This window comes from Eumetopias jubatus, unplaced genomic scaffold, assembly GCF_037043125.1.
Source record: "Eumetopias jubatus isolate StellerSeaLion01/CBP00866 unplaced genomic scaffold, mEumJub1_p1.0 scaffold_1, whole genome shotgun sequence".
Lineage (NCBI taxonomy): Eukaryota > Metazoa > Chordata > Mammalia > Carnivora > Otariidae > Eumetopias > Eumetopias jubatus.
Window position 1 is genome coordinate 28,502,809 of NW_028274807.1, and position 144,179 is coordinate 28,646,987.

At 37.2% G+C, this 144,179-nt stretch overlaps 2 protein-coding genes and 2 non-coding genes across 4 annotated transcripts; 2 read left to right on the forward strand and 2 right to left on the reverse strand.

Annotated features, from left to right (window-relative positions):
- The first annotated feature begins 11,701 nt into the window (after positions 1-11,701).
- NRIP1 (nuclear receptor interacting protein 1) lies at positions 11,702-107,715 on the forward strand. The gene is made up of 4 exons (XM_028113755.2): positions 11,702-11,782; positions 29,636-29,717; positions 58,952-59,073; positions 100,434-107,715. Exon 4 carries the CDS (start codon positions 100,786-100,788, stop codon positions 104,257-104,259), a length of 3,474 nt encoding a protein of 1,157 aa, XP_027969556.1. The 5' UTR covers positions 11,702-11,782; positions 29,636-29,717; positions 58,952-59,073; positions 100,434-100,785; the 3' UTR covers positions 104,260-107,715.
- On the forward strand, positions 35,068-35,221 carry LOC114219587 (small nucleolar RNA SNORA62/SNORA6 family). Its single transcript, XR_003611422.1, has one exon. It is a non-coding gene; the product is annotated as a small nucleolar RNA SNORA62/SNORA6 family (small nucleolar RNA).
- LOC114219515 (U6 spliceosomal RNA) lies at positions 52,401-52,507 on the reverse strand. The gene has a single exon (XR_003611394.1). It is a non-coding gene; the product is annotated as a U6 spliceosomal RNA (small nuclear RNA).
- Positions 107,716-116,124: 8,409 nt separating the features above from the next.
- Positions 116,125-116,812, reverse strand: LOC114218912 (transcription factor BTF3-like). The gene is given in 1 exon segment (XM_088023970.1): positions 116,125-116,812. A coding segment is annotated over 1 exon segment (489 nt). The 3' UTR covers positions 116,125-116,323.
- Between the last annotated feature and the right edge of the window lie 27,367 nt (positions 116,813-144,179).

Genomic DNA, 144,179 nt, shown 5'->3' on the forward strand with positions numbered 1-144,179 from the left:
TTGTAAATAAGATTAATGATGCTGTCACAATATTACAAGTTTTAATTTATATGGTATAAAAGATAATGACTGTACCACAGATATTAGTTTATTGATCTACTGCACCCATTTTACCCTTCTAGTATTACTCACCCTATTACAGGCTTGGGAATGTCAATCCCTTGTATTTTTTTTTTTAAGATGTTATTTTATTTATTTATTTATTTATTTATTTATTTATTTATTTAAGAGAGAGAGAGAGAGAGAGAGAGAGAGAGAGAGAAAGAACAAGCAGGGGGAAGGGCAGAGGGAGAGGGAGAAGCAGGCTCCCTACTGAGCAGGGAGTCCAACGTGGGGTTCAATCTCAGGACCCTGGGATCATGACCTGAGCCAAAGGCAGACACTTAATCAACTGAGCCACCCAGGTGCCCCAATCCCTTGTATTAAGTTAACTTTCCCTCACCTCCACTCATGGCTACACCTGATTAGACCAGGGGTGGACACTCGCCCATAAAAGTAGTCCATTGTCTGGCCAATAGTCAATCAAATTTTCTCTTTGAAGAGCTGGACCAATAGACAGTCTGAACAAGTGGAGAATGAAGACACATTATTGGTTGAGCACCAGGATGAAGTTCTATGGTCTATGGAAGGGCTGGTGGGACAGCATTTTCTTAGATTCCTTGTTTTATTCCTTAGAAGTTCCTTTCTTTTCAAGTTAATTGGTGTGTTTCTCTTCCTTAAAACCAAAGACACCCTATCCAAGTGCAAGTATATTTTTTTGTATCCCATCAAGATCAAGATATAATATACTGGTTAACATTGGTTGACAAACCTTTCAAGAGCTAGAATACAATGAAATATAATTAATGCAAAATATACCCCAACTTAATGATCCTTGGATGAATTATTGTTTATTTTATAATCTGAAATATTTCATATACCTCGGAAAGTTTGGGTCTTGCTCCCTACCACAAATAACCCTTTGGCCATACTATGGAATGATATACTAAATACCACTCTAATTTCTTTCTAGCATGCTTTTGTGGTTATTAGAGACTAGAAAGCTGAATGTTACTTACATTTCTCAGACTCAGGTGAAGCTAGAGTTTCTCATGTGACCTGGTTTCTGCCATCCAGATGCACCTATATCAGACAAGGGAGGTAGATATAAACATGGTAAGCAGAATGTATAGGGCTGTTTTGTCAAGTAAGGTGGCTGAGTGTTTAGTTATTCTATAGAGCTGCAATGGAGGTTCTAATACTTAGTCTGAATCTTCATTAGTTCTAAGTGGCAGATGGTGCATGGAGTTTCTACTTGGCTGTTCCCATTATGCAGCTGGACACTTCTACATATCATCGAAGCCCGATTCCTGGATCCACGCCTGGTTCCCGAGTCCCAGCAGAATTTTGTAAAATTATCTATTATATTACATTATAATAAATCCTTTTGCTGCTTAAGCTAGCAAGAGTTAATTTTGTTTTCTGAAACCAAGAACCATGACCTATGTAGTAATTGGTACCAGCAATGAGATGCTACAAAGTACAAATAACACTGATTTAGTTGAAGCAGTTGGATAGTGAGTGGTGAGGGTCTAATTTCAATGTGGTAGCCAAACATTTGCTGAACCTGTCACTTGTTTACCTTAAAAATCAGGCTATTTGCTGACTCAGGCTATAATGTTAAAAGAAATAGCAAAACAAATTTATAGTGTTGGTAGGTGGTAGTTAATTTTTGCTATTTTTAGCAAAATCTAATGCCTTAGATGAACTCAAACTAGAACCAAATCTTCTTGAAGCATAAGTAGAAGGAAGCGAAGATTTACTAAGAGGGCTATTCCCTGCCTTTGCGTGCTAACGACACTGATGGAGAGTCCAATGATTTGGGCCTTGTAGTGTTGAAAAAGTCATCTGCTCTGTACCTGAACTTGAAGAAGTTTTAAGCTGTGGCCATGAAACTATAGTCTTAGCAAAGGTAAGACTCTTGCTTTGTTATAAAACAGCAGTGATATTGCTGGCAGTAGGTGATGAATTGTATTGCTTCCCCAACTAAGCCTATTATTTCAGATGCTTTCAAGGTAACCACCATTAATTTAAGGGCCATAGGAATGGGCAGAGTACAGAGCCTAGTAAATAAAAGAGGAGCATCTACAGGCTGAAAAACTATGTCTAAGCAAGACTTTTGTCTATGGCAGTTTATACATAGAACAGACTTGGAAATAAATCAAGTCTGTTCAATGTTTGAAGGAATTATCTTCCCAAAGAAACCCCAACTTGGTCTACAATAGTCTGTAGTTGTTAAAACTTTAAAACAATCTCTATGCCCCAGTGTTTTAAAGTTCATGTAGTCTCCAAGAAGGGCATCCTCCCCTGTGCCCACCTTGTATGTATTTGTTGAGGAAAACCGACAAGAAGGAACCTCCCAGGGGCAGATGCAGGAGCAGCAGAGGACAAAACATGAAGGAAAGCATTCAAGAGAAAGAACCAGGAGCTGTCATGTTGGCCAACCAAGGAACTCCCTTCAGTGTAGGGCAGGGAGTCCTGGTTATTCCTGCTTAGTAGGTTTTGATAATTATTATGGAATAATGACTAATGTTTCTCATTCTATCTTCTCCAAATGGACAGGTTTATTGCAATAATCCATTCCTTCTACAAAATTAAATGTGCTGATAGCTGAAAACATGTCTTTAAAACTAAAGGTTTTAAAGGTTGCCAGCCTACAGGGGGTTGTATCTGGGCTCCTTGGAAAGGGCTGCATATCACCCAGAAATCTTAGGCAGTAGATGTGAGGAAGTCACAGAAAAAGACTTGTGTCTGGATCCCTGGGAGAGATAGTGAGACTGCTGCACATATGAAAACAAAGGTGTACGTGCTGGTTTGGAGAAGCAAAGAGGCAGACCATGACAGAAAATGCTAATAGCCTGCTATATTGGTTTTAAGCTATGTCCACAAATTATTTGATACCCTTTCCTTCAAGATGATTTTCCTTTTAAGAGTAGATTAATTTAGTGACTTCCCTCTAATTAATAGAATAAAGTAGAAGTACTCTGTGTGAATTATGCAACAAGGTCACAAAGGACGTTGTGATTTCATCATTGCTTTCTCTTGGATAGCTCCATCTGGGGGAGTTAGCAGCCACATCCTCAGGATACTCAAGCTCATGTAGCAAGGACCCAAGGTCCCCTGCAACAGCCATGTGAGGAACTGAGGTCTCCTGCCAACAGCCTTGTGAGGGAGCCTTCTTGAAATGGGATACTCCAGCTCCAGGCGAGCCTTCAGATGATTGCAGACACCGCCAATATCCCAATTGCAGCCACATGAGAGACTTTGTATCAAAATAATCCAGCTAAGCTGTTCCTGAATTTTATATCTACCAGAAACTATGAGATAATAGTGTTTCTTGTTTTAAGCTAATTTTTGTGGCAGCTTGTTACGTAGCATGAGATAACTAATACACCCACTCAATATTAAGTCTCATCTTCTTAGAAACAAAACCTTGATTTTATCTGAGTGTTGTTCCTAGCTAAAATACTATATACCCTACATTCCCTCTGGATTCATCCAATGAAATGTTAGTAGGAGTTATTGGATGGTCCTTTCAGGAAAACTCATTAAAAAGGTAGTGGGTCACCCACATTCTTTCTGCTGGAAATGCAAACTTGATGACTGGAGCTGTAGCAGCCAATTAACATCATGAGGCAATCTTTAGGGTGAAAGCCAAGAAAGAGCTAAAGGTGACAGAATAGAAGCAATCTGGGCGCTTAAAGATGATGGCATCATCAAACCAGTCCCAGATATGCATTTGTGGATTTTTTTTACGTTGGAAAAAAATTAAACTTCTATCTTGGTTTAGTTGCTGTTACCTCTATTCTTACCTCTATTACTAATTCTTACCTCTATTACTAGCAACCAAATGTAGTTAACTAGATGATGAAACTTAGAATTAGATTTCTTGGATCTGACTGTTAGGGAAATACAATACAGTGAACTGCTTAACAGGAGTAATCATTTAGCTTTGTAGGAATAGTTATTGCTATAAATTACTGAGTTATGTATATCATATAAGCCAGTTTTGTGGGACATGAGCAGTATATACAGGTTATCCAGGATTCTCTTCCTAAGTAACCTCCCGAATTCCATACTGGCATTGCTGAAAGACCACACATACACACAGACACACATACACACACACACTTAGTACACACTAAATTATTGACACTTGGGCTGTCCTGATAAAACCATCCTTCTGTACTGTGTCATTTAAGTATTGTAAAGCAGCCAAAGTTAATTTCCAACATGTGGTTTTTTCATTTTATAGAGATATATATTATTTTGCTGATTTCTGGCAAATCATATCAAGCAAAAATAATTTTGAGTTGTAACATTTTTCAAACATTTACAGACTTTGTTTTCTGATAGATGTCAAAGTGTTGTTTCATTTTCAAAGTGAGAAGATAGAAAGGTTCTTTTGTGTTTATTTTTTAAAAATATATGATAGCTTTATTTAGATATAATTTACATACCATACAACTCACCCATTTAAAGTGTATAATTCAATGGTTTTTGGAATATCCAGAGTTGTGCAAACATTACCACAATCAATTTTAGAACACTTTTGTCACTACAAAAAGAAATCCTATGCCCATTAGCAGTCAATCCCCATTTCTTCCCAAACCCTGCCTCTGCCCTAGGTAATCACTATTCTACTCTCTAGAGTAGGATCTATAGATGCTCATATTATGGGCATTTCATATCAATGTAATTATACAATACATGGTCTTTTGTGACTTCTTTTACTCAGCATAATCTTTTCAAGTTCATTCATACTGTAGCATGTGTCAGTTTATTCCCTTTTTTATTGCTCAGTAGTATTTCATTGTAAGGATAGACCAAATTTCCAAGTCTATTCATCAGTTGATGGATATTTGGGTTTGTTTCTCTTTTTTGATGTTATGAAGGGTACTGGAGTGAACATTCATATGTACAAGTTTTTCTGTGGAGAAAGTTTTCATTTCTCTAGGGTATATACTTAGGGGTGGAATTGATGGGTTGTACAGTAACTATATTTAACCTTTCGAGGAATGGCCAGACTCTTTCACAGTAGCCACAACACTGTTGATTTTCACCAGCAATGTATGAGAGTTCCGATTACTCTACATCCTCCCTAACACTTGTTTCTGTTTTGTTTCGTTTGTTTATAGACATTCCTAGCAAGTGTGAAGTGGTAAAACATTGTAGTTTGGATTTGCATTTTCCTGGTGACTAGTGACAAAGGAGCGTCTTTCCATGTGCTTAACATATATCTTTGGAGAAATGTCTATTCAGAGTCTGTGCTCATTTTAAAACATTGAGTATTAGTCTTTTTATTATTGAGTGGTGAGAGTTATACATTCTAGACACAAGTCTCTCATCAGATATATGATTTGCAAATTTTTTCTCTCATTCTGAGTTGTCATTTTTGATAGTGTCCATTGAAGTACTAAAGATTTTAATTTTATTTAAGTCCAATATACTTACTTTCTCTTTGTCACTTGTGCTTTTGGTACCACATCTAAGGAGGCTTTGTTTAAATAAGATCATGAAGATTGATTACTATATTTCCTCCTACAAGTTTTATAGTTCAGTTTTTGCAGTTAGGTCTAAGATCCGTTTTGAGTTAATTTTTGTATATGTATAAAGAAGGGGTCAAATTTCATTCTCTTCCATAAAAATCTAGTTGACCCAGCATCATTTATTGAAAAGACTACTCTTACCTTATTGAATTTTGTGAAATCTTAGGGGCGTATATGTATGTGCGTGTATATGCATGTGTGTATGCATGTGTGTGTGCATGTTTGACGGTGGAAGTAATTTTAGTTTAGTTTTGTGAAAAGATGAACTATATAAGAACTTCATGTTTCTTAAACTAAACAAATCTAAAACAGATATGTCAGAGTCTGTGCCTATTTCTTTTGAGGGGCAAACAAATGGTAAACATACATTTCTAACTTTATAGCTTTCTTCTCTATAGAACTCTGAATAATTTGGGAAAACAGATATGTACTTTGTTTTAGTTGAAGGTTATCTGAAGAAGATCTCTAAAAATTAATAGGATCATGATTTACTCAATTGATTTATTATATGGATATATGTTTGTGAAATCCCGAAATTTTGTATTCATTTACAACAGGATTGCTTAATAAGATCTAAATAACCTATTTCCTTTTTTTTTTTTTTTTAAGTAGGCTCCACACCCAGCATGGAGCCCAACACGGAGCTTGAACTCATGACCCTGAGATCAAGACCTGAGCTGAGATCAAGAGTCAGATGCTTAACCAACTGAGCCATCCAGGTGTCTCTAAATAACCTATTTCTACATAAAAGGATAAGATTCCACGTAATAGTTTCAACCATTTAAACATACTAAACTGACACATCATCAAAACTGACGTGTTTTCTTTAGCTTCACTGAGACTTTTTGGCTTTTTAGGCTCCTTAACTCTACCAGAGATTTTCTTGTTTTGGGAATGAGAAGGCTTCATCCACGTTTTCACTTCACTGAAGTATCTGTCCTTTCCTTGCACATTTTCAGCTGCTTGTACACAATCATTTTCAGACTTTTTTTTAAGATGCAGTTTTTCAGCGTTCATTTTCGTGTAGAAATTGAGTGCCCTGGTTTTGCCAGTCCATGGCATTCAAGCACCACCAAAAGTAAAAAGGCTCCAATCTCATGGAAAACTTCACAGTAACCTGCAGACAGGGTGTCTCAACATCTTCATCTTAGCCCTTTAGATCTTTCTCGGTACCCAGGGCTCTGCAGCACTTCCTTACCACCCGCTTTGGGCAGGTGACTGTCTCAGACAGAGGCTGGGCTGGATTTTATAGTCCACAAGTAACTAACAGGACATGGAAGAACTGAAAAGCAAAACCTGGGCTTCTACAGAAAATGCTTGACAGTAACTAGCATAGAGGTAGTTCTGTGTTCTAGGAAAGGCTTCTTTAAAGCTTATTCAACCCCAAATTTATAGTGTTTTATTTCTGCCATAAAGCCAGTTTACATTTACAGTCCACCACCAGAGTTAATAGAAATAGCAGTAGTTGTAACTACTGTATGGTTAATGAAGACACAGTACATAAAATGTAAACTCTGCTGATTTTCTAATTGGCCTAAAAGCCTAGATACAAGAAAGTGGTTTCTATAACACAGTACAGTTAAACACGAGTAATCAACACAAATGAAATCTTAGATTTAGTAAGATTTAGATTTTCATCCTAAGAGATTTTTTTTTTTTTTAAGATTTTATTTATTCATCTGAGTGAGAGAGACAGAGACAGAGAGAACACAAGCAGGGGGAAAGGCAGAGGGAGAGGGAAAAGCAGACTCCCCGCTGAGCTGGGAGCCAGACACAGGGCTCCATCCCAGGACCTGGAGATCATGACCCGAGCCAAAGGCGAAGGCAGACGCTTAAACATCTGAGCCACCCAGGCACCCCTAAGAAAGAGATTTATTTTAACTGTATTGTTAAATATTTCATGTGTCCTCTAGAGCTGTTGCTGTCCAGTACCACAGCCGTTAGCTGCATGTGGCTACTGAACACTTGAATGTGACTAGTTCAAATTGAGATGTCTGTTGGATTTTGAAAATGTAGTGTGAATAAAAGAAAGAAAAATATCTAAAATACTTTTTATGTTGTGCATACATTGAAATAATATTTTAATATGTTGGGTTAAGTATATCGTTAGAACTACCTTCACCTGTTTCTTTGTATTTTTTAAATGTGGCTACTAGAAAACTTAAAAGTACATACGTAGCTCACATTTGTGTCTCACTTTATATTTTTATTGGATAGTGCTTTCTCTAGAGGCTAAGGGGACTATAACAGTGTAGCTACACTGCAATCCCATCAGTAAATATTTTTGTGGCTTGTCATAATTCGTTAGTCACTAATTCATAGTGTATAATGTAAATTCAATACTTCTCAATGTTTATTTTTGTTTTCTTTATACCTCTCTACTGTCAAACAGTCTTTTTCCTTTCCTGAGAATCCCTTTCTTACTTTGCCTACCTGGCAAATTCTTACCTTTTAATAGTTTGTTGAAGCACTATTTTCTCGGTAAAATATTCCCTAAACTCCCTCATCCCACACCAGTATTCCAGGTAGAGCTAAGCACTGTCCACAGGGCCAGGACAGATTCTTGCCCAATATCAACTGAATGCTGTTTGTTGGGCACAGGGATAGGTGGTGGAGATCAAAATGTGAACCAGAGGGATATGGATCCTGCCTCTGCCGGCAATGCTTGCATTTAGAGTGGGATACAGGCACACAATGGTGTGAAAAAAATGCTATTAACAGCAGAGATTCAGCGAGCACCTCATAAACATACCTTTCCCAAACTACTTTTTTGGGAATAGTGATGATAGATAATCATATTGAGCCTGAACTATGAATGTCTGATGCCATAGGAACCTTGGGTTTATAAAAATACTTTTGTGTTTAAGTATATAAACTGAAGGGTATCTTTTTCACATCACAATTGGTTAAAATGAGAGTTGTCTTTAAAATACAAATTACTGAATAGGCATTCTTATATTACATATATGCCCAGTATCACTGCAATGATTCTCTTAGCCAGGAAACTTAGGCATTGATTTTTCAAAACAAAGAACAACAACAAAAGAGCCCCACCAGAATTAGCACGATTAAAATGAATTCCACAAAAGGTACGTAATTTACTTTCACTAATGCACTATCAAAAAGAGCTCAGGATTTCAGTGATTGGACTTTTGTGGGGTTGAGAAGATAGATTAATAAATGGTGAGCAGCTCTGTTAAGTCATCTAACAAATGGCTGTAGACTTTTTAACACTAGCATTGTTGGGCAGGACCAATACTCTGCTGGCTGGGTCAGTTGTGTAACCTCACTTATTTGAAGGCTGTTTACCTACAAGTCTCAATGATCCAAAACCCAGTTAAGGAGCAAAAACAATGCTTTTCAAAGCAACATTTGAGTAGTCTGGATAGCTGTCCCAAAGTCTATGCATTGAGGTTCATGTGTCTTACTCCTTGGTGAGCACTCAGTTTCTTAAACAGGATCTATTTAGTTTTACTGTACTGAATTGTGACAAGTGAGGTCATCTAGATTCCCAGTCTGCACCAGACTAGAAGTTGCCAATCAGAAGAGAAGGAAAATACTAGAGGCAGGCATGCTGTGGCAACAGAGAATAAGGACAACAGATTGTCAGTTAGTGAAGGGGAAGAGAGAAACTACAAAAGGCAGAAAGAATCACTAAGTCATAGCATCCTAGAGTCCTTCAGTGCAGCCATTGATAGCTTATATACTTCCTGGGAGCATCTCTTAACACCTAGGAAGAAGCCGGATATAGAAGAGAAACTTGATGTATTTGTTAAATCCACTACAACCTACCACAATAAACACTTTAATAAAACTAACCCTGACTTTTCAATAGCCAAATGAAGTCCAATAAACCGCTTAAGGAAAAAAAAAATAACTCATTTTAGAAAATCTTTGTATAACACTTGAAAGTTTTTTTTTTTAAAGAAGTTTGACTTTTAAAGGATCAGATTCCAATTCTGCTGATCATCACTTAATTGGAACAGTTTGCTTTGCATCAATCCTGTATAAATGATATACTATAGAACGGCAGACTTGGTACTAAGTTGCCTTGAGCAGATTTCAAACTGTGGTATATAAACACAATAAACCATCATATGAAGTTTAAACAATATGAGATGGCAACAGATTGCACAGTTGAATCACTAAGGTGATGTAAAATAATTGTTCTAAAATGCACCATCACCATTAAGCAAACTATTCCTAAATGTGCCCAGCACTGGGCTAGGTGGTGGATTTATTAAGCATATTAAGCATTGCTTTCACTTTTAAGATTTGAAGGTATTACAGAACTTTCATATTTTTAAAGGTTAAGTGAGATTTTAAATGTACAATACAGTGATTATGTAACAGGCATAGAATAAATACTGTTTCATGACTAGGAGAGTGGTTTTTTTGTTTTTGTTTTAGTGCGCTAGCAACTCTGTTTTCAAATGTTATAGAATTCTTAAGGATATGAAAACCTATATATGAGAAAGGGGTGCCTCATCCATTCATTTGTTTTGTGCAATAAGTGTTTTAACACAGGCATGCCATTTCTGAGTTAAGGGTGAGGCTAAGCTGTACTTCAGCGTTTCTCTATCAAGCAAAAAACAATTTCAGCAACGGCACTCATTTCCCCTGGTAATTTTTTTTTCATGGCGAGTTACTAAATGCTAGATGCTAGAGTCAAAAAGAAACCTGACATCTGGGGAGGTGTTGAAGGGGTGTTAATAGTTCTAGTTAGACGTTTGGCGGAGCATTGAGGATAAGATTTTTAAAACACCAAATGCAAGGGGGGGGGGGGATTATGGTTTCGTAGGGACTCTCTCCCCTCTCCACTCTCTCTCTCGCCACCAGTCCATCCCCCCCCCCCCCCCCCCAGTTTAGAGGCGGGTTCAGCGAGATTAAGCTGCAGGAAACCGAGAGGCTCCACAGCGCTGCCGCCCCGGCCTCGTGATGTAATTGTTATTTCTTATTCGGAGACTGTACCGAGGAGAGCTGCCGAAGAAGTGGCAGCCCTGTTCTTTTTGCCTTGTCTGGTAGGGTCAAATTCTTCCCGGGATGATGTAGATTCGCTGACAGACTCTGCCGGAGACTTCGCAGTGACAAAGCAGCTGAAGATAAACCCTGCTCCTGGGTCCTACGTCCGTCCAAGCAGCTGAACGGGGCACTCCTCAGGTCTCCTCCCCAGTTTTCCTCTCCGAGTCACTCCACATTTATTCCTGGGTGCCTACTACGTGCTAAGGCGTGGGGTCAAAGTGACCTGGAGTTAGTGCCCGTGCCCCCCAAGATTAAAGCAGGACACACAGATTACAAGGTGGTGGAAGCTGGGGGTGGGTGAGAAGGAGCCGAGGGAACGCGTGTCGTGGGGTGAAATGGGAGGGGGACGCCAAGGCGCCAGCACCCAAGCGGGACCTGGGCGTCCCGGCCCCCAGGCTGTGTCCCAAACGCGAGCCCTCGGCCTGTGTAACGAGAACAAGCCCCCGGGCCCGGGAGGAGCTGTCCAGGCTCCTCCGGCGGTCAGGGGCGGCTGGACAGAGCCGGGAACCGAGGGGGCCGGCTCGGGCGCTTGGAGCACCCACCTCTCCCGGGCGACGCGGTCCTCCCGCCGCCTTTGGGCCCTGCAGCCCCCGCCCGGCCATCCGGAGGGCGGGCAAGGAGGAAAACAACAAAACGGGGCGGGGGGGCTCCTCAGCTCCCACGAGCTGCGGGGACCCGAGCTGCTTTCTCCTGCCCGGGTGACAATGGGAGGGAGGGGGAAAAAAGGGTTAAGAAACTTGGCTGAAGAGCTGAATGGCGTGGAGCGGCGAGGGGAGGGACTGGGCCGCGGCGGACTCGGCGGCGGAGGGAGGAGCGCGGCTGCGGGCGGGCGGCGAGCGAGGCGCTCAAAGTCAGCCTCGCAGACATTGCAGCAGAGCCCCGAACTCGGGAGGAGGCGGCGGCGGCGGCGGCGGCGGCGCGGCGGTGGCGGAGGAGGCGGAGGAGGCGGAGGAGGCGGAGGAGGCGGCGGCCGAGGCGGAGGGACGACCCGGCCCCAAGCCCTCCCTCCCGCCAGCGCACGCCCGCCGGTGGCCCCGCGGCCGCCACTGTGCTTGGCAGCACTGCTGCTCTGAGGGAAGAGCTCGCCGGGGCGCCGGGGAAGGACGGGGCGGCGGGGCGCCTTCGTGGAGTGAGCCTGACGGAACCCAGGCTCGGAGCCGCGGCGGCCTCGGGTGAGTGGCGGCCGCGGCCGGGGGCTCCGGGAGCGGCCGCGGGCGCCGCCGGAAACGGCCCGGGAGCGCGGCCGGCGGCGGCGGCGTTGGAGGCGTTGGCGGGCAGGGCCGCGGGGGCGTCGGGGCGGCGGGGACCGCGCGGCCGCAGGCGGGAGCGAACGCGGACGGCGGGGTGGGCTCGGCGGCGGGGAGGAATTGTTTCCGGGGATACTCCGCCCCTCCTGCGGGGTCCGAATCTTCCCGGGAACTCGGGGGGCCCAGGCAGCCGGGCCGGCAAGTTGTGGAGTTGGCTCCGGGCTCACCGCCCGGTCCGTGACAGTCCTGGGCCGAGGGGCAGCCGCCATGTGTCCCCTGAGGCGGACCGGGCACGGGTGGCCCGGCCCGGGTCGCGCGCCCCGCTCGTCTGCTCCCTCGGCTCGGAGTGCCGGGCGCTTCTCGCCGCGCAGCTCTCGGTTCTGCTGCCCGGGGCGACCTGGGCGGCGCCGGGGGCTGCCACCTGCCTCTCGCCCGGTGCCTCCCTGCTCAGTGCTCGCCGGATTCCGGGTCAAGAAAAGTGAACAGGAAAAAGGGGACGGCTCTCTGGGCCCCCACCAGACCCCCCAGGCGTGACCGGTCGGTCGGTCCTTGTCCTCCCCCCGCACCCCCCTGCCCCGAGGGCGAGGCTTTTTGGACCCGAGGCCTCAACCATCACTTTAGCCCTGAGCCAGAAGCGGGGCTCACATTTGGGGTGAACCCTGTGGAGGTCCTGGGAGGCTTCTTTTCTCTCCTCTTATATCCGTGTCCTCCTTACTACTAGTGAATATGGTTTTATGAACGGTTTCCCTGGAAGTAGTCTACAAACCCTCCCATCCTTCCAAAGTTGTTTCCAAATTTTTAACCAAGAGTTGGTGTTCGGGCTGAAGGAACAAAGGAATCAACTGTGTCTCGTAGGCAAACAAGCTGGGAGTCTGTGACACATGTTGATCTCTGAAGCATTACAGGCGGTTCTACCTTCTATCTCATTAGTGATTTAATTGGTTTCTGAAGATAGTAAAAGAAGAACAGAATGATAAGTACTTTTGCGTTAAATTTCTTAATAGGACATTTTATTTTGGACAAAAATTAAGACGTTCCTAGCTACAAGGGCTTTTCACTCAGTCGGTGGAACTAAGTTGGAGTTTGTCTCCGGTGATGTAGATGATTAAATTTTGAGATTGTGCCGGGGCTGAAAAACTGTCTTTAGAGGAAGAAAGACTGTCTAGGTGTCCAAAGTAAAACTAGCGTTGGGTTATATACGATGAGTACTCTTTACATTTGGGAGGCTGGGATCTGTGAAGCAGAGTGCTTTGGTTTAATTCATTCTTTAAAGTTATGAATTACATTGAACCTGCTTAGTAGTGAACCATAGGTTTAGCAAATGGGTGCATCCTCCCGATGGATTATTCAATGTTTAACCACCAGGTTGCCACCTTCGTGGGAGAGACACTGAAATAAGTGGAACTTCTAAACAAATATAGTGCTTCAATCGCCTGGCACCTAAGTAGGTTGCTGCCTGGAGTATGTTGAAATGTTTTTCACCTTAGAAATAAGTTGCTTTGGTTTTGCCCGGCAGTTTGGTAATGTCGAGTGGGTTTAGCTGGTTCAGAGTAAGGCTTCATCAGCAGTAGTAACTTTTCTCTGTCTGGAATTAGTTCCTAGAGACAAAGAAGAACAATCAGTCATTGGAACAGCTACTCCTCTGCAGACTGTGGGACTGACTGTTCTTCCAGCCCGCTTCATTCACTCTGGTGGGGAAACACCTCTTTCCATACTTACCCCTGAAAGTGCCCGAAGAATAAATACATATTAAAAAAAAAAAAAAAAGAGGACTGCTCATTGTTAGTTTTACTCATAAAGTGAGGTCTCCGCAGTGCTTTTGAAGCAGTTGAAACCCTGGTGTAATGTCTGCGGGAAAACTTGACTTAGATCCATTTCTTGAATTTGTCTCCAAAACTCTGTAGAACTTGGATTTTACTAATTTAAACACCCTAAAAGATTGTAAGTTTGTAATAAAGAAGTGTCTGTAAAGGAGGCTAAAGGCTCTTCTGACTCTTGCAGTTTTAAGAGCAAAACATCATGATAAAAAATAACCTATACCACCACCTAGAGTCTGTTTGTTAGTTTATTGCTCCTGAAGTTTGCTTAAATTGACATGTCTCTTGTGGCTCCAGTGTAGCCAGAAAATGATCAAGAAGTGCTAGCTTTCAAAAGGTCATCCAAGAGAACAATTATTTGTGTAATAAATAGAAAGTGCCAATTTAAATTATCCATGCTACCTTTAGAAATGAAAATTATGACATATCAAGTGGAGTGGCTGTTCTCCACAAGATACTAATTCAAAAGAATTTAAAACGGAGTTTTCAGTTTGTGCTCCAAGGTAGTGCTCTGATTGCTTCAAGACTTTTCTGCATTGTTAACCAGAGATTCAAGAAATCTTACAGATTAGACGTCATTAGGACTTTCTGAGGTGCATTTCAAACAGAAGCAATGATAAAATTATAAAGGAGTGTTAAAACTCCAGAAATTCTGGAGATTCAAAAGGCAGAGAGTGTAGGCAAAGTAGACTTAGGGTTCAGAGATGTGAAAAATAAATCAGTGTGAAATAAAGTGGTAGTCTGTCTTGCTGGTAGTTTATACACGGTAAAGCAATCTGTTAAATGGGAGACCTGGGGATGGCAGCTTTAGTGCCATGTGGCTTATCCCATTGTCTGGAGGAAGTAACGTTTCTTCCTTACGTGGTGTAACCTGAGAGAAAGATGGCCTCCAAGATCTTTAATTAAGTACCAGTTGAACAGAGAGAACTAGAGCACTGTATTAATTCTGTCAAACATCACTATTTTAGAACATTGAGGACAACTAAAAATGAATTAACTCATATCTGAAAGCAGAGTTTTTATGGAAGGTGACAGATGAGGCAAAATATGTCAATCTAAGGGAACAAGTAGGGAGATAAGAAGATATGTGATCCTTGGCTCTCTAGGAGCGAAGAAGGTTATTATTAATTGTACAGATTTCATTGCAAACCAATACTAGGCGTCAATGATACAGAAGGTAATTTTGAATCAGTGGCTTAGGATATATGATGTTAAAGGGATGAGGCTTTTAATTTTAAGACTTTCAGTTTGTAAGAAACTTGAAAGCTCATGTTTTAAGTGTTGTTTTGGAAAAGCGATACTAGTTTTGTGTATCAGGTTAGAAGATAATTCTGCCAAAATAAGTGCAAAACGTCTAATTTTCATCAAGGAAGTATTGTTCAGCTTAAATTGTGATGGGATCGGTTTTGTTTTTAAACTTTAGATTGCCGGATACAGTTAGGTTTTAGAGTGTAGGTTAATAGAGAAGAATTCTAGTTTATCTATCAGTGCTACACACCTCTGTCTGTATGGCTCTCTCCTCTCTCACCCCCTTTTCTAAAATAAATAGCTTGTACATTTTGGGATGTGTTTCTTCATGAAAATTGCCTTCATTCGTAGCTTCCCTTCTTGGCCGTGGTGGGGTGCAGTTCCTTTACTCCTGTGCTTTTTCCATATGCCCCTTCATAGGGCTAATACACCATCCAAGTGCATTTTGTTTTGTTTTAATACTGATTTACTGTTTTGTTGGGGAAGACTGGGGAAAGAAGCATTTGCTCTTTTAACAAAGCCCCTGTACCCATGTCTTCCAACTGAGGAAATATTTTTAATGAAAAGTGTATCAATTACCAAAAAGCACATTGATTACTATTGAAAAGTCAAACAGTCTCAACAGAATAGGGCAGGGGGAGGGACTTCAGGATAATACGCTTGAATTTGAGAATCGGATTGTTCAAGATGCATTTCCTTAAGTTGCTGTCTGGGGGGGTAATGAGCAAACTCATTCTGTAGAATATATAACCTCAGGATGATCACTAAGACTTGAGAAGGTAAAAATCAGGAGTGTCAGATGATGAAGCAGGCCAATGGAATGGAACTGAGAATTATGTCCAGAGGTTGGAATGAACAAAAAGTAAATGGAGGAGAGAGATCTTGTTTCCGTATCCTGTTTGCATCTGATGCTGAAGCAGGGACATGAATTGCTGATGGTAATGGATTCCCTTTTATGAGGGCAGCAATATTATATAGTGGTTGTTTGGAGGGGGAAAATGACAAATTCCCCTTTTTGTGCCTGTGCACACTTTGCTTTTGAATATCTCTTAAATCTATCTAAGATGGAAAATCAAAACTGGGTACCAGGATAGAACCAGGAGTTATAGTTTGGAAGAAAATGAATTCATATTAGAACACCTTTTATTAATTCTTTTAAGGTCTTGTGTTTTCTAAGGGTCTTACTGAACATGGAAAACAGAGTGCTGAGGTTTGGGTGGTGAACTAGAGACCTCTTTTATAGGATTGCTGATACAGATAACTTGATGTCAATAATTACAGAAAGAATGTTTCCTTTAAGTACATTATCAAGGGCAGGGGAAAATTGCAAATAAGAGACATCTGAAGTCTTATCAGGGTTTCTTCACAAACTGTGGTATAAATGCCCATCTGTTTTTTTGTTCCTTGAAATTTAATGTTCAATTTGATGGATATTGAATAGTTAGGATTCTAAAAATTAGAGGTCATTTAGAACAGACCTTTCCTTTCACTTTACTACAGTTATGAAGGGCCGTTTTAATTTTTCATAATAAATACAGCTGTTGAGATAATGTTATACTAACTGCTGTCATTGTAATAGTATGTACTCTGCATTATGAACCTTGAAATTCAAATGGATTCCTGCACTATCTTGCAAATATTACAAATAAAGCATAACAAACCTTGTGATATTTTAGGGTATCAATACACCTGAAACAAGGTAATTTATTTTTAAGTTCATAAAACATTGAGAAGAACAAGAAAGAGTGAAACATGATACATTTTACCACTGTATTAGCATTTTGTTAAAATTAATACCTTAAACCATGCTAGGGATAACATTTGGCCTAGAACTCTAGGAGCAATATAATAAGTAGAATTAAAGAATTTCTTAGGAGACTGGCGACTCAAAAATGTAGTTATGAAAAAAAGGACTACTACACTGTATTTACTAAGTAGTAGTAAGATTTTTTTCTTAATGTCTTTAGCAGATTTTAAGGTAGATTGTTCTTGAAGATAATGTTATGGATAATTACCTGATTGGGATAATTCATCTGGTTTGTTTTTTGGTTGAGATAAATTCAAGGATAACTCCAGGATATGTTGAAACTTTGGCTAGGAGGATGCTTGTGACATCCATGCATCCATCCATCCTCCCTCCCTTCCTCCCTCCCTCCCTTCCATCCTTCCTCCCTCCCTCCCTCCCTTCTTCTCTCCCTCTCTCCTCCCCCCTCCCCACCTTTCTCCCTCCAACTATCCTCTTTCCCTCCCTTCCTTCCATCTTTCCTTCTTTTTTTTTTTTTTAAGATTTTATTTATTTGAGAGAGAGAGAGAGCACATGAGAGGGGAGAGGGTCAGAGGGAGAAGCAGACTCCCCGCCGAGCAGGGAGCCCGCTGTGGGACTCGATCCCGCGACTCCAGGATCATGACCTGAGCCGAAAGCAGTCGCTTAATCAACTGAGCCACCCAGGCGCCCTCCTTCCTCCTTCAAGAAGGGGGGGCGGCGCATTTTGTTAAGAAATTTGGAAATAGAATTGCTTCTCTGGCAGGATTAATAGTTGTGTTTGAAATTCAAACCTAGCATGCTTCACTCTCCCCAGGAAATTTTTTGACTTAGTATACCTCAGGGAATAAAAATTCTAAATTAAAACCCATCTTGCCTCTTTAACTTTGTGTCATTTAGCAAAAATGTCTTTAAGGATGAAAGGAAGAGACCCTTGTTTGCCTTAAATTCCAGGTCACTCTGTGACTAAGGCTAGTGTTTCAAGAAATATTAAACTAGAAGTCTGCTGGGAACTTGAGTCATCAGCTTAAGATACCACTAGGACCAGGACAACTCTTACTGACCTGATGTTGGTGTTGATTCAGAGCTTTGGTCGAATGGAGTCTCTTGCCCTTGGACATCTAATAGTCTTTTTTCAGTCACGTGTTAAATGACAGTCAGGGCTACTTATTTTCAAATCTGTAATTTGCTAATGAATTGAGGACAAATCAGGAATTAAGGAGTTAGGAGCTTCTGTTGTTATCTGTACCAGTTATGTGAGGATACTAGGTGAAAAGTCAGGTGATTAGCTTCAGATAGATAAGAGGAAAGCTTAAGTCGCTTGCGTGGTGGCTACACTAGCTTCTCTTTGTAGTTGTGTGCTTTCAATTGTTGAATTTGCCCGTACTGTATATAACATGTGAACATCTTAAATTTTACTGCATTTTTAAAAGATGATAATTTAGCATTGCAGTAGTTAGGAAATTATGTTTATATGCAGTCTTAAAAGGAGAATACTATTACAATTGTGTTGATTTAATGACATAATCTGGATAAGAGAGGTGACATGGGACAGAACATAATCAAAATTTGAGAGTTAGAAGTTCAAGATAAAAAAGGGTTTTCTCTCTTGAGGGATCTCTCCAGAATTTGAGAGATAGGAAATCTGTAAGGGATTGTAAGTGGTTTTTGAAAGGCATACTTTCTTAGATATTTTTTTCTGATTCTTGAATTTATGAATTTATAGTAATCTACAACAGAGTGGTGGATGTATACACTAGAAAAGAAACAAATTAAGGGAAGGAGGGAGGATAGAAGAAGGGGAAGAACACCAAGAAAAAGTATTAGAAAACATACGAAACCCTCCCAAATAGGATATAGTAAGAGACATCCTCAAAATTAATTAATCACAGTTTCAGTTTTTTCCTGTAAAAGGAGTATTTGCACAATGGGTCATATAGGCTCAAGTTTGATTTTTGAGAAACAAATTTTTAAGTATTTGTTTTGTTATCCCTCATATACTTTTTCTAGCTTAGGATCTGCTACTAAAACAATGTATGGGCACCTGGGTGGCTCAGTTGGTTGAGCGACTGCCTTCGGCTCAGGTCATGATCCTGGAGTCCCAGGATCGAGTCCCACATTGGGCTCCCTGCTCGGCGGGGAGTCTGCTTCTCCCTCTGACCCTCCCTCCTCTCATGCTCTCTCTCTCTCTCCCTCATTCTCTCTCAAATAAATAAATGAAAAAATTTTTAAAACAATGTATGATGCAGATAATGGGAAAGTCCTTTTATCTCTCTGGGTAACATCGATAGACTGTAGAACAAGGGGGTTTGTTTGATTTCTGAGTTCTGGAATTTCAAGATTTCAAACCTATGGTTTTAAAATGAGTAGACATGATAGGGTAAAAACTTGAAATATAAAAAAAAGCTGCCTTTTTTTTGTGTTTTCCTTTTTTATTAGGAGAAAGATCAGGAAAAGGAAGAGGATTTGAGGGCACCTGCTTTGTGCCAGGCATTGAGCTGGCTACTTTACGGTTTCCATGTGGCATAAAGCTATCATTTTCTCTACTTCTAGTCTGAAAAATTCTTGAGGTCACACAGCTAATTTCATTGATAATAATTTGCTTTTTCATGAGAATATGCCATCTTCTTAAGAGAAAACCAGTCCCTATTTGATTTTTAGAACATCATCAAAAATCCTGCTCCCAAACTTGGCAGCCACAGAACTCAAGCAGCATATCCAGTCCACCCAGCCAGGATTCTCCGAGACCAGTCTTAGGAGGAGGGCACTGTTTCCAGTTGATAATTCTGCAGGAGTTAATGTTAATTCTCAAGAGAACTGATGCCCCATTCCCTGTGCTTGCCCGAAAAATGTAGACACCAAGGGCAACTATGCAAGTTCCTTTCCATCCTCAAATGCTAAGCCTTGTGAAGTATACCACAGAATTACGGTAGTGTTCTTTGAGGCAGAGAAAGCAACTGTGCTTCTTGATATAATTCATTAAAATACCTTGTCATGATCTTAATCCAGGTATTCCCAAGGCTAATGGTGTTTGTCTACCTCAAGGAGCAGTTGCTGCAAATTCAGACCCATAGCTCTTCCTAGTTGAAAAGTTAAAATTCTTGACTGTAATGGTTCTTGACATGAATTTTGTTTTATTGCCCTATTTTCACCCACAATAATTTTATTTTAAAGACTACGTTATGCTAATAAACTAGGCTCTTTGATATGAAGACGAAATTAATAATACATGAATTTATCAGAAGGAAGCAGAAATAGAAAGATGAGTATTTGACTTCATTTGGAAGTAGACTATGGTCAGAGAAGAGGTTTTTGATTTAGGGAGGTTTGTGGCATGTAGTATATTTTTAAGTATACATCAGACATGCTCTTTTCTTGTTGAGGTCATGAGAAATGTAGTTATAAACCTCTCTACCTCTTTTTACTTACCTCATTTAAACTTTATGGAATTTTGAACCCAAAAGAATCACGCCAACTGGTTCCCTCTACATTAAAAGGTACAGTCAAACTAAAACTACATTTTGAGACATAAGGATGAGTAATAAGGCTCATATACATAATATTTTCTAGTGTGCTTTGGATTTTGAATTGCCAAGTAAATGTTGGATAAACAAAAGGGTTTCTATAAAAGCTGCAAAGGAATGTTTTACTATCATGTTTTATTAAGAGAATATATTGTATCTGGCCAAGTAAGAAAGAAACTGTGTAAGTGAACTATCGGGGGGGGGGGGGAGAGGCAAACTTTCTAGAGTTCAGGTGTGTGTTTATATTATTTCTCTAACCCATCCATGCCTTTTTAAAAAATTTAATTGAAATAGACTGAATCTCCATGAGGCCAGGGATTGAAGATAGAAATTCTATTCACCATCTGGTTCTTTCCCCAAATCCAGATGTTTGGTGTTGTTGAGGCGAAACTCAAAGCAATGCATTGTTTACTTTGTTAGTAAAACATTGCTCTTACCCAGCATAGTAGTCCTTGACTGACCTGAATAAGCGTCATCTTTTCCCTTTTTTTTGCTTTTTTTGCTTCAACTTTCACAAGTTGAAGTAATTTCATAGAATCCTTAGATTTTCAGATTGGAAGAGAATTTGATAAAAGCTCAGGATGCTCCAGGTTTAAGTATATTTGTCCCAGAGGTATCTTGTCTTCCCCATTTTCAAACAGGTCGGTTTATAGAGGCATCTTGCTTAACGGAAGAGCACATAGGATAGGTAGTTGGTATGAACTATAAATCAAATAGTGATAAATGCTACCGTTTAGCACTTACACACTTTGTTCTTTTGATCCTCCTTTCTCTTTTTTTGTTTCATCTTTTCCCTGTTTTCCCAATTTCTCACTTGTCCTCCCCCCCCCCCCCCTTTATTGCCAGGGTATACATGTGATGCAACGGGGTAAAACTACTTGTTTATCTTCCAACATTATTGTCGTTGTTAATGCTGTGATGAGCACTGGGTGTTGTATGGAAGTGTGGAATCACTGTGTTGTACATCTGAAACTAATATTACACTGTATGTTGACTAACTGGAATTTAAATAAAAACTTGAAAAAACTAAAATAAAATTTCCAAAACATTTGTTTGCATTTTACAGAGGAAATTGAACCCCTGAAAATTTCAGTAAATTTTAAAACTCATACAGCTAGCAGTTGGGTAAACCCAGGATAAGAAATCAAGTCTTAATTTATTTCACACTTTGTTTTATTAAGGCAGTCTCAGCAAGAGGGCTGTGTACCAGGTATTAGGAAATAGTTATTAACCTTTGGTGATGGATCCAGCAGTAAAGTCCAAGCTGACCTTATGATAACCAGAAAGACAGTCGTGAGAAGTGGAGTGACAGAGCCAACTACATCCCCCTTGTTTATGTAGCCTATTTTCTTCTCCTGGGACTGCAATATGGTCTTCAGAACAGTCTTATGTGATTCATGTATTCTAGTATTTGGAATGTACTTTCCAGGCTGAGAATTTAAAAACAAGTTTTACAGTAGAGGTGCACATCTATTCATGTAGCAGCTTTTTTCCTACATGTTATATACATTTTGAGTTCTACTTAAAAATCAGTAGGGAAACTTCTCTTTGTAGATTAACAGGGCCAGGTACCTTGAGTTGACTAGTGGGATCAAAATACTCACAGGTCAGCTCTAGTCATTACTGAAGAGTCATGTTCTAAAATCATTAGTGCAGGTGGTTGGGTCTGTCAGGTAAGGTTATGGCCCCCGTTTCAGTGTTCTCCTGTGAAAAGGTAACAAGATGAGAGGCACTGTGTGGACTCTAGTGGTGATAATGTTCTGAACCAAGTGCATCTAGATTCACCCCTGTGGAATGAGAGCAAGAGAAGAAACCTAATGGTGGCACGGACTGACCACATTTTAACCTTGGTGAAGGAAATTGGGAAGGAATATTCTCACTCCTGGGACAGTGGGCAAGAGAGTGTAGATGCTCACTACAGCCCCCAGGCCTCCAACAAGATCAGATTTGTCCCTCACAGCTCTCGGTACTCCTGATTGCAATATCACACTTGTTTAATGTTTGTGTTTCTCAGTAGACCGTAAGCTCCATGAATAGGAGCTTATTCATCAGTGTGCTGTTGGTACTGTAGTTGCCTGGCACATAAAGGGCTAACGTTATAAACATTTGTTGAAATGAACCGTACCAATCCCAATTATTGGTAAAATCTGGCTTTTTGAGGTCAGGAATGGAGTCTTTATGTATTTGTATATAACAGCTGCTAATTATTATCTGTAGCTAATTCATAGTAGCTACTGTTCTACAGTTTTTTTCTTTAGACTATTTAAATTAGGACTTCTAAAAGGGACAATATTTCTTCCTTAAAATTTGTCATCATCTTTCTAGGCATATTAATTATGAAGGAAAAATGAAACTTGGTGACATTATAATTACTTGGCACTTAAAATTGTTTTGTAATGCTTGGTTTCTTCAAAAATACACAAGCTACAATATATTAGAAAACACATTTAGCAAAACCTTGGGGGCAACATTTAATTATTTTTTAAGGAAACAAAATTTTTATAGAGCCTTATAGATAGTCTCCTTAGCTTCAGAAATGAAGCTAAGTATTATAGTAGTGGTAAAAAAACACCAGCTTGACGCATTTAATCACATTGGATTTGACTGGTTGGGAAGATGGAGGCATTTTGAAATCTCATGTCTAGAGTTAATTTTGGTGTTCAGTAATCTAAAAGTTAGAGGCCATCAAGAATGACTTGATGATTCAAACCCTACTAAGTTATAGGACTTAAGTAGGATATGAAGTCCCTTTGTTATTGTTTTTTTAACTAGTAATTGCTCTTCTCTGGAGGTGAATTTTCTGTTAGAACACTATTATGTTCAACTAGATTAATAATGCTAAGGTAGAAAAAAATTATTTTAAAATGAAGCTCAGAAATTTCTTAACTAGCAGTTTTCAAATGCTAAAGGAAATGTATAGATTATCTGGGATATATATTTACAACACTGAGATTTCACAAATGCTCTTAAAATAACTTTAACCCAGTTTCTTGCTTTGTGAAGACAAAGTGTTTTACTAAACTTCAGGCATGCTTGGAAGTGGATATCTTTTATAAAAGAAAGAACATCTCTCATGGCTCGTGTATTTTTATGGCACATGCTTATAAATCATAGCAAAGAAGATACGCAGGCCAATGGACTATGGTCCAAAATAAAAGGGTAGAAAAATTAGCACATTTACTAGTTATGTAATATATTCTACTTTGTGCTTTCATCATTGTTTATCCTGATTAACTGAATTGTCTTTGCCTTTCATTGTTCCTTATTGTCAGTTAATATGTTAGAGAATGCATGAATTCTATACATTAGTATAAATTTTCCAAAGTAGGATTCCTCAACAGAGACCCAAACTTAATTTCTATATTCATGAACTGACTCTTGTAACCAAGACATGATGTCTCGTTTAAATTAACAGCATTTTACTTTGTGCTAAAAAAGGTGAATAAGATTCTGAATCATTATTTTGCTGGTAATTGTCCCTGCTACAAGTGTTTATTTTAGTTCCGACTACTCATCCATCCACGTATTTTACGTTTTATACATCCTCGTATACATTCCTTCTGATAATGCCAAGCGACACTTTCCTTTGAAGGTGTCATTCTAATAGCATGAACACATTTACTTTGAGTTTAGAACTCTGATGCCCTGTTTTCTTACCCCTTAAAACATAATAAATTCCGTCATTGGATTTATTCATCATGTTAGTACAACTCTGAATGATCTTTTTTTAAAAAATTATTGTACATTCCAATTGATGGCATATTACCTTCACCTGTAAGGTTCCAGTAAAATGACAGCATTGATTAATCCTGAAAAGAGGTAAAGTGGGCTTTGGGCAGTCAACAATAAGGATACAATTAAAATCTGACTTTTAATCTTTCAAAAATCTAAAATTAATATGCATTTTCTCACAAGAATCCCAGATGGAAATCCAAAATTTGTTATATGTTCTTGATCTTTAAGTTGTTTTCATGTGCTACAGTGAGAGTAGTAAAAAAATTTTCTAGCAGTATGAAGAAAATGGAAGAGGAGTAAAAACACTCATTGCTATCTGTTACGACTAAAATACCCCGGTGATGACAGCATGTTAGTTTGGACTACATCTGATTTTATTTTACAGTGAATTTCCAAGTTTTTTGTTTTTATATTTTGAAATTCTGGTAGATGTGAACAGCAATCCATATGCATATAAGTTTAAAAAAAAAAAAAAAGAGGTATTTTTGAAGATAGCCAGCTGTGAATTTGTCCACTGGGGAGAAGTTGTGAGTTGTAATTGCTTTCTGTAGCTTAAGTCATTTTCTTTGTTGAATACTTAAATGAAGCATCAGGAAAGAAAAAAAAATTGTATTCATACATATTGCCTTATATTTGACTGTTGCAGAAGCTAGCTGTTCTTGATGACCATTGTTACTTTTAAAAAGAAAAAAATAGCAAGGGGATAGAAAGTTTTGTGTGCACGGGGAAATTACTTCTGAGGTCTATTCACATGCCCATTTATTTTGCTTTAGGCCAATTTGTGTAGTGCATTCTAGAGGGTGGTGAAAGATACAAATTCGGTGAAAACGTTAGTATCCTTAACACATTGTTGGTTGGTTTAACTATTAATCAGAGATATCGTGGAGAATAAAGGATTAGAGCTAGAGATGAGATAGGTTTCAATGTGGCTCAGCTGAAGCTGTAAAATGGGCGAGTCATTTAATGTTCTTCTGGCCTCAGTTGGTAAAATAAGGGGTTGGGCTAGAATCATAATTTGGATCTTCTCAGCTCTGTAAGAATCAGTATCACTTCAAAAATGAGGTTTTACTGTTGCATGTATGGAGTAACAGGGTGCGTAGAACTAAGGGCTGGGAGGATGTCCCTTATGATTTTTTGAGCTTGGCATTTAATATTTTACAGCAAAGTTTTTAGTTTAACATAATTGAACTTGTACTAGATAGGGTTAATAGGCTAGAACAAAAGGTCAAAGCATAAGGCATTAGGCTTAATTAAGGGAGAGCAGGAGTGGCAGGAGTGTGTGACAGTTAAATGGGTTTCCCACAGACTAATGTCGGTTACAGTGCAACCATGCCTCAACTTAAGTGGGTTATTTTGTGCAAAGGGCAGCAGTGATTAGCAGTTTGACATGCCAGACACTTCTGGCCAATCCCATCTGTTTTAGAGGTTAAAAAAGCACACCTTTATGAGCTGATGGATTGATTTGTGTGCCCGTCTGGTAAAGATTAGAAGTCCAAGGCCAATGCAGTAAATGTCAGTTATGGAATATTGTACTTTCTCCATTGGCTCATTGTTTTAACCGTCAACTGTTTTATAATGGTGGATTACTGCTGTTTATGGAGTTGGATGCAAGATGGGTGGGGGAACAGGTGAGAGGGGAAGAAAAATATTTCCTAGATGGAATCGTGAATTCACGTATTCTTAGCAGGTGCTTCTTTCTTTTTTTTTTTTTTTTTAAGATTTTATTTATTCATTTGAGACAGAGATAGAGAGAGAGCATGAGCAGGGAGAGAGGCAGAGGGAGAGGGAGAAGCAGGCTCCCCACCGAGCCAGGAGCCCAATGCGGGGTAATATTTTGTTCATTAACCTCCTGGGGAAGAGGAAAGGGCAAAGAAAAGAGAAAATGGAAAGAGGCATACACACATGTGCACACGCATACCCACTTGCTTTGTGGGTGGAATTTACTAGGCTCACTGTTAAAATGAAGTGTGTCTGAACCTAGACTCGGACTTCTTTCTTTCTTTAAGAGCTGGAGGAAGGATGCCACTGATATAGTTCATTTTCAGTTCAAGGTTGTAGCCCATTTAAAGATACACAAAGGCTAGATTGTGGCTATAAAAATTGGTTTTAACATGTTCTGATATCCAAGGAAAGGAAAATCCTAAATTTATGTGGATGAAATAGAACTTTAGATATTGTGATTGTAATCGATGAGCTGTAGGAACAAAAGGCATTCAGTCATTTGGGTGGACGGAGGGAAGTGTTTTAGAAATAACAAAAAATTATCATCTTTATCAGGAAATTATTGTCAGCCTGAGATTTAAGTAAAAATGTGACCAAGAACACTGGAAACAGTATTGGAAGATTCTGGTTGGCCCCCATGCTTTTACCCTTGTCAAAAGATATGAACCAGGAATTGCCTGTTACATAGGTATACAAATTATGTTTATCATGTTAGACCCTCAATTGCTTCTTATGGAAAGAAAATTTATTTAAAGAAGACATGGTCACTGAAAGTTATATGTGAATCATAATAGTAACTAGTATTTTTAAAAATATATGTATGCATTTATTTTATTAGTAAGCTATTCCAAAGTGAATTGGCTTAACTTATAGAGAAAAAAGGAGATATTTTATTTCTCATTTAAAAAGGACAAAGTGACATTATGGTATTGGAGTTTATTTAGGAATGTAGTACTTAAATAAATATGTATTCATCCTTGTGTTCTTTGTGGAGTAGCATCAGTTGAAACTATTTGGATCTAACACAGATTTACAGGAAAAAAGTCTTGCCCTTCTATACAGATAGAGAGGGTGAAGAGACATACATTTTATAATAAGGTTGTTTCTCTTTCACTAACTCATTTTTAAGTTACAAAAGATTGGCTTGAGTATAAAAGTACTTGGTTAGTAAATTAAATGTGGGAGATTTATCTAATTTAGTGGACAGAAACTTTTTTTTTTTTTTTTTTGAGAGAGAGAGAGGAGGTGGGGAGGAACAGAGGGAAAGAGAGAATCCCAGGCAGGCTCCTAGCCCAGTGTGGAGTCCGACGTGGGGCTCCACCTTACAACCCCAAGATCATGACCTGAGCCAAAACCAGGAGTTGAACATTTAACTGGCTGAGCCACCCAGGCACCCCTGGATAGAAATTTAAATGAATATTCTGGTGATGTTATGTTAAACATAAAACAAATATTTGATGCTCTACATTTGTACTAATAATATAAACATTTTTAAAGTACCCCCTACATCCTATTTTAGTTTCCTTCTCTTTTCTCTAGTAAATTCAGGCGCCATTATTATCTAGTTTGTGTTAGAATTTTACAAAACTAAAGGGAGATACTTTGTTGGGTTAACTTGTTTTTGTGTGGTTTGATATATTCTGAAGTTTTCAAAGAATATGCATTGTCTCTTACAGTCTGTGGTAGTCAATTTCGTATTTCCTTCCTTTTACTAATATTGTATTACTGACTTTGAGACATGTAAAATTTTTGCATGAGACATGCAGAATAGTTGGACATATGCTTGTTTAGGTTATAAAAAGAGAAAACAGAAACTTTTAATATCCTGTGTTTGCAGTTCTTGTCCTAAAAAATGTTATAACTTTGTAACCTGAATTTTAGTTGTTAGAAACTTCATGAGATAATGGAAAAAAATAATAGCTCTGTTTCATCTTTTGATTTTAAATGCTAGTTAGTTGTCCTTTACCTCTATTCAGGCAGATTGATTTTAATAAGCCATAATATATGATGAACTTATTCTAATGTATATTCTTAGTATATCTATGTATTTATAGTTATAAAGCCAGTGTTCATATGTGTGATATGTTTCAAAAAGAGAACTCTGCACCTGTTGATTGCATTAAGCATTTGGTATCTTTTAATGAGGTGGGAGAAGGTGCTATCACTGTAAGTGGATCATTCCTCCTCAGTAAATTGTGTACATTTTACTTTTTGTATTCTGTGACCTTGCAGTCAGTGATTTCAGCCCAGAATAGTTCCAAAGTCATGTAAATGAATGCAATTAAGGTATTGCTTATCATCTTACATAGTTCAGATGGAACCTTATTGGATAGAGAGATTTGTTTGCTTTATGAGGAAGGTCAAAATAAGGTTAAATTTTATTACATAAAATGATTTGGTAATGTTTTTATTTAGCTGCTGAAAAAGTAATGCCCTAATAGGAAATGATAATGCTTTTTTTTTTTTTTTCTTTAAACCACTGGGAGCTCTTTTCAGGGTTTTTGTTTGTTTGTTTGTTATTTCTCTCTAATAGTTATTCTATTTTAAGATGATACCTTATGTCTACTTCTAAAATTTTGGGAACATTCTGCCCTTAGTTATGATTCTGGGTATCTTTGACTCATGCATGTAGGTGACATTTCCTGCTGCTGATGGAGGGTTGCTTAGGAGCAGCTGATGTATGTGTTTAGAGAATTTGTGTTAATGTCCAATTATCATGCCAGTTGGTGCAGGACCTCGGAAAGCAGGATTAGAGTCCTGGTTCAGAAAGGAGATCTGCCACCCTACCAGGCTGATTGTCTGTAAGGGTTGGGAGAGCATTGACATAGATGCTAGAAGAGTTTTGCTGATGAAGAAATGTGTGTGTGTGTGTGTATGTGAGAGAGAGAGAGAGAGAGAGAGAGAGAGAGAAGTAATTAAAAGAAAGGCAAGTATTCTTCATTGTAGTTGGCCCATATAATTACCCACTTTCCTGTCATGGTATTATTTTTACTTCAGCATGGTATATTAATTGAAGAAGTCTCTAAGATCCACTGATTAGTTGAGCAGATACTTACTGCACATCAGCTCTGGGCCTTGCACCATGTTAGGTATTGGAGGATTCAAAGATGAATGAAGGGTTCACAGTCACAGTGAAAATAATAATTAGCATGATGCAGAGAAAGGGATCTGGAAGCATAATGGTCAAAGAGCCTGCTTTGGTAGAGTGTTGAGAAAGCATTACTCAAAGAAATTTGGTACCTCTCTGGTTTTAGGGAAACTGACAGGCACTGGTAAGATGAAGTAATGATGAAAAGTAGCTACTTTATTTTAGGAAGTTGAAGTTGCTATAGTGGAATCAGGGTGTCTGCATCACGCCTTCCTTATCCCCAACTAGCTTCACTGTCCATTAGCCTATTGATCAATATAAAGTCCCCTCAGCCACCACAGTATTAAAGTATAGGCCGTGTCTCTTGCTGGTCAAAAATTTTTCACCTACTCTTTTATTCCTGAAGGTATAAACTTTCCCGTATGTTGATGTCATTCTGTATCAGAAGGCTTCTTATTCTCAGTTCAACATTTTTTGTTCCTAGTGGTCGAGAGAGAGAGAGAGAGAGAGAGAGAGAGAGAGAGAGAGAAAAGAGGTGTTTCAAACTCTGTATTGACTACCAAATCATCCTAATACCTTTTCTTTCAGAATTCTTCATCCGCATTAACTTCTCACTTTGAGAAAAGGTAATAGTGTTTATGTATTATAAGGACAGTGTATTTTGGTAAATAATTTTATAATGCAGATTGTTCATCAGATATGGTCAACTGCTATGCCCAAGGAAAGCATGTATAATGAATATTTTTTATCTTACATCTTTTTTTGTTATTTTTTGAGATAATTTATTTTAGTCAGTAGTTAAGATTCCATTGTAAAACATGCCATTGAAATTCTTTGAGATAAGATGCAATTGAAGTAATATTTATTTTTCTTAATTTTCAGGGAGCTTTTGGACTGTGAGCTATTTCAGAACTCTGTTCTCAGGACCTGTTATTTTAACAGTCAGGAGAAACACATCCAGAAGGTATTGTATTGTGTCTATTGCTCCATTCTTTTAAAATGTAGTTAAGCCTTTCCAATTATAGAAAGAATATTATGTTACATTTTGTTATTTATTTTTCTTTAAGTTTCAGATATTGATTAACTAGTTGTTTGATGTTTATAACAGAGGAAAGGGATACATTTCAGTGTTGGTAATTCTGAATTTTGGGTAAGTCAGTGAAAGCTGCTTTAGGGGGGTGGCTGGGTAGCTCAGTTGGTTAAGCGTCTGACTCTTGATTTCCACTCAGGTCATGATCTCAGGGTCATGAGATCAAGCCCCGAATGGGGCTCCTCACTCAGCTGGAAGTCTGCCTCTGAGATTCTCTCTCTCCCTCTACCCTCCCCCACTCTCTCTTTTTCTCTCTCATAAATAAATCTTGTTTAAAAATCTGGTTTAGATAAAAAGTTTTGCCTATTTTAAGCATCTGAAATATTTACATTTTACCTTTTCAGTATAGAACTATTTTAAGGAATGTTTTGATTTGAAAATGAGATACTTGAGGCACTTATTTATCTAAGACAGTATGGAATATACATTAGATAATCAGGCAGGCTTAAAGTCCTTCCTGCCTTTGACAACTCTACCTTCTAGTATAGGGATCAGCTGCCATCTACATTTCTGCCAGTCTTTTGTCAGGATCCATGGACACCTGACTCAGCCTCTATCCATCTACTAAGATCCCTATCTGCATTATCACCTGTGGTTAGATGGGTGTAGCATAACAATTCCTCTGCTTGCAGAGCCTGAGTCTCAGGACATGTGATGTATTACTAGGAAGAAAGGAAGAAACTTACCTGTTTTGTGTTTTTGTCTTTTGCAACCCCAAGACCCCATGTGGATGTACCAAATGATTTGACTAAAGTCAGTGGTGAACACAGTCCCCTTTAGCCTTATCCAGTTTCCTTCTTAATATCCACCTTTAAACCTCCCCTAAGTTTTGTGTTTTCCTTAGAAAACTTGCCTGCTGTTTTGTTTGGAATAGAAATATTTAATAAAATAATGTATTTGTTGAAGTTGTAGTGAATAAGTCAACTTCTTCAAATATATATTTTCTTATTAACTGGATATTTGTTATTTATAGTCACATGAGATAACACAGAAATCAGTATTATGGATTTTTTTAATCACTTGTCAAGCCATGTGAATTTCTAGTATTTATAAATTTACAGTTTGTAAATTTATAAACTTACAGTCTTCTATGTTTCCATAGCACAGTATATTGAACTTTTAATGTAGTAACTTTCTGTGTTTAAAATTCTTCACCATTGACAAAGTAGCATTTTCTCCTTTCTCTTGTCAGTTATGAGAGGGAGAGTGAAAGTGAATAAGAAATTTAAATAAGCACATTAGGACTATAAAAGAAATTGTAAATGAAATCCAAATATTAACTTTAATCTTGACTATGCATACTTTATCAGTGAAGGAAGTGATATGGTTGGAAACTCTGGATTTTGTGAAATTCAAAGTTATCTTTTTATTTTGGAAGGGGTTTACTGGTGTTTTATTTATTGTTTTTAAATTTAATTGAATTTTGTTATAATTCCAGTATAATGAACATACAGTGTTATATTAGTTTCAGGTATACAATGTAGTGATTCAGCAATTCCATACATCACCCCATTCTCATCACAAGTGCCCTCCTTAATCCCCATCACCTATTTCACCCATTCCCCATCCACCTCCCCTCTGGTAACCATCAGTTTGTTCTCTATAGTTAAGAGTTTGTTTCTTGGCTTGTCCCTCTTTCTCTCTCTTTTTTTTCTTGCTCTTTTGTTTTGTTTCTTAAATTCCACATATGAGTGAAATCGTGTGGTATTTGTCTTTCTCTGACTTACTTCACTTAACATTATACTCTTTAGCTCATCCATGACATTGCAAATGGCAAGATTTCATTCTTTTTGTGTAGAATATATAATATTCCACTCTGTATGTATATATATTCTGATTCTCTGATTCTCTCTATTCTGATATCTCTCTGTCTATCTCACATCGTCTTTATCCGTTCACCAGTCGATGGGCACTTGGGCTGCTTCCATAATGTGGCTATTGTAAATAAGGCTGCTATAAACATAGGGGTGCATGTATCTCTTTGAATTAGTGTTTTTGTATTTTGGGGGTAAATACCCAGTAGTGCGATTGCTGGATCATAGGGTAGTTCTATTTTTAAGTTTTTGAGTAACCTCCACACTGTTTTCCACAGTGGCTGCACCATTTGCATTCCCACCAACAGTGCAAGAGGGTTCCTTTTTCTCCACATCCTCTCCAACACTTGTGGTTTCTTGTGTTGTTGATTTGAGCCATTTTGACAGGTGTGAGGTGATATCTCATTGCAGTTTTGATTTGCATTTCCCTGATGATGAGTGATGTTGAGCACTTTTTCATGTGTGTGTTGGCTCTCAAGATGTCTTCTTTAGGGAAATGTCTATTCATTTCATCTGCCCATTTTTAATTGGATTATTTGGTTTTTGAGTGTTGAGTTGTATAGTTCATTATATGTTTTGGATACTAACCCTTTATTGGATATGTCATTTGCAAATATCTTCTCCCATTCACTAGGTTGCCTTTTAGTTTTGTTGATTGTTTCCTTCACTATGCAGAAGCTTTTTATTTTGATGTCCCAATAGTTTATTTTTGCTTTTATTTCTCTTGCCTCAGGAGACACATCTAGAAAAATATTGCTATGGCCTATGTCAGAGACCTTACTGCCTATGCTCTTCTCTAGGATTTTTGTGGTTTCAGGTCTCACATTTAGGTCTTTAATCCATTTTTAGTGTATTTTTGTATGTGGTGTAAGAAAGTAGTCCAGTTTCATTCTTTTGCATGTTGCTCTCCAGTTTTCCCAACACCATTTGTTGAAGAGACTTTTTCCCATTGCATATTCTTGCCTCCTTTGTCAAGTAATAATTGACCATATAATTGTGGGCTTATTTCTGGGCTCTCTATTCTGTTCCATTGATCTGTGTGTCTGTTTTTCTTTTAATACCATACTATTTTGATTACTACAGCTTTGTGATGTAACTTGAAGTGTGGAATTGTAATACCTCCAGCTGTATTTTTCTTTTGCAAAATTGCTCTGGCTATTCGGGGTCTTTTGTGTAAATTTTAGGATTTTTGGGGGGCGCCTGGGTGGCTCAGTCAGTTAAGCCTCTCCTTCGGGTCAGGTCATGATCTCAGGGTCCTGGGATTGAGCCCCCAAGTCAGGCTGTCTGCTTAGCAGGAAGCCTGCTTTTCCCACTGCCCCTCCTCCCCCAGCTCCTGCTCTATCTCCCTCTCTCAAATAAATAAATAAAATCTTTAAAAAAAAAGTTTTTTAGGATTTTGTTTTGTTTTGTTTTAGCTCTGTGAAAAACGTCATTGTTATTTTGATAGGGATTGCATTAAATTTATAGATTGCCTCCAGGTAATTTAGACATTTTAAGAATATTTGTTCTTCTAATCCGTGAGCATGAAAAGTTATCTTTTTAAATTGAAGATAGGAATTAAGTATTACAATTAAATATTTAAAGTACAAACATTCAAATATTTTATTAGTTATATAGAGGATTGTTACACTTTTAAAGTCATTATGAATTATCCATTTATGAAAATTGATCATGTCATCTCAAAATTAAGAGTATGTTTGAATAAAGTTGAACTGGTTGCTATTTTTTAAAAAACTGCACATAGCGGCATCTGGGTGGCTCAGTCATTAAGCGTCTGCCTTCGGCTCAGGTCATGATCTCCAGGTCCTGGGATCAAGCCCCACATCGGGTTCCCTGCTCAGCGGGAAGCCTGCTTCTCCCTCTCCCACTCCCCCTGCTTGTGTTCCCTCTCTTGCTGTGTCTCTCTCTGTCAAATAAATAAATAAATCTTGGAAAAAAAAAAAAACTGCAAATAAGTTTAGTTGTAGGATTAAGTAAATTCAAAATAGGAGTGTAAATTTAAAATAGGAATTGGTTTTAAGTAATTCTTTTGAAATTAACTCATGATACTTAAGGCCCTTTAAAAAAAAAACCAAAAAAACAAAAAACCTTTTACCAAAGTATAACTTCATGTAGTCAAACACTCTTACTTGCTAGTTCAGTGATTTTTTTTTTCTTTTCACATAAGCGTACCCCACGTAACTAACACCCTACCTCAGAAGGCTGTCTTTCCTAGTCAGTGCTACCTCTATGTAACAGAAACCAGTCTGTGGCATTTTTTACTGTGTGTCAGTTTTGCCTGTTTTTGAACTTCATATGGTTGGAATCATGTAATATGAACTCTTGTGTGGGAGGTTTTTGATCAACATTATGTATCTGAGAGTCATCCATGTGTGTATTATTTGTCCCCCCAATTGTCTATATTCCATTGTATGATTATACCACCATTTATTCATTCTACTGTAAATGGATATTGAATATCTTTCCAATTTGGGGCTACAGATAAGGCTGCCATGAATTTTTTTATATCTTTTGGTAGAAATAAGCATTCATTTCTGATGAGTGTTTGCACAGGAGCAGAATCGCTGAATCGTGGAGTATGTATATGTCTAACTTTAGTATAATACATACTTGCAGTGCTTTTAAGGATATTTGGGAAATGTCATTCAGTGTATCTTTTCATAATGAAAGATCATACTGTGATATAGATTTATTTTTCTCCAACTTTATGTAAACTCTAAAGTTGTTTTTTTAGGAGGAATGAAATTTTCCCATCTCTTAAAAATAAGTTGCCTGTTTTCTGATGCCATCATGGTATGTATGTGATTTGTGCAACTTAGATCTATCCTAACCCTACTGAAGGAGAATAGGACATAAAACCCTCCTATATATACTTAGTACTGTGGAAATACTGAAAATTAATCTTAAATTAAATCAGACATTTTATACATGAGGTTTTTATCTTATTCTTTAATTTTGGGATACCTCTTGAATATCTAAAATAATACACTCTTGAGTTACAAGAAACTTACCTTAGCCTTTCTGATAAATATTTCTTTCTTACCTTTATCTGTGTTGTATTAATCTTTTTGATGATCTAAAGTGAAATTATTCATTCTAGAACATAAGTACTTGGGAAATTTTTTGTCAGGTCTTTTTTTCAGTCTTTACTAGGGAACAGTGCTGTTCATTCAGTAGTAGTATAATGTAAGCTGCACATGTAATTTTAAATTGTCCAGTAGGCACCTTAAAAAAGGAAAAAGGAACTGATCAATTAATAAAATATTTAACCCAGTATCAGCAAAATATTATTCATTGCATAATTAATATAAAATTATGAGATATCTTACCTTTATTTTCTTATAGTAGGTTTTTGAAATTCAGTGTCTATTTTTACTTATAGCACATCTCGATTCAAACTAATCACCTTTCCTGTACATTGTTAGAGCTTGGAGTTGAGGCCACTGTCTGGCCAGTGAACTCACAAGTGTAGGTCATGCTACATGAGGAGGAGCAAGTCTTTTGCTAACAGCACAGGGGGCTCTGGCCCAATCAGTGACTGTGATAGTAATTCTTGCTACGTGTGTGTGTGTGTGTGTGTGTGTGTGTGTAAATACATATAAAAATAAAATTAAAAATTAAATAAAAATATTTTAAAAAGGCAGACTAGTCCCTTTTCATGGGCTCCATAGCCCACGTGTCTGGTGGCTACCATATTGGACAGCACAGCTGTAGAGTTACATCTTGAGTTTTTAAAAGACAAGGCTTTAGTCAAATTTATATCTAGTTAAAATTATCCTTTAGGGGCCCCTGGGTGGCACAGTCAGCTTAGCGGCTGACTCTAGGTTTGGGCACAGGTCGTGATTTCAGGCTCCTGAGATTGAGCTGCCTGTCGGGCTCCAATTCATCACGAAGTCTGCTTCAGATTCTCTCTCCCTCCGCCCTTCCTGCTAGTGCTCTCTCTCTCTCTCTCTCAAATAAATAAATAAATCTTAAAAAAAAAATATTATCCTTTAAAATCCAATAGAAAGATGCCATGTCGAAGCTAATTCACCATCTTTGAGTGGGTCTCAAACTACCTGTTTTTCCTTCATTGTTGGAATAAATAACATTTTCTTTGGTTAAACATCAGATAAAGCAATTAGCCAATGTTTAGGGGATGTTTTGTATGAAAAATACATATCTTTAATCTGTAAAATCAAAACCTGTAACAGCAGATGAGTAACATCTTCCATCTTTAGGGTATATGCAGGATATGCTGGATAGAATTTTAATCTTATTGTATGTTTCTTTTTTCCTTTCTTTTTAAAGCATGGCTGGTTTAATTTGAATGTGATAACCTGAATGATGTAACTCCACCATCTCCTGCATAAAATAGGGCAGTTAAAAAAAGGTTATATGTATACATATAGATGTACCTATGACTTTTCGTTAATTAGGATATTTAAAGGTTACCTCCATTTTGAGGGTTAATTAATGTTTCTTCATGTATATATTTGCCAAGTAGGATAAATCAAGAACCATATGCTACCTAATATGAACTTAGGTCAGATTTTACTACCAAATTGGCTTGCTTTAAGCTTTTTTAGTGTTTGGAATGTGGATAAGGTACCATTGATCTTTGAATGTGGTCACACATGGGGTTGTTGTGAGGGATAGGGCTCCTTGAGCAATACCTGCTGTAATTGTATATGTTAGCTGTTATTTTGGTTTCTAGATCTGAGGTAGCTGTTTTACAGTCCTACTCACTAACTTCTTCTTTTTTATTTTTTTTATAGTACTTACCTCTTCCTTTTTAAAAGAAATCAACTTTACTTTCTTGACATCCAGTGCTAACAGTACATGTTATTGGCTACTTTTTAAAGACGAAAATCTTCCCTCTGCTGAAAAGCCCTCATCTTGGTTGTAGTAAAATTTAAAGTTCCTGTCTTTGCTGACCAGGCCATCGCATCTTCTTAATGAGGCCTTGCCTGGCAACCATTCCACTCTGAGTGGAGGCTTCCCCTCTTTCCTGTCTCCTCTTTTCTTTTTCCACAGCACTTATCACCTTTAAAACTACCATGACATTAATTTTTTAAAATTATTGTTTAATGATTATTTTCCTCTTCTAAAGTGAAAGCTGTCTGAGGGCAGGAATTTTTTTATGTTGTGTTCATCACAATATATCTGAAAGAACCAAGAGTAATGCTGGGTTTCAGTTGGTACAGCTACTACAGAACACAGTGTGGAGGTTCCTCAAAAAACTAAGAACTACCATCTGATCCAGTAATCCGACTTCTGGGCATATATATCTAAAGAAATTGGAATCAGGATCTTGAAGAGCTATCGGCACTCCTATATTCTTCTCAGAAGTATTCATAGTAGCCAAGACATGAAAGCAACCCACGTGTCCATCGACATGTGAATGCATCAAGAAAATGCAGTATTTCCATACCTTAAAAAAGAAGGAAGTCCCATCATTTGTGACAACATGGATGAACCTAAAGGACATTATCCTAAGTAAAATAAGCTAGCCAGAAGCACAAATACTACATGATCTCGCTTCTGTGAGGAATCCAAAAAGTCAAACTCCTAGAAGCAGAGAATAGAATGGTGGTTACTAGGAATTGGGAGGAAGAGGAAACTGAGGTTTTGGTCAAAAGGTATAAACTTAAATTATGCAAGAGGAATAAATCCTAGGGATCTACTGTACCGCACAGTATCTAGAGTTAGCAATAATGTATTTTATACTTAAAAATTTGCTAAGAGGTATGTTCGGTGTTCTAATCACACAAAAAATAAGGAGGGCAGGAAAAAACTTCTGAAGGTGTTGGATATATTTATGGCATTGAGTACTTACTTCCAAACTCATCAAGTTGTACAGCATTTTGTATATCAGTTATTCCTTTAAAAATTGTTGTTGTTTGATGATAGGCATTTAGAAGGAGCTCATAAATATTTATTGCCTAAATATTTCTTGAATGCATGGAGAAACTGCACTTTTTCCCCACTCCTGGAAATTTGCCTTTAGGAATTTTCTGGGGGTGGGCGCCTGGGTGGCTCAGTTGGTTAAGCGACTGCCTTCGGCTCAGGTCATGATCCTGGAGTCCCGGGATCGAGTCCCACATCGGGCTCCCTGCTCAGCAGGGAAGTCTGCTTCTCCCTCTGACCCTCTTCCCTCTCGTGCTTTCTATCTCTCATTCTCTCTCTCTCTCTCAAATAAAATCTTTATTAAAAGGAATTTTCTGGGGGCAGGGAATATTTAAAGCAAGAGAAAACAAAGATCTTCAGTTGTATATATAATAATACATTTTGATAATTTGAATTAGTTGAAAATAGTTTGTTCATCAAACTGATACGTATCTACCTATATGAAAGGTAACATGTAAATATGAGGTTTCCAAAATACAGAGTTTATTATTGTGGTCAAGTAATTTATCTTTTGGCTATTTATATGTGTATTTTTCCATTTGGGTCATAAAAATAATGTTGGTAATCAGTTAGAGAAATATATTTATAAGATACTTCTTTCATTCTTATGACATATAGAGATACACATTGTATTTTGGTATCTTAAAATTAGTATGAATCAAACAGACCTCAGTAGTTTTTAAGAAATAATTTATATGTAGCAAAGTATAGATTGCCTTTCAATTTAGTAGACATTTTCTAGTTGTAGTTTTTAGAGTTTTATTTTTAAGACATTTACAATAAATGTCTTTAAAATAGTACAAAAATGTAATCAAAGACATACTAAGAAGTGGTGTATGCTACCTTAGAATACATTAAAAAGAGTTGTTATAAGTGGTTTTTCCAAAACGGTGAATGGTATGGTATGTGATTATATCTCAAAAGCTGTAAAAAATGTAAAAAAATAATTTTTTCTAATTAAAAAAAATAAATGGTTTTTCCAAAGTAGAATAGGTAACTTTATGTGATAATTTAAGCAAAGTTTTTCTTGGAAGTCTGTTTACAAGTGTTTGGTTTATTTTATGCCTTTATATATCAACACATGATATATATGACTATTTTAGTAATCATTTTCATGAGAACAGGAAGAACTATAAGTTTGGGTTTATTTCTTTCTCTTTCCACTGCCGTTTTCCAAATTCAAGTGTTCGTGCTTCATGCTCCTTAGACAGTTACTGCAGTCACTTTCTAACTGGTCTTTTTGCCTTTTTGTTTTTATTATTCAACCCATTCTACACACCATAGGACAATAAACCTTTCTGAAGGAAGCGTTAAAATTCTGAACAAAGGCCTTCGCCTAACAAGATAAAGGCCAGGTCCTATTTTTATCTGGCTCCTACTTATGCCAGCATCATATTCCATTTGCTTCACCCTCAAAGACGTTAACCGCACATTTCATATGCTGCCTCACGGGTTGTACCATCTTGATCACAGGTGTCTTGTGATCCCTGCTCATTTTCTTTTACTAAAAACGCTACCTGTTCTGTGATTTGAATAATCACCCTGAAGTGCCCTCTTCTATTCTCCCTTAGTAGTTGATGAGTAACATTCACACTGCATTTATTTTATTCATCTGTTTTGCAAGATTGTAAACTTCCAAAGGGAAGGGATCATATCTTTTATAAATCTGTGATTTGTAAAGCACCCAGCTTCAAGCCTTACATGTATAGGGTGATTAATCAAAATGTTGATGAGTCAGCAACTCCAGGGTATATCCTGGAGCTTTAGAAACAATTAAGAGAAGTATACAAATTCATCCTGTACCCTGTTGCACAAGTTACTTAAGCTTAGGGTGCAATAATTTTTACATGTGGTTTGAAGATTTTACATGCAGTTAGAAATTTGTAGGTTCCAAAGTGTGATCAAAGCATTTGTGATAGTTCTCAAACTGTGTTTTGTGGACTATATAAGTTTCTTAGTCTTCATGTAAAATATATAGAATGTTGTTTTAATGTTCCTTACCTGACTAATGACAAGATTGATTTAATATGTTAGCTAAATGTTTACTGTAATAAGTCTCTTTACAATTCATCTGAAACAAGAAAGAAAATAGAAGATGCCTTTGGTGAAAGTAATAAATTACCTGTGTGAATGCAACAATTTGAGAGATGAATGAATTTGAAAGTTTTGTTAACAACTTTCCAAAACTGATCCTTAATTCATCATATTGAATTACATGGAGTAAAATACATTTTTTGAAGGGCATCATCTCACAGATTTCCATAAATTTCTCAAAGGTGACCCCATCCCTGTCAATTCTATTTCCTAGGAGTATTTAAAATTAAATAGCTCACCAGGCTAGTGGACGTTCTAAATGGGACTAAAATCAGGATAATGAATTTTTTTTTTTTAATTGGGGTATAGTTCTGGTGCTAAGAACAGCATCTACGAATGGAATAAGTTTCTGATTTTCAGAGATTTTTTTTTTTTTCTCTCAGAAACAAAATCTGGATATCATGTATATCTGGGTTATGGCTGTGGAATTAGTTCAAAGAAAGAGATAGGTTGAGGTTCAGGGAGGAAACAGTTTTATAGAACCAGCATCTTGAACCATGAATACAGTCATCATCTGTAGACCCTGAAAATGTGGGCCCATATTGTCTTGTGTGTTTAAATGCTCAGATGTTGGTGACACAAATTGGTAACAGAGACTGAATTTGTAAGGAGGCGGCAATGATTATGTTTCTAAGGCTTCCTTACTCATGACAAAATGTGATGTGCAATCTGGATACTATTCTTTTGGCAACTAAATAGGTTTGAGAAGTTAACCTTAGAGGCCATCCAGATATATTTTAAGGGGTTATACAGAGCCCTTATTTATTACCTAGGTCATAATAGAAAATATTTAGCCTTTTTTTTTTATTGGTGGCTAAAAATTTGACCCTTTGGTTTTATTTTATATTACAGACAAAAATTCTGAAAGAAAGTCTGAGTGTTTTCCCTAATAGAAATGGATATAACCTGAACCTGACAGTGAATGTTATTAATGTGACTTTGAGAAGTGTATTAAAAATTTGTGCACGGAGTTGGTATTAATACTGAGTTCATGCTAATTTGCTATTTTCACAGTAATTTCAGTAAATAAGAAATGGATAAATAACACTTTCATTTTATTTAAGTACTTCCATGGGTTTCTGTTAAGGGTGAATAGTATTTGTTGGAAAGTTACATACAATTTAAACCTAGTCTGGTGACCACAGAATTTTATATATATATATATATACACACACACACACACACACACATATATATATATAAAACCAAAGGATATACAATTGACCTTTGAACAACACGGAGGTTAAGGGTACCAGTCAAAAAGGGCAAAATCAAAAATCTGTGTGCAATTTTGACTTCCCCAAAACTTAACTAATAGCCTACTGTTTACTGGAAGCCTTCCTGATAACATGAACAGCTATATGTACTATATACTGTAGTCTTAATAATAATAATACTTTTTTCTTAATTTATTTTGTATTTCTAGGCTACATGGTTCATCTCTTTTTTCAAATTGTTGCAAATCTCCAAAAAATTTTCCAATATATTTATTGAAAGATAGTGGAGCTACACAGTACAAACTCGTGTTGTTCAAGGGTCAATTGCATTTCTTTTACCCCTTGTGTAGATGCCAAGAGTAGTCCTGTAATGGCCACAGTTTAATACAGTGACATGAAAAATGCTGGTTAGAGTCATAAGATTGATGTTTGAACTATACCTCACCAAACAGACTGTTTAACCTGAGCCTCAGTTTCCTAATCTGTAAAATGGAGACATAACCACATCAAAGGAATATTATGCAAAGTAAATGAGGAAATAGTTTGTTGTCACCAGTGTCATTTGTAGAAAGATAATGTTTTATTGACAATATTTTAATTCTATATATTCCAAACGAATTAAAATAGGTTTTTGGATGACTACTGTTTTACTCAGTAGCACACCCTTCTAAATCAGGACCTCTCTTCCACACATTATGCATTTTTCTTTTTTCTTTTTTTTGCTTCTGTTTCACTTGAAGAGTTTTCACAAACCCTGCTCCACGCTTTTGAACTCCTTTCAAGTTTGAACCAGTTACCATCTGCCACCTACTGACCCAGTTCTCTCTACTTCCTTCAGCTGTGTTCTCCCCATACACACTTGCTTATTTTTGTTGGGTGATTAAATTGGCCTCCATTTGATTTTTCCAAAGATCTAGATTAATACAGGGTTACAAACAGCAACTTCCAAATGTGTTTGAACTATAAAGTGCAAGGTACAGAGGAGCCAGTAAGTAATAATACTCTTTTTTTTTTTTCCACCTAAGGAAGACAGTTGTCAGAGAAAACAACTGGTAAAACCCCGAACGGACTTGCTTTTTCTTTCATTGTATAGTACTTAGAGGTTTTTAAAGTGATTTCTGCCTACATATCCAGGTTAAAAAAGTTTTCAGTATAAACTAGGAGTTTGTAAAGTGACTCACCATATATGCAAGTACTTCAAAATGCATGCCCTTAACTACTATTTGAATTTTTATAGGTTTGTATTTTTGCTGACTGCAAGAAAATAAAAGGCCTGGTGCCAGTTTTTACTGGGTCAAGATTTATTTTAACGAATCAACATTTCATCAGCGTTTTGATGCTTACAAAAGTCCTAGAGATTTTCCTGCAAAAAGACTTGACAGGCTTTATTCCAGTAAGGAAAATTCAGGGTGCTTATGCCATTGTAGTAACAAAAGCAATATATTTGGTGAATTTGTTTATAGAAATTTCCAGAAGCCAGACTATCCTAGAGATGTATTTTTGTTTAAAGAGGAAAGGACGAGTGTTTATATTTGTACAGCTCCAGGTACAGAAAATTTGACCTGTAATTTAAAAACAGACTGTTAGTCTTTCATGAAACGATCAGCAGCTGGGTTGACCAAGGCAATTGGTCTCACACTGTGGAGGCTTCATTCAGTAGTGGTTTGTGCAATGCATTATAGGGGCACACTGGCCTGGATTTGAATCCCAGGTCTACCCCTTACCTGTTGTATGACTTTGGGCAAGTCACTCCACTGCTCTGAGCCTTAGTTTCTTCATCTGTAAAGTTGAATAGTATCTATTTTATAGATAATGATTAAGTGAGATCATATCTGACTTAGTGTGATTGTAAAAAAACACATTTATTTGCCATCTAGTTAATAAAGTTAATTATAATGGCTGGGAATTAACCCTCCAAATTGTAGTTTTAAAAAATTTGCGTTTCTAAAGAGTACACTTTTAAGGCACCTGAGTGGCTCAGTCAGTTAAGTGGCTGACTCTTCATTTTGGCTCAGGTCATGATCTCAGAGTCCTGAGATTGAGCCCCTTATGGAGCTCCGGTTTACTGTGGAGTCTCTGCTTGAGATTTTCTGCCTCTCCCCTTGCCTTCCTCCCCCTGCCCCCGGCTCTGTCTCTCTCTCTCTGTCTGTCTCAAATAAATAAATAAATAAATAAAACCTTTTTAAAAAGGAGTACACTTACCACGAGGAGCACTGAGTAATGTATAGAATTGTTGAATCACTATGTTGTACACCTGAAACTAATACAACACTATGTTAGCTATACTGGAATTAAAAAATTACTTAAAAAAACTTGCATTCCATGTTGAGAGTCATTAAAGTATAGAAATATATTTGAGATTTCTTTAAAATCTTTAGGAAGCCACGTTAGAATCAAAGCAGTTTTTATAACTAATAGATTGAATTTGACAAGGATTGAGACACTGGTGTGGTGTTTCGAACAGTGTGAATCCTGACTCTGCCACCTACTTTGTTGACTTTGGACTAATCATCTCACCTCCTAAGGCTCAGTTTTCTCATCTGTAAAATGGGGATAACTTAATAGGGTTGGTTTTGAGAATTGAAAGAATGAAACCATAGAAAGCACTTAATGTAGTTCCTGGCACAGTAAGTTTTGGTTATTCTTGTTAGTCCATAGATAACCCTTTTGGACATGGCCTTGGGTACTTGTGAGAAATATAGCCTGAATTTTTTTGATGTAATAGTTAATGTTGGAATTTTGGAATTAATACTTTTTTTTCCCCATTTGTATAATGTTTATCTAGTTGACTTCAATGAAGATAAAATACTAAAATATTTTGAATCTTCTATAGTCAAATAGCACTTAATTTATATTTGGAAAAGACATTTTTACCTATCATCTGCTATGGTCTGAATGTTTATTTTGCCCTCAAAATTCATATGTTGCAATCCTAACCCCAAAGGAGGGGGAACCACTGGGAGGTGATTAGATCATGAAGGTGGAGTTCTCACAGTGGGATGAGTTTGCATATAAAAGAGGCCTTGCAGAGAGCCCCTTCCCCTTTCTGCTGTTTTTGGTATAGCTAGATTCTCCCTGGATACCGTGCCTGCATGTACCAGGATCCCAGACTTACCAGCCACCCAAACTGTGAGAAAGAAATTGTTGTTGTTTATAAGCCACCCAGTCCATGGTATTCGTTATAGCAGCCTGAACGGACCAGGACAACATCCTTTTTTTTTTTGAACCATTTTATGGCTCCATACTTTTAATCCGGTCTTTATCCATGTTTCTGCTTTCCTTCCTGTGTCATTGCCTGAGAGTGACCCAAAGGAGAAGCAGGGGGAGTGGGAGGAGGCAGGATTGTCAGTAGATGGTCAGCCTTACCATGATCAGATGTACTCTCAGGACTAAAGTCCTCAGCTAAATGGATTCATGAATACTTTTTGAAGTATTACCAATAGAATAATTTTCATTGCTTTTTCACTATTGTAGAACATGCTGAGAAGATTGTAAAGGAAATCTCTACTTTTCCCACCATCCTTCAATAATTTTTTTTCAGAGCCATAATTCATCCAGTAATTTTTCGAAGTGACAGCTAATAGAAGATTGGCAATTAAGTAGTTACCATATATTATAGGCATTATATTAAGTATAGAGTTAAGTTAGTGCCCATTATGTTTAAAGGAAGTTATTTAATAGTCTAGGGATTTTACATTTGTAGGAATTTTCTAAGTTTATAAGACTTCAGTGAGGAAACACTATAGTTTGGTAGGTTCTTACAGTGAGAACTTGAAGAGTTAGAGTTTTGGATAGACAAAGCTTTGGCTTTGTTACTGACTAATGGTTTGGCTTTGACTTAAAAACCAAAACCTGATGACTCTTAGCCCTTGGACTCAAACCATTACTGAGTCACGAGACCCCCCTTCCCTGTAAATCTAGAATTACTTCACAGGTGAAGGGGAACATCTGAGTTGAATGAAGTTGTCCCCTAACTGCCTTCCAGTGTGTGGACACACACAAAGAAAGTGTTAATTATTTATGTTAAAAATTCATCATGTCCTGATTTTCTGTGGCCCTGAGACCTCCCACATCCCTCGTTACCACCTGACTTCCTCTCTCTCCCCTTCCCTTTCTTCCTTCCTTTGGGTAAGTACTGATAGTTCTGCAGAACCTGGTGAGGCAGATAGTGGTTTAGAGCACAATTTACTATTTAAATTATTTCAAAGCTCTATATTTGGATTGCCTTTGCTTTGGTCATATGTTTCTTTTCAACTCTTAATTAAGAACACACTGTTTATAAATTAATTCCTGTGAGAAAATATGACTCATATTGAGAGATCTTGTTTTATTGTCACATGACATGTTCTGTATGCATGCAGTATAAAAAAGGGGGAAAACACCTGACATCCATCTTCATTTTAGTTTGATTAACACATTGCAGGAAACTGACTTTAAAAAATTTTTTCTGTTAATTAAAATATAAGTAATTAAAGACCTTACTAAAATAACTTAAACAGTGAGGGATAAATATCCTACCCAACATGAAGTTTAGAGTACAGGTAGCTGATTAATTGCCATAATGGTATTATCAGGAACCCACAGGCTATTTTCTATTTTTCTACTCTGTTGTCTTGAGTGTTCTGTCAATCTTTGGTTACAAGGTAGACATTTTTCCATGCTACTTTTTTTTTAAGTGAGGAAACATTTCCTAGTAAACTTCATTGGCCATAATTACATCATATGCCTGCGCCTAAACCCCTGATTGGCAGAGTAAACATTAGTTGTCATAGTGGCTGGAGCTAATCAGTTTTCACCTCTTAAGAGTTCTGCCAGCAAGTGAGAAGGGGAAGGTGTGTCTTTGAGAGGGCTACCACAATGGACGACACAGCTAGGGAAGGTCACAGTTTTGTTAATTTCTGCAAGCTTCCTTATGGGATCACAAAATATAGACAGGCATGCCTTGATTCATTCAGTATATGTTTATTGAGTATCTAGTGTATTCCAGTTATTCTGTCTTAAGGATAGGGCAGTGACCAAAAAGGGGGAAAACTACTGCCCCCTTGAAGCTTACGTTTTATTGGTGAAATAGACAAATAGTATACAACAATTCAACGTCATGGTGTCTGACGAACCGTGCTAAGTAAAAACTGGAGCAAAGAAGGGAGCATGGAAGGTTTTGGGCAGGGGTGTATGGAATTTTAGATTATGTCCAGGGAACGTGTCATCCAGAAGATGATTTAAGTAAAGGATGAATTGATGTGATACAGCTCTCTGGGGAGAAGAGTATTCTAGTCAAAGCCCCTGTGGGTGAATGAGGGAGAGTCACAGGAAGTGAGGTCAGAGTGGGGAGCCACTAGACAGTCTTGAGCAAAGGGGTGACACAATAAAATGTGTTTGCAGAATCACTTTGGCAGTTGTATTAAGTAGACCAAAGGGCATTAGAAACAGAAGCGGGAAAACCAGTCAGGAAGCTATTGTAATAATCCCAGAGAGACGATGGTGATTTGAATGGGGGCAGTGAGAAGTAGTTGGATTCTAGGTATTTCCAAGGCGAAGCCTACAGAATTTGCTGACAAATTGGATGTGGCCGGTGAGAAGAGGAGAGGCATATAGGATGGCAGCCAGGTTTTTAGAATGGAGTTGATATTAGCTGAGATTAGGAAGAACAGGGACTCGGTTATTGACATGTTAAATCTGAGATGTCAAATAAACAATTTATAGATGTCAGATGGAGATGTCAAGTAAAAATTGGATATATACATATTTATTGAAGATGGATCAATATATGTTTTTTAAAAGGATGACATTGGTCATTAATAATAGGGAATGTCTTTTAAAAGAATATAAATTTTTTAAAAAACAACAATAAGGGGAGAATAGGAAACAAAGTCTATAAGGGGAGGGATATTTGATGTTCCGTTGAACAAATACAGGGAAATATTGGAAGTAATTTTAAAATAGACTAATGAGGGGCACCTGGCTGGCTCAGTCGTTAAACGTCTGCCTTTGGCTCAGGTCATGATCCCAGGGTCCTGGGATAGAGCCCCCACATCGGGCTCCCTGCTCTGCAGGAAGCCTGCTTCTCCCTCTCCCACTCCCCCTGCTTGTGTTCCCTCTCTAGCTGTGTCTCTCTCTGTCAAATAAATAAAATCTTTAAAAAAAAAATAGACTAATGAAAAACATTTATGCACTGAGCATTTATTTAGTGCCTACTATATTTTAGTTTCAGAAATTGCATAAGAAATTATTCTTTTTTTAAATATATTTATTCTTTCAATCAATACTTCATTCCTGAAGCCCCAGCCTTTTCAAAAATATACATGAAAAGTGAAATGCACCGCAAGGACCAACGGTGTGGATTTAGTTTTTGTTCATTCCTTCTATAACATGATGCAACAATTCCTCTAAAGGACCTCGGTTGTTCACCAAGAGACTATCGTCCTCACCCCAGATTCCTCAGTATTGTGCAGCCTAGAGTTAAGGCTAAGGCATAATATTCAGTAGTGATCCAAGCCAGGAAAAGGAATTGCTATTCTGTTACACACACACACACACACACACACACACACACACACACACACGTTACCCGGATGAGTGGCTTTTCTTTTGAAGAAGAATTAGTCCAAGATGCCTTTTAATCAGATTATTATATTTGTTTGCATTTAACAAGGATGTAGCACATAGGTAAGATTTTCAATCTGTGTGTATCACATAAAATGCTGAGAAGCACCTTATAAAGTACCTTTTATATTATAGGTACTCAATAAATATTTAGATAGAAAATTTGATTTAGAACATCATTAACATTTCTAACTTTTTTTAAAATATTTTATTTATTTATTTGACAGAGAGGGTGAGAGAGGGGGAATGTTAGAGGGAGAGGGAGAAGCAGGCTCCCTGCCAAGCAGGGAGCCCGATGCGGGGCTCAATCCCAGGACGCTGGGATCTTGACCTGAGCCAAAGGCAGACGCTTAACCATCTGAGCCACCCAGGCGCCCCTCTAACTTATTTTTAAACTTTTAAAAATACTATGCTGCGTGAACTAAGTGTTGCTTGATAATATGTGCCTTACCTATAATGCAAGGTTGTTGAGAAAATCGAATTGTCGTGGGTTTTGTCAGATAAAAAGTATTGTATAATGAATATAAGGAATTGTTTATTGGGCAAAGAAATTTTGTTCTTTAATATGGGTTAGGCTTTTCTCATCATACTTTTGGCCAATCAGGATGAGTATATGACCACTAGCCTATATGACCAATGAGGGGAAATGCTTACAATTAGAGGGGAAATATTGTTTAGTCGGAACCTGAAGTATATTGAATTACTTCAGTTTGCCTATTTCTCCTGTTAAGTAATTTTTGCAAAATGACCATCTCCCATGAGAGAGTTCTGCAAATTTACAGTAATTAAGCAAGCATTTATGCTAGTTTTGAGACCAAATTGATGGTAGATATGAATTAGCCTCATTCTTTGGTTGACCAAGCTCTACGTTTCTATCTACAAGTCTACCTCCCAGTGGAGTGTATCACTTTGTATACTCCTTTGCTTTTGTTTTTGAAGAGGAGATTTAGGAAAATCTGTTACACCCAGCGATTAGCATTTGTTCATGTGTGTGAATTAGGATGCTTACCTAAAAAATATTCTTGTCAAAGTAAAACTCTGTTTTGCTATAATGGGGCAGCTTATTTTTTATTATGCAAACAGGAATATATTTATATTATAAAGCATAATACTAAAATGATCTACCAAGAATCCACCAATCCACCAGTCCAACATGGAACTAGAACTTTACTGATAAAGTATGCATCTACCAGCATAGGCCTCTTCTTGCTTCTGGTGCTGCCCTTACTGCCCGTCCTGATCCCCCAATCACTCTTCAATTTTGTGTTTATCATTTACTTTTTAAAAATTCTGCTTTTATCATATGGGTCTTTAAGTAATATACTGTTTAATTTTACTTTTTTGTAAAGTTTTATAAAAATGGTAGCATTCTGCAAAGCGTCTTCTGAGACTTGCTTTTGTTGTTCATTGTGGTTTTTTTGAAATTTATTATCGTCTGTAGTTTGTAGTTCATTTATTTCACTGCTGAGTAGTACTTCATTGTATGAATTTATTTATTATCCCATTAGTAGACCCCTGGATTGTTGTTGCTGTTGGGTATTTTTGTTTGCTTGTTTTGTTTTTGGTATCTCTATATTGAGGTTGGTGTCTATCTGTAGGTTGATACCGATATATGTTTGCTATTACAAGCATTGCTAATGTCTGCGTTCTTTTATATGTGTTCTAGTGCACACGTGTAAGACTCCAGAATATATACCTAAGAGTAGAGTGTAGAGAATTATGAGTATTATATGAGTATATTAATCAATTATACAAATGAATGCAAATTGTTTTCCAAAGTCATTGGACCAGTTTATATACCACCAGTAACAACACAGAAGCTCCCAGTGAACCAAATCATTGCCAAAACTTGGAAATCTCAGGCTACTTAACTTTTCCCAATATAGTAGCTACAAAACAATATCTTATTGTGTCTTCATTTGCTTTTCTGTGATTGCTGATGAGGTTGAACATCTTTTCATGTGATTACTCACCATTGGTATTTTTTGTTCATGAATTGCTTGTTTATGTCTTTTGTCCATTATATACTTAAAAAACTATGCATTGAATATATTTATTTTTTAAATTTTTAAAATTTTAAATAGCACAATAAAGAGGAAAAATTTCCCCCTGAAGATTTGATGTGATGCCTCATCACCCCTGAATAAATGAGTGTATATTTCCTACAAACAAGGACATTGTCCTATAAGTCACAATAAAGCCATCAAAATCAGGAAATTAACATTGATGCATTACTACCATCTAATCCTCAGATCTCATTCAATTTTCACAAGTAGTCCCAATAATGTCCTTTATAGCAAAAGGATCTAGTTTAGAAGCACAGCTTGCATTTTACTTGTCACATCTTTTCAGTCTCCTTCAATCTGGTGGAACAGTTCTTCAATCTTTGTTTGACTTTCAAGACCTTGGCACTTTTCAAGACTCTACTGTATAAGCCACTTATTTTGTAAAATGTCTCTTCCTTTAGATTCTTCTGCTGTTTCCTAATGATTACATGCAGTTATGAATATTTGGCAGGAATATCACAGACATTATGCTGTGTCTTCTGTCTTCTCTTTGTATCTTGTCAGGTGACACACGATTTTCATTTTGACCCATTACTATTTATGTTAACTTGATTACTTGATTAAGATGGTATCTGCCATGTTTCTCTACTGTGAAATTACTGATTTTCCCTCTGTGTTTAATACTTATTTTGTGCAGAGGTACTTTAAAACTATGTGACTATCTCCTTCCTCATCAAACTTTCACTTAATTAATTTATATCAGTATGAGTTCATGATTCTGTCTTTTATTCATTGAGCTATCATCAGTAACTATTGTTAACTTATTTTGATGCTCACCTTGCCCCGATTTAGCCAGTGGGATTCCTTTAAAGTTGACTTCTGTGTTCTTTTGACATGTCATTCATCAGTCATGCTGCTACTTCCAATTTCATTCCTACACTATTGAGTTATTCACATTTTCTCCCTCCTCTCTTCTTTTTTTTTTTTTTAATATCCCCTTCTCTAACAGTAAGAAACTGGCCTATCATTAGCCTAAATTTATTTACTTAATTTGACCGGTTCCACTGTATGTACTCAGTCTGCCATATCCATTGCACCCTCCTGCCCAAATTCTATTTAAGCTTTGAAGACCCTTCATGTGGAAGCCCCTTTCACCCTGTTTGGATTCCTACATTCCTACACATACAGCACAGTGCATCTTTTTATGGGCAACCTCCTCCTCCTGATTAGTCATTGACATCTGCTGTTAGATTAGGGCTCTGCAGGTCCTGCTCAACCCACAGCACTCTGCCAAAGCTTGGACTCTGACTGCCACGCCTCACTGTTCCCTCCCTTCTTACACGGGTACCTGCCTCATCCTGCTCAGGCCCTCACAGCCCTAATCAGGGATACTTTTTTGTATTTTGCCTATTTTTATTTTTATTTTAAAGATTTTATTTATTTGAGAGAGAGGGAGAGAGTCTGCCTGAGCATGAGCAGGGGGAGGAGCAGCAGGAGAGGGAGAGAATCTCAAGCAAAGTCTCCGCTGAGCATGGAGCCCTACACAGGGGGGCTCGATCTCATGACCTGAGCTGAAGTCAAGAGTTGGAGGCTTAACCGACTGAGCCACCCAGGCACCCCTGCATTTTGCCTATTTTTAAATAAAATATTATAGGATACATACACGCGCATACACACACATATTCTGGGTACCGTAATTTTTTTTGGCAGTGTGCTTTGTGGTATTGTAGTTAATCTTTTTTTTTATTTTTCCTTGTATTTGTTGAGGAATGGAAGTTTTTAATTATAATGTAGTTGAATTTATTGATCATATGCTTTATAGTTAACCCTATTCTGTGTCTTAAGTTTTAAGCCTTCCATACTCTGAGTTCATGAAGATAGTCTCTTAGGTTTTATTTAAAAATATTAAAGACTTGTCTTCTCAACTTAAAATTTTAATCCTTCTGGAATTTATTTTTTACATATTATATAGGAGGGGTCCAATTTCTTTTTTCCCCCAAACGAATAACCAGTTCTTTCAGCACTGTTGAATGATTCCTCCTTCTTTCAGTGACCTGCAACGTTGTGACTCTTGTCAAATACTGTTTTTGTTATATGCGAAGGTCTGTTTCTTCTCCAGCAGTCAGTTTGTCTCTTTTCTGGAAGCACACTAACTTCTTTAGTACAGCTTTATAATAAATCTCAGTATAGGCAGCGCAGGTTCCCTACTGTATTCTGTTTCTGGTTGGAAGGCTTGTCTGTTTGGGCTTTTGCTGCTCCATTGTAAATTTTAGAATCAACGTATAAAACCTTTTGAATTTTGACTGGCATTGCATTAAAATCAGTTGAATTTGGGAGAAAATTGTCATTTTATGATACTGAGTCTTTATCATGAATATGGTATGTCCTCTTGTTTATTTAGGTTGTATTTAATGTCTTCTGATAAATTTTCAAGCTAACTTTTATTCTTTAGGTACATTTTTATTGGATATTTTTAAAATTTTATTTTCTTGTTTGTAACTGGTGAGTAAAAATGCAGTTGATTTGTTTTAAGTGTGGTTTTGTTTGTTTTTTAAAGATTTTATTCATTTATTTGACAGAGAGAGAGAGAGAGAGAGAGAGCACAGACGGGGGAGGGGCAGAAGGAGAGGGAGAAGCAGGCTTCCCACTAAGCAGGGAGCCAGATGTGGGGCTCCATCCCAGGACCCCGGGATCATGACCTGAGCCAAAGGCAGACACTTAACCATCTGAGCCACGTAGGTGCCTGCAGTAGACTTTTTTTTAAAGTGATTTATATTTACCCACAATGAACTGAACAGTAACGTACCTGTTTAGATAAATGTTAGACATGCTCAAAAGCAAATAAACAAGATTAGAAGTCCAGATATTTACTTTGAAATTATTTTTGATATTTTAATAAGTCCTAGTTTAACAATCATCTTTTTTTTTTTTTTTTTTAATATGGAACACTTCACGAATTTGTGTGTCATCCTTATTCAGGGGCCATGCTATTCTTCTCTATATCGTTCCAATTTTAGTATATGCGCTGTCTAAATGAGCACAATGATCATCTTTTTAAATAGATCTATTGAGATAGAGTTCACATACAATAAAATTCACCCATTTAAAGTGTTCTTTATAGTCTCGCAGGTATGCAACCATCAACCACCATCTAATTTTTGAACATTTTCATGACCCTAAAAAGAAACCCCATACCCATTATCAGTCACTCCCCATTCCTATCCTTCCCCACTCCCAGCCCTTAGGCAGCTATGAATCTATTTTCTGTTTCTGAATTTTCCTGTTCTGGACATTTCACATAAATGGAATCATATAGCACATGTTTTTTTGTGACTGGCTTCTTTCACTCAGTATAATGATTTCCAAGGTTCATCTATGTTGTAGCCTGTATCAATACTTCATCCCTTTTTTTGGCTGGGTAATATTTTCTTGTTGAATGTATCACATATTGTGTACCCATTCATCTGTTGATACACACCTAGACTGTTTCCAGTTTTTGGCTATTATGAATAATGGTTATGAGCATGCATATACAGATTTTATACATGGACATAAGTTTTCGTTTCTCTTCTATTTATACCTAGGGGTTAGAATTTCTGGGTCATATGGTAATTCTGTGTTTACCTTTTAAGGAACTGCCAAACTGTTCTCCTTAGCAGTTGTACCGCTTTACCCTTCCTCCAGCCGTATATGAGAGGCAAATAGTCATCTTAAAACTACTTTTGCATTCTCCAGAGTAATTGGTATACATTAGGTTTACTTTTAGTTATTATTATTTTCAGTGATGGGAGAAATGGCAATTTATTTTAACATCGGATTCATTTTAAAGCAATTCATGATTCTATGTAGAATATATCCTTTTTATTTTTTACAGTCTTATTGAGGTATAGTTTACATACCATACAGTTCACCCTTTCTAAGCATTCAGTATGATGATTTAGAGTCAATTTATTTAGATGTGCAACCATCACCACAGCCCAGTTGTAGAACATTTTCATCACTCCAAAGGGTTCTTTCATGCTTGTTGCAATTTCTGTTCCCTTCTCCTGTCCCAGGAGATGATCTGCTTTCTCTCTAATTAATTTTGGCTTTTCTGGACATTTTACACATAAATGGAATCATATAAATATGTCTTTTATATCTAGCTTTCTTCACTAAGCATTATGTTTCTTAGGTTTATCCTTATTGGATGAACTATTAATTTCTTTTTTTTTTTTTTGGTTACTACCTTATGCTTATCCCTTTACCAGTTGATGAATATTTGGGTTGTTTACAGTTTTTGGCTATTATGATTGATGCTGCTATGACCATTTACATACAAATGACATATGTTTTCATTTCTCTTGGTTCCATACCCAGGAGTGACACTGCTGGGTCATGTGGTTAAGTATGCTGTTAAGAAACTGCCAAGCTGTCTTCCAAAGTGGCTGTGCCATTTTATATTCTCATCAGCAATGTATGAGGGTTGCAGTTTCTCCTTATCCTCCCAAACTTTGAATTTTTCAATTTTAAAAATAATTATAGCTATTCTAGTGAGTTGTGTAGTGGAATCTGATTGTAGTTTTATTTGCATTTCTCTATTAGGTAATGCTGAGGAGCATCTTTTTGTATGTTTACCAAACATTCATGTATCTTTGGTGAAATGTCTTCATAACTTTAGCCATTTAAAAAAATTGTTTTATCTTCTTACTCTTCTGAGGATTTTAATATGTTAGATACCATTTCTTTTTCATGTGTATGATTTGCAAATATTTCCTCTTATTCTGGGGCTTGTCTTTCATCTAAATTATGTCTTTTGAAGAATTTGAAGTCCAATTTTTCCATTTTTCTTGTTTGTTTTTTAATGGACTGCACCTTTGTTGTCATATTTAAGAACTCTTTCCTTAACCTAAGGTTACAAGATTTTTTCCTATGCCTCCTAGAAGTTTTGAAGTTTTAGTTCTATAATTCCAGCCATGGTCCATTTTAAGTTATTATTTTTGTATGTTGTGAAAGACTTACACTTGTCTATTTTTGCATGTGATTATTGACCTGTTGCAGCATCATTTGTTGAAATTCAAATGACCATGAATGTGAGAGTTTATTCTGGGCTCTATCCTATTTCATTATCTGTTATGTCTGTCTTTATGCCAATATCACACTGTGTTGGTTATTATAGCTTTATAGTAAGGTTTGAAATTAGGTAGTATAAGTCCTAAAGCTTTAATCTTTTTCAGAATTGTTTTGGATATTCTAAATCTTTATTTAGATTTCATATATACATATATATGATATATAAGATATTATATGTGTGTATACACACATCTTTCATATGTATCTTAGAGTCAATTTCATGTATATCTTAGAATTAAATTCCACCAAAAAAAAAAGAACATGGGATGTTGATAGATCAATTTGGGGAGACTTGCCATCCTTTTTTTTTTTTTTGCTAAGAATATTTTTTTTTATTTTAATTCCAGAATAGTTAACATACGGTGTTATATTAGTTTCAAGTCTACAGTGTAGTGATTCAGCAGTTCCATACAATCACCCCATGCTCATCAGGACGAGGGCGCTCCCTGATCCCCATCACCTATTTCCCCCACCCCCCATCCACCTCCCCTCTGGTAACTGTCCGTTCTGTATAGTTAAGAGTCTGTTTCTTGGCCTGTCTCTCTCTCTTTCTCTCTCTCTTTTCCTTACTTGTTTGTTTTGTTTCTTAAATTTAACCTTTTCTTTTCCAATTTATGTGTCTTTCTATTTCTAGTCTTATTGCGGTGAGTAAACGCTCTAGTAGAATGTTGAATGGTGGTGTCGAAAGCAGACCTCTTGCCTTCTTACCAGCATTATAGGGCAGTAGGACAGAGCATTCAGTCTTTCACCATTAAGTATGGTGTTAGTTGTAGATGTTTGTCTCAGAAAGGAAGAGTTGTTTTCACACTGAAACAGTCAGTTATGTAATATACCTTATTAATAAAATAAAAGGACAAGAGCCTCATTAAGTATCTCGGTAGACGCAGATAGCAGATAAAAGAAAATCAGGGAAACAGAAACAAAGAGTTTAAACAAAAGAAGAGGTAGAGGGGAAGCTACTTCATGTAAAGTGATGAGTACAAGCTTCTCTGAGGAAATGACATTAAAACATTTTCTAAACAACCTGAAGGTCCTAATCAGGCAAAGTGAACATACAGTGAAGGGTAGTTAGTTCAGCACCTGGGATTGTGCTTGTCTTGTTCACTTTATAATTCCAACACTTAGCACAGTGCCTAGCCCCCTAAAATTTGTTCAGCTTAACAGATAGATAGTTGAATGTCTTGCTTTCTTAGCATCTCATTCATTTTACCATATCTGTCATTAAATATTATTTGAAATTATATATTTTGATGATCACATAATATTCTACAGAAATATTGCATTTCTATAATTATAACAGTTATTTAAATGCTGTTTTGTTCATAGAAATGCTTCCTGTCTTCATGATCCAAAACATCTGGTAAATTCAGTTCCATTGACTTGGTTTTAAGACTGATTTACTCATTTATTAATATAAGACAGTTTTAAGATATTAATAAACATGGGAGTAGTTTCCTTAATATTATCTTTTGCTAACTTTTATTTAAATATTCTTTTAAGTTATCTTTCATGTGATCATGTTGGCTCAAAAGGGTTAAAACAGTGCTTTAAAGAGACCAGCCATTAAAACAAACTATTCTAGAATGTGGCAAAATATAAGACACAAATTGTGGGCTTTAGATATTTTTCTCTTTACATGGAAAATATAGACTCAGGAACTTCATATACCATTGCCAAGTGTTCTGTATTACCTGAATTAAGACCATTGTAGGTGGGTTACACTGGAGAAGTCAGATGTCTGTTCCAGAGAACTGCCAAGGCCCCATCTTTGTTGCAAGTAAAATATACCAGAGTTTGAATTCCACTTTAAGCTTTTACTGGTATTATGATTTGGGGCAACTTAAACTCAGGTTCCTCATCTATAAAGTGGGGTTGATAATAGTCATCTCACAGGGTTGTTTTAAAGATCATGTATATAAAGAGGTTAGTGAAGGGTCTGGTACACACTAAGTGCCCAGAAAACAAGGGCTACCATTAATCACCTTTTAAGTCTCTGGTAGTCATGGGAGTGTTCGTAGGAATGCTGGCTATCAGCGTTCCTTATGCTTCAAGGTTTCATTAGCAGATGCTGACCAGCTTGTTAATAATGTGCCTCTGAAGATGTTTACTGATATTTTTGTGAGGAATTGGTCATTTTCTTCACTGAGTATACTCGGAGTTGTCTGGAGACTGTTTCTTGTCTGCACATGGCCCAAAAAAGATCTGGCCCCAAAGGTGGTATTTTAAAGTACCATTAAGTTAGAACTTTTGACATCAACTTGTAAGTCATTGTAGCATTCATAAATATAGTTATGGTTACTTTCTTTTACCCGCTTTAAAATAAAAGGTAATACTTTTTTTTTTTCAAGAGGAAAGAAATGCAACTGAAAACTAAACAATTGAATTCTACTTGAATTTCGGTGCTTTAATAGGTAATGTTGACGAGGGGCAAGATAGGGTTGCCAGGGTATAGCTTCTGAGGTTGGGCCCTGGGGATTTAGGAAATCCCTAGGGCCCCCAGCAGATTCTAATAGGAATACCAATACGATTGCAAATGTGGTTATTTTTAAATTCACATATAAATCACTGCCTTCTAGTTATAAATAATCAGAAGTGATTGTTCCCTATTCCTCATAGAATTCCTGTCAGAATTTATAGTCAAGGCTCAATTTAAACCCAAGATTTGCAATTTTGGGACATGACACTTAACTGGCCTTGCTCATTGTCTGTTTCGCCTCTATAAAATGGAATAATGCCTTCTCTGCTCATTTCTCTGAGTTATGAAGATCAAATGAGGTCATGTCCATGAAAGCGCTTTGTAAAGCACGTAGCTTACTAATTAATACTACAGTTTATCCTGTCAGACCTGCCCCTTTCTCACGACTATTAGGTAGGTCACTGGTGGAGGTGACATGATAGCTCAGAACTCTGTAATGTGCACCACCTCTGAGGAGTCTTTCACTTGTACGAGGAAGCAGACAGTTGTAGACTGTTGGTATTTTTATCCTTTAATTCATTTTATTTATTACCAAAGTAATACATGTTTATTATAAAGAAACTAGGAAATATAAATCAGCAAAAAGGAAAAATAAAAATTACCTTTAAATACAGAAATAATTGCTACATTTATTTTCATATACTTTTGAAACAAATTCAACTGTACTGAACATAAGACTGTTTCCTGTTTTTATCACTTAATATATGTTATATGGAATGATATACTATAATTTTTTATATATGTTAGTGGCTACATAGTATCCCACCATGTAATATACCAGAATTTATTAAACTTGTGATTTTGACATTTATTGGCTGTTGTCAAGTTTTTTCTTACTATTAGAAATAATGTATATTGTCACATCCTTATATCTAAATACTTGTATATATCCTCATTTTGTTTCTCATTAAGATAAATCCTAGACTTGGAATTGCTACATCAAGGGGCATGCAACATTTTAAGAAATTTAATATTTCATAGCTTTTTTGAGTTATAATTGACATTCAATAAACTGCACATGTTTAGGGTTTACAGTTTGATCAATTTTGAATATATATACACCCATGAAACCATTGCCACAGTTAAGGTAAGGTCCTTTTGTAATCCCTCCTTCCTGTACCTTCCCGCCCCTCAATCCCCAGATAACCACCAAAATGTTTTCTTTCCCTGTGGATTACTTTGCATTTCTCCAGTTTTATGCAAATGGAATTACGCACTATGTATTCCTTTTTGTCTGGCTTCTTGCACTCAGCGTAATTATTTTGAAACTCATCCATGCTGTTGCTTATATCAATCATGCATCCTTTTTTGTTGCTGAGTAGTAAATGTTCCATTGTATGGGTATACCATTAATTCATTTACTTACTGGTAGGCATTTCAGTTGTTTCCAGTTTTGGGCTATTTAAAATAAAGCTACTTTGGAGATTGGTGTACAAGTCTGTCTATGGACATAAGGCATTTGATATTTATTACAAATTTTGTGCTAGAAGGTTTTTTTGTAAAGAAAAAGCTTAATATGAAAATCTATTCTTCCTTTTTCCTTTTTAGTTTTCTTCTTTTTTTTTGAAATATACCTTTGGGAGGACTTTAGAATTTTTAGATGTAACTTAATTGGATTAATTCGACAAAAACTTGAAATTAACAGAGGTTAACAAGCACATCCTAGCAACAATAAACCTTATTCAGTTTGTTGTCTTGAAACATCTACTTTGATCAAATGTATTGTCTAGAAAGCAAAAGTTACATAGTTTCCTTTAATGAATGATTCATATTTCATAAAACCATATTTCTCTGTTAAATAACTACTTCTGCATTGAACTTGAACAAGAAAAGATACTGGGAAAATTTACAGAACTTCACAAAAGATATTCCAGAATCTGGTTTTCCTTTTCCTCAGGTGCACACTAGACCAAAAGAGGAACAGGGAAATCTAAAGACTCCAGATGACATCAGCGCTACTTTTCAACAGCCTTCTCCATTTCCTTTCTCAGAAGTAGAGACAGACCTCAGAGACAGATGGTGAGAATACTTTTCCTGACTTCTTAAGGCTTAATCATGGTGATTTTAATATATTTTGGAGAATCCTTTCTTAGTGATAAATTAGCTTGTAATCACCAGATTTATGTTTTGTGTTTTATCTGTGCAAATTATTTCATTAGGTGCAGTGTGGTTTAAAACAAAAAAAGTGAATAGTGAATAAGATACAATCTTAAGGAATTTAAGGATGAGTACAGATAAATAAATTTAGTCAAGCAGTAGAAAGAGCTTAAATGCCATAAGAAAGACACAAAAAATATTCTTCAGAATTCGAAGGTGTAGATTACTTCAGGAGAGGGGGATTGGGAAGCTTGAAATCAGAAATAGTGTTTGTGTTGATGATACCTAATTTGTTTTTACCAAAAACCAGAGAAAATGAACAGTTAATATAAAACCTGAAATAGCAATCTGATTTCAGATAAAAAGTTAATTATTGTTTTGAGGAAAAATAGAAGCATGTTTGGTTATTGTGGGTTTATTATAGTCTAAGTCAATGATTACTTTTTGAATTATATAAAATGGTTACCTCTTGTAAGGCAAATAGTATATAATAGTATATTAGCATTTCTGAGAAGTGATAAAATAGTCTGATTAAATTAACACAAGTAGGTGGGCGGTACAACAGAAAGAGATGGGTGAGTGGTTAATTCCGCATGGATTAACACTCCTGTTATCTAGTATAGCTCCAACCTAAATGAATTTGTCATGTCTTAAGCTCTTGGACTTTGTGCTGCTTACGCCTGGGCAGAGAAGCACTCCAAGTAAACTGGGAAAGGACATAGTGATTAATTATTGTGCTCATAATTAGTTGTGAAGAGTTCACTCTCAATTAACTAGCTGAAAATTCTTGTTAGAAGAAAGCGGATAGGCCATCCTAAAATTCATGGTGTTTTAATGGACTCTGAGGTTTCGAAAGGGGGATGGCAACTTGGAGCCAAATTTGTTTCTTACCTTAGGTGTCATATGGTTGGTACAGTGATAATACAAATTCCTTTTTCTTCACTATTCTGATTATATTCAGAAAACCTAGTGATTTAAGTTATTTAATCATTCTACTTATTTCTTATTTTAATCATTGTTTATTCTTTCTTGTCATTTAAGCAAGAAAATCTTTAAAACATCTTATTTAATAAAAATTACAGTTACTAATAATTATTTGGTTGCTAGTCATTCGTCACATACTCACATACTATTTTTTCCCCTAAATTAAGATTTTAAATCAACCACACTTTTATTTGTTAAATGCTGAGTTCTTTCATTCAGGTATAATTATGTGTTAATGACTGATAGTCTGAAATCTGTTTTTATATTTGATGAGCATCGTTGTTACTGCACCCTAATTCCCAACTTTTAATTTTGTTAAAATGAAAATTATAATCATGCATTTTCTCGTGACCCACAAGATATAATTAGTTTGTTGTTCTTAATTTGTCAACGCCCTTATTTTACCAAGTACCAACCACCACTTATGACAGTTGGATAAATAAATCATAGATAGCCAGCTGGCAAATTTACATAGCCAATAAGTTGTCCTTGAAAAATGATCAAATTTAGATCTTTCTCCCAGATAGAAAAGACAGATTATTTAGAATGTACAATGAATAGTTTTGAAAGCATATAAGAATGAGCTATTCTTGATTATCATTTATGTATATTTAATTTTTTTCAAGATTTAAAAGTGAATTTGTTAAGTATATGTTTTCTAAATTATGTTTTGAATGAGAGTCCATGGTCAAATAAATTTGGAGAAGTTGTCATTATATGAAATATCTTTTCAGTAGGCATTCCATTAGCCAGCCATTGGATTTTCAGTTTCCAAAAAGAGGGCCTTGTATAGACTAGTATTTGATAGAAAACAGTTGAAGACTCTGAATTAATATATTCCACAGGGTTTTACTGTAGCTTGTCTGTCATACAGCTACACTCCAAAAACAGGTACGTCACTTTTTTTTTTTTTTTTTTAAGAGGGAGAGAGAAGGGGGTGGGGAGAAGGGAGAGGGAGAGAGAATCTCAAGCAGACTCCACACCCAGCACAGGAGCCCTATATGGGGCTCAATCTCATGACCCTGAGATCATGACCTGAGCCAAAGTCAAGAGTTGGACCCTTAACTCACTGAGCCACCCAGGTGTCCCGGTACATCATATTTTTAAGTAGGGTAATGTCCCGAATGAGAGGCCAAAGAGTAGGTGATTAGGAAAAAAGGAGTCGAATTTGAGTAAATGAATATTGCAAACCATATAAAGCATGAAGTGTTCATAAAGCTTCTCAGTGCCTTAGGCCAGATTTCTTTTGCTCACTTGTCATCTCCTTCTTTTGAAAAAAAAAAAAAAAGTAGACATCCCATATAAATAATAAAATAAAATCACCCTTTTTTGTGTTTTTCTAGAACTCTGTATACTTTCTGTGCTCTCTTTGTTTCAGAGTGCAACATTTATTAGCTGATTTTGGCAATACTGATAATGTAGAAAGCAGTGACTATCTCAGGGAGAATTAGATAATTGGCCATAAATCAATTTAGCTTAAACACTTGAATATACTCATTTTCTCACTAAGTGGAGTTCTTATTGTCATATCTCATGGGTTCTCACTCGGAAGAGTTCTTTAATGTATGTTTTTTTTTCCTAGTTCAATTACATTATTGATAACTATTCCAATACACATTACTATTTCAACACACGTTTTAAATGCTAGAACTTTCCCATCATACAAAGAAGTATTGGCCAGTGATTCAGTTGGTACTAACAGATTGGGTCACCAGGTTGGTAAAGTGAGTCTAGTCATCTACATGGAATGCCTTCCCCAAACTTTATAAAACATTTCTCAAAGTAATGTTTTTAATTAAGAAATAACACTTTGAGAGGCACCTGGGTGGCTTAGTCAGTTAAGCATCTGACCCTTGATCTTAGCTCAGGTCTTGATCTCAGGGTCATGAGTTCAAGCCCTCTCCACACCCAGCGTGGAGCCTCCTTTAAAAAAAAAGAACACGTTGAAAAAGTGTTTAAACTCCTACACAAGGTAATCAGTTGAGAATGTGGTACTGGTGAAAGCAAGATCAATCCAGAATCTGGGTGAGTTATTTTAGTTGGAATTAATTCCCATAAACTTAACTTGGCTTTCTCAGCTGTTGTTTCCCTGGCTTTGTGGACAACCTAGGCAAGAAAATTTGGATGATGGGCTCAAATGAAGCATTAATTTCCAACATTGCTTTTACCCACATTTTAATTTCCTTTCCCACAGCCAGCATCTTGTCTCAGAGTGCATTTCTCATCTGGAATGCTTATGCTAGAAGCCTCCTTACTTAATGCCTTTGTCTCCACAACCACCACATTTTCCTAAAACTTCCAATTTGCTTCTGTTACTTCTCTGATAAAATGATTCAGTGATCCCAATAACATAACCACCATAGGAAAGTAACAGGCCTTCCTTAATCCTAATTCACTGTTACAATGGGAAACGTTAATATAATTAACTTTTTGCTGAACTTGGTGTCATTAAAGAATTGACTTTTTAAAAGTCTTTTACTTAGTACCTTAATTGATACAACTAACATCATTTTGAGAGGAAAATTCCCCACTATACCAAGCCTCCATGTCAGCTCAGGTTTTTTTCTCTCCCATGAAAGGTTTCAAATGAAATAATTAAAATAATTTTAAAATGTCTTGGTAAGAGTGTCCATTCGCTTTCTCTTCTTACTCAGACCCTGGTCTTTTTCACTTAAAATAACTGTAGTGAACCTGGTACTCTCCTTGATTCTCTGCTATGTTTGCCCTTCAACCACATGGCCTGCAATTTGCACATCTGAAATTAGTATGATGCTAACAGTACAACTTATGCATTTTATTTGGATAACCAGAATTTCCTCATTTTAGATTAGAGATATAGTAGTAATTTTCAAACCCCATTTATTTACTTATTTTTGCATTCACTTATAGAAAGATTATTGATGGGGCGCCTGGGTGGTTTGATTGGTTGAGTGTCTGACTCCGTATTTCAACTCAGATCATGATCTCAGGGTCGTGAGATTGAGCCCCAGGACAGGCTCCCACACTGGGCATGGAGCCATGCCTAAGATTCTCTCCCTCTCCCTCTGTCTCTCCGCCCCGTCTCTCCCCTCACCTCGCCCCATGGGGGCATGTGCACTCATGCCCCTCCTCTCTCTCTTCTTCTAAACAAAAGAGATTATTGATAGGTTGAGTACAACCTATGCAAGCTCTAGCTCGAAGCTTTTCTCTCCAGTTGTCCTTCCTCCATCCCGCCATCTTGCAGTTTGTTCTCTAAGGTTCTCAGAATATCTGCGGTGAAGGACCAGTTTTTGTTTTCACTTCATTTTTTTTAACAAATTACTTTTATTGTATTTTTAAAAAGCTGCTATCTACAACAGATTGGAAATGAAGAAAAAGGCCTACAAATTACAAGTCCCAATTTTTCGTCATTGAATCCAACTGATAACAAATTACATTATCACATTCTATAAAACTTCTTAATTACTCACAATTTCTGATATTTGAACAGAATTCAAATATCTGTTATTAGAAACTTAAAGTTTCTAAAACATACTGTGTACTGTTGTGCTTCCCTGCTGGGACTGATGCTCCTCCCCCCTGCTTGTAGAGCGCTCTTTAACTTATGTTCCATTTGGCAAAGCCTTGATTTTGCTAGTCATTTCACATGCCACCTCTGTGGCAGAGTGCCTTCACTAACAAACGTGTTCCCTGCCTGTCTTCTTCCCAAGAATTTGCCCTTCCATGCTCTTTTCACTTTTTGCCTGCCTTTTCTTATACTAGTATCTCACTACATGTGGATTATATTTTTCCTGACAGGGGTGAGCCTACTAAGGGCCAGTTTATCACTTAGTTATCCTTCTGTCTTCAGTTCTCAACACATAGCAGCTTCTTTATATATATTTGTGGATTTGTTACTTCTGGCATGGTGAATTCAGAAGAGTAGTGACTGTGCAAAGGTGGTAGATATTTCGTATCATCTTTAGCTTACTAATTTTCTTTTTTAAAAGGTCATTTTTTTTTTCTTTCCCCTACCCAGGTCTTTGAAACATTTCTGCATAGAGAACAGTATTTATCTGGCATGGTTATAGCATAAATTCTTGAAAATTAGAAAGTAGAGATTTTGTTTGAAGATTAAAACCAAGATTGAAGTTCTTGACTCTGTTATAGTAGACTGGGAGCAGCTCTCAAACTTTTAGTCTCAGCACCCCTTCAGACTCTTAAAATTACTGAGGACCCAAGAGAACTTTTCTTTATGGGGGTCATATCAACCAATATTTTACCATACTAGAAGTTAAAATGGAGAAAAATTTTAAAACACAAGAATATACAAGGCTATACTCCATTAGCCATTAACACATTAGCCATGACACATCACATGGCCTCTGGACAACACCATTGTACACTCCCGAGAGAGACAAAACAGATAACAGGTTAGTAGGATGAAAATAGTTTGACTTTATGCACCTCCTAAACGGATCATGGAGACTCTTGGGGTCCCTGGACCACGCCTTGAGAACTTCTGCTTTATAGTATTTACTTGTCTAATTGCCAACAGAATATTCTGTATTTTTATTTCAATGATGTATCCTAGCTTTTGTGTTTGTAGGTTAATAAGTTGTTTTGTTTTGTTTTAGTATCTGCCAGTCTTATCATATTACCCACCCTCATATTAATGTCTAGACGTACAGTGTGCTGGAAATATACCGGTGGGATGGAGATGCTTACTCAAGAAGTCATTTTATTTGTAGATACTTGGGAAGGTCATTCCTAGTTGTGCCCTATCATTAAACTGGCTTTCAGTTGCTAGACCTTTTTATGACTTGTGAACCTCCAAATACATCTCCTGTGATGATGATTCTTCCTCCAGAGCGTTTGGAGATTCGGTCATTTCTTAATGAGTTCACAGAGTAAAGTTTACTTCTTCAGGGAAGTGAGAAATACTCCCTTCAGAATCTTTCTTCTCTCCTTTGTTTGACCTTCCCCTCCACTTACCTCAACCTGATCCCTGATGCTGGCTTTCCTTTTCTGAGAGTACAGTCTGCTCTCTGGCAGATTGTTTCTTGGCCTGGTGACTCCTGTTCTTTTTTACTCCCTACCCTTTTACCTTGGCTGATAACTCTGTTAAATTCTTTCTGAGGTCTTAGCAGGACAGTCTCTAGAGTATTTGACGACTCTCTTCAAATTGCGTGGGTACTGGGTCTTCCCAGAGAGTTCTGGGATTTCTTTGTGTACCTTGTCAGCTGCATGGGAATACCAAGATGGCTGCTAGTGGAGACCTAATTCCCTGACAACTCAATATTCTTTTTACTAATAGGCTTTTTATTGTGTAATGGTGTCATGGTGTGAACTATAATTTAGGGACTTCCCATTATAAGTGACATACTAGTAGAAGCACAAAGCTGATAGGATGTTGGGGATTTTTTATTTTTTAATTCTGAGTTCTAAACATAGTACATACTCAATAAATGTTTGCTGAATTAATTTTATGCTCATTAGTGTTGATGAAACTCTTCATAATGTGGTAGCCTCATCAACCACATTATGATTTAAGCCAGATCTCTTATAGCCAAGGGAAATATGCCTTCACACTGTTCTGAAAAGGTACACATTGCTGCCTTAATAAGCAAAAATCCTTACCTGATACTTAATAAAGATTCTTACTTGAAATGTAGAAAATTCAAATCTACAACAGATTCTGATTCTGACTCTTTGTTACATACCTCTATAGGAGTTCTTAGTTTTCTTGAAACTTCGTACAAATCATGTCAACAAGGTGATTTACAAACCTGGGCTTGAGATACAGTAATTATTTTCATTATTTTTTGACAGTGAATTTGCTATTAAAAATACCCTTTTTGGGGGGCAACTGGGTGGTTCGGTCGTTAACTGTCTGCCTTCAGCTCAGGTCATGATCCCAGGGTCCTGGAATGGAGCCCTGTATATCCGGCTCCCTGCTCAGCGGGGAGCCTGCTTCTCCCTCTCCCACTCCCCCTGCTTGTGTTCCCTCTCTCGCTGTCTCTCTGTGTGTCAAATAAATAAATGAAATCTTTAAAAAAAAAAAATACCCCCTTTTTTTAACAGCACTCTTTATGTTCTATAAATTGCTTTCTAAACATTCAGACCAGCCTTTATTGTTTTTTCAGTTATCTTTTTCTTCAACATTCCTGCCCCCTGCCTTATTTTGACCATGTTTTCTTCTCTGCACCTTTTTCTTCAACATTCCTGCCCCCTGCCTTATTTTGACCATGTTTTCTTCTCTGCACTAAATCATCTCAATTTCTCCCCTTCAAGCCATCAACAACTCTACAACTTCTGTTTTTGTTTTTGACATGCATTTAATCATACCATTGCCTGTAAACCTTCCACTGCCCACCAGATAAAGGTTAGCTCCTTGGCATGGCCTTGATTCAAAGTCCTTGGTCCCAATTTCGTTTTCAACCTAATCTCTAGTCACATTGGACCACCCCCTTCCTGTATCACACTCAACTCTTCCCTGTCTATTTATGTAACCTAGAATGGCGCCATTCTCTTCTCCCTGGCCAGCCCTTGTTTTTTAACCATCACTGACCACCTAGGACACATGTATCTGTGAACTGAAAACCTAGTTACTGCTCACTCTCCGTTCCAAGAGTACTTTTTTTTACAGACTTCAACCATAGCATTTAGCACAGTATATACTCTTGTCTCCTTTTGCACAGGGACTAAAGAAGAAATTCACATGTATGGTTCACTCTCATGCGTTATCTACTTACGAGGTATTACTTTACTCTTTTCCTGTCCCATTCAGGAAAGCATACCAGAATTCAAGTAAGTGAAAGTATGTTTGTTACTCAGCATAATCTTGAATTTACTTAGTCTTTTTTTTTTTTTAAGGGCATAATTTGAAACTATCAATAAATTCTGTGCCTTTTACTAAATACTCTGTACAACTAATTATGATATACCTTATATCTGATAACAACCTAACATGTTATAGATGGAGAGATACTTAAAATGCAGTATCCTAAAATCAGTGTTATGGTGTTTGTTCCCTTAGACTATTGGGAGCATAGCTACTAAATTAAACTTCGAGAGCATTGCCAGGGAAGACTGACACCCTCTGCTGGCACTGATACTGTTCTCTCGATGCATGCATTGGAAGTACTACAACACAGTAACAGCATGTCACACTGATTTTTTGTAACAAGCCTGATATGGCTTTGTTTTATGTATGTTCATTTTCTGTTTTTTCCTATTCTGATTTTTTCCTCCCTTAGCAGTGTATCCATCATGTTAGGTAGAAGAAATTTGTAAACGTATGATGTAATTTTTTTTACCTCTTGTAATTTTAGTAAGCTATAGGTAATATGCATGAAGTTTGTGACTTAACCAGCTAGAAGCTTATTCTTAAAAAAGAAAGAAAATTCTAGAGATTAACGTTGATAGAAATGTTTCCTTATTCTTAACCTATGACTGTCCTGCAAATCTCAGAGCTAACAAATAGAGCTTTAAGTTTTACATTCACTACACTAAAATATGGGCAAGAAGAAAATTGACCCAAATTCTTAAATAAGTGCAATGAGAGGTTTAGTTTTGAGGAATAATAGCCCCCAACCTTTGTGATTGCTTGCTTACATAATTTGTTATGAAAGAATGCTTCTAGGTAAACTATCTCTCCAGAAAGCTTGTGATTTGTTCTGTTCTGCTTGGGAAGGGTTAAGAGGAGACAACATCCTGTCAAAGACCTTGTTTTTAATTTTGCCTCTCACACTGGCACAGATCCTGCTAAGAGCAGCCCAGATTAGTTCGGAAAACCTTTGAAGAGATTTAAGATGTCCTTCAGCCAGTTTGAAGGTTTTTGTCTTGCAAATCCAGTACAAGGGCGCCTGCAGGCATCTCGACCCTTGCTGTGCTGCTGATGCAGCTCAAGGTCACACTAACCCGCCCTGTGACATTCAACAACAACAAAAATTATGCGGTGAAACTGCTTCAGCGTTTAGCCAACCAACAACTTCCTTTAGTGAGGAACTGAGGAAGAAGTCTTTTTTTTCCCCTCTTTTTCTTTTTTTGGGGACTCTGTGAATTTTTTGCTGTAGGAAATAATCCCGGATTTATGGTGTGTGTGATGACAAGGTCATTTCTTAATTAGAACACATGTAAAGAACAAAGCTAAATGGCTTCAAAACAGCTTTGTAGTTGATGGAGAGGATTTAAATTATTTAAAGAGATAGTCACCCATGTATGATGGAAGCTGAATTCTAAAGGCATTAACTCCTTCATTCCGGTCTACTTGCCATTTTTTTCTTTGAATTCTTATGTTTGACTTTAGAAGGTTACATTCTAAACTAAAGAAAATGTGTAAATGCCCATTTTTTAACAAGGTGAAACATAATTTATGAATCAAATTCTTGGATAAACTTTTAATGGAGAAGTTTTCTTCCCATGACAGTTCTCTCCTGGGAATTTTATCAAATGACTTGTTTTAGGAGCTAGGAATTATGAACTTTTCCCTCTGGCAACTGTGATTTATTTATAATGTGTTGGAGGGGATGAGCAAAGAGCTTTTTATTGCCTCACCTTGTCTCCCTCACTTTTGCCCATTTGTGATTTAGAATTCTAGTTGAGCAATTTATCCCTGCTTCTTTAGAAATTATAGCACAGATCATTCAGGTTTCTCAACTCTCAAAGAATCAGTATAGGAAGATACGTGCTTCTTTCCTAAGGAAAAATAAAAGTAGTGTTAGTTTAAAGTGGACTTTCAGAAACTTGTTTCTGAATATACGTAACTTTTTTGAGGCACAATGAAACCATGTCCCTAAAGACTAAGCCATATTGGATTCCTTTCCTTTGTGGGGCTTGTTTGCCCATTTTGTTCCTCCTTTGTTCCCATTCAGTGCTAACTGCTAACTACCAAAGACATTCGTTGGGTAGAGTCCAAGTGAATTGGCTTCCTATGCTTGAGACTTTAATGCATATCACTTCTGTAGGAGCAGAATAACCTGAGTAATTTATAGTTGATTTTTAAAATACATATCATATACAGAAGCACATGTTGCAGTTATTTCTCTACACACAGAATCACACCATGTACAGAAATTTAACATCGACATAATGATATCAGCATCACAGTTTGCTCAGAATTCATATCCGGTTACTTTCTTGGAGATGTTTCCCTGTGAGTGTGATTAAAGTAGAATCAGGGCAAGTACTTGGTGAAGATGGACAATATTCTAGGTGCGACTGTTTGAACTGATATTTTAGATTTTTGGGGCCACACTTAAATTTAAGTTTGAGGGGATAGCATGATAGATTGTATAAGAACCATTTAGACTTAACTAGACTTACTGTTCTGAAGGATTTTCTTCTAGTCAAGAAACAATTTATTTGGGTCTTCCATGAAAAGTAAAAAGGTATGTGTACTTTGAGGTCCTGGGTATTTTAAAGGATTTTAGGTTTGCGAAAAGAAAATGCCAGAGGGAGAAATCTATATGCAAGAAAACAGTTAGTGTGACTCTGTTCATCCCTGCCCTTGCCTGGAGTCTGGGATGCCCTTATGTCATATATGACCCAGGCTCACCTGCTAGTAATTTCTAATTCACTGTCCTAATTCATCGATTTGTTATCGCTAATTGTTCTTCATTTACTTCTGTGTAGTTTCCAGTACCTAAAGGGTTGAAAGGTTGCTGTAATTGGCACCCGCAGCTGCTCTTTCTTTTGACAGGGGATAATTTTGCAGCCTATGCTTTGTGTGACAGCTGCCTAATTGGGCATTCTCCCCTTGTAGCAAGCCTGCCTCCTCCAGCCTCCCTGCTGACAAATGGTGGTGGATTATAGATGAGGACACGCTGACCCATTCGACCTTGCTGAGACAGCGGGGAGGGGCCTCCTGCGACTTGAGGGAAGCTTTAGGTCATTTAGAGGACAAGGTCATGAGCCAGGTGGGGAAATGACATGATATCACATGGCAGTAGCCTGATGACATGGTCAGTGTGTCAAGGACAAATGCATCAGTATCGATTAAACATTATTGCAATACTTCATTGGAGGCGCTAGTATTTCTTAATTGTTCTAGCTGCATTTTTTTTGTTTTTCTGTTTTGTTTTGTTTTTTTTTAAGAAGAATGCAGAATACGACGTGTCTTTTAGCAGTGTTAAAGTATCTGTGTACATGAAAATAGAACTGTATTTAGGAAGCCTTTCCTGTTAAGTTTCTTTGATTATCTAGAGTGTTTTGTCCTTAATTATTGCTTAGTTTGCAGCCCCTTGACTATCAGTACTTTTCAGGAGTTATTTGAAAATTAAGGCAGGCAAATTAAAATGAGGTAATATGTGTTGTTAAAAAAAAATTCTATCAACTTCTGTCATCACCCTACTCAATGATTTGGCATACCTTTTCACATTTTGGGTAAAAGAAGAATAAGCCAAGTAAAAATGCCTCATAGAAAGGAGCCTCAGTATTTTGAATTTATGAGTTCAAAATTACCACTATGCTACCATAATTATAAAGTGTTAAAGGTGTTTTTTAAATAATTTTGAGAACTGAAAATATTTTTTTAAATAGCTTGTGGTTATACTTAATATGAAAACTTTAAGATAAAATCTTTTGGACATCTTTTCACTATTGGTAATGCACATGCTTTTCTTGAAGAAGTGGTCGTGAGCTATTATATTACCTTTTAAGTGCAAAATCTTAAGAATCTTTGCTGAGTCCATTAACCCTATGTTAATACTTGAAAGTATAAATCCATGTAAACAGTATTGGATAGTCCAATTTAGAAAAATGCCATGTTTAAAAAAACTGAACAGTGTAATGCAGAGAGTACTGATCATGATTTTCATTTCTGGGAAAACATAATTATTGTTGGGTACTGTTGGATCTAAGCCCCCACAACAACAGGAGGTAATTTTGTGATCCTGAAATTAAAAAAAAAAAAGAAAGAAAGAAAGAAAGAAAAAAACTATCAGTGGTAAAGTGTGATGTATTAGTTCACCGAAGTAGACACATCTGTATTTTCATGGCATGTGCATGGGTGTGTGTGAGTGTGTGTGTGTGTGTGTGTGTGTGTTTAATTTTGACCGTGCTGTGCATGTGTTAGCTGCTCTCAAACCCTGACTCAAGCTTGGTGGAGGTTTAATCCTGTGCCCTTGTACACGTAGACTTGATTAGTAGTTGTGGTTATCTCAGCAGAAGACATACCGCCCTCCTCCTAGTATTGGTCGGGACCCGGGCATTGGGGAGTCAAGGCAAAGGAGAAAGAAAAGAGATTTTACATTAGTATTCTATGAAAGCCTTACTGTCTGCAGAACAGATTGATTGCTCCGGTGTACCTGTGCTTGGCACCACTGCTATGAAAGAAAGGTAGGGTTGTAATTTGTTTTATTGTATTACATATTGTGACACTCCAGGAATATTTAACATGCGCTCTTTCTATGGCACGTGCTTTAAGTCTAAGTAAAGAAAAAGGAAATAAATGAATGGAAAGTGTGCAAGAGCAGTGGGCTACAGCTTTGTTTACTTCAATCCATGGGAGTTCATTCGAATAAGATAATTTTGCTGAAAGCGTCACTAGGAACATAACCTGATTGATAACGAAACCCTATAAAGTGTTCTGAGGCACTAATCTGCTTCACTGCTTGAAACGTGTCAGGCAGAGATGAAATTCAAGCTAATATTGTAAGATTTTAACCACAAAATGAATGAGAGAAGTCATGGAGGACCTGGTTGGTTTAGGAAATGATTTTTAATTATTTTTCAGCATATCACATTGTTAAAGGTCCTACATAAGGTGGTGCAGAGAATGAGAAAAGAGATTTTCATTAAAAAAAAAAAGAGGTAGCCGCTGTACCACCATAAACTGTATTAAGTAAATTAAGAAATGTTTTATTTGCTTTATTCTTTTACTGATTTCATTCATTTGTATAAACATTGTACTGTTTGATTCTGTTGTAGGAAATTGAAACATTTTTTCAAGTTTTTTTTTCAAGTTTTTTTTCAATGATGTGAATGTTTGTCAGATACTTATAGTGTAAAATTTAGGATTGCTTGGTATGAATTAAATAAATGTTTTAATATTTCACAAAATGGTTGAAATATCTGTGATTGGGATTTGACCCCTTGCCATTTTCAGGCATTCTTGAAATGTTGTAGCTGCACTCTTGAGGTTACGTATAAATCTGTACCGTGAAAGGGAGAGGAGAAATTCCTCTTGTCTAAGCCTCTTGCCACATGTGAACTGCAAGTGCCCTTTGCCTCCTCTGTCCCCATTCTGATCCTTCGATTATAATCAGAACCTTGATTTCGGAAAGAGAGGAAGCAGAATAGCTCACTGATGGAATTAAAGTTGTTTCCCATTGTTTACTTCTACATTCCTAAAACTAGTATATATAGCTTTACAGTTTTTAGATTGCATTTCTCTTTCATTCAAAAGTGTAATTGTTCTGCATATACTAATTTTAATTTTATATCACAAAAACATCCTGATACAGAAGATCAGTGTAATCAGAGGTCATGGACATTGGTCTACACTTGCTCTCAGATACTTTTATAGAAAATGGGTGAATGGAGAAACATTTTAAAGCATTTGTTAAATAACAAATACAAATATACCAAATCCTAATGTGATTAAAATTTAAGGTTTTATTATCCATAAAGGGAAGGGCTGATTTCAAGGAACTTTTAAACTTGATGGCAAAATTAAGACTATTAGAGATGTTTTCAAAGTTGAATATAAGCCATCAAAATGATTACTGCTCTATTCTTATATACTTAGTTTTGTAGTTTTTTCTTATCGAAAAAATGTAAATTGAGATAATATAGAGGAAAAATAAACCATGGAACTAAGAACCAGAATATTTTCCAGAATAAAATGTGTTTTAACTTTTTCTAGTTTTAATTTTAGTTTTTAGTTTTGTAATTACTTTACAAACTTTGAAAATTTCGGGATCTTTCACCTTCTCAAAAGAAATGCATGGCATGCATACATATGATGTTCAGCCAACTCAGAATGGGAAGATAGAGAAGGGAATACCAAATAAAAGAAATTGATATTTATGTTTTCTTTTGTTGTCATTCTTCTTCTCTTGGTGGAGTGGGAGGTTGTTTTTGTTTACCAAAGTACCCACAATTCTTAATTGTGCCTGGCACATAACAACTGCTCAGTAAATATTTCTTGGTCAAATGAATAAAGAATGCTCAACCAATCTACCACCCCCCCCAACACACACTTTGTTTTTTCTCTCTTGTCTATTTACAATTTTAATTTTTGCTGTGCTGACCATAGTGAGTCCTTAGTATCAGCTTCTCTTCTGAAAGTATTTTGTGTTGAAGGAAGAGGGATTCATTGTTTTTGAACCAACCTAGGAACCGTGTTTATAGAATTATCTTACAGTCAGAGTAATTCAGGTGACTACTTTACATTGTTCTTCCTCTGAACCTGGACAGGGAGGTACAAACATACTTAGCGTTCTTCACTTCAAACTGACTCCATCTTTTTTCCTCATCTACTGATCTATGATGTTGAATTTTTTAAAGCTGTGAAATCTGTTTCTTATTTAGATTCATTTTGTGAATCTAGGTACATTATGCTTATTAACCAATATCAAATTACTTTGAACATCCAAGAAAATTGCATGTTAACTTTGGTCAGAGATTTCTAGGTGCATGAAACATATGGAGAAGACAAAACGTTTAGCATGTTATCATGACTATTAATTTAGGCCGTAAAATGAAAGTCATTCATGAGGACAACTTTAAATATGTGGGTGACAATTGTCTAAGCTCAGTTAATGAGTTAATGTTTTTATTATTTGGTATCCATTAGCTCGGCTTAGACCAGGGTTTTTGAGTAGTAGGAACCTTAGAAATCAGTTAATATAAAGAGTACATTTAACAAATGAGAAATCTTATAGCCACAACAAAATTGAATTCATATCCAAGTAGGATGTAAATTAAAGCAAACTGATATATCATTTTATACACACACAGCAATTGTGGATTGCTCCCCATGAATGTGGACCCAGTATATTTTTATACCAGAAAGAGTGAGAAAATACTGATATCACTAAAAAAGATATTAAAAACTAGGGAAAAATCTTTATATAAAATTATTGTGTCTGTAGTAGAATAAATCTGTGAATGGTACAGTCACAAATAAACACATAATAGTCTATTGATATTTAATATTTTATGGCAGTGTTTTCCTTAATAGTGTAATAATGGCTGAGCAGAGAAAGAGGACAGCTTAACAGAGACTCTTGCTGGGTAGTAGGAATCTCCAAGGGGAAATACAGCCAGGCGTGGCCTCCTTGAAGCATAATTAAATGCTGAATTGACAAATTTGAGAAATATTCTAATTGTTCTGGGAAACATTAGACTCCTGGGGATGGTGTTGGGGTTTGCAGATAGGTTCCAGCAGTGCATAAAGAATGAGAAGGTCTATCCAAAAATCCATGCCTGACAAGAGTAGACTCGCCTTCATCTAGGCTGAGATTCATAACCTCATTTTATTTCTAGCAGAGAAATGAATGAGGATCTAGGGAACTGATGGGAAACCAAATTGACCAAACATGGAAGTAGTGGGAAACTAGTAGACATTAGAGGTGTGGTTTGGGGACTTGGATGTCTCACGCTCAGAATTCAAGTTTATAAAGCTTACAAGTCATAGGAATTGCAGTAAACTATTTCTAAGCCTTTCTCTCATGTTCATGGGAGAAAAAAAAAAAATCTCCATTCCTAGCTCTTTGATTCAACAGTTGGGCAGAGCAAAGTTTATCAGCAAACTGTTTCACATCTCTAAACCTCAGTTTGCCCATCTTCAAAATGGGCTTTATTATATATCTACCTTTTGAGGTTCTTATGAAGATTAAATGAAAGGACACGTGTATAGTGCTTGGATCATTATATAAATATTTGATAGTTTTTTGTGTATGAGGTTTGTGTGTCTCAATGTAAGACAGCCATGTCTGTGCAGATGTATTCTTTATGCTATTATTAATAACAGAGGACCTGACAAGGTAAACATAATATGATGCAATAGAACTTTTGGCGATTTCAAAATGAATGATATGGTCTTTTATATGCAGCATAATGAAGTTAGATATAAACTCTTATTCCCATTTTTTTACCTGTCAATTTAGTCTCAGATTTCAACATTTAAAAAAAAAAAAGGTCTGTAATTTTAATATCATTCCCTCTCAAAAGTACATACGAGGTCAGTTATGTGATATTTATTTGCATTGACTATATTAAAATATGTATAAAAACTATAAGTAATTTTCAATGACCACCTTTCCATGTAACAGTGTAAAATGCTGAAGTAAATCATGGATTTCAGTTTAGAATTATGGTAAATAATTTGGAAAATGAGAAGCTGGAAGAGATAAGTTAAAGTTTAATTTGTTTAAATCTTAGCTAAAAAGTTTAGTTTTCTTCCAGTGACACTTGTAGTTTCCAGACTCTTCTTTTCTCCCTTTAGTCGTAGGACTGACTTAGCAATTATAAGGTTTTGTAGATCTGTAGGGGATCTAAGTGTACAAACGTGGATGCCACATAAATTGCAATTAACACAATACTTTCTCTGGAAGGCATAGAAAAGAGAAATATTAGAAATACTTCGTGATTGATCTGAGTTTAAAATTTAACTTTTTCATTGGATAGTACTTGTAATTTTAAATGAAGTGATTATTTCTTTTGATCTTTATAACAGCACAAAAAGAAGTTCTTAAAGTTATGCCTTTTAAACATCTTGACTTGTCTTACATGATAAATTTAAGTGATTGTATATGTATTTTTTATGCCGCAAGTTCCTTTTCAGTATGAGAGTTATGTGGTCAGAGAGAAACTAAGAATATGTAGATACTGACTTATCCAGGAAAAATTCTGTGTCTCAGACATGCCTGTGGCAAACAGAATAAAACTAATCCTTGTTGTCGTGGAGCAGTAATTACAGCATAGTGGTAGAAGACAGGCGTTAAACAAATATTTAAAAAGCGAGGAAAAGCAAGCAAGAAAAAAATTATGGAAAGAGAGAAATCCTAAGACAATTGTGTTCTTCTGGGTGCTTTGCTAAGGTGTGAAGCCATTGGGAAAGGCTTGTGGGAAAGGAGGTGACACACAGGCTGAGTTGGGGAAGGAGGCAAAGGAGCAGTCAAAGGAAGAGCCTTCTAGGAAGAGGGAACCTCATGTGCACTGGCTAGAGGGCTGGAAAGAACTGTCTGTTCTGGCACCGAAGGAAGTCCACGTAGCTCAAGTGATGCTGTCCAGTATGGTAGCCGTGAGCCACACAGGGTATGTCTGAATCGAGATGGGCTCTAAGTGTAAAATATACACTAATTTAGAAGACTTGGTGTGACAAAAAGAATATAAAATATCTTAAGATTTTTATATTGGTATCACAATATTTTGGATATATTTGATTAAGTAAAATCTATTCAAATTAGGTTTACCTTTTTTTATCTGGCTACTAGATATGGCTACTAGAAAATTTTAAATCACATTTTTGTTCTCATTATATTTCTGTTGGACCGCAGCTTAGTAGAGTGTAATGAGCAAGGGACTAAATGACTTGAGATAAAATTGGTTAGATTCACCGGTGTCAGATTATACAGGACCTTGTGGACCACAGAGAGGAATTCAGACTTTATTTGAAGTGAAATAGGAAACCATTATGGGTTTTTAGCCAAGGGGATTTACCTTTCACAAAGAGCATTGGCTACAATGTGGAGAATGTATTGGAGGGGGGCCAATTAAGAAGCTCCTACAGTAGGACACACACACACACGCACGCACACACACACACACACACAGCTAAAGCAGTTATCCCAGCAGCTGTCAGATAACATTATATAAAAAATAGCCTCTGTAATCATAAATGAGTTTCTCAGTCTTACTGATGGAATTTCTTAAGCAATGGATGTAGGCACTGGTTTAGGTTTACAGGTTTAAGAATTTTCCTTCCTCGTGTTCATGGAATATTAAAATTCATACAAAATTAAATCTCTACCAGCTTCCCAGAGCACCCTAATTCGTGGAAATAGTAATACCTCAAACCATGAATGGCTTTAAAGATTTTTAAGAGTTTTGACAAACCTGAAACATTTCTTAATACTTTGGGGTTCAAGTAATTACTTGATGATTTGGTGGAAGCTGCTGACATCACGGATCCTGCAGGTCTGTCTGTGCAGCCTGGGATCTCAAACTTAAGAAGCTTCATCAGACTGCACGGCCTTTAATCCTCCCAACTATTCTCTTGGTAGAGCTTTTTCTCCTTCTCTCGTGCATGAAGAAACTTGACTTAGAGCAATTAAGCAAGCTGCCAAGGTTATAGGGTAGTAAGTGACAAACCCTGGGCTAAAACTCAGATCATTTAGATAGGTGTTGTGATTTCCTCTTACCTGATTGCTCCTTTTCTGCAGTGTGTGTGCGTATTTGTGTGTATAAATGTGAGTTAGATTTGTCATTCATTTTATTTGGCTCAGAAGCTATATTTGTAGGACCACTATTTCATTTATATAACATCAGAATGATTCATAACTTTGGCTTTTTACTGTTATTCTGTGATGGTACAGGTTTTAGATTATTTTTCGTAGTACTGAAAAAAAATGTAAGACATGTCAATATAGTTTCTTTTTTTTGTTTTTTGGGTTTGTTTTGTTTTGCTTTAGGGGGAAAAATACAGTTTATTTACTATAGAATCCATTTCCACTTATGAGTACTTAGAGGATACCAGCCACAATACTATGTATTTTGCTTGTTTTATGACATTAAATCCTTTTTACAGCCTTATTAAATAGGTAACATTATTCCCAGAATCCCAGAAAACTAAGATTCAAAGCCCAAATTCTTAGCTTTAGTATGTTATCCACTTTTTTAGGTATATTTGAAACAATTATCTTCTCAGTATCCCTGTTATGGAGCATTTACACTGTCAACAGTATTTTTCACTGTAAAAAGCAAAGGTCATTTAAACATTAAGTTTTTAAAAATCACATTTCTTGGGTGTGCCTGGATGGCTCAGTCAGTTAAGTGTCTGCCTTCGGCTCAGCTCATGATCCAGGAGTCCTGAGACCCAGCCCCACATTAGGCGTCCTGCTCAGCGGGGAGCCTGCTTCTCCCTCTCCCTCTGCCAATCCCACTGCTTGTGCCTTCTCACTCTCTCTCTCTCTCTCTCTCTCTCGAATAAATAAATAAAATCTTTTTAAAAAAATCACATTTCTTTAGCAAAATTAAAGTTGATCCGAGGTTATCACTGACAAGGCTGATACTTTTCAGTAAACTAATAGTTTTATTTCCTTTAATTAAATGAAAATAAAGGAGGGGAAATCAGGTGACACTTAAGTTCTCCCTGTACAGCATAAAAATCTAGCAGTTTGGGGTACCTGGGTGGCTCAGTCGTTAAGCAACTGCCTTCGGCTCAGGTCATGATCCCAGGGTCCTGGGATCGAGCCCCACATCGGGCTCCCTGCTCCGCAGGAAGCCTGCTTCTCCCTCTCCAACTCCCCCTGCTTGTGTTCCCTTTCTCGCTGTGTCTCTCTCTGTCAAATAAATAAATAAAATCTTTAAAAAAAAAATCTAGCAGTTTGCTTTTAATGGATGATCTTGTAAACAATAGGATAATGGAATCAATAGGCCCAGTACTGTGATTAAGCACTGTCCTATAACTTAACGTACCAAGTCACAGTAAATACATATTAGATGGTTCTACTTTAGATTTCAGATTCTGTTAGATAGCTATTCTGTTAGCTATGTGGTGTTATATCAAAGGTTGTTGAAAATACTTGAGTATCCAAAACATTTGCAATATAGTACTAACTTACTTTAGTTTCCATTACAGTGATTGATTTTGGAAAGGATAGGTTTTGCCTAATTAATATAAAATTATATTAAAACAATTATGTAAATTATCAGCAGTATCTACCCGAGAGATAAGTAGCACAAAGAAGGAAACTGAATTAACATTTCTGAAGGACTTGCTGTGTTGGATGTTATATATGCGTTATTCAGTCTTCATAACTGTCCCTTTAGATAAGTTGATATCCTACATATTAAACTGAGGCTCAGACGGATTTACCCACAGTTGCAGAGCTAGTGGATGAGCCCCAGTGCTACTGTGTTTGAAGCTCACAGTATGTTTTATAAATGAAAACTGGAAGGAATTTTTGATGATACGAATTGTTTGAAGGTGTGAAAGAACCTCTTTCCGAAGTGAACTGTGGAAAATCTGACTCTTAGATTTTCTTCATTTTAAATTATTGGCATTGAAAGCTGGTAGGATTAGAATGATGTCTAGTCGTGTGAGTAGCCAATACAGTAAAATAGTTCATGGAGTTTAGTTTCTCAGTCCTGATTTTTTCTTGTTACTGGTCTTGATTTTTGTGGGTTACTTCCAATCCTCTTTTATCCCTGGGCCCATCACAGTAACACAAAGGTATAAATACTTAATGCAAAATACAAAGATTATCTTCTGCAATTGTAGAAGTGTTTCTCCTGTTGGCGTTTTTTTTTTTTTTTAGTAACGAAAAACCGGTATTGAACAGATTTTAAGGAGGTTTAATCATTTTTACCCCTTTTCAGTCATAATTGTACTAAGAAGATTTGACTAGTATCAACTATCTGATGACCATTTTTCTTGATTATGTAGTTAAAAGTAGAAATTCAGGGCATATTCTTACTTGTTCCAGTATGTAGGCTTTAATGTATAATTTTGTTCTTTCATTTTGCTTGGTTATACACAACTCCACATAGCCCTTTTATTCTGACTTGTGTTCCAACCAGTTTTACTTCATAATGTTTATGCTGTTGAGTAAAATCTTTAGAACAAAAATATTGTTAAATTTGGGGACTTTTTTAGTACACTGAAGATATTTTTAGTATTTTTTTTAAGATTTTTTTTTTTTTTTTTTGACGGAGAGAAAGCACAAGCAGGGGGAGCAGCAGAGGGAAGAGGGAGAAGCAGGCTCCCCGCTGAGCAGGGAGCCTGATGCAGGCTTGATCCCGGGAGCTCAGCCCGATGGTGGGCTCGATCCCAGGACTCTGGGATCATCCTGGGATCATGACCTGAACCGAAGGCAGACGCTTAACCAACTGAGCCACCCAGGCGCTCCGATGTTTTTAGCATATTGAAGGAGTCCCCCCACCCACTCCCCACTTTGTATCACTCTTCTTGAGAGTATTCCTATAGTGCATACCTTTTGGGAGGGTGAGGGGACACCGTACTTAAAGACAACTTTGGTAACTATTTTATAGCAAACCCATGTTTGCGGTTAGACTTTTTTTTTTTTTTAAACACTAAGTCTTTTAAAAGTTTGAATGGTATTCTTATGTAAATGGATACAGAAACTTATCAGCCATTTCTGTGAGTATATCCTAAACCACTGTACTCACTTGAGCTGAATTTGTAAGTTAAGTTGTTTATGCGTTATCCTTGCCTCTGGAATTTATTTCAAAAATAGACTGAGTTTCTTTAAGTACTGTAAGACATTCAGAATAGAGGAGGAAACATTTGTCAGAGAAATGGGGCAAGTAAGGGAGAGGAGGAAAAAATCTCAAAGGAAAAGAATCCTGGATGTAGTTTCTTACCATCTCAGATGTAAATGGACAATATTTATAGTTTCTTCCACTTTAATACTGGGAATCTTAGTCACATGCCTGGGCTCTAGAGTACATTGTGGGGAAAGTAAATGGAGCAATGGGTACCATGTTTCCTCTGATTATGATACGCAGAGAAGAGTATGTTATTTTTTTATTCTGGTCACTTTTTGAAAATTTGGTATCATTTATGCAAGTATTTGTATTTCCTTTTGATATCCATGGTAATTATCTATAAAACTCAACTGCAAAAAAAAAAAAAAAAATCTCCCTTTTGTGAGTAAGAAAGAAGATGAAAGAAGGCATTTTATTCCATCTAGAGTGGGAGTACATATTTACCCCCTGAAAGGAGCATCAGTTCTAAAAGATGGAGAAGAGAAAGAAAGGCAGAGTGATTAGGCTTAGCTGTACTAAGAACATTCTCAAGGAGAACTTTAAAATAAGGAGCTAAAATAGCTAGAGCCTGGGGAGATATGATAGAATCTTAAAGAGGATCTTGTTGAGCCTTCTCCTTTTAAATGAGTAAAGTGAGGCACAAAGAGATAATAACACAAGGTCACTTTTTTTTTTCCCCCTTCAGTGTCTGTTGTACAGCTCCAGAGTTCCAGGAATTGGTCCAGGTGTCCAAATTCAGTATCCCCCTCTGTTGATCCTGCCCTGGTCCTGTTACCAAGAAGAGGCATTCTACGTGCTAGGCAGGGAGGAATTGAGTGAGTAGTTAGAGAACTGTCAGAGTGGAACCTTCTGCCTCTTTTCTTATTTATCCCACCATGATAATAATTGTTATTTCTGACTCTTCCTTTGGGCAGTTATTGTCAAAACATTTTGGCCGAGGCTGTAATTTAGGATCAGGAGCCACCACAGTTTATTTAAGTATTGGAGACAGGTGGAAATCCAATAGTTGACAGCAGCGAATGAAACAAGAGAAGCATCTGGAGCCCTTAGGTCCAACCTGGCCTTGCCTGACCCAAGGTAACCCTGCTTCTCACCCAACTTCACTAATGAAGTTTGACTGCAGGCACCCACGGTGTGATGCTGCCCACTGTTAGATGCCGTACCTATTTCCTATTAGAAATAGGGGCATATTTTTCTTGAGATGGTAGAGGTTAGCTGAATCAAGATCCCCTTATCTAATATTTTGCTATGTAGCCCTCTGAGCAAGAACCATCTGGTCTTTATTTGCTTGCCAACTTCAAAATAACCCATCTACCCACCCTTAGTGCTTGGTTCTACTTTAGGAATTCATTTTCCACATCTACTCACACATATAGCTTGAATACAAGTGTCTTCCTTAAGATTTTATCACTTCTTGTCTGATTCCTACTGTAATTCCCTGGCATGGGCCCTCACCCTTAAAATTAAGAGAAAATACCCAGATTGTATACTGGGTAAAGACATTTCCTCTAAGCTTGCCTTTTTTTCAAACATCCGTTCTCAAGGCCTTGAACCTTGTTCAAGGCTCATCATCTAGGGCTTGGACAGCCTAGTCTGAGTCACAGTTAGGCATTAATACCTGCATTAGGTATTAATAACCCACCACTCCCATAGCCAGTTCCCAGCGTAGAGGATATGACTTTCCCATCAATACCAGCAGCTGTTGTAGTTGTGAATACCAGCAGCATTGATGAGTAAAACAAGTAGAAGTAATTTAAGACTTGAGAATTAACAGAAAAAAGAAGAGACACTAAACCACTTGAGAAGAAGGAAGAGGTGGAGGAGGCAAGAAGAAAGAAGGAATGGGAGGAAAAAACTAAACGTGTAAGAGCTGGAGCAACTCTTACATATTGCCTTTGGCTAGTGGCACTAGAATCATGATTGGAACCCACTTGATGGATGCGAATCTGACTCAGGTCTTAAGAACTGCTCTTGAGTTTAATAGTCCAGATTTGTTGTCATCTTAGCAAAAGGACAAAGTAGAAGAAGTCAGGAACATGGACGAGGAAAGGGGCTACGTGTGCTCTATCATGGTTCCCTTTTTTCTTGATTGACTGGAAGATCAATATTGTTTTACTTTGCACATGAAAAGAACTGAGTCTTTATTTCCTTCCTAGTGGCCATTGTTTAAATGAAATGCTCTCATTTTGAATATGAGAAGTCATTTTTAATGTCAGAAAATTTCAATCCCCTTTGCCCACACACGCACACACACACACAATACATAAGTTCATGTAGATTCAGTAACTTCAGAGTTAGTTGAACTGCTTGGCTGATATGAAAATAGAGATTTATCTACTTTCAAATTTAATAGAGTAGAGGGGAAAATGATAAAACAAATTAAACTGCAAAGTTCTTCAACATCAGTAAGTTTCACACAGCTGCAGGGAAAACTTGACGAAAGGACATGTTCATCCAGATGGCCTGTGCTGGCCTCCTTCCCATTCCTGCAAAAGATATGTTATTCACTCCCAGGGTAGCTCAGGGAAAGAGCTGATTATGGAATTAAAACAACCAATGTCCAATTAACCCCTGTTTTGGTCAATGTTTCCTACACAGTTTGGGTAATTGGCATACTTTAGTTCCGTCAAGGGAGGCAGCTGGTTTATTGGTTAGTTCAAGCTCTTGGGAATGAGAACTTGAAATTCTGATATCAGCTCTGCCCCTACAAACTCTAAGTGTTGTGACCTTGGACAACTTATTTACCTCTTTGTGTTATTAGATTTCCCCCATTTGAAAATTGGAAATAACGTGTTGCTCTTAGACCATACATGAGGTGAAGGCACTGTAGGAAAAGTAAGGGAGAGTGTTGATATTTGCAGGGCTCCTTAAGACTGTCAATAAAAGGTACAGTTTGTCTTATATCGTATTATTATAATATCATAAGGATGCTGTGATTGCACAGAACAGAGGCCCACACAACAGAGCTCACGAATGGGGGATTCACTAGAGACGTGCAGTAAGCTCTTCAGGAACCCAGTGATAAGAGTGTGTAGCACCTCCTTAAACTGGAAAACCATTCAACAACTCCTGACTGTCTCTTCTTTCTTCCTTTTGCTTTCTTCATCTTTGCTTCTCTGCATGTGCCTACTTCATTTCTTTCTTTCAGCAGACTGACTGCCCGGTATTGTCATCTGTGCGATGTGACCTCATTAAAGCAACCCAAAACGAAGGTTTTCCATCTCATTGAATTTCAGATCCCAAGAGAAGAAATGAATTGATCCAGTTTAGGCAGGCTCCCAATGTTCCCACATTCCCCTGTGCTTAGTGGACTGGGAACAGATTCTTTAAGAAAAAGGTCTAGGGAAGAAAGAAATGATAGCTATCTTTTGTACCTAAAATTACTCTTTGTTTTATGGAAACATCTCTTATATAAAATATTACAAAATTAAAGAATTATAATTAGCTAAGTTATTAAATTATTTTATAGATCCAAAGTATTTTTTTTTAGCTTTCCAGGATTTATAGAGAATATGTTAAAACATTCAACAGATAATTTTGAGTACCTCTAATCTAACAGGCACAAGAATACAAACACAAAAGACAATCTCAATTCTCAAGGAGCTTTATGTGCGGTGACTGGCAATGAAGAAAAAAAATTTTATTTTTTTTTTTTTTGCAAAAGTCTGGTGCTATGGCCATGGCTAATAGAATAGTTAACATTAATCCAGTGCTTAAAAAATACCAGATGCTATACTAAGTGTTTTACGTACATATTTCATTTAAGACAACAGCTTTATGAACGTTGGGAACCTGACAGCAGCTTTATGAGGTGGATACTGTCATTCCTATTTTACAGCTAAAGAACCTGAGCCCCAGGATGGATGGGTGACTGACCAGAGTCACCTGCTGATGAAAGACAGAGTCAGGAATGCACAGAGTGTTCTCTGAACCACTGTGCTTTGTGGCCTTTCTAATAAAAACAGGAGACTTAGGACAGCAGAGACAAGATTTTGGAGTAGAAAAAGGAACCCAAACTTTTCAGAGAGATATAAATGTATTTGCCTTACCAAATGCTTCCAAATTCACTTTTGCTCTACTCTGTGGCAGTTTTACATACTAATAGGAAAGGCTAGAACCCAGAAGACCCGACTTAGGTTTGGATGAGCTACTTAGTGGCCTGTTTAACCAGTCAGTTGCTCTTAGCTTTAGTACCTTTGTTCATTAAAATGTGAATGAGGGTAATATATTATTAACCAACTCCGTAAGGAGAAATGAAGGAAATATATCTTGGTATTTCATTTGAGGAGGAGATATGGCTTAAAGCACTTGGGGAAAAGCAGGGCCTTTTTAATTTACAGTAAACAATGCAAAAGTCCACAGTTTGTGGCAGAAAGCTCCCAGGACCTTTTTAGACACTGCTTTGGCCAGCCAGGAATTTGTAAAGATTTGCATCTTTGGGGCGCCTGGGTATCTCAGTCGGTTGAGTGTCTGCCTTCAGCTCAGGTCATGATCTCAGGGTCCTGGATTCTAGCCCCACATCCATCAGGCTCCCTGCTCAGCAGGGAGTCTGCTTCTCCCTCTCCCCCTGCTTGTGCTCTCTCTTGCTCTCCCTTTCTCAAATAAATAAATAAAATCTTAAAAAAAAAAATGCATCTTTGTAGCACCCACCACAGACTAGAGCCCCAGAACATTTGTCTTCTTCTGTTTGTCCTTTGGTAGATTCCTGTCAGCAATGAAAATTTAACTATTGTACCTAGAACTTAACAAGGTGATAGACTTAGTCAGTGGAATATGGCAGCTCTTTTCTCGTGTTTGAGGGATCATTGAAGGATTAGCCTTGTTTTCTGAGGCCTCTAAAGGACCAGCCGTCAGACTAAAAGGAGACAGATGATAGCCCAGTGCAGGAAAGAATTTTTATGCTATTGCACTTGTGCCAATGTGGAACGAATTCTCTGAATAATGGGTCACCTTTACTGAGTGCCTGCTTTGTGCCCAGGCACTGTGCTGAACACTCTATGAACATTGGCACATTTGTCCCTCACAGAGGCTCTGTGACATAGGTTTTTGCACATTTATAAATAAAACTTTCAAGAGTAGTTAACTTACTCAAGGTCAAACAGTTTGCTAATTGGTAAGAACAGTTTGGTAAGTGGAAGAGCTAGAAATTGAACCCAGAGCTGTCTGATTCCAAAGGATACCACCTTGGAAGACAGTCCATGGTCATTGGAGGTTTTTGGAAAAAAAACTAGACAATCAGAGTTAGCAAATAGGTTCGAAAGGGGTTTAAGCATTCTATGGGATGATTGGTTAGGCGGATGACCTTTCACTTCTCTTTTAAACTTTAAATTCTAATCCTGTTGTGTATGTAGAATCAATTTGCAAGACAGACTGTTAGGAAAATGATAGCTGGTGGTAGAATCATTATAGGAAAACAGGTTTCTCTTTCTGAAAATTAGCTCCACTGCCAATTTATGCAAGTTCTATAAATTTGTTTTCCCACGATTATGCAGACTATGATGTTGGTCATTTTAGCTCTAAAAAGAAGTCATTAATCCAAGTGAATAAAGTGCCGGGGGGTGGGGGGATGACACATTTTGTAGTGAATGACAAGGAAATTTGATTAGAAAGTTCAATTATCTTTAAGACAAATGACTAAATAGCTTTTGGAATACAGTAAGATACGTTTCGTTTTAAATATATATTAGAGTGGTTTACTGTACATTTTAGAAAACATGGGTTTTCAAAATCTTACCCATCTACATCAAAGTTAGATACTTTTTGGACCCACGTGACTTCTTAGCCTCCTCAGACCTGAGAAACATTTTTTAGCTTTAACACCACACCCGGAAGCAAGAAGAGACCTGAAGTTTACCCCTTCGGCATGGGTCAGAGGAGTGAATGTCCTGATTTTGTATCACTACCCACAGCACTAGGCAGATAGGGTGAGAAGTAGAAAAGGCACCCCAGTGACACGTTGTTTCTCCCTGCGTCGGTATTCAAGACCTGCTTGGATGATGTTTGTCTTTATTGAATTGGTTTTTAGTTTTTCAGGTTTAGGTCTTCAAAAAGTAATTTGGTTACTTTTACATACTCTAATTGAATCACTTTGGTAGGATGTTGTTTTTATTGAGCCAGACACAATGAAAGCTCACACTTAAGGCTCTAAAGGTTCAAATGAAAAAGATTATCCTAAAAATAGCTTTGACCAATTTGATTTAATCTTTATCACATAATTTAAAGCGTTCAAGTTCTTTACTATATGATGATTATCTACTTCAGTGATTGAGTTTTAAAATGGGGATAGAGAAACAGTTTCTCAATTGTGGTTGATACAGTGTAAGGTTAATTCATAAAGCCTTTCTTTCCCCATTTTATCTTAACTGTTTTTTAGGATTTGATTTGTCTGGTTTTGGGGAATAAATCAATGTATTAACTTCATTTCTTAACACATCATGAAAATTTAACAAAGTAATATTTTAATGTTAGATAGGTTTTATTCAATTTTCTATAGAGTGTGTAGTTTGAGAGGGGAAAAATGATAAAAAGCTTTATGATACCAGTATTCTGAAACATTTTCCCATTCTGGATAAAGTCCGTGGGTATATTAGGTCTTATAAACCTTGCCTGGGGAGACACTAATTAAAGGAACTTCAATGACTATGATCAGTTTTTTTAATAGAAACAGATGTTGAAAATAAAGACCTTATGAAAACTAAAATCTTCTGCATATATATATTTCTAAAATGTTTAAATGTTGTATTTTTCTAACAGAATACTAGTCACACTGTCTTCCAAACAACTTCCTGCATAGCACAAAATACTTTATTATTCTTTAATTTGCGGTTCATTTTTTAACTTTATATTCAGAGTGAAGAAAAAAAAAAGGATATCTTGAATTCAAAACCAGACATTATAAATAGCATCATATCATCTTAAATCTTTTTTTTTTAAGATTTTATTTATTTATTTGTCAGAACTAGTGTGAGCACAAGTGGGGCAGCAGGCAGAGGGAGAAGCAGGCTCCCCGCTGAGCAGGGAGCCCAATGCAGGACTCGATCCCAGGACCCTGGGATCATGGCCCGAGCCAAAGGCAGACTTTTAACCCACTGAGCCACCCAGACGCCCCATATCATCTTAAATCTTAAAGTACTTTAGAATTATGACAGTCTACCCCACAGACTCAGGCTCCTAGAATTTGACCTGTTGCATGTTCCGCTGGGCCCACTACCTCTGCCAGGTGCTGGGATGTAAGGATGACAAAGATGTAATCCTTGCCTATAAGTTGTGTACCCTCTAGCTGAGGACCAGACATAAACAAACCAAAATACAATTTTGCAATGAGATGATTGAAAGGTCTGCTGAGTGCTTTGGAGTCCCAGAAATGAAAAACCATCCTCAGCCTGTGGAGTTCAGGGAAGGCTGTCTAAGGAAGGGGTAAGTCCTCCGCTGAGGCTTACAGAATAAAAGAGATGTCTTATTCCTTTAGCTTGATTTTAGGCAAATGGGGCTGATTTTATGATTTAAAAATGCATTACCTGATGCATTTTTATGTCTGATCTATTTTATGAAATGAGGATGATTGTAGGGACTGTGTGGGCGAATGGGGGAAAGGGCACTGAGCAGAAGGTTCTTTACTTTCTATACGCTATTTCTCCCACTGTTATGTCTTATTCATGTGTAATGACAAGAATTTAAATATAAAACCAATTATTTGTATAAATGCTATAATTGAAAGCATGAAAAGGACCAAAACAACAAAGCAAATAAATAGCAGGAAATATTGATGTAAGGATTTCAGTCAGAAGCCCTGACTTCTATTAACTGCTGTCCACGTTTCTTCTCCAGCTCAAGAGGAGCCCCTTCTAAAGCCTCCTTCCTGCGACCCCCCCCCCCCGCCTCACCTAGGTCTGTATTCATGTCTGAGTGTCAGGTGCCCCAGCAAGGGCCACAAGCAGGCTGTCCCTGAACGGACTGAACAGACCCAAGACCTGGAGAGCAGCAGAGCTGGGGCTCAAATTGGTGGTGACTGCCAAAGTCACTGAGATTGTTACTGCAAACATTTGCTTACGTGCCCAGATGAGCAAAAGACAGATCAGGGGGAAGTATGGGTGGCAGTTTCTTCAATAAAAATGAAACCATTTAAATAAACAGCCTTTTGACAGATGGTAGGCCAGTGGCTTCATCTTCCTAGTTGAAGAACATATTTTAATGTTCCCCTTCAATATTTAAAGACAGAAATTCTCCAGGTACATTGTGCATACTCTCGTTTTTGTTTATTAATCCCCTGGGGTGGGACCTGTCAGGTTATTGACGCCACCTTTTTACGGATACTGTCATTATGTCTGCCCAGGGATCGTGTCTGCAGTGGTGTTTCTCGGCCTCAGGCTGACTAAAACCTTCAATCTGGAAAGCCTTGTATTCTGGGCCAGTACGGGCAAGAATGATATTGTGGTGTTTATTTACCATTTTTGGAAAATCAAGTCAGAGTTCATGGACCTTTCATGGCAAAGCAGCACTTTCATCCAGGCAGCACATAAAGAAGAATGTTAATTAAGTGGTTAATTAATTGATAAATGATTCCTCCAAATAGACTTTAATCGTGTATTTTATAAGGAACTCTATTTGTTTTAAAAGACAATAAATGTCAATAGATTCTTGTGATCAAATTTTGATATACAAATTAGTATCCATTACTAGTAATTTTACTATACCCGCATTCTTTTTCTGCCTAGTACAGGAAGTTCCACTTTTTGTGGTATTTAATTTAATACATATTTTTTTTCTTTTTACTTTGTTACTGAGAAACCCCAGTTGTTTTTTTTTTTTAACATTTTATTTATTTATTTGACAGAGAGAGAGAGCACAAGTAGGCAGAGAGGGAGGGAGAGGGAGAAGCAGGCTTCCCGCTGAGCAGGGAGCCCGATGCGGGGCTCGATCCCAGAACCCTGGGATCATGACCTGAGCCGAAGGCAGCCGCTTAACCAACTGAGCCACCCAGGCACCCCTGAGAGAAACCCCAGTCTTTCTAGGATAGTACAATTCTGGTATTTTCATTTAAACCTGTTTAAATATCAAAAATAATTTTGTAAAATGAAAATCTGATAATTGAGAACATTTACACATTATCATAATTTGCAAATTATATAAAGCTATAGCAGGTGATACTTGATTTAACAAGGAAGGCTTTGATATTATAAATTCACCCCAACAGCATTATGTATCCTTAAAAATGATGATTTCTTGATCAGAACACTTTTAGAAAGAACATTCATCACATAACCCTTGGTTCATAAATGTAATTTAAGATAAATTCAATACTTTGTTTGAACAGCTAAAACAAAAGGCATGGTTTTGTTAGGTAATTGCACTGTTCAATAATATATTCCATTAAGAATCACTTTTATTGCTGTTGTCAGTAACAAAACTCTCTTATAATTTGGAAGTTATGGAAGACTATGGATACGTTCTACAATTTTCCTGGTTGAACCAATTTTTAGCAGTTAAATCTGTGTATCTGGGAAGAAGTAGCCCAAGATATTAAGGAATATACAATTAATTTCCATTTCAGCTGGTACAAAGACATGGAGGGTTGGGGGACCATGGAATGATTCAGGGACCTACAAGTTAAATTAATTTCAAATTGTCACATGGCAAAGATCAGTAATAACAAATTAATATGCAAGCATCCATATGCACATACACACACACATTAAAAACTTACAATTCTGAAATACACATACGCAAGTTTCTTCTCGTGTTCTGTGATGAATGCAACATTTTAAGCAGAATATGCTTTATAACAAAAAGTGCGTGAAGATCTTGTCTTCAAAGATGGGGAACATTTTTAAAACAGAGTGTACCCTGTGAGTAAACACAGAGTATCTGGTAAGTGTACTTAAACCCCCAGGAGCTTTGATCAAATACCAGCTGTTACATCAGTTCTGTCGGTAATCTTTCTTACTGATCTGTGACCTTGACCTTGTGCTTGTATCTGTATGTCAAATCTGTTTTCGGGTTGGGGAGACCATAGTTGAGTTTAATAGGATTTATGCTCCAATCTCAAAGGACGGAGCATATACATACACATGTACATGTACACATATATATATTCATATACATATACATACACACACTGTAAACACTCGATTCCAGGAGAAGAAAGCAGCATTTCCCATTATACTTTATATTTTGGTAGGGATTGGAAAATACTATGCTCTTGAAAACTGATAGAAAGCGAGCACCGGTTACTTTGAAGAGCTATTGAAAAAGGTTAAGAGAACCTATATATACCTTCTGTTTATTTTATATTTAAACCCTTTTTTCCCACATTTATGTGCTACCCAAAATAATCTGTTAATGAGTGTTTTGTGTTTCTTCAGAGAAACTGTAGTTTCTTCAAGAACAGTAGGAGGCAGTGAACAGACATTAATATTAATGCTAAATAAACATACGTATTCTTTATCATATAATGATTCTCTTCTAGATTTTTAAAAGTTGTAGTTAGAATTCATTTTAGCTAACAATATTCTAGTATTCTGTTTTCAAGCTAATGCAACACATCATCCAGGAAAGCATTACATTTTTGGAACAGAAATTGTTGGGCAATTGAGCTCTTTCTCTAGCATCTTTCATTCTGTGAGCCTTTTTTAACTTAAAAATATCCAACTTTTTCATCTTCATTTCTATTTAAAATTAATTTTTTTATAAACTGTAGAGGCAGAGTAAAATGGATAGTGGATTTTATTGAATCTGAGTCATATACATAAGCCTTCTGAGTATGTATCAGCCTTCAGAACAAAGAAGCTCTTCTTTATTTTGCTATATCAGTTCTAGGGGATATTTGTTTCTGTTGCCAGGACAAATAACTGTCCACTCTCTCATATGCATTCATCTACGTTATCAAGGATCCTAAATCTTTACTGTTGCACTTTATTTGGTATGTAGTCATTGTGAGATAAGCCAAAGCTCCAGTTTGAATATTAGCTCATATTTAGCTTTTAAATAAACATTTGTTTGAAATTCCTTGACCCTCCCCCCCCCTTAAAGAAAGCAGTGAAGATAATTAATTTGGGGGGTATTGGATGGGCAGGGTGTATGGCTGTTTGAAAATCACTTCCTTACCTCAGAATTCACTAAAAAGACTATAACGCATATTGGTCAGGACTATTTCCACAACTTTATGATAGCATTGTCATCTTTCTGATTAAAATGCTTATTATCATTTTATCAACTACAATTTGATAAATTACTTGGAATCACAGAAATAAAATTTTAGAGTTGAAGAGGTCTTCAGATACATGTCCTTCTATTGAACACTTGAGTAGGTCAAACACTAGTGTGTCCTAGTGAGTCGCTTTTAATAGGGTATGTGAGTGACACTGTTTTACTCCTGTGGAAGCAGCTGACAGCAAGTTAAAGCTGATGGACCTGGAAGTTAGGAGCAAATTTGGCCTTGGGCAAAAATATGTAAGTCCCTTGGGCTGCAATGGAGAGCATCTGGGCAGGCAGTTTACTCACTACAGTGTCAGGGGCTTCTGTTACCAATCTTAGAAGACTATTTACATCTCAAGTGAGAACCCCTGGGAGAGGGCAAAAAGCTCTTATGTTCTAATTTAATGTTGAGACCCCCAGTTGAGCAAAATATTTTTAGATAAGTTTATTTTCCTGGCACCCATCAAATTGTACAACCACACATCCATCTTTTGATAACGATAATACTGCAAAGAAAAGTACTATCTTGGAATTCAAATTATATCAAAGGACATTAACGAATATTCCTTTTCTTCAATAAGAAATATATTCTAAGAAATGAAATTTCAGGCTTCCCCTTTTACCATGCCCTTGTTATTCTCCTTGAAAAGGCAGCAATTGAATGTTTCTTTTATTTTTTTTCTTAATTTTTTTTCGAAAACTGACTTTTTCCCATTTCTGTCACTGATTTATTATGCTTCTATTGTAGTGGTGGTCAGTCTGTTAGATTTAGTTTTAATAAAACAATAGTTACAATAATTAAGAGAGTAACAAATGATATTTACAGTTTTTTAGACAAAATAGCTCAGTTTTCCAAATGTTTACAAATACTTAGAATTCTTTTGTTTTTCAAGTTTGAGAAATAATTGACATACATTACTATAAGTTTAAAGTGTACAGCATAGTGGCTTGATTTATGTATATTGTGAAATGATTACCACAATAGATTTTGCTAACTCCCATCTTCTCATATAAATACAATTTAAAAAAAAAAGAAGAAGAAAGGAAAAAAAATTCTTCTCATGATGAAAACTCTTAAGATTTACTCTCTTAACTTTCCTAGACAGCATACAGCAGTGTTAGCTGTAATCATCATGCTGCATGTTACATCTTACATCCCTAGGACTTACTTACTGTATAGCTGGAAGTTTGTACCTTTAAACCACCTTCCTCCAGTTTATTCTTTCCTAGCATTTTTTTTTTTTTTTTTTGGTTATTCGGTGTCTTTTATGGTTCCATATAAATTTTAGAAGTGTTTTTTACACTTCTATTTAAAAAAAGCTATTGGACTCTTGATAGGGATTGCATTGAATCTATGGATGGTTTTTGGAAGAATTGACATTTTAACAGTATTAATTGTTCCAATCCATGAACATAGGATACCTTTTCATTTATTTGTCTTCTTTCTATCAGTGTAGTTTTCAGAGTAGAGATGATTCAGTTCCTTAAATTTATTTCTAAGTATTTTGTTTTTGATGCTATTGTAAACAGGATCGATTTCTTTTTAGAAAATTTGTTGCTAGTGCATAGAAATGCTACTGATTTTTGTATGTTAATTTTGTATCTTGCAGCCTTACTGAATTTATTGATTACATCTAATGGTTTTTTGGTTGGTTGAGTCTTTAGGATTTTCTATATATAAAATCATTTCATCTGCAAATAGGGACAATTTTTGCTTCTTCCTTTCTAATTCTGATACCTTTTATTTCTTTTTCTTGCCTGATTGCTCTAGTTATGACTTCTAGTACCATGTTTAATAGAAGTGGCAAGATGGGACACCATTGTCTTATTCCTGATCTAAGAGCAAAAACTTTCAACTTTTCACCATTGAATGTAATGTTAGCTGTGGGCTTGTCATATATGGCCTTTATTATGTTGAGATGTTTCCTCTATGCCAAATTTGTTAAAGAGTTTTTGTCACAAATAAATTGTGAATTTTGTCAAATGCTTTTCTGTATCTAGTGAGATATGATCATCATTCTTTCATTCCCTTAATGTGATGGATCACATTGATTGATTTGCTGGTGTTGAATTATATCTGTGCATCTCAGGGATTAGTCCCATTTGATCATGGTAAATGTTTCTTTTAATATGCTGCTAAATTTGGTTTACTAGTATTTTATTGAGAATTTTTGTCTCTGTGTTCATCAAGGGTATTGACTGGTAGTTTTTTGGGTTTTGTTTTGTTTTGTAGTAGTGTCCTTTTTCTCGTTTTGGTATCCAGATAATGCTGGCCTCATAAAATGAGTTTGGGAGTGTTCCCTCCTCTGATTTTTTTGGAAGGGTTTGAAAAGGATTGGTGTTAATTCTTCTTCAAAGTTCAGTGAAATTCACCAGTGAAGCCATCAGGCCCTGGGGTTTTCTTCATTGAGAGATTTTTGAGTACTAATTCAAACTCCTTACTAATTATTGTCTATTTAGATTTTCTGTTTTTTTTCTGGATTCAGTCTTTGTAAGTTGTATGTTTCTAGAAAATTTCCCATTTCTTACAGATTGTCTAGTTTGTTGGAGTATAGTTGTTCATAATAACCTATTATGATCCTTTTCATATATGTGGTATTAGTAATGGTAATGTCTCCTTTTTTATTTATAATTTTTGTTGACTTGGGTAAAAAATAATTTTTAATTTATAATAGGGGGTTCACTATAGTCTTCATTTCTTAAGGAAGCCCCCAGGACCCTTAATCTGAAATGTTACTTTTTCTTTCCTGTTCTGTGAAATTTAGTGTTGAGTTTCATGTATTGTAACTTTTCATTGGCCCTTGTTTGGAAAGCTTAATCTCATACATTTGGATAAAATGTTTGGTGTTATGTCCTCTTGATAAATTTTTCTTGGATTTTTGTTTCCTTTTCAACTTTTTTAAAACTTTCGTTCAAAGTTTCACCTTAGAGAACACCAAGAGTTTTCTAAATTATTTACCTCAATTTGTATTGCTTTAATAAAAGTTTCAATAATTAGGACTTCAGAATCTTCCTAGTACTTAGATATTTTTCTTTTAATCCTTAATGAAACATCTTAATATTTTTCTTAGCCTTTTGTGTAAAAAAATCCCTAAAATAATCTACAGTGAAAATTAGGTAATATTGTACAATAGGAGTTATTCTTGAATGTCACAATTAAGTAGACTTTCAGGTATTTTTGCATTTTGAGGAAGCAGAGCCAAAAATTAAAATGCTCATTAGAGTGGTATCGGAGAAATACCTTTAAATTCAATACTCAAACAGGTATACTTGATAATGGAGAAGAAAGTAGAAGAGATTTCATGGAAACAGTTGGAAGTTATGAGGTATTTACTAGACATAATTTAAATACCATACAAAGTGGCTTCATAGATGTTTAATCTCTGAAATGTGTTTCTAATGGAGAATTTGATCTTAAGTAAGATACTGAGTCCTTTCCTTAAAAACAGCTGGAGGAAGACCTTTCTCATTGTTTATTTATTGTCAACCAAAAGTAGTCCCACGTACAAGAATTCTATTAGATTCATCCTTCATAAAAAAAACAAAAACAAAAAAAGATTCATCCTTCATTTATCCAAGTAGAATTTTATTTTGCCATTTCAAAAATTGTTTAAAAATTCAGTAGATGTTCCCTTTGCTTAATAAGCCATTTCCAAATAGAAAGTGCAAAACGCATTGCAATGAAAATAGTTTTAACTACTCAAAGAATCAATATAACACCCATTTGGGAACTGTTAACATGCAAATTATTTACAACTATCTTATTGACTAAAGTTCTAAAAAAAAAAAACTTAGACTTCAACATAATTTCATATTTTTCAGGTGCTTAAAAGAAAATGTACCTTTAAAAAAAATATACTCTGAATTCACACATTTTACTAAATATTTAACTAAACTAGCCTTTGTGTTGAAACTTGGATCGTTCCCCAAATCTATGTATATGGTCAAGATTCCATGGAATCCTTTAATGGTTTAGTTTGATTTTATTGTTTTTTTAAATCTAACAATTTTTTTACTGTATGCTAGCTAGAGCAGTAAAATGTCAATTTTATAACATTTAAAAGATTTTCATGCTTATAAACAATTTTAAATCAATAAAAAGAAGATTCAGTTTATAATTTTAACATTATAACAGTTGTACACGAACTTTATTAAATTGTCATGAAATGCATTAACCCTTGATATACTCTGAAGCAGGGTTCTTTGGACCTGGTGTTAGTTTTTGAAACCTTTTTTTTTTTTTTTTTAAATATTTCTAACTAGTAGGAAGGATTATACTACATGACTTTTATTCGTTTTAAAAGTTTTAATCAATGTGTTTTTAATAGGAAAAGAACAGTTATCTTGCTATTACTATATGTGCCCAGGGAACCTTTTGTAAATCAAAAATACATTATGGAACCTTAGTGATCTTAATTTTCCTATATCATTAAGTATTTTGCCATTTTCTGATCTTGATAATTAATTCATTATTTATTTCCAACTGTGCCAAATACTAAAAAGAATAAGCAAAGAGAAAATAATGGAAGTGCCTAGAAGGGTGATGCAGTAGTGAAATAAGTCATCATTATATAATCTTCAATTTCCTTATTGCATAGCCCATTAATTCTATATCATTTTTCATGAATTTTTAAAAAGTCTGGAGACACTGTCTTTGTAGTCTTCCTAGTCTGTTTTAAGTTTTTAGTAAACACAGTAGAGAATTCAGTATTTTTCATTTTCCATCTGTAACATCAAAGAAAAGAAAGCTGGCATAGGAAGATGCTTCAATTAGATGAATCAGAGGATGACTGCAAGAGAATGATAGTAGCACTCTAGACATGATGATGGTGACATTGACCTTATAAGCAACATCTCTGACTGTTGTCTTCAGATGATAACATCGTAAACGAATTTTTTCAAACTCAGGAATCAATGAGTGAACAATATAGTTCAACATTATAGTTCTTTTATTTTTTCCAGGTTTATTGAGGTATAAATGACAAGTAACATTGTGAGAGTTTAAGGTCTACAGTGTGATGATTTGATATGCACATATATAACAAAATGATTACTATAATAAAGTTAGTTAATACACCCCTCAACTCACATTGTTCCCATAACAATATAGTTCTAAAGACAAAAAGGAAATACAGTATTTCTTTCATCTAGTCAGTTGCTCAATAAGAAGGGCTGCATCACTCACTATTTTGTGACAAGAACCTCAGCTGTCCTGTTTTGCTCAAAGGAAATAGGACAGTATCCTTTCTTTTATGATGTTGGCACATCCAAATTTATTTGAAATGGTTCATAAGGGCAAATTTTGAAGGCTGGTGTGTAATAAAAGAGATTGGAGGAAAACAGAGACACGGATATGAAATAATCCATTGGGTTGATCTTTATAATTGGTGTTAGTAAATCTAAAAATAAAAAATATATATTTTGCAATTATGGAACAAGGAAGATTTCTTTCCTCTCTTCAGCATAATTATGAGCTGTCAGAGTTTTCCAAAGTAACACATTTTGAATTATACAAGTACAAAAAGAAGACCCAGAGGTGATGATAATGCTTACCTCTTAGACATGTACCAGTCTGGAATTGGTACTTAAAGGATGTTTCCAGGTTCTTGCATGACAGTTGATGAGCTGTCAGTTGCCCATTATCTTTCAAAACTAGGAAGATAAGGAATTAAGAATGGGCTTGGTGTAAATTGTGTAAATTCTTAAAATTCTGATGTTTTATTTTATCCCTTCATTCTTTCTTTGTTAATTATTCATAAATTGACTTAAATATTAAAATGTTTGTTGGACCCAGATGGTAATGGTGATGCCTGTTTTTCTTGGTATACTGAGGGTTAAACAAACCCATTAAAATTACAGAGCTGATTTTGATTTACAATGATAAATCTAAAATCAAGATTAAGTCACCTCTTAATATATTATTAAAGGTTACACTAAACTTTTTGTTAAAATCAGTTTTTCTAAAAATTTTATGGAACCACCTTATAAAAATGACAACTGAGTGGGAACAAATATTGTTCAATCAGGTTTTATTTTTTTCTCCTTCATATATATGTATTTTTAGGGTTCGTTAAATCTTTCTCCGCTTTGCCTGCCATACCTACCAACCTAATGTTTAAAGATAGGATATTAATATAACCTATTTTAGTTTCTAAACTAAAATTTTTCTTATAAAATCTGATGAGAGTGGGTCACCTGGGTTGCTCAGTCGTTAAGCGTCTGCCTTCGACTCAGGTCATGGTCCCAGGGTCCTGGGATCGAGCCCCACATCGGGCTCCCTGCTCAGCGGGAAGCCTGCTTCTCCCTCTCCCATGCCCCTGCTTGTGTTCCCTCTCTTACTGTGTCTCTCTCTGTCAAATAAATAAATAAATCTTTAAAAAAGAAAAAATCTCATGAGAGTTACAAAACTTACTTCATTTGTTCATTTGTAATTCTTTCTACCTTTTTTTTCCCTGCCCCCTCCTTACTTTTATTCTCTGTTTTCTTTTACCCCCCATAAACCAAATGTTGTGGATGATTCTGTTCCCTTTGCAAAATCACTTAGCAAGTGTATGCCATATAAGTGAAGTCTCTTCCTTATTGTGTTTATGAGGAGACCGTTGAGTATCTTTATTTTTTTTTTTAAAGATTTTTTTTTTTTATTTATTTATTTGAGAGGGAGAGAATGAGAGATAGAGAGCATGAGAGGGAAGAGGGTCAGAGGGAGAAGCGGATGTGGGACTCGATCCTGGGACTCCAGGATCATGACCTGAGCCGAAGGCAGTCGCTTAACCAACTGAGCCACCCAGGCGCCCCGTTGAGTATCTTTAAATAGACACAGGCTCTAATAAAATCATTGTCGTAAGTTTTGAACGTGCAAGTAGATCCACTGATAAGGCATTAAATCACAGTATTTTGTAAAATATTCCAGTTTTAAAATATACTGCTTGCCAATCTCTCAGGAAGCCTAATTCCTAATAGTATGTTGACATTTAGATATTTTTAACCAAATATACTCAAGTAGTGTTAAGCATCTGGCAACATTCTTAAGTAATATGTATATAAAATTAAAAAGGAAGCCAACTGTGTATGTCGGTGATTCAAAAAAAAATGTGGTTGTCTTTTTGCTAAAAGAAAATGAGTCAGGCTAATACTGACTCTAAATTTTAACTTTAAGAAGTCTTTTTATTAGGTGATGGTAATATTTTACATTATACCCTAATATCTGTAGTCTCAGGGAGCTGTACTGTATCCAATCACCTTGTCTCCTTTAGTTTTTTTCCTCAATTTCTCAATTAAGTTCTATTCTTTATTCTAGAAATGTGAAAAGGCAAGATTTGGGAAAGGTAGGAGGGGATTGTTAATGATTTCTCCTGCTTCAGTTATTTAAAGGAAAGAGAGGGAAGTTATCTGAAGAAATTTGGCTCACTCAGTTCCCTGAAGAGCTTTTACTTGTAGGATCTGAGTGACTTCAAGCCTTAAGTAGTCTCAGAATTCCTACTTTTTTCAGCATTTCATTTTTTGCTAGCACGTTGGTAGGTATTGCCACTGAGTGCCTCCTGAAGCAGCACCTCGGGAAATACAGCCTTTGATTTACAGATTCATCTTATTTAAAAAAAAACAGGTTTCCTGTTAAAAGAAGGTCTTTCCTCCCTGATTCATAATGGTGCTGTTTATACAATTTTTTTCAAAAAAATTAATGAAAAATAACCACATGGACTTAGAATTTTCTGGAAGCAATTATTCATCTTCCCATCAGGTCAATTCTAAATTTGTTTCCTGCCCATTTTTCTAGAGGGTGATGTGATTGCCTATGTATACACATAGTTATATTTATACATATTATGGTAACCACATTTTCTAAACTAAAAATTGGTATAAGTACCTTAACACATTTTTCTAAATTAATGATTTTTATTTTAGGATCATAAAATTTTTTCAAGTCACATATAATAGTTTAATTTATTTATACTTTATACTGATAGCGAAGTCACACAAAAAGAAATAGCATGGGTGGGGAAAAGAGTATTCTCTATGAGGAACATCTTAGAAACTTAGAGTTACAGGTTCGCCCATAACCTGTCTGTCTTCTTCATCTGTTAGGAATGGACCTCACATTAAAATTTCTACATAGAGCAAATGAGTGAAGGTTTAAAAATGGATACATTAAACCTCTGATAGACTTGATCAGCATCTAGAGAATCACTCTCTTCTGTTTTTAATAGGTCATGGTAGAAATGAAGTTTGTGATTATACTTCATTGTTTATGAATATGACTAAGACTGTCACACTTTGCATCGGCCTACAAGATATTTGTCAGTCTTCCATTTCTTTGAAAACAGAAATCCTACAAATTACTTATGGAATGTGTGATGTTTCAAGGATGCTATCAGAAGTGAATCTGCTCTGTAGTACTCAACCCTACACACAGCTCATCAGATGAGTCCATGTCATATGCATCTCTTTTCTTTTTTTCCTGCACATCTGTTTTTGTTCCTTCGTAAGCTTCCAGTAATATAAGAAAGCTAATTCTAGCTCCCTTATAGAGCTACATCACTATAAAAGAGACTTAGCATTTATATTACTCTGCGTAAAGTGCTCATGAAAATTCAGAAACTTAGAAATACTAGATTCTTTTGCTTGTCGGTATCATAGCATAATACTAGTTCTGTCCCTTCTTAACTTTTTTATTTATTTATTTTTTTTAGAACACTGCTATTTGCATTTAATTGGAAACAAAAGATGAAGAAGGAGAAGCAGTATATTCGCTAAGGAGTCTATCTGCTTGCTGCTGCAGACCTATGTATTAAGGAATTCTTTTGCTTCATCTTGCATAGGAGTTGATCAGCTCTGTGGTCAGACTACTTTGGAATTTGCCTGTCTTTCATCTTGTTGTTGCCAGAGGAAATCCTGGTTGGAATGTAACAGGACATCTCCGTCTGATTACTATGGAAGGTGATAAACTGACACTTACTTATTAAAGTTACATCTCACTCACCCACAGAAAACCATTCTTTAACGTGAATAGAAACCAAGCCCTTGTGAACACTTCTATTGAACATGACTCATGGAGAAGAGCTTGGCTCTGATGTGCACCAGGATTCTGTTGTTTTAACTTACCTAGAAGGATTACTAATGCATCAGGCAGCAGAGGGATCAGGTACTGCCGTTGACAAAAAGTCTGCTGGGCATAATGAAGAAGATCAGAACTTTAACATTTCTGGAAATGCATTTCCCAACTGTCAAAGTAATGGTCCAGTTCTCAATACACATTCATATCAGGGATCTGGCATGCTGCATCTCAAAAAAGCCCGACTCTTGCAGTCTTCTGAGGACTGGAATGCCGCGAAGCGGAAGAGGCTGTCTGATTCCATCGTAAATTTAAACGTGAAGAAGGAAGCTTTACTAGCTGGCATGGTTGACAGTGTGCCTAAAGGCAAACAAGACAGCACATTACTGGCCTCTTTGCTTCAGTCATTCAGCTCTAGGCTGCAGACCGTTGCTCTGTCGCAACAAATTAGGCAGAGCCTCAAGGAGCAAGGATACGCACTCAGTCATGATTCCTTAAAAGTGGAGAAAGATTTAAGGTGCTACGGCGTTGCATCGAGTCACTTAAAAACTCTGTTGAAGAAAAGCAAAGCTAAAGATCAAAAGCCTGATACCAATCTTCCTGAGATAACTAAAAACCTCATCAGAGACAGGTTCGTAGAGTCACCACATCATGTTGGACAAAGTGGAACAAAGGTCATGAGTGAACCCTTGTCGTGCGCTGCCAGATTACAGGCTGTTGCAAGCATGGTGGAAAAAAGGGCTAGTCCGGCCACTTCACCCAAACCTAGTGTCGCTTGTAGCCAGTTAGCATTACTCCTTTCAAGTGAAGCCCATTTGCAGCAGTATTCTCGAGAACATGCTTTAAAAACACAAAATGCAAATCAAGCGGCAAGCGAAAGACTTGCTGCCATGGCCAGATTACAAGAAAATGGCCAAAAGGATGTTGGCAGTTTCCAGCTCTCGAAAGGAATGTCAAGCCATCTCAATGGTCAGGCAAGAACACCGTCAAGCAAACTAATGGCAAGCAAAAATACCACCTTTCAGAATCCAATGGGTGTCGTTCCTTCTTCCCCCAAAAATGCAAGCTGTAAGAACTCACTGGAAAGAAACAGTATCAAACAAGCTGCTAATAATAGTTTGCTTTTACATCTTCTTAAAAGCCAGACCATACCAAAGCCAATGAATGGACATAATCATAGTGAGAGAGGAAGCATTTTTGAGGATAGTAGTACACCCACAACTATCGATGAGTACTCAGATAACAATCCTAGTTTTACAGATGATAGCAGTGGTGATGAAAGTTCTTATTCCAACTGTGTTCCCATAGACTTGTCTTGCAAACATCGAATCGAGAAACCAGAACCTGACCAGCCTGTTTCTCTCGATAATTTAACTCAGTCCTTGCTAAACACCTGGGATCCCAAAGTCCCCACCACTGTAGACATCAAAGAAGATCAAGATACCTCAAGGAATTCTAAGCTAAATTCACACCAGAAAGTAACACTTCTTCAATTGCTACTTGGCCATAAGAATGAAGAAAACGTAGAAAGAAACAATAGTCCTCAGGAAGTACACAGCGATGTGACCAAGTTCAGTACCCAGAATTACACGAGGACTTCTGTAATAGAAAGCCCCAGTACAAACAGGACTACCCCAGTGAGCACTCCTCCATTCCTTGGATCCACAAAAGCAGAGTCCCCCATCAATCTTTCCCAACACTCTGTGGTCATCAGATGGAAGTCCCCACCATATACCTGTGGCTCTCAGGCTGAAAAGCCCACAAATACTGCATCTAACCACTTGATGGACCTTACAAAGAGCAAAGAATCGCAAGGAGAGAAACCAGTCCAGAACGAAGGCGCCCAAAACTCTGCGACTTTCAGTGCCAGTAAACTGTTACAGAATTTAGCTCAGTGTGGAATGCAGTCGTCCCCCTCAGGAGAAGAGCAGAGACCTAGCAAACAGCTGCTAAGTGTCAACACAGATAGACCTGTAGGCATGGTTGATAGATTAAATAGTCCTCTGCTCACAAATAAAGCAAACGCAGTGGAGGAAAACAAGGCATTTAGCAGTCAAGCAACGGGTCCTGAATCAGGACTTTCTGGTTCTGAAATAGAAAATCTGCTTGAAAGGCGCACTGTCCTCCAACTGCTCCTGGGAAACCCCAACAAAGGGAAGAGTGAAAAGAAAGACAAGATTTCTTTACGAGATGAAAGTACTCAGGAACATACAGATAGAGCTTTAAGTGAACAAATACTGATGGTAAAAATAAAATCTGAGCCTTGCGATGACTTACATATTCACAATTCAAATGTTCACTTGAGCCATGATGCCAAGGGTGCCCCATTCTTAGGTATGGCACCTCCCGTGCCGAGAAGCACAGCTGCCTTACCAGTGTCCGAGGACTTTAAATCGGAGCCCGTTTCACCTCAGGATTTTTCTTTCTCAAAGAACGGTCTGTTGAGTCGACTGCTAAGACAAAATCAAGAGAGTTACCTGGCGGATGATCTGGACAACAGTCACAGAAACAGTGAACTGACAGTTCTAGAATCAAAGAACCTTTGCATGGTCCCTAAGAAAAGGAAGCTTTATACTGAGCCTTTAGAAAGCCCTTTTAAAAAGATGAAAAATAACATAGTTGATGCTGCAAACAGTCACAGTGCTCCGGAAGGACTGTATGGGTCCTTGCTTAACCAGCAAGAGCTGAAATTTAGCAAAAATGATCTTGAATTTAAATACCCTGCCAGTCATGGTTCAGCCAGCGAAAGTGAACATAGGAGTTGGGCCAGAGAGAGCAAAAGCTTCAATGTTCTGAAGCAGCTGCTTCTCTCAGAAAACTGTGTAAGAGATTTGTCCCAGCACAGGAGTAACTCCGTCGTCGAGAGTAAAAAGAAAGGACACAAAAATAACGTGACCAGTAGCAAACCTGAATTCAACATTTCTTCTTTAAATGGACTGATGTACAGTTCCACTCAGCCCAGCGGTTGCATGGAGAACAGGACATTTCCATACCCAGGAGTGGAAAAGGATCCCGTGAGTCCTCCTTTTTCTGAGCACTTGGGCTGTGCAGGGTCTAGACCAGAATCTGGGCTTTTGAATGGGTGTTCCGTGACCAGTGAGAAAGGACCCATTAAGTGGGTTATCACAGATGCGGATAAGAATGAGTACGAAAAAGACTGTCCAAGGCTGACCAAAACTAACCCAATACTGTATTACATGCTTCAGAAAGGAGGCAATGCTGTTACCAGTCGAGAAACACGGGACAAGGACCTTTGGAGGGAGCCCTCCTCTGCCGGAAGTGTCTCACAGGTCACAATCAAGGAAGAGTCACTTCCTGCTGCAGAAACGAAAGCCGCTTTCTTTAATCTAAGAAGCCCCTATAATAGCCATATGGGAAGTAACGTCTCTCGCCCACACAGCGCAAATGGAGAAGTTTATGGACTTCTGGGAAACGTGCTAACAATAAAAAAGGAATCAGAATAAAATGTACCTGCCATACAGCTTTGGATCTTTTTTAAAACATACTTAGTAGGAACTTGAGATCTGTATAAATAAGAGCATGATTTGAGCAAAGCATGATATAATTGAAACTTTTTTCATTTTGAAAAGTCTTGGTTACTGGTGATGTTTAAATATGCATACTACTTTTTGCTTTACGTTAGAGGTCATGAGGAAACTATCGAACTAGCAATTGGTTGTTTAACACTCTGTAGGCATCAGACAACAACTGTGAGTAGCCTATGAATGAAATTCTTTTGTAATCAGATAATAGGCTTAAATGAAAATGTAAATCTCCATCCACAGTGGATTAATGCATTTTGCTGCCTTTATTAGGGTACTTTATTTTGCTTTTCAGAAGTCAGCCTACATAACACATTTGTTTTTAAATCCAAATTGTTAAATAACTCTTTAAATGTTAATTATAGGATTAAAAAAAAACCTAATTCGCTTCTCATTATCTGATTCAAAAATAAATTAGAAAAAAAATATGCATACATTTTTCACTTTTGCTAAAAAAAACATTTATTTTTAATTCTTGGAAGGGGTTTTGTGGTTCCCAACGTGTTTCCCCCACCCCACTCCTTTTCAATATATATTTCTTTAAACCTTGTACTACTTAGTAAAAATTGATTACAATCGATGGAAGTTTGATAGATCCTTAAAAAAAGGCAGATTTCCATTTTTGTATTTTAGCTACTTTACTAAATTAATATTCCTCCTTTTACAGAATTAGGAAAGTTAACCATTTACCTTCAGGTGGTTTCCTGAACAGTTGAATATTTAAGAAGTTGTTTTTAACAGAAGCAAAATGGCTTTCCTTTGGACAATTTTCACCATCTCTTGTAAAAGTTACTTCTCACCATTTCTGTGGTACCTGTGAGTCTTATGACCAGGGTTTCTTAAAAGCTGGACTCAGACCACATGCATTAGAATCATCTGGAGCACTTGTTTTAGAATGCAGATTCCTAGGCAGCATCTCAGATCTACAGATCAAGAATCTCTGTTAAGTGGACCTGGGAATCTTCCATCTGCATCTAAACACACTCCCTAGATGTTTCTTCTGCATGCTGAAGTTTGAGAACCATTGCTTATGACTTTTCTCAGAACACAGGATTGTAAAAAAAAAAACTATTTGATGCCTATATTTTCCCCAGTACAGTTATACATCAACTCAAAATTTGCAATATTATAGTTCATATATAGCCGTTATGTCTTTGGAAAATCGGGTTCAGAATACTTTTTATGACAAAAAAAAAAAATTGGGTGGAGGGGACAACTTTCATATCTGGCTCAACATCTCAGGAAAATCTGTGATTATTTATGTGTTCTAATGAGTAACATCTACTTAATTAGCCTTAGGGATGGAATAACAGGGCCACTTACCAAACTCAGGTGATTCCAGGATGGTTTGGAAATTTCTCCTGAATACATCCTTAGTTTCCATTAAAATCATTGTCCTAAGAACATTGTTGACAAAATGAAAACATTTATTTCAAACCCAAGAAAGGCACTAAACTCAGATTGACTAAACAGAAAAATACAAAGGGCACATATACATGACAGAGTTGTACATGGTCACTCCATTGGACCTATTATTTTAAAATTGCAATTAGAAGTAAACATTGATGTTATCTTGGAAGAACTTATTATTGAGCCACATGAGGTTTTGATCTTGAAACAAGTCCATATGTTTAAGTTCAGCTTTCACAGTCCACAGTTCATTCACCAGATAATATTTTTGTTTTTAAAAGTGAGCCAGGTTTGCAACTGACCTATCAAAAAATTGTTATATAATCAACTATTAATTAGAAGGAAATCTATTTGAAGTTGTTCTACTTGAAGTCGTTTCTAAGATTTTTATATTAAAAATGGGCGTTATTTCCTAATACGATCTAAAACCCTAAATGATTATTTTTTTCTCGAAATGATTTGTAAATAGTTACTGGATATATTATAAAACAATAGTCAGGAGTGAATATTATGCTATATCATGGAGAGATGAAGGCATACGCTTATTCTGAAGTGAAAATCCCACTGGCCAGTGAATATATTCTACTTCATCCCATATTGATTCTGTGACAATCTTGTCTACACTATAGCTTTTAAGCAAGTCATTTTTTTTCCTGCCATTATGAAAGGTCTGGAGCCTTAGAGATATGCTAAAAAAATTGTTGGTATTCCCCTTTGGTCAGGGGAAAATGGGCTTTCACAAGGGAGTGAAATTTAGGTCAGGGAAAAGAACATCAAGGACCGGCATCGCTATATTTTTGTTTGTTTCTTCGGTTGGTTGGTTGTTTTTGTTGTTGTCGTCATTCACAGTTAAAGGAATGAGGATATATAATACATAGATAAACATGACCAGAAGAATGACGTTCTGATTTACTAGAGAATGTCCCCAATTTGAGTTTAGGGTGATTTTAAAGAAGAACCAGTGAGAAAGGGCATACATCCATAAATTCACTTTGTTTATGCATATGTAGATATGAGGATGCACATATACACATTTTCAAGGACTATTTTAGATATCTAGACAATTTCTTCCTAATGAAGTCATTTGTGAAAGGGGTACTGCAGCTCTCATTGACATCAGTAAGGTAGCATTACCTGTTTATTCTCTGGTACATGTTACAGAAGAGTAAACTGGTGAGAGTATATATTTTATATATATATATATATATAATATGTATATATATATATTGACTTGTTACATGAAGATGTTAAAATCAGTTTTTAAAGGTGATGTAAATAGTGATTTCCTTAATGAAAAATACATATTTTGTATTGTTCTAATGCAACAGAAAAGCCTTTTAATCTCTTTGGTTTCTGTATATTCCATGTATAAGTGTAAATATAATCAGACAGGTTTAAAAATTGTGCATGTATGTATACAGTTGCAAGTCTGGACAAATGTATAGAATAAACCTTTTATTTAAGTTGTGATTACCTGCTGCATGAAAAGTGCATGGGGGACCCTGTGCATCTGTGCATTTGGCAAAATGTCTTAACAAGTCAGATCAGATGTTCATCCCAACATGACAGTATTCCATTTCTGGATATGACTTCTGTGGTTTAAACTTTGTGAAAGAATGTGCTTTGAATCCAAGGGTCTTAAAACTTTTTAAAATCAAGTCAACCACTTTTCAACATAACGAGTTCACACAACTACTTTCATGAATTTTTTAATCCCATTGGAAATGTACTGTTATACCAGGTGTATCCCAGTATATTGGAATACAGGCACATTACCACTCATGAATTCTGGGGTTTACACAACCAATTTTGATGCGATCTGCTTAGTAATATAATTTGTCATTTTTATTAGAGATTTCATTTCTTCATGTGATGTCATGAAACTGTACATACTGCAGTGTGAATTTTTTTGTTTTGTTTTTTAATCTTTTAGTGTTTACTTCCTGCAGTGAATTTGAATAAATGAGAAAAATGCATTGTCTTTGGTTTCAAATGACTGTTATTTTGGGCGCTTTCTCTGGTTTAGGTTTTCCATAAATATAAAACTCTCTGGTCATGAAAATAGCAAGTCTTCAGGGATGCTTTACCCTTCTCAGAAAAAAAAGGAACGAAAAGAACAACGAAGAAGAAGAAGGTGGCCTATGAGTTAATGTATCTAGAGGCAGGGCAATTGAAGCATAGCTCAAAGAGACAGTCAGCCGACCTTGCCTTGATTCTATTATTTGGTGTGTAATTGAATGATCCCTGTAGATTTTCAAAGTGGGAAAGAATTTGTACAGTGTTCAGAAATAAAGATTTGATAAACATTTGTTTTAAGATAAGATTTTATTAGGTTTTTTAATCCAATTTTCAGTGAGTGTTATATTCATTTTAAATTTTAAAAAGGTGAGGACGCCTGGGTGGTTCAGTCTGTTAGGTGTCCAATTCTTGATTTTGGCTCAGGTCATAATCCTCAGGGTCATGGGATTGAGCCCCCTGTGGGGCTCTGTGCTCAGCCGGGACTCTGCTCCAGATTCTCTCCCTCACCCTTTGCCCCTCCCCGTGCCCGCTTGATCTCTCTCTCTCTCTCTCTCTCTCTCTCTCAAAATACATAAATATTTAAATAAATAAATAAGTGAATGAATGAATAAGTAAACAAAGGTCTTCAGTCATCTTCCAAAACTGAATGTATATAATGTGTGCACACACATCCATATGTAAATATATACTGTATTTGTATAGGTAATGAGTAGTTGACAATGATAAGCAAAATATATAGTAAGTAATGGAGACCAATTTATTAAGGAAAAAACCAATTCTTGTGAACCAATGGCCTGGGAACTTTTATTTTGCATATATATTATTAATGATAATTTAGGAGGAAGGCATTTTCCCAAAATGAGTGTCTATTTTCTGGCACTAAAATAGGTCTGCTACAATAGTGAAAATGTTGCAGCTACTGTCCTAACAAGTTTATAAGCATTGTCTAAAAAATAACCAAGTAGCGGAAACACATTCAGCTATTCTACATCATTAAAATATTGAATTTACACTTTGCTATAATGTATAGACACCATCATTAGAATAAGAAGCACGGCCATGTTTTGTTTATTGATTTATATTGTGAAAATGCATAATAAGTGTACTGAGTAATTGCCTAGTAAGAGGTTTTTTCTTTGTTTGTTTGCTTTTTAGTTTGTTTACTTAATCTCTACATCCAGCCTGGGGCTTGAACTCCACAACCCCAAGATCAAGAGTCTGCATGCTCTTCCAACTGAGCCAGCCAGGTGCCCCAAGGGATTTTTAAGAAGAGAACTAGTCAGTAATTCTTGGCTACAACATAGGGCCAATGACTTAAATAATAATCAGAACTTTTTTCTACTACTGATATCACTAAACTGTGACCTATTTGGTTATATTTTTTTAAAAAGCAGGTTTTTAAATGTTACTAAGCAAGTCACTTTTTTGTTTATTCCATGAAGCTTAAGGGAGCATCCAACATGCACCTTGTAAGGGTTGGTGGAGGGATCTATTGGCATCATTTAGCATGAACTACATTTCTCTCAGTGGTTGGTACAGTAATATTTACAGCCTTTTTAAGGATGCCATCTTCATCGGTAAGTTAAAGACTCCCGCTCTAAAAAACCATAATTAATGTACTCTTTAGTTTTAACAGAATAATTGGAAATAAAATCCAAATCTCATAAATGTCAGTCCTGAGGAAGCGCTGCTGTACTTAAGAGCTCCTCCGAGTGTCTAAGAGTAAATCTATAAACCTGGGCTTTAAAATAGTGTATTTCTGGGGCACCTGTGTGGCTCAGTCAGTTAGGCGTCTGCCTTCGGCTTGGGTCATGATCCCAGGGTCCTGGGATTGAGCCCCACATCGGGTTCCCTGCTCAGGGGGAGTCTGCTTCTCCCTCTCCCTCTGCCTGCCACTCTTCCTACTTGTGCTCTCTCTCTCTCTCTCTCTGTCTCTCTGTCAAATAAAATCTTTAAAAAAATAAATAAAATAGTGTATTTCTGCATCAGAGCAAGAGGATTTTTGAACCATGCCAAGCAGTCTTGCAGCCTTTTCAGTGACACAAATACCTAGACAAATTCTGTTTTCCAGTTTAGCTTTTACCAAGTTTCATTGGTAGATGCTCTAAACTTTGAGAAAAATTTATGACCATTTTGGACAGTCTGTTTTACTCATTTTTGTGGATACAGCATTCCCCTGTGAGATCACTTCTGCAAAAGGAAGTGGCCTAACCCGTGTGGATGTCATAGCCTCTATTTTTCAAAAACCACCAACAGGACCACAGAGGAGAGCCGAAGTGTGAATATGCTAATATTTTATTTTCCCTTAGCTAATTAATATGAAATAAGGATGCAACGGTTAGATGGTTTTCTTAGAAAACCACAGCTTTCTCTAAAGACTAAAAGGGTTGCTGTGGCAGCCATTATAGCTAATCTTTTTATAAGCAAGCTGCAAATCCTTGTAAGACTGTCAACACCCCATTTGGTGTGCCAGCCAGCCTTGTTACATCTGGTGGTGTGCCTTCTGACTTCTGGCCCTGCCTCCGTTTTCCCATTTTTAGCTCCTTCTCCCACCATCTAACACCTTTCTGCCCATCATCACAGAGCATTCAATGTTCATACCTTCCGAAGAAGAATTCACTGTTTACAGAGCACATCTGCCTTCTTGGCATCAGTGCCTTCAATCATACAACATTGCCTAAAATACCTCCTTCCTTTGCCCTCTTGTCCCCATTCCCAGCTTTGTAAACTTACACTTGTCTTAACCTTAACGAAGATTACCTCCTCAAAGAAGCCCTTCATCTACGATTCCTCTAGGCAGAGCCTGTTCAGCCCTCTGTAATCCCATAAGGCTTTGTGAGGACCTCCCTTGTTGCAGTCATTAGGGTCGTTACCAACATACCTTGTATTCCTTCTGAAGGCAAGAAATGTGTCTTCTAAATCTTACATTCGGTAGCAAGTCCAAATCCTGATACAAAGCAGTTAATTCAATAAATGTATGCCTAGTGAGAAAATGAACGAAATACACAAATACATTTTTTGCCATACACACGCAAGAAAAATGAAAGGCTGCCTCCCCTCACCAGTCCGGGACATGAACAAAGTAATTCATGTGGCAGGGACACATCCATTTTTCTGGAAGGAATGGCCAGCCTCCTCAGCCATCTGTAGCCCTAGAGCTCGTGATCTTTCTGCTCCAACTATGCATTCTCCCTTCTGCCTTCCCTGATTCACAGAAATGTGACCTGCCAGGAAATTCCTGATTCGAGGAGCTGGTTCTTGAAAGCAGAATGGAAACTGGGGGTTTTGCCAGGAAAAGTCTAATTACCTGTTGTACCACATCTTCCTACAAATAGCAGTGAGCATCTTAGAAGTTTTGCCTTTTAGCAAAGAAACTGTCAGCCCTTCCAAACACCCCTGTGCTGAGATAGGCCTGAGGCAAGAATTCATGGCCTCTCCTGCCAGTCGTGAATATGTTTATGTTCCAGAGGGCTACATTTGTCCGAACTATCCAAAATCAAACCCAGGCAGAACGTGCTGTCTTGAGGAGTGTGGTATGACTAACTCCTTGATGATAAGACCCTTACCAGGGTAGGAGCTGAATTAGCATTAAGCTATTTCAGATTCTCAAGGAAGTCTGGGTCCCTGTGCCGTGGAAATGCAAGAAGCCAGCACCACTTATGAACTAGTCCGCTAAAATGAATATGCATTCAGCAAAGGGCTTTGATGGTGGCAACTTAGCTATAAGATGAAATCACTAGGTTTTAAGAGTATTAGAAAAGTAATACATACGTTCAGTGATTTGTTAGGTGCCGAATAAAAGTGTGTTAAATAGATGTGAAAGCAGAAATTCATCTCACATGTGTGGAACTGGACAGACAGATGTAATTTCCTTTTATTCTGATATAAAATTAATGTAATAAACATTTTAATTTTTAATTACTGCATTTTATTCAGAAAAACTACATTTCCTGTTCCCAGCCCTAAGAGAAGAAATAAGGTCTTAGTTGAAATCATGCTTGTTATATGTCCAAATGGCCTCAAGGATTAGCAGAAGAGTCTTAAAGATGAGGTGATCATACTAAAGTTATACTCCAGGACTTTCTTTAGCTCCAAATTGTAACTGATAGTAATCTGAGGAAGGTTCCAAGAAGCCAAGGGTCTTGCACTAGTCAAAGTGCAACTTTCTAAAATAATGATGACATTAATGGCAGTAGGTAAATGGGATCATATAGTACGTAGAGGCTGCTTCTGATCACCAAGTGAACTCACTCAAGCAGGAATATAGGGCAGAGCATCCTATTTATATTTCTCAAATTGCTTTCTCAATCTCTCTCTCCCTCTCTCTCTCTTTCTAAAATATAATAGATACATACTGTATAATCAAATACTGTATAATTCACGGATTTGAAGTATACAATTTAATGATTTTGAGTATATTCGTAGTCACTACAATCTCTAGAAACATTTTCCTCACCCCCAGAAAAAACTCTATTTCTTCCCATTGTGTTAGATAGCTACTAAATCTAGTTTCTGTCTCTGTAGATTTTATATATCCTGGACATTTCATATAAATGGAATCATATATGATCTTTTGTGAATGGCTTCTTTCACTTAGCTTAATGTTTTCAAGGTTTATCCATGTTGTTGCATGTATCAGCACATCAATATTTTTTATTGCTGAATAATTTCCCATTTTATGTATGCCACATTTTACTTATCTATCAGTTAATGGACATTTGGGCTGTTTTCATTTTTAGCTATTATGAATAATTGTGCTATGATCTTTGCTGTGGTGGTCACTCTTCAAAAAGAAAATGGACAACTAACTAAAATTTGGTTTGGATATTGCCACATATGACCATTGTTATGGTATAAAGTTAATTGACTATAGTTCCATTGATTTGTATGATTTTCCTCTGCAGTAACACACCGTCTTGATTACTATAGCTTTGTAATCATTTTTGAAACCAGGAAGTATGAGTTCCCCAAATTTGTTCTTCTTTTTCAAGATCGTTTTGGCTATTGTTGGTTTTGTAAATTTATATATCCGAATTTTAGAGTAAGACTGTCAATTTCTGCAAAAATGATTGGTGGAATTTGGATTGTATTGAATTTGTAGATTAGTTTTTGGAGAACTGTTATCCTAACAACATTAATTCATCCCGTCCACGAACATGGGGTGTGTTTGCATATATCGCAGTCTTTAATTTCTTTCAACGCCGGCACCCTAGGATGATGGCTTGAGTAGGGCTCTCTGTCTCTTTCCCTGATCTGTTAAACTGTCTGCTTCTTTTGGTGTCACACCCAGCTGTTAGGCTCCACTAATTGCCTGATCCTTGCTCTATTGTTTTTGACAATACCCTGGGGCATCAGTAGCTCCATTGTCTGATCTAATTAAATTTGGGTCCTTTTGCAAGAGTAGTTTTTGAGGCCAGGCTTTGAGATTGGTTGTGTTCCCAGGAGGGCTCTTCCTAGCCGTCTCTTTCCCTGGCTCTCTACGGTAAATAGCTGGCCAATGGCTTAGCTTCTTGTTCTCATGGAGCTACCAGCCTCCCATAGATTGCCTACCGCCAAGGTCCTCATTGTTTTCAAGAACTCATTAGGCTTGAACTTTTTCAACTCTGTTCTAAAGGAAGGGAGATATTCAGAACTCTCTGTGCTTAGGGCTTGCCTCTTCCCCTGGGCGAAATTTCTGAGCCATTGTTCCATTACTGGGGCAGAGATAGAGGACTGCTTCTCTCCGTTAACAGTCCTGCTCTAGAAACAGGGTACGGGTGGAGATGAAAGCGTCTGGTGTTCTTGGGTCAACATTTCTGGTGGGAAACCCCTACCCTATGAGCGAGCTAGGGTTAGGGCAACCAAAGCCAACCATTGCTGGCCTGCCGCACTGAGGCTAGACTATCTTCCCTTAGAGTGGAAGCTGTGTAGAGGAAGGATTGTGTAGAGTCAAGGACTGGTGCTGGACTTTTGGCACTTGCCTGAAATTTTGCTTCTGTAACTAACACAGAGAATTGCAGGAGATTAGAAATGCTGGTGACCTGGCCCTTCCAAGGAGATATACTTTAAACAAGGAGCTGGGGAGAGGATCCTCATCTTCTAAGCCACACGGAACTTGAGGGGGGGTTTCCATCACACTAAACTGTGGCAGAGGAAAAGGCGCAGGTCATGGCTCAAATGCCATAGACTCTCACTGTTCTTACCAAGATTTAACAGAGATTTTCTTGCACAAATGTCTTCTTCATTTGCTCACTGCCCTTGGGAAAATTTTCAGAGTATTTTTCCAAAAAAAAAAATCATCAGTTTATGTTGTTTTGCTGAAGAGTGGGTCTGTAGAGAGCCTTGTGCTTCCATTTTCGAAGTGGATCCTTCCTACTTATCCTATTTCTAATCACCAAATTATTCAAAGCCACATTCCTTCAGAGTCACCTGCTTAAGCAACATTGTGCTACAGCTTTATTTCTGTCCATAAGATGGCACATTTCTGGCACATACTGTTTTAAAAGACTTTTTCTTCATTCTCATTATCCATAATTTACCTAAATCTATTCTCTTTTCTCCAAGAATTTCATTTCATTTTTGTTTCATATCCTGCCAGGACAATATTCAGATTCATAGCTTTTCTTTCCCATCAAATGTTCCACAGTTGAATCCACCAGACCAACCTCAACCTGCCAACACTTACATATTCAACTTATAATAATTTAAATGGTTCTTTGGAATTTAAGTCAGTAAAATTATTCTTAATTTTTCTTTTTTTCCCCTTGCTTAATCTTCTAAGCAGTTTCAGGTTTATAGAATAGATCAGGAAGTACAAACATTCCCCCATACCAACATACCACACTCCCTCACTTAGTTTCCCTTATTATTGATACCTTGCATTAGTACCATACATTTTTACAACTGATGAACTGACACTGATATATTATTAATTACATTTCATAGTTTTCATGAAAAACCCTTCTATGGGTTTTGACAAATGTATAATGACATGAACCCACTATAATAGTAACATACAGACCAGTTTCACTGCCTTAAACATTCCCTCTCCTCCTTTGCCCCTCTCATCCACCTTTGCTTCCATCCCCTCTTCTCCCCAGGCCCTGGCAACCAATAATCACTTCACTGTCTCTATGGTTTTGCCTTTCCCAGAATGTCGAAAAATTGGAATCATACAGTATATAGCCTTTATGGATTGGCTTCTTTCACTTAGCGATATGCATTCAGTTTCCTTTATGTCTTTTTTGCAGCTTGATAGCTCATTTCTTTTTATCACTGAATAATATTCTGTTGTATGTATGTATCACCATTTGTTTATCCAGTCACCTATTGAAGGGCATCTTGGGTGTTTCCAAAGTTTTAACAATTATGAATAAAGCTGCGATAAACATCGATGCACAGGTTTTTGTGTGCACTTAAGTTCTCTAATGTTTTTGGTATGTGTTTTCAGAGATAGAGCTTATCTTGCAGTAATTCAAATTTCCCACCATTCCTGTGCGCTAAAAGTACTTAACCATCAATTCCAAGCCCATTCAAGTTTCATTGGATGTATCAACTGGATAGGCTGAATTATATTGCAGTATCACACAACCTAGACTCTCAGTGACTGAAAACTACAAAATTTATTTCATATTCTTGCTACATGCCTGACTTGAGTTGGCACAGGGCTTTGTTTGTGGTGATGCTTACTGTGAGACCCAGGGTGGTGGAACCTTCACTATCCGGAAAGGTCAATGGTTGCCATGGCAGAGCTAAAGAACATGGTGAGCTGAGCCCTGACTTTTAAAAGACCTAACACTTCACATTACATGAAACAAAGCTTCGGTCAGCTTAACTTCAGAGGTATAGGAAATATAGTTGCATCCTGTACCTAGAAGAAGAATCAGAAATATTGATGAGCATTCAGCAATATCAACTTTTATTTTTCAATTTGTGTGAGCATAGAACAATAATCTTTTGATCACTAAATTTAATTTGATTATATTTTAATGTTTACCTTCCCTCTGCAGACTATAGGCAATAGGCTAGAAGCTAAAATTAATTAGCCTTAAGAGCTCAAACAATATTTATTACTTCAAGGGGAAGTGTTCTCGTTGTAACATAAACTTCTAAAGGCTTACTGTAAGGAAGACAGCAGGAGTCTGAGCATGACTGATAGAGTCGGTACTGCAGACATCACAGGACTCCACATGAATGAGGACAAGTTCTTTTCACCTAGGCTCAGTGTAACAACAGAGAGATGTTCACAAAACTGTCTATTCATAGACATTGATTGATCTTATTATTTCAGTGTATATGATTATTTTATTTTATTTTATTTTTTTCCTAGGCAAAGAACTTTATTAACCTTGTTTCAAACTTTATTCCCAGGCTTCTTCAGCTTAATTAGCTGCAAAAATGAATTGTGTATAAGCAAAAACTGAAAAGAGCTGCAGTGTCCAAGGGGCTTGGGCTTAAAAATATTAGAGATCTAGATTTTATCAGATCCATGAACAAAATTTTAAAAAGCAGTCATAATATAAAATAGCAGCTCCCAGTAACTTCTTCAAGTTTTATGTTCTTCAGAAGTTGACTCAATTCAGTTTGATTCATTCTTGGAAGCTTCATCAAAATTCTCCACAAGATCTGGAACTTCATCATCATCATCCTCTCCGGTAGCAAGTGGTGCTTTTCCATCCACAGATTGTTTGGGCAGAGCTTCAGCCAGTCTTCTTAAACTAGTCAGACTGTCTGCACCAAGTTGGTTTAAGATACTGGGTAGCATTTCTGTCAGCTACTTTGTCTCAGCATGGCCTGTAATGGTGAAAGTGTTCGCTGCCAGTGATGCCTGAACTTTGGGATTGTTAAAATGGGTCACTGTTCCTTGGTTTGTGAACATATTCACTTCTTCAATACCAGAGATATTGTTTACCCCTAACTTCTTTAAGGAGAACTGAAGTTTTTTATCATCTGCTGTAGCCGTTCTATGAATCACCTTCTTCTTTCGGCGAGCAGTTCCTTTCCCACCAATGTGCACTTGTGCTTGCAGTTTGGCGAGTTTCTCCTGGTTCATGATAGTTTCTTTCATCTTGTTGGAGTGGAAATGGGACCGCGTGGGGGGCGCTCAGGGGGTCTCAGGCGGACCAGCTGAGATTAGGTGCACACACGTGGGGATGCAAGATGGCAGCTCTATTTTATTTTTTTTAAGTAGGCTCCATGCCCAGTGTGGAGCCCAGTGAGGGGCTTGAACTCACAACCCTGAGGTCCAAGCCTGAGCTGAGATCAAGAGTCAGATCAAGAATCTGATCAAGATCAGATTCAACTGACTGGGCCATGCAGGTGCTTCTTTTTTAAAATTTTTTAAATGTTTTATTTTATTTTTCAGTTTGTTTGTATGATTAAATCTTCTCTTCTCTTTCCAAAATGGGATATTCCATTTGAACCTAAACACATCTTGAAGCAAATTTCAACTCAAAAAAGTTTTGGTTTAGGTCATTGCAAATTTATGTAATTGCTCTTGAATTCTTAAGTAGATACCTATTTTGTTTGTTTGTTTTCAGGATTTGCTGACAATTTCTGACTTACCAGCACCCACCTTATGAAAATCCTTTATTTATGAACAGCTGCTGGAACTGGGTACTCCTTTACCAGTCCATCCCCAGAAACTTCTCCTCTTCCTTACAGAAACTTCTTGGGATGAAGTTTAGGATTTGGAAATGAGAAGATTATTGCAGATGATCCAGACAGGTATGAAATACAATCATAAGAGTTCTTATAGGTGAGAAGCAGAGGGGACATTTGACACAGGCAGAAGAAGAGAAGGCAATGTGACCATAGAGTCAGAAACAGGCATGCTGCTGCCACAAACCAAGGCATGTGAGCAGCCACCAGGAGCTGGAGGAAGGGAGGAACAGATTCTTCCCTAGAGCCTCTGAAGGGAGGGTGGCCCCGCTAACACCTTAATTTTGGCCCAGTGAAACTGATTTCAAACTTCTGGTCTCCAGAACAATGAGAGAATCAGTTACTGTTGTTTGAAGTCCCCAAGTTTGTGGTGATCTGTCATAGCAGCCCTAGGAAATTTAGATATCCCGGGCTACTGTGTAGGAAATGAATGAAAGACAAAGGAATCCATTTTAATGTTCTGCAAATATCTTCCCAGGGTAGATGCAGGCTCCAATAAACATGCACAAACTACATTAGAGATCTCTGTCTTTCTCATGTGTGTGCAAAAATTTAAATATCAAGTATTTACTGTCCTGTGGAGAGTAATAAAGCAAAAATAAGGTTCTTGTGCTTGAGGTATATATATATTCTAAGTAGGACACACACACACACACACACACACACACACACACACACCTGGAGCAGCGGACAGAGCCCTGTGTTTTCTCAAAGTCCACCTTGAGGTACACACTTTGAAATATGTCAGAATTCAGAGCACATAAGCATGAAAGTGTAGTTTGAATCCTCCCCCTCTGGAGATATAATTGCAGTCATGGGGAGGAAAATAGCAAGGAGTCACAGATAATAGGGCCCCGAAGATCTCAAAGAAATAGGTTAATCTCACTGTGGATCCTAGTATGTCATAAAACATCAATGTGCACTAGCTTCTCTTTCCCTTCCTTGGTTAAAAATGTCCCTTTATTGTTAAGGTCTAAAAAAAGGCAAGACATAACAAATGAATCTGCGGTGATGTTTGAAAAATATGCCCTGACACATTTGGAACATACCCACTGTTCAAAATCTGCCGGCTCAGAGGACCTGATTAGAACCCCTGATGGCCCTTGGGGAGACCCGTCCAGGTGCTTGTTACCTGCTGCTTCCAGCTCTGCCTTGGACCAGCATGGAGCCAGCGTATCCAGTTGCCTCTCATCTTTATGTAAACACCAGACCAGGAGGCAGCCACTGCTGTTGATACAAACGTGAAGGGAAGGTTGTGCTGGCTGGGGAATAGAACGAGCCCCTCTCTTCCTCTTCCTTGGCATTAGACTTTAGTTGGGCCCCTACAGTGATGAAAGCATCACCTTTTTCTTGATGAAGTGCCTTGACTTCAGTAGTTTTTGTGTATCTCTTCATTTGAAATCAGAAAAGATTGTCTCTACAACATTCTCCCTTGAAGCCCACAACCAAGAGAGACTTAAAATGATCATCTCTGTTGGTACATGGATTTAAAAGTGAAAGGACAATTCTAAAGTTGGCCAGAAGCCTTGCATTCCATCCCCACATGGTGGATTTTCAATGTATTTATCATCCACATTTCCTCCCTGAGGGTGAAAAAAAAAAACCTGCCAGCACTCATTTAGCATATATCATTTTTTATACTACAATATATTCTGAAATAAATCATTAATGTGACTATAAATAATAAAGCATAGGAAAAGTTTTCTAGGAATGAAATAAGTCAAAATGGAACTATGGACACTGTAAAGCCATAGACAAAGCAGCCATGATCCAGAGTATAAAGAAATTCTCATTAGGGGAAAAATGGTTCATACATATATTTATTCATTTAACAGAACATTTATTAGTGCCCACTCTATTACATCATTGGGGAAGCTCCTAGAAACACAACGAAGAATAAGACTGGTCTTGTGTCTGCTCTTAAGGAATTTAAAGTCTAATTATTTTCAAAACTAACGGGAGAGACAAACTGCAGTCACTACTTGTTTCCCTGATACAGCACAGAAGGAAAGCATCTAATTCCAACCTGACTGGTCATAAGGCTTTGCAGAGGAAATAGTATTTTCCTTGGAACTTCAAGGATGGAAACATCATAAGCAGTGGCTTGGAGGTAGGAGATAACTTGAAATACATTAAAATACTTAAGTAGGGGGCGCCTGGGTGGCTCAGTTGGTTAAGCGACTGCCTTCGGCTCAGGTCATGATCCTGGAGTCCCGGGATCGAGTCCCACATCGGGCTTCCTGCTCAGCAGGGAGTCTGCTTCTCCCTCTGACCCTCTTCCCTCTCGTGCTCTCTCTCTCTCATTCTCTCTCTCAAATAAATAAATAAAATCTTTAAAAAATAAATAAATAAATAAAATACTTAAGCAGGATCATGGTGGCTGGGAGATGAAACTCTGAAGGGACAGTGAGATCCCCTCAAAGGGATCTTGTAAATAAAGAGAAGTTAGGGATATGATCCAATTTACCCTTAGGAAAGAGCTCTGTATCTACAATGTACAAGATGGCTGCCAGAGCTATTTCTGGGAGAGGTGATGACAGCCTAGGCAGTGGTGGTGATGGTGAGGAAGCAGAGAAGTGGATGATCCAAGAGATACTTAAGAGAGATAAATTTGTCAACCTTGGTGATTGAGTAGGCATGAGGTGCAACAGGAGAAGGCTAAATCAAGGACAACTCCTAGTTTTCCAGACTTCACCAAGCAGCAGGTGAAGCTAATGGGCTCAGTTTCAGAGAAATGGATTGGAGATGTCTAAGTTATGTTCAGGGAAAGATGTTCAGCAGAGGCTTGGATAAAGCGAGCTATTTCAGGAGATTCAGGCCAAAGGAATGGATTTGGGAGTTGTCAGCATACAGTGGATAATTGAAGCTACTGGAGCCAAAGAGGATGCTCAGGGAACCTTATAGGTTAAGAAGAGATGAACACCTGGGACAGAACCTGAGAAATACGGTGTTTCATGGGATGAGAGGAAGAGAATCTTGCAGAAGAAAGAACTAGGTCGGAGAAAAACTGGGGTGAGCATATATCATGGAGGCCAAAAAGAAAAGAGTTTTTCAAGAAGGATGCCATGGTCACAAATGCTGACTGTTGCCTTGGATCAGTATCCAGTGTACTTAATACCAGGGCAGAGTCCCTGTTTCATATGGCAAAATTATTTGTAGTCATCATCATGTAAGATCATAATCATCTTTATTTTCTTGATAAGTTTAAAATGAGCACAATTTTAAAAGAATACGTTTTAATTTTAAAGGTACTATTCAAACTCAGAAACAAAAACAAAGTTAAAATTATAAATAAATAAATAAATAAATAAATAAATAAATAAATAGGGGCACCTGGGTGGCTCAGTCAGTTAAGCATCTGCCTTCGGCTCAGGTCATGATCCCAGGGTCCTGGGATGGAGTCCCGCATCGGGCTCCCTGCTCCTCAGGGAGCCTTAAGAAAGAAACGAAGAAAGGAAGGGAGGGAGGGAGGGAGGAAGGAAGAGAGAAAAGAAAGAAAGAAAGAAAGAAAGAAAGAAAGAAAGAAAGAAAGAAAGAAAGAAAGAAAGAAAGAAAGAAAGAGAGAGAGAGAGAGAGAGAGAGAGGAAGGAAGGAAGGAAGGAAGGAAGGAAGGAAGGAAGGAAAGAAAGAAAGGAAGGAAGGAAGGAAGGAAGGAAGGAAGGAAGGAAGGAAGGAAGAAAAAAGAAAGAAAGAAAGAAAGAAAGAAAGAAAGAAAGAAAGAAAGAAAGAAAGAGAGAGAGAGAGAAAGAAAGGAAGGAAGGAAGGAAGGAAGAAAGAAAAAGAAAAAGAAAGAAAGAAAGGAAGGAAGGAAGGAAGGAAGGAAGAAAGAAAAAGAAAGAAAAAGAAAGAAAGAAAGAAAGAGAGAGAGAGAGAGGGAGGGAGGGAGGGAGGGAGGAAGGAAGGAAGGAAGGAAGGAAGTTAAAAACAAACACCTCAGTAAACTATTTCATATATGGATTAAAATTTGTACTTACAAAGCAAGTAACACCTCAAAGTTCACACACTGTTTTGCTGTTTTCAATTTATTTATTTATTTATTTAAAGATTTTATTTTATATTTTTTTAAGTAATCTCTACATCCAGTGTGGGTCTGGAACTCACAACACTGAGATCCAGAGTTGCATGTTTTACCAAGTGAGCTAGCCAAGTGGTCCCCAATTTTAAAGACAAATAAAAACTCCTAACATGTGGTAACATAAAATGACAGAATTAAAATAACTCAATTTCTGTTTCTTTGTCTTTACAATCCCTGTGTTGTCTGGCTTATTTTGAAGCTACTGATTAAACATGGGAATATGTAGACCGTATGGCTAGAGACAAAAATCATGCCCAAAGCAAGCCTGAATGATTCTGAATCATTAAAGATTTACCCTTGAAATAAATATATGTAGCTGAGTCCATATGTGTCTGAGGTGAGCTGTATAACTGCTGCAGACTCCTGAATATGATATTTGTTAAAGGATAATTAATAAAAGCATGCTTATTTTAATTTTGCACATGTACACATTTATACATACAATATACCATATTATAATATACATGTATAGTAATAATATATATTATTAAAATGAAGCAGCAACTAACAATTGCATAGAACTTAGATCAACAAAAGGATTCAGGGAAGGAGTATTTTATACTTACATTGTTTGGAATTGCTGGTGCATTGGATGGTAATAAAAAATGACACACTTTTAAGTTTTTACTGTTTCCCCTCATTGCCTATACCCAACATGGTCTCTATTCTCACAGCCCAGTCTTTGGTACATTACTGGCCTAGATAATAAGAAAAATGAGGCCTGAAAATCACACATGTATTCAGTCATAACAAAGTCATCAGTGACCTTGGCAAACAGTTTCAGAGGAGTGGTGGGGGGTGAAGCCATTTTACATTGGGCTGAGCAACCTCTAGGTAGAGAAGCAATTTGGACAGTGACCCACATTACTGGTCTATTTCCTCCAACTTCCTGGTTACTTTTTATCTCTTCCCTTTCAATCTTGCCTATGCGTTCTACTTCCCAGGCATATTGAAATTTTCCACCCTTCCTTGAGCGTAGCAAGACCTGTGCTAATTTTCCTCTACACTTACCATTCCCCCTACTTAGAATGCCTTTTCCTCCTGGTTAATTCCTTTCTTTCTTGCCACCACTTCTCAAAGTCAGTGATCCAGTGGAGTCTTCTCAACTCTCCCAGGCAAAATTTCAGCCTGCACCACCGTCTCTGTTTCCACATCTGGTAAGCACAGGTACTACCTTGTTGTGTAAAATATGTTTTCTTTCACATCTCCAACAGTTACCATCATGCCTGCCTGTTTTACTCATAAAAGTTTGTTGGGTGGATAAATGAGGGAAGGAAGAGGGAGTAAGAAATTAAATGAGTGAACACGTGAATGTGTCAATACAATTGAAGAAAATCTGAGCCCTTTAATTCTACATGTGTAACCACATGAAGGCTAAATGGGCTAGTGGCAATGTGATGATGAGCCATAGTTACAGGGGAAGTTGGTCATTGGCAGATGATTAGTTCAATATGAAAATGATCATCAGACTTAAATCTGACTTTGCAGCTCTGGGTTCTTCACCTCTACAAGGATTCCTCCAGCCCTTCTGCTGTGGTTCTCTGGCACCGTAACCAAGAGGGACATTTTAATTCTCTAGGTGAAAGGAAGCAAGGGAGGTTTCTGCAAGAGCAGTTTGGTCAGCTCAATCTTAAAGATCAGTTGAACAAAGCAGGAGTTATTGTTGCCCTAATGTGTCCCACTTGCGCAGGAAAGGCTCTGTTGGGTTTTCAAAATGAATGATTCAGATGCATCTAAATATTTACATTTGCTTGAGAAAGATGGAGATTTCAGAACGTAATTGGATATGTGCCTTTCCCCCAACACGTTAGCCTTTCTGTTCCTGTGTTTTGTTAAGTGTTCAGTGACATGAAACCAGGTAGCACTTGACACTCTAAATATCAGCCGGTCATTGTTGGCTCCAAAGTCAACCGTGTGCCTGAGGTCAGGAAGGAAAACTGGGCTGTTTCTAATGCTTCAGACATAGGGTTTGTCCCTGCCCTCCCCTCACCAGTTTCTTAATACTTTTTCTTGTCGTTGTTAAGTTTAAAATGAGACTTTTCCATGTCTTGAATTCACTAAACAACGAACACTTAGAGAGACTTGTTGGTAATAGAACTGCTTGAGGCTGGTGTCCTGGATGTAAAATTGGGCTCTTTATTCTGAATAATTTGTTTTCAGACTGTGCCAGTGGGGCTCCCCAGCCTATTGGGGGCTGATACCCTCTGTGCCTAACAAAAGCCATTTAAATATTGCAGTACAGTTCTCCTCCACAAGTTCAACTGAATGAATACTTGAATAAATAGTAAGAGGATCAATTTCTGTGAAGGAACAGTAACATTCAATAATATCTTTTTAAGTATGGTAACCTTTATGACTTCTAAATATTAGAAAATCTTAACAATGTGTAGCTGGTGAGTGAATGCCCTTTTGATAATTGAATATTTTTCTGGGATACAAAGCTCTAGATTTAACAGATGTCCAGTCAACAGTGAAAGCTATACTCAGTTGTGTAAACACTGACCTTTTCTTATCCAATTTTCCCCCTGAGTTTGTTGATACACATCTAAGCACTCTTCTTTACAATGGCCTATCCAAATCTTGAACAAATTTTCATTATTTACTAACAACTCAGCTAGAGCTGGACACAGTAAGACCAGGATGAGAATAATAGGATCTTGTTATTTGTTGATAGCAAATTGCTATTTGGTGATGTTTGTCAAGGGAAGATATTCATGCTAAAATTAAATTCAGGAAATGTAATGATGTAATAGAAAGATCCTGTTGCAGTCCTGTCTTGGCCACTAAAGCTACCACATGACCTTAGAGATATCAGTGAACATCTCTGGGCCTCAGTTTCTTCGTGAATGTAATGAAATCATTGGATTAGATCACTGGTGTTCAACCATTTTCCTAAAAGCCCCAAAGCCTTTCAGAAGATGTTAAATGCCATATGGTTTGTTTTCTCTGTTTTGTAAAAACTGGCATAAAACTGTGCCATAATTTTACTTTAATATATATAACTGATTAGTTTGAATTTTGTCACTGTTTATGATGGAGTTGATCTTCTGACTTCCATGCCCCAACTCCATTCCCACTGTCAACCTCACGTCTTTCTGATGAGGCTTCTCCAATCCAAGGACAAACTCCAAGAACTCCCTCTTTTATAATAACTTTATTGATTTACCAACTCATATAAATTGTTTGATTTCCCTGAACTTCAATGAAATAAACACTTTGTGTCTCCTTTAAATAGTTTTATTCTCTCTCTGTGTTAACTCTAGACTCACCAAGTAGATTGCAGATTTCACGTGAGCTTGACTGTGGCAACCTCTTAGTTGCCTCCCCTTATCTCTTCCCCTTAGGCACAACTGAATGGATCCTCTGGCTATGTTCTTATCTAAAACTGGAGAGTCATGATTGGTCTAAATCAATTATGGAAATCCTGTTCCCCTTTCTCAGGTTCTCTACTGCTGAACTTGAGCCTGTGACCTAGTTCTGATTCGTGAGATATAAGCTAGTAGAGGTCCACAGGGGAGATTAAGGGAAAGAAAGCTTTTGTTCTCTTGAGGAGAACTATCCTTTTTTGCTTTCTCATTCTTCCTGCCTTGACCACAGATAAGATGCCCTGAATAGCAACAGCCATATGGCAACTATTGAGGCAACCAAGATGAGGAAAAGACCAAGGAAATCTCAGAGACATAGGGCCCTGACCTTGTTAAGTGACAAAACCAATGACATCAGTGTACCTCTGGAGTTTCGCTTTTTGAGAAACTTTTAATTAATGGTTAGAATTTTAAATTCATTCATTCATTCAACAAATATTTATGATGAACTTGTCATATCCCAATCATAGTGCATGAAACACATTAGTAAACAAAATACAAAAAGTTCGTACCCTCACAGAGTTTACATTCTAGGAGGGGAGAAGAGACAGAAAATTAGCAGTAGCTATAATAAATACCCTCATGTCTTTCTGATTTGAATATAACCTCACGTTTTCCCACATATATAATTTGGAAAACGCTACGTGTTATGGAGAAAAGAGCAGGATATGTGGACTAGGAAGTCCACATTGGGGGAGTCAGATGTGGTTTCAAACAGGATAGTAGGTACTTGAGAAAGTAACATTTGAGCACAGACTTGAAGGAGGTGAGAGATTTAATCATACGGTCTTGATGAAGGATAGTTGGAAGGCAGGCAGGCGGGGACAAGGCCCTAAGAGGAAACCACCCTTAAAAGGATTTTACAACACCCTGGAAGGAGCCCTCCATCCTTTCCCATATTATAGAAAGGTGACAAAAATCAGAATGGATGACAGGTTCAGGGAGGGTTAATCAGATTAGAACAGCCCACCAACAAGCCCGTAAAAACCCCAATGGCAACGCCTTCCGGTCTCCTCCCTCCTCAGGAGCTTTGTACTATTGCTTCGCTATCACTCAATAAACCTTGCTTTGCTGCGCACCACTGTCTAGTCTACCTCTTCATTCTTCGAAGTGGCGTGATCAAGAACCACGGGCACCAATTGAGAAAAAATCCTGCAACAGTCAGGGGGAAGAACAATTCAGACATTCAATGTAACCAGTACAAAGATTGGAAGGCAAGAGCAAGCGAAGTCTGCCCAAAGAACTGCAAGGAGACCAGTGTGGCTGGAGTGAAGAAGTGAGCGAGGTAGACGGGAGCATGTGTGCGTGTGTGCAGTGCATCTTGCGGAATCATGTGGTTACTGTAAAGACTGCCTTTTTTTCTGGGTGAAATGAGTAGCCACTTGAAGGGTTTGAACAGAATTATAGTATGGTCCGGGAGCACCTGGGTGGCTCAGTCTTTAAGCATCTGCCTTTGGCTCAGGTCATGATCCCAGGGTCCTGGGATCGAGCCCTGAATCAGGCTTCCTGCTCAGCCGGGAGTTTGCGGAGCCTGCATCTCTGTCTCCCACTCCCCCTGCTTGTGTTCCCTCTCTAGCTGTCTCTCTCTCTCTGTCAAATAAATAAATAAAATCATTTAAAAAAAAAGAATTATAGTATTGTCTGGCTTGCATTTAACAAGATTACCTGATCTGCTCTGGTGAAAATAAATACAGGGGAAATCAAGGGTGGGAGTAGGGAAAAAGGCAAGGAGATTATTATAATCCAGCAGACAGATGGTTCTTGCTTGGGTTAGGAAAGTAGCAACAAAAATGAAGTGGAGGAAGTTTTCTTCTTTTAAATATATTCTAAAGGCAGGAACACAATTTCCTAATGAATTTGAGTGAAAGTGATTAAGCCTTATCATTTTAGGATAATAAATACATGTGAACGGTAAAATAAACATCAATAAATATAAAATTCTAGTTTTTAATCCAAGTCAACTGATTGGAACTTTAACAATCAATTATGGAAAAAGGTTTCATCTAACATGGAAATGTAACATAACAGGCAATACCCTATAGCCAAACAATGTTTATTGATTTTTTTTAGCATATGATGTATTATTTGTTTCAGGGGTACAGGTCTGTGATTCATCAGTCTTACACAATTCACCGTGCCCACCATAGCACATACCTTCCCCAATGTCCATCCCCTAGCCACCCCATCCCTCCCACCCCCCTCTACTTCAGCTGCCCTGGTTTTTTCCTGAGAGTAAGAGTCTTTTATGGTTTGTCTCCCTATCTGGTTTCGATCCTCTGCCTTGTTTCTCAAATTCCACTTAAAAGTGATATCATATAATTCTTTCTCTGATTGATTTATTTCACTTAGCATAATATCCTCTAGTTCATCCACATCTTTGCAAATGGCAAGATTTCATTTTTTTAATGGCTGCATAATATTCCATTGTGTATATATACCACATCTTCTTTATCCATTCATCTGTCGATAGACATCTAGGCTCTTTCCATAGTTTGGCTATTGTGGACATTGCTGCTATAAACATTGGGGTGCACATGCCCCTTCGGATCCCTATATTTGTATCTTTGGGGTAAATAACCAGTAGTGTAATTGCTGGGTTGTAGGGTAGCTTTATTTTCAACTTTTTGAGCAATCTCCATACTGTTTTCCAGAGTGGCTGCACCAGTTTGCATTCCCACCAACAGTGTAGGAGGGTTCCCCTTTCTCTGCATCCTCGCCAACATGTGTCATTTCCTGACTTGTTAATTTTAGCCATTCTGACTGGTGTGAGGTGGTATCTCACTGTGGTTTTGATTTGTAGTTCCCTGATGCCAAGTGATGTTAAGCACTTTTTCATGTGTTTGTTGGCCATTTGGATGTCTTCTTTGCAGAAATGTCTGTTCATGTCTTCTGCCCATTTCTTGATTGGATTATTTGTTTTTTGGGTGTTGAGTTTGATAAGTTCTTTATAAATTTTGGGTACTAGCCCTTTATCTGATATGTCATTTGCAAATATCTTCTCCCATTCTGTTGTTTGTCTTTCGGTTTTGTTGACTGTTTTCCTTTGCTGTGCAAAAGCTTTTTATCTTGATGAAGTCCCAATAGTTCATTTTTGCCCTTGCTTCCCTTGCCTCTGGCGATGTTTCTAGGAAGAAGTTGCAGCAGCTGAGGTCGAAGAGGTTGCTGTCTGTGTTCTGCTCAAGGATTATGATGGATTCCTGTTTCACAATGTTTATTGATTTTTAAGAAGTTATCCCATTCTTCTCTTTTAATCCTATCAAAATTTCTTTCTGAGTAGGTAGAGGAACTTCACATACATAAGACTTCACTTATTGGGGCGCCGGGGTGGCTCAGTTGGTTAAGCGACTGCCTTCAGCTGAGGTCATGATCCTGGAATCCCAGGATTGAGTCCCGTGTTGGGCTCCCTGCTCAGCGGGGAGTCTGATTCTCCCTCTGACCTTCCCCCCCTCCTGCTCTCTCTCTCATTCTCTCTCAAATAAATAAATAAAATCTTAAAAAAAAAGACTTCACTTATTAAGGAAAAATTCATAAATACAACAGCATAAAATTAACCCCCAGCCCCCTTTTGCTATTTTCTTAAAACTAATTTGACTGAACCTAAGTCAACTTTTAGTGGCAACAGCAATTTTTTTAGACAAGATGTGTGGAGAAAAATGGCAGAACTCAAATTCATAATTTCAGGGGCAAAACACCTGCCAAAAAGTAGGTAGTAGTGGTTTGGATTTGAGCTAGAAACTTTGCAGAACAACAACAACAAAATAATAAAAAAGAAAGAAAGAAACTTTGCAGAAAAACTTTGAGCATTTCTTAGCATCCAGTCCTTGGTCATCTTGGATCTTCAAGGTAATAATGATGTGTGTGTGTGTGTTTCCAAGTTTAATGTTGACAAATCAAATTGGGTGAGCTATCTACAAAGCGTAGGTACTGGTGAGACATGGGTGCTTGTTGAAAAGACAATGCATATGTCTAGACAGCACTCTAGTTGTCCATTGTCTTGTATGAACTTTGGCTGTAAGAGGAAGGACAGTGAGGTAATAGCACTTTTCTTATATGTATGGGATATATTTATTGGCAACTCTCAAGCTATAATGAATTAAATAAAGACTGCAGGAGAAGCAAAGGCATGTGCAAGCTTTTTAGAGTTAAGTCTCTGAGAAGAAAGACTTATTATTAGATCTGTAAGGGAGAAACAGTCTTTTCTCAACCCTCTCAGAGTCCCTGATGGGGTCTGAAAATTAAATTAACAGAGACAGATTAACAAGAAAAGCATACAAATTTTATTAAATGTGTACATGTACATGGGAAGCTTCACAAAAGAATGAAAAGCTAAAGAAGTGGCTAGAGCAGAAAACTTTTATACACTTTAGACAAAGAAACACGAAATTTGCAAACAACTGTTAAGACAGAGGGGGTTTGTGCTAGGAGTAGTAAATGGTGAAGAAGTAACTAGGAAAATAAGGGTTAGTTTAACAAATTTGTTTATATAGATTTCTTGGCCCCCAATTCCCTGTCTCTGGTCATAAGAATGTCTTCCTTCTTCCTGGTACAGGGAGGTTACCTTTCACATGGGAGTTTTATGACCTGTTTTAGGCAAGAAGGACATTGGGGGCATGTCAGAGTGACCTTCCTCCTTCTGCCATTTTCTCAAACTCCTTCAGCTTAAGATATTCAATATATCAAGGTGCCATATTTTGGGATAGCATGTCCTGAACCCTTTCAGATCTTTCTCAGAAAATGCATAAATTGTAAATTAAATACTTCTGGCTGTTCCCTAGTTAGTGTTTTCAGTACAAAGCTTCTTTCTGAAAAGAAGCTTGGTTTTTATTTTTGTTTTATTTTTGGTTTTTATTTTTGTTTTAGTTTATTACATATGTGAAATATTTTCACATTTCCAAATATCCAACAGATATTTAAAGACTACTGAGTGTCAAGACCCGCACATACAATGATGACTAAGATGAAATGATCCCTCTTCTCAAGAAATTTTTATTCTATTCGAATGCTCGTGGAATTTATGGAAATGTCCACACAGGATGTAGTGAGCTAATATCAGTTTTAGATGCGGGAGAAATTGTTACAACTTATAGATGATGAAGCTGAGGCACGAAATGGTTAAAGGACGTGGCCTCCATCAGGTAGCAGCAGAGCTAGAGAGAGGATCCAGGCTTGTCAACCTTCCACGCTCCACACGCCACCATAGACTTACAGTTGTTTGGGAGGAGTGGATCACCGGGGAAGATAGGAGAGATCTTTTAAATTAATTAGCTAATTTCCCAGCAGGAAAAATACAATTTTAAGGATTAAATCCAATGAATATATAAAACTTTAAATGAATCTTGGAACTGACCCACCTTATTTGAGGACCTGGTTTAATGGTGCAACCTCACATAAATAATGTGAGTCCCATCCGGACATGTTTCAGTACTGAAGAGCTCGTGCTCTGTCCTTACTCTAAGACACAAGGTAAAAATCCACATTATGGCTGCTTCTGTGGCGCTGAACCAGTTCCCATGGTGGGGAAATACGAGTCTTAGTTCTTGTCTACTGCTTAGGGACTAAATTATGGAGTATGTGTTCCACAGTCTTGCTGAGAAGCTGTTTAGCGCAGTGAAAGCTAGTATATAGTCCAAGCCTGTAAACCTGTCTTCTGAGTTTAAAGTCTGGCTTTCCACTTACTAGTTATGTGAACTTGAATAAGTGCCTTAACCTCTCTGAGCCTTAGTTTTTGTTTCGTTTTTGAAGATTATTTATTTAAGAGCGAGAGAGAGAGCACAAGCGGGAGGAGCAGAGCGAGAGGGAGACAGAACCTCAAGCATAACCACCAGCATTTGTGCAATATGGACTGGGGCTCCAGATAGATCTAGTGAGGCAACATCACACTGTGTGTGTGTGCCTGTGTGCGTGTGCATAGCAGATCCAGTGCTCGAGACAAAGCAAAACCCTCTAAAGTAGACTCCCAAAAGTATTCATTTTTTTTCTCAATTTAAACTGCTCATTTTCCATCAGAGAACTGTGAAAAAGCAAATGTTTACTGTGTACCATTGGCCTACTTTCACAAGTTAATGGGCCTTACATAATTCCTTTGCTTTATTAAAGAACCAAAACCAAAACCAAACCAACTACCCAACCCCCACCAAAAAAACAAAAACAAAAACAAAGTAGCAAGGTGTTTCAAGCACTGTAAGTGGTGCTATTGAATGCAGAATTTCTGTTTTTCTTCCGCGCACAGCAAGAGGGCTCACAGTTTGGTACTGGGTAAGATCATATGCTGGATCCCCCGGTCCCTGTGGTTTTCACATGGGAAATACACACGAAAGTCCCCATGTCACCCCAGTCAGTCATTACCACCTGCCTATGTGCTCTTGCTCTCTGATGAAATTGTTTCCAGCTGCCGTAGAAGAGTGTGGGCTTAGGAGTGGGGTTTGGCTGAAGCGTCAATAACCGGGTTTCTAGTCGTACCTCTTCTTTTCCAAGCACTGGATTCAATATCTGAAGAATCTTCTATTATAGAGGGTTTCTGTGTGCTGTTGGACTAAGCTGAGTACTTGCTCATTCTTGCAAACTCCATACTGTCTGTTTTATTGAAGTAATTTCCAGCCCTCATAATAGCTTGAACTAAATGTTAGGTGGATTTCGTCAACATATGTCTGAAGCAAATCACAATGGATTCCTTAGATTGACTAGATTAAATCCACTGGGGAGCTTTTGTATTTTGTTCTACATGGATTTCATAAAAAAAAATGATGCAAATTATAGAGAAATTGGAACACATAATTTTGCCATTCACAGCGTGTGCATGAATGGTATCCATGACTATTCAGCTAATGAACAGCTAAATTTACTAAAATATCAAATAATGGTCTGGTGATAACTTCAAAAGTATACATCGGTGAAACAGCAACCATCTCTCAAAACTTTAAAAACATGACCTTGAGGGGTGCCTGGGTGGCTCAGTTGGCTGAACGTCTGACTCTCGAGGATTTCTCTCCCTATCCCTCTGCCCCTCCCCCCACTCGCTCTCATATGCTCTTGCACTCTCTCTCTCAAATAAATAAACAAATCTTTAAAAAAAACAAAAACTTTGACCTTGAAATGTGTCACTATGTCAAGAAAGCCCCCAGGTATGTTGTACTTACATGAATAGTATCTCTGGGTACCGCTGGTTTTTCTTTCCAGTTCACTTTTTACCCACCTTCCTCGGGACCCTTGGCTGGACCAGGTAAGGAGAGACAAGCTCCTTTTGTAAATGGCTGCATTTTATGATGTGAGGCTACTGAACCTGTCTTTGACTTTTCCTTTCTGAATTTCTTTTTCTTATATCTAAATGGACTTAAGGGAAGACTAATTTCTACATATCAGGATACATGCTTCATCTATGAGAAGCATGAGATACTTTTCAGATTGGAGTTTATTATTCCAGAGCGCATGAACCGGACCTTTGCAAAATCAAGATGACATGCTAGAGCCCAATACTCCTCTAAGGGCTGGAATAGGAGTTCTTTTAGACATTTCTCCAGTGCATCCAGGGGAGCCACTGATTACACTGAGTCAGTCTGAAGAAAGTTGAAGGCACATGGCAGCCTTTGGTTCCAGAGAATCGTTAGTTGTCAGGGAATTCTTGGCATCATGACATGATGTAGCATATATTGTAAAATAATACACTAATAGGCAAATAGCTAGAAAACATTTCAGCAAAGGTAGTGCATTCTTGGCAGAAGTGACTACATTTGGCATTAACCTCAAAGGTACAAGAGGAAGATTGAAAGCGTGGTATTTTCAAATTAGTACTTTTTCTAAGATCCATTTATTTTTACATTAGGAGTTAGAAGCTATAAATCCTATTCATCCAATACTCTCTTACAATTTTAGGACACTTTTTAAAGGTTATTTTTCCTATTTGATATTTAGAATTAAAACTACCTGTATCTGCTCCCCTAAAAGGATGAGAATTTTACTTCATTTTCATTTTCTTCTTCACCAACTCCAGCACCTCTCATATTCAATTTAACTGAAATTTTTGCTCCAAGTGTTTATTATGCTTTGGGTTTTGCATTGCACATCAACAATTATTTAGGTATTACTAGGAATGTGCTACTACTTTTTTGTATATTTGGGACTATATCATGCACTTTTTTGTGACTCATTGCTCATTTGTTGTGTATCCTCAACTAATTTTTTCAGAGATTGATTAGTTTGGTAAACACTCGGAGGCTTTGATTTTCTGAATATTTGTTTATATTATTTTTCACTTTAATGCCAGCTTGGCTGAATATAGGATTATAGTTTTGAAAGAATTCTTCCCTTTAATTTGGAAGATCGTAATCTCTATCTTCTAGTATTGAATTATGCTTGTGCGAAGTTATGCTGATGGCAGGCTGGTTTTTCAGATTTTTTTTTTTAGCTTGCTTGTTTTTCTCTTTTTCTCCCTAAAAAGACAGGATTTTATTAATCCTTGCAATTCTGAAATTTCACAATGATGCATGTGGCTTTGGCTCTTTTAAACTCTGGCTTAGGGGCACCTGGGTGGCTCAGTTGGCTGAACGACTGCCTTCGGCTCAGGTCATGACCCTGGAGTCCTGGGATCGAGTCCCACGTTGGGCTCCCTGCTCGGCGGGGAGTCTGCTTCTCCCTCTGACCCTCCCGCCTCTCATGCTCTCTCTCTCAAATAAATAATAAAAAAAATAAAATAAAAAATAAACTCTGGGTTAGCGCTTCTGATTTAAAGATCCAGCCTTTCTTCAGACCTGAGAATTTTTTGGTTTGTATTGATTTGATCATATTCTCTGCATTTTCTCTTTTTTCTTATTCTGTAATTTCTATAATCTAGATTTTCGAATTTCTGGATCTACTCTTCATTACTGAACTGTACACTTACATTTTCCCTCTTTTTATACATATGTTCTGCTCCGTGTGAGAATGTCTCAGCTCAGTTTTTCAACCCAGTATTGCACTATACAGTACGTACAACTGCTATCGTTGCCTCTGTATTGAGATTTTCATTTCTGTTTCTTTTTTATTCTAAGAGCTCTAGGAAATACATTTCATAGACGCAATGTTGTTTCAAATCTTTCTACTTTCTAGGTGTGTCTGTTAGCTTTATTAACTCTTTCCTGGGGGGTTTATTCTTCTTTTTGTTATTGCCTAGCTTCTATATTATTGATTTTCTTAAAATGTTTAGTGCTTCCTGGCTGCCTATAGCTTTGAATTTGAGACTCATCACTCATGTGCCCTTTGTATTTCTATGACCTGTTTCAGTGTATGGGGAGGAAACATCTGGAATGGAAGCTTGTCTTCCAAGTGTGAGTTTCCATCACTCCTGGAAGTCAGTAACGACTTGACCACTGCAAGACTTCTCCAACCCCAATACCCTTCTGCAGCCAGTTGTTAAAGCCAAAACAACACAAAAGAAGGAGAAAGGAAGAAACTAACTAGCCTGCTGCTCCAAATGCGGCTCTCCAATTAAGTCTCCCTTTAAATGCCCAGGGTTTTCCCTTAATTCTTGGAATTGTTGACACTGGGCTTAGAGACTTTCAAAACCTCTTACCTCCACAGCAGGCTTCTCCTAACTCTGTTGGAAGCCTATAGTTTCCTCCAGTTCTGTTTTGCTGAAGATCTGCTTGTATATGCTTTCTAAATCTCAGAAATTCCAAAAAATCTGTGGTTCATTGATTCTACTTTTAATACTTTTTAAAGATATTTTCTATACTTTTACTTTTTTGCTATTGTTTCGTGTGTTTTGGAGTAGGGGTGGGGTAATAGAGGTATGCTAAGTCTATCCTATATAAGAAATCATTCTTACAAGAACAGATTACAAAAGTAAAATTATTTTCCTTAAGTTCAGAGGAACTACTTCAGTTCAAGAGTTTATTTGCTCTTCAGTACAGGACTTTCCAAATATGGGCATGGTAAATTATATACCACAAGCAATCTTGGATCAAAATATTTTCTTAGGTCTTTTTGTGAGACAATAAGGTGAAGACAAGGTTCTTTCAATTATTTTTTTGACCTTATACCCTGCTATTTGGGGATATTTTTTCCTAGCAATGTTCTCATCACACTAAAGTTTTACCACAATAAATGTGAAATCTCCTTACAGTTTATTGTAATTGGTGGAGATATTAATTTTTAATGGAGTTCTCATGAGGACAAGGAGACATCCTTTGGGATCATGTGGTGGTTTTATCCTTAGAGAAGATGAAGTCATTTTGAATATAGAGCATCCTTTAACTTGCTTAATGGGATCATTGACCAATAACTTTCTATCAGTGACCTGACTTGACTTCAGTGCTGAGTTGTCTAAAATATATGCAAGACTGTGACATTTAATTACAACACTGTTTTCAGAAATAGTATCATTATATGTTAGCCACTAGATCATGTACTTTTGGCAGTGGATATGGGCTAATTTCAACAATGCAAACTTCTTATTTTAAACTGCAGTTACAGACAGAGAGCTCAGAAACCCTCTGTGCTACTCTATGTGGCTATAATCCTACAGTGATGAATGAGAAGGCACTGCAGATGGTTGATAAAATAATGCTGAATATTAACTCTAGAGTAATCTCCTTTCCTTCTCTTTTTATTTACTTCTTTCTCACAGCAGATTGGGAATATCCATGTTGTGTGTCTTTCAGCATGTTTCTGCACTAACATCACATTTTCTAAAGTTTGGGAGATCACTAGAAAACTACCAATAATAAGAAAGTTTCAGGAGTCCATACAGTCTTTAGTTTGATTGGGTGCTTCCACCATCTCTTCTAGTAGCTCAAACTGACGTAGTACTTTCTTATTTGTAAGGAGATGTGCCTACTTGCTAATTTAGCAATTGATGCAACACTATCAGATTCAAAATATGAATGACAGAGATCGATCCAAAAAGAATATTTTTGTTTTTCTATAGCAAAATTGACTTTGACTTTCACATTCAGTTAAACCAGAACACATTGGCCTTTTTTATATGCATGTTAGCTCTTTAATGTTAAGTCACTCCTTAATATACATGGGAATAATGATTCTTATTGTATTTTAGCAATGAGATGGAAAAGTTCAGTAAGTTCACCCAAGTCATAAACTCAGTCATTGGTAGGTCCAAGGTTAAATTTCAGGAATTCTGGCAGAAATGCAAAGAGAATTTTCCAATGACTCAAAAATCTAGGAACAAGTCTATAAATAAAAAAAAAGATGGCCCATGGTTCAGAAAAGCTGGAGGCTGGATGAAAATTACAAATACTCTCCAGAGTATGATCGGTACTGAGATTCCCAAGCACAAATGAAGGGAAATTCTTGATCCCATTCTCAAATAATTTGAAGCCAGTGGTAAACTGAGTCTAACTAAACCTATAAAAATGTCCAAACATAACTAGATTATAGATTAGATTGACCCAGCACACCACACTTAACACTCCGACAGAGGAAAGAGTATGATTTTTCTGTGGGAAAATAATGTTTTACTTTGGTCTTTACTGTTCTTTTACACACTGTGTCCAGAATACAATAAAAAAAAAAGAAATTATGAGGCAAGTGGTGAAAGGAGACATAATGCATCTTAAAGAGAGGACACAGTCAATAGAAGCAAATACCGATATGTTTCAGGTGTTGGAATTACCAGGCAGGGACTTTAGGGAAACTATGATCAATATGTGGAAAGGATGGATGACATGGGTGAACAGATGGGAATTTTATTAGAGATGTGAACATTTTTAAAAAGGCAAATGGAAATGCTAGAAATGAAATATATAGGAAATTAAGAATTCATTCAGTGGATTTATTGACAACTGGACTGGGCACAGAAAAGAACTGGTGAACTTAAAAAGGAGTCAGTAGAAATTATCCAAAATGAGGACACCTGGGTGGCTCAGTTGTTAAACGTCTGCCTTCGGCTCAGGTCATGATCCCAGGGTCCTGGGATCGAGCCCCACATCGGGCTCCCTGCTCGGCGGGAAGCCTACTTCTCCCTCTCCCACTCCCCCTGCTTGTGTTCCTGCTCTCACTGTGTCTCTCTCTGTCAAATAAATAAATAAAATCTTAAAAAAAAAAAAAGGAATTATCCAAAATGAAATGAAGAGAAAAGAAACCCAACAATGAATGTAATGAAGTAGAGTATCTGAGATCTATAATATAATGATTTAACATATGTGTAATTGCTATCCCAGGAGAGGAGAGAAAGAATGAGGCAGAAGAAATATTTAGGGATATAATGAGAATTTTCCAAAATTAGTGACAGACATCAAAGTACAAAAAATCCTAAGTGCAATGTATACAAAGAAATCTCCACCTAAGTCATATTTTTAAATATTTTTAAAATAGAAAAATAAAAGAGATGATAACAAACGGGAACAATGATAAGAATAATGGCTGCCCTCTTATCACAGTGAAGGCTAGAAGAGAAAGCTGTAAAATGAAATCTAAAAATACCATTTAAATACCCTCAAAAAACCTTAAATACCTAGAAATCTAATAAAAGATGGAGCAAATTTCAAAACATTACTGAAAGAAAGTTTAATGAACTTAAATAATACCATATTAATGAATTGGAAAGCTCAGTAGTGTTAAGATGTCCATCTTCCCCCAAATATTTTATAGATATGGTATAATTTCAATGAAAATATAAGCAGGCCTTTTTGAAGAAATTACAAGTTTGTCTAAAACTGCAAAGGACCTGAAGTAGCCAAAACGATATTGATAAAGAAGAACAAAGGTGATGCGTTTTTTTTTTTTATTTTTTAAAGATTTTATTTATTTATTTGTGTGTGAGAGAGAGAGCACACAAGCAGGGAGAGATGCAGGCAGAGGGAGAAGCAGGCTCCCCGCTGAGCAGGGAGCCCAATGCAGGGCTCGATCCCAGGACCCTGGGATCATGACCTGAGCCAAAGGCAGACGCTTAACCAACTGAGCCACCCAGGCATCCCAGGTGATGCGTTTATACTACTTGATTTCAGGACTTAATACAATGTCACAGTAATCAAGTCAGTATGGTATTGGCATAACAATAGATAAATTGATGGATCAGAATTTAAAAATCCAAAAATAGGCACATACACAAATATGTGATATATACGCATTATGGGACACACACACACATATATATGATGTCTACATACACAAATATTTGGTATCTGACCAAAGTGGCAAATCAAATCAATGATGAGGAAGAGATAATTCTTGTAAACATGATGTAGAAGCAACTGGATATCCATTTGAAAGAAATTTGTTGACCCAACCTCACTCCATATACAAAAATGTTATTTGGCAATGGATCATAAATGAAGGGTGGCAGAATATGCCACCCCAAAATATGCCACCCCTTGTTGGCATAAGGACTATTTTGAGTTAAAAGATGCTTGAAAAACAGCAGGTGCAAGAAGAACACTCTGACCTCCCTTTTTCTATCTAAAAGTAAGAGGTGAAATTTCCATGTGAAAGATGCCCTTCTACACCAGGAGGAAAGAAATATTCTTATAACCAGAGACAAGGGCTTGAGCCCAAGAGAAATCTGCACAAACAGACCTTGTTAAAATAACTCTTATCTTCCTTTATTCTCCCTATACATTTACTTTTCTACAATTGTCTCTCTTTGTTCAACCTTGTATATAAACACTTAGGCCTAACCAATTCTCTGGGTCTTCATTTTCCTATGGGGCTCCCCCATATATGTAAAAAATCTCTATGCTGCTTTTCTCCTATTAATCTGTCTTATGTCCATTTAATTCTCAGAGCTAGCCAGAGACCCTAAGAGGGTAGAGGTAAAGTTTTGCCTCTCCTACACGAACTTAAATATAAAAACTATAACAAAAAATCTTCTAGAAGAAAACAAGTAAGAATATCTTTGTCTTCCTGGGGTATGCAAAGATTTATTAGACAGAATTTAAAAGATATCACCTATAAAAAATAATTGGGTTTCATGAAAATTAAAAATTTCTGCTCATGAAAAAACAAAAGGAGTAGGCAAGCAACAGACTGGGAAATATATTCTTATCATTTCTATTTCATGAATAAATAAGATCCAGAACATATAAAGAACTCTTACAAGTCAACAGTAAAAAGTTAAAGAGACTAATGAAAAATGGGACGAGACCTGAACACATACTTCATGAAAGAAATTGTAAGAATGAGCCATCCCACATAGCAATGAGGCCAGTGACCACATGAAAAGATACTCAACATAGTAAGTCATCAGGAAGGTTCAATTTAAATATAATGAGACAGCATTTCATACCCATGGGAATGGCTAAAATACTGACAACAACAAATACAAGCAAGAGTATAGAGCAACTTAAATACACATTGTTGTCAGCAGAAAATGTTACAACTCTTTGGGAGAATGACTTTCCAGTTGGTTAAAAATTAAACATTTATGTACCAGGAGTTCCATTCCTAGGTATTTGTCCAAGTGATATAAAAATAGATGTCCACAAAAATGCTTGTAAAGAATGATTGGAGAAAACCTGGATGTGAAGTATCTATATTCAGGAAAATAGATCAGCAAATTGTAGTACATTCATACAACGAAATATTACTCAGCAGTGAAAAGGAATGACCTAATAGTATCTGCCACAGCATAAATGAATCAAAAACATAACACTGAGCAAAAGAAGCCAGATACAAAACAATGCATATGGTGTCTTACCTTAAGGACAGGCAAAAATGACTTATGGCGATAGAAATCAGTCCAGTGGGGTCTGACTGGAAAGGGGCAGGAGGAAAATTTCTGGAGTAACTGAAATGTTTCTATCTTTTTTTTTTTTTTTTAAGATTTTTTAATTTATTCCTTTAAGAGAGAGAAAGCAAGCAAGAGCATGAGCAGGGGGAAGGGGCAGAGGGAGAAGCAGGCTCTCCACTCATCAGGGAGCCTGATGTGGAGCTTGATCCCAGGACCCTGGGATCATGACCTGAGCCGAAGGCAGACGCTTAACCGACTGAGCCACCCAGGCGCCCCTGTATCTTGTTTTTGGGTGGTATCATCTTTGGTGTATACATCAATTATCAAAACTCACAGAAGTGAACACTTGAAATATATGCATTTTTTGAATTTTTTAAAATTACATAATTTGTGAAAGTGTAAAAGATAAAAGGGAAAAAGCAACAGCAATTTCAGGTATCATGAATCCTGATGAACTGTCATTTTTTTTTTTAAACACTTGGTTTTCATCTAATAAATGTTTTAAAGCAAGACTATCGTGACCAGTGCAGGATTTGCTAAGAGTATTTGCTAAGGTGGAAGGAAAAGGTTAGGTCGGCACCACCTGTTTCTGGCACTCTTCTGACGAGACAGCAGATTGCCTACTGGCTTATTCCAGCTTTTCTGAACACAGGGAGAGTCACAATAATACCAGGGAGCCTTCTGCTTGCAAGATGGACACCATATGTTTTCACTATCCGTTCAGAGCTCGTCCCCTCTCTCTTTCCTCTGCCCTTTTAGCATCGAGATCTGTTGACTCCAAGAAATGTAATATAAGAAGACACCATGAAAGAAATGTTAATATTTTTTAAATCAAACACAAAGGGAAGACTTATATGTGTTTATTCTCTTCAGCTCTCCAGTAACTGTTACTTATCAAATTACCACCTAAACTTTCAAAGTGTTTCTTAAAATGAATATCCATGCTTTATATGGATAGTTGTGAAAACTTTTTAAGAAATCCTACACATATGATTTAAAGATACCACTTAGGATAGGAATTCTAACTAAAATATATTAAATGTCAGACAAATAGCAACATGTGGCAGAATTTTCAGAAAAGGAAATTAGTACTTGAAGACAGTCAGGTAAAGAGATTACATTTTTTTTAAAGATTTTATTTATTATATTTGTCAGACAGAGAGAACACAAGCAGGGGCAGTGGGAGAGGGAGAAGCAGGCTTCCCGGGGAGCAGGGAGACGATGCAGTACTCGATCCCAGGACCCTGGGATCATGACCTGAGCTGAAGATAAACCCTTAACCCACTGAACCACTCAGGCGCCCCAAGATATTACATTTTTAAGGTGGGATTGTGATGAAGTTGAGCTGGGTCTCTGCTTTATTTTTTTTTAAATGACCAGATTAGGATTTAATCACAAAATAATTTATGCATAACTGCGATTTGAAAGACTACAGCTGTTAAATATAAAATATACATTTCTGCTTCTCTTTTGTTCCATTTGCCTGAGTGCAGAAACATTTATCCATAAAACTTTGTGCTTTTGGCTTCAGGCATCTGTTTACAGTTTCTTGTCCTGGAGATATTTGAAGTGCCCAGAGGAGGGGGAAAAAGATGTGTGTGAAGGGTGATATTAGTAAGAATGCACAGAAAGAGTGCAAAATTTGCAGACTGGTTCTGCAAGCTTAGGCCTGTTTCTTAAGATTTATTTCTACATGGAAGCCCAGAGAAACAAACCTGCTGTTGGCTGTAGTATGATTCTAATTTTTTCAAACTATCCCTTATTGTGGAGCTAATTTCTTCCCAGCCACTAAAAATAATTACTTGCCTCTTGAGCCACATATTATAGTAATAAAACAATGTAATTTACTTCTGAGGAAAAGAATTTGTATGTAGTTTTAATGCCACGTTTAACGCCTACAGTTTCAGAATCTCTATGAAGGAGTGAGGACAGTCAGCACAGATTTCTCCATTTCTTCTATCTCCCTCTCCCTCTCTCCCTCCTCCAACTCCTGCATGTTTTTCAGTTCCCTCTAACTTCCTACCTTTTTGATGTGTACGATTATAACTATGTATAAGGTTCAGCTTTGGATCAAATGGTTACAAAATATGCAGCACCCAAAAAATGATAAAAAAAAAAAAGAGTAATGCCACAGGAAAATAAAGATTGTTTCAAAAAGAAGTATTAGGCCATTGAGAAAGACTTCCCGGTCTCAGATGCAAATAAGATGTGATTCAGATGGAACTGAGTGAACAGCTTAAGGATGTGGTGATTAAAACAGCACAGGTTTTCTGTGCTTCCCCAGCTCCCTGTGTGACCTGCACCTCCCAGCTGGCTTTGGTGACAGCTGGGATGTAAAAGCAATACACATCACATAGCTTGCATTCACACACACTGCGGTCCCGGTCCCGTATTTCAAACCTTTGGTAAAGCCATCTTCTCAGGAACTTGGGAGTTTGTCAGGGGGTCAACTATTCAGATGACTCTGGTCTTCGGCCAGTTTCCCGCTCCCCAGGCACTGCAAACTTTCACACAGTTCACGGTGGCCTTTATTAGACATGAGAAGCGCTACTTATTGAAACATCAAGAGTAGAATAACTGGTTTTGTATTTGCAAAGCGGAGTGAGTGTATCTGTACTTTGTCACTCAGTAGGATTACCATCATCATGATTCAGGTATTTGTGAGCATCAAGTGTGCATGCATCTGTGTTTTATTTATTGATTGGTTTTTATTTGTTTACTTTTATTATTCCATTTTATTAATAAGATGGCATCGTACATTTCTATAGCTCCATGTCTACTTTGATCTCCATACTTTCGATTCGTGAAAAAACTCTCCAAGTCGTCTTTGATGTCTTTCATCAATGTTTTACAGTTTTCAGATTCCAGGTCGTTCACCTCTTCAGTGAAGTTTATTCCTCAGTATTTTATTCTTTCTGGTGCAATTGTAAATGGGATTGTTTTCTTAATTTCTTTTTGCTACTCCATTGTTGAGAGTTTTTATCCTGAATGGTTGTTGTACTTTGTCAAATGATTTTTCTGCATCTATTGAGATAGTCATATGGTTTTTAAACCTCTCTTTTGGTTATTGTTGTTTCTTTAAGTTTTTATTTAAATTCCAGTTAGTTTTATTTTTAAGATTTTTTTTTTAAGATTTTATTTATTCATTTGTCAGAGAGAGAGCACAAACAGGGAAGTGGCAGGCAGAGGGAGAAGCAGGCCCCCCCCCCCGCCCCGAGCAGGGAGCCCGATGTGGGACTTGATCCCAGCATCCCAGGATCATGACCTGAGCCAAAGGGAGACACTAAAGAAACTAAATTCCAGTTAGTTAACATACAGTGTATTTTAGTTTCAGGTGTAGCGTACATGCATTTTAAAACTCATTGATCCTTTCTGCTCATTTATCTGGTTGCCAAGGAAATTGGAAGGCCACTCTGGGTGCCTTAATTCACTTGCTATCAGAGTCTGTACATTATTCAAGTGCTTACTTTGCTCCCGAGTTAGTTTTATGTTCCATAAAGCCTGCTATTTCTTGGACTGAAATTTGAAGTTTGTCTTTTTTTGTCACTTGCCTACTAAACTCCTGGGGCTGGGCAAGAATAGACCTGAAGCTTCTGCTAGTATAACATACAGAATCAGGCTTGTTCTCAGAGTATTTGAAGTCTTACCAGGCGCCCACTTGGTTAACTCAGACCTATGTTTCTTGCAAATGCTATCTAACTGGGAATATTTTAACTGCCTCCAAGGGCTGCCTCTCAAATCTAATGAGCCTTGCTTGCTTTGGCCTGGCCTATAATAATCCAAAGGTATTTCGGGTACCATTTCGCTGATGGTAATTCTGACCCACTTACTCTACAGCAACTTTTGTTGCGTGAAATGCTGCAAATATTTGAGATACACTTTACAAGGCTAGCATGTGCTTTCTTCGGCCATACTAAATGTTTTATTGTCTTAACAGTACACCTTTCTTCTGACGTGTGACCATTTGGGACGACTACAGGAAACACAGGTTCACAGTTTAAAAAGAACTTAAGAACATGGGAACATAGTTGATGAGAATTTATATTACACAGATCAGGATGTATTTTCTTGACCCTAAGTTATGTGTGGCAAAACACTAAACTAACGTGAATAATAAATGACACAATGTAAACCTTCTATAACTATGTCAGAAACGTCTTCTAAATATCTAAAACAGTTGCTCTGAAGGGGTGGTTCTCACTTAGGAGTTGGGGGGAAAGAGGATTTCGTCCCCTGGGGGGCACTTAGCTATGTCTGGCATCATTTTTGGCTGTCATTTTTAGGAATAGTGATGTTAATGGCATCTAGCGGGCAAAGGCAAAGGGTATTGCTAAACATCTTACCGTGCCCAGCACAGAATCCACTCCACCCTCAGGAAAGAATTATCTGGCCCAAAATGCTGATAGTGCTGAAATAAAGCACCCGTGCTCTAGAGACTACATCTCACAGGAATGATATCCTTTTATGTCTTTTGGCAAAATCACTAGATTAAATTTCATTCAATGATGAAAGAAAGAGAACTTAGCCTGTAAGTCCACCACGGTATGGTAACTATGTCTATTTTCTGGCTAGCCTTTGGCCCCTTCCTCCATTGCCTATTTTCACTATATTGCAGTTATGGTATTCCTCCCACTTTTGACTCTGGTATGGCTTGACTTTTGAAACTTATATTCTG

What these genes read in the sequence shown, in the direction of transcription:
- NRIP1 (XM_028113755.2), top strand. Translation starts at nt 100,786, where the DNA reads ATGACTCATGGAGAAGAGCTTGGCTCTGATGTGCACCAGGATTCTGTT.